This window comes from Orcinus orca, chromosome 10, assembly GCF_937001465.1.
Source record: "Orcinus orca chromosome 10, mOrcOrc1.1, whole genome shotgun sequence".
Taxonomy (NCBI): Eukaryota; Metazoa; Chordata; class Mammalia; order Artiodactyla; family Delphinidae; genus Orcinus; species Orcinus orca.
In genome coordinates this window covers 66587107-66718554 of record NC_064568.1, presented here as the reverse complement: position 1 = coordinate 66718554, position 131448 = coordinate 66587107, and the positions used below count along the sequence as shown (strand labels likewise).

The following is a 131448-nucleotide window of genomic DNA, read 5'->3' as shown; positions in this document are numbered from 1 at the left end:
TGCTCCCCTCCCTGACTCGTGCTGTGTGACTTAGGTGGATTCACTCTTCCTCTCTGGGAAGAGAGGAAGATAATGAGCTTTCCTGTCTACCCGAGCACTCTTGTCCTCAAGGACCTGCCCTAACCAGTGGAGGAGCATCTGTGGTCACCCAAGTTATGGTCACGGGGCCTGGCAGAGTTCCACAGCAGTGCCTCTGGCCTGGCCACCCTCACTCCAGGGCTGGCCACAGACTCAGTCCAGGGCCCTGATTCCTCTAGATGCAGTGGTCAGGGGTGGCAGTAGAGGAGTCCCTGGCATGTAGTTCCTGGATATTAGAGCATTTTCAAATATTGGCTATGTGTATTTTCGGAGAATGGGATGGCGTTACTGGGGATTTGTAGGTGCCTTGGGTGTCATATGTTTATCTGCATATTTACTGTTGAGGGGAACAGTGGATGAGTCTAGGATCCCTTCAGACTCCACCTTCCCTGGACACTCCAGGCCTGGCTTATCTCTGAAGGACCTCTCTCCTGGGGACCCCCTGACCTCCTCCCAGGGTTGGCTTCACATCTAGGCCCTGTTCCCCTTCCCTTCAACCCCTTAGCTTCTTAAAGTCCTCCTTAAGGGAAATGGTTGCCCAAGACCATCTAGACAAAGAAGGAGATATTAACAGGCCCTGTTGAGTCATCTAGGAATTGCAATCAGCTATAAGTAACATAGTCCTGAAAGGCAGTGGTTTAAACAAGATAGGGATTTATTTTCCTCTCCTTAGATGTAAAGTCCAAAGGTAATTACTGGGCTGACTTCCATCCTCAAGGCTTCCTTGTTGTCACAATGTAGCCACCACAGCTCCAGCTATCACATCCCAGTTCCAGGCAGAAAGGAGGAAAGACTGCATCAGTCCCCTTTTAAAGGAACTGTCCTGGAATCCCTACCCAACAACTTAATTTATATCCCACTGGCCAGAACTTGGTTAACTTCCTTCTGTCTCCAGGGAATGCTGGCATGACTTCATCCAAGATAATTGGGATTCCATTAGTAAGAAAGAAGAGAATGGATATTGGGGAGGCAACTAGCACTCTCTTCCCTATATATACCCTGTATTTTTCCATCTCTGTGCCTTAAAAAAACTCACACTGTTCCCTCTACCTGTGAAGCCTTCTACCCTCACCCCCAGTCATCTATTCCCTGGTAAGGAGCACACAGCACATTTTCTGAACGTACTGGGGTTACCGTGACAGAAACCCCCCAGGGTTACTCAAGTGAAAGGGGGAGGGTGGAGTTAATTGTAAGAACGCAGAATACCAGCCTATGGTGTCCGTCGTAGGGGAGGGGCAGGGCCTCCCCACTCCCCTGCTCAGCAGAGGTCAGAGCTGGAGACACAGCAGTGGACAAGCCAGGCCAGTCCCTGCCTCCAAGGAGCTGACATTGTGATGGGGAGACAGTCATCATAAAGAAGATCGGTTCAGGCTGCCCTAAGTACCGAGAAGATGAATCAGGGAAAGATGGTGGATAGAGATTAACCAGGTGGTCAGGGAGCACCAGGCACACAGCCAGCACTTAATAAGTGTGTGTGGAATGTAGCCCTCAGGAAAGTGGCCCAGATTCCAAAGGCTGTAGACTCCTGAGGGGCAGGGGATGAACACAGCTCCACATGGAATGCCCCAGGGCAGGTGTCAGGTGCTGGAGGTCTCAGCCCAGACGCTGGCCCAAGCCTGGAGAAGAGACCAAAAAAATCACAGGGGAGTGTGTGTCGGAGGTCCTGCATCAGTGCTGAAGCTGTTCAGAAAAGCTGCTGGATCCAGACACCTAGCAAATGCCGAAGGTCCAAGACTGTGGTTCCTGTGGGTCACCCTGAGTGGTCCTCCCTCACAGACCGGGTCCCAGGTGTGTGGTTGAATGGACTCCCGGAGGCCTGATGAAGGAGGCAGGGCCTCCTTTCCCCCAGACCCTCACATGCCAGGCAGACCTCCTGGCAGCCCACTCAGCTTGGAGGGGAGCCAGCCCTGCCCCTACTGGCCGTGGGAGAGAAGTGGCTTTCACCACTGGGGGCAGAGACACTGTGCCCTGAGCACTCTTCTCCTTAGAGAAAGTGGCCTCAGCGTGCTGGGGGAGGAAAGAGAACCGGCTGGTTCCTCAAGTCGTCCCTTCCTGCAAGTCCTGCTGTCCCAGACCTTGTCTCTCACCATAACATTTCTGAGGCCCTTAGGAAGATCAAGTGAACTTCTCAGTGAGGAGCTAAGGACTGATTCTGCTTAAGGGGTGATGCTGTTATTGAGTAACAATACCATATATGTATATGATGCCTTTTCTCCCACAGGGGCTCCCTGGAGCCTCCATGAACCCCCTACAGAGAATGTTGTCTGCCCCCACCCGCCGCCACCTAACACATGAGAACACTGAGGCTCAGAGAGGAGATGGACTTGCTCAAACTCCCTAGAGGAAAAGGGGCAATGGCCAAGGGGGGAGGGCCAGAGCTGCCTCCTGCGGTCAAGGGTCTTGGATGCCGGGGTAGGACTTTACCCTGTGGGGTCATTGACTACAAACACTCATGGTAGAAACACCCCCACATCCCTCCCTGGGACTACTGCCCTTGTGCACAAATACTCTCTCAGCTTCTGACAGCATTCACAAATACTGTCTTACCTGTTTCTCCCATCAATTGGCCCAGAAGATGTACTGTATCCCCATTTAACAGTACAGAAAACGGAACGCTAAGGAGGTAGAGGCCCTTGCCCAAAGTTTCAGGGCATCTGGTTCCAGGCCTGCCCTTGGTGCCCAGCGCCCCTGTGGCAGTGCTGAGAGGCAGGTAGATGAGTAGGACATGGGCTTCATGTCACTTATACCTGGCCAGGTGTGATTTGGGTCAGTTCACTGATCTGGGCCTCGGCGTCCCCACCCATGAAATGGGGCTAGTTCCTGCTTCACAAGGTCTTCGTCAGACTGTACTTGGCTCATGCCCACCTGGGGCCCCTGCCCTTTTGGGGCCAGGTAACAGCTGGGGGGCAGCTTTTCACTGTGCCCTGGTGCCCCCTTCCCCGCCCTGGGCCTGTGCCAGCTAGGCCCGCCCGTGCCACATCTTCCAGATGGTACCATAAATCCATACCCAAACCTGGGCTGCCCAGGAACAAACAGCCCTTCCCGGCCCTTCCCAGGAAACCCCACCCCACTGGAGCCCTCACCAGCAGGATGCCTCATGCCTGGGGCCAGGGGTGAGGGGCAGCCACTCAGGGCCAGGGCTGTGGTCTGCCCTTTCTGAAAAGGTGGAGGGAAAGCCAACCTGGGAGACTGAGGCCAGGGCAGGGAGCTGTGAGAACAGGCCTCAGGACCCCTGAGACCGCCCCCTCCCCTTTCTCTTCCTAACCCGCCTTCTTCTCTCCTCTCCTCTCTGTTCTCTGCTCTTCCTCCCCCTTCTCAAGAGAGACCCACTTCCAATCTGCTCTGTGACCTTGGGCAAGTCACTGAATCTCTCTGAGCTAGTTTCTCCATCTGTGAAGTGGCCCCTTTCCTGGGCTGGCTGTAGAGGCTGAAGAATGCTTCGGGAGGCCTCAGGTGAAGGGCAGCCTGCTGGCCTCTCATCTGCTACCCCCTACTGTTGGGGGGCGGAGGAGGGGTGATCCTTCCCTGGGTGAGCAGGGACTGGAAGTTTGGAGAGCTAAGGTCCCAGGCCAGGTAAGCAGGGTCCATGTCCCTCCTCCTGGCCCCCCAGGAACTCCTCCCTTCAGCTTGAGAGCCCCCACCCTTCTCAGAGGGCCTTGCTGGACAGAGCTCGGGCCTCATTTTTCCTGTCTGTGCAATGGAATGGGCAGGGTTGGTGTGGGGGGAGGGAGGTGGGCTGGGTAAAGTGCCTGGCCCTATGGGGCTCAGCCCCAGTATCTCGAATGGATCAAATACCTGTACCGGGAGACCTGTGCCTCAAGCCTGATGCACCTCTCCCAACACCTTGGTCACCAAGGCTCAGGCTTTCTTCTCTGAAACTTTGATCTCCTCCCTGCTCAGCTTCCATCTGGCACAGAGAGTCTGTCTTGTACAGTGAAATTCTTAATTACAGATTGCCTGTGTGCTATTGTTTTCTTTTGTTTCATGTGTGTTGGGAGGGATAGAGCACAGTAGTTCTCTGGCCAAGCTGCCAGGGTTCAGTCCTCATTCTGCTTGCTGGCTGTGTTACTGGGAGGTAATGTGACCTCTCCTCTGCCTCAGTTTCCTTATCTGTAAAATGGGGTTGATAGTCGTAGTGCCCACCTTATAGGGTCAATATACAACACTAATGTTAAAATGTGTAAAGTGCTGGGAACCGTGAGGGTCTGTGCCTGGGCTCATCATTACTCTTCTTGTCCACCTGGTCCCAGAGGGTTCGCCTTGATGCACGCCACCAGCCCCTGCATCTAGAAAGGCTGAACCACAGAAAGATGGCCCCAGGTGGTGCACGGCCACCAGGCAGGCGAGTGAAGACACCTGTCCTGGAACCTCCTTCCGCAGGTCTGGTGGCTGGAGGACAAGCCAGTGGTGGTCTTTTCTGGGCCAGGTGACTGCCCGCCCTAGGAGGAGAGACAGGGGCATGGAGATCTGGGTTCCTGATTCTGCCTGCTCACCTCCCCTCTGTGGGGTCTTGGCTGCCCAGTTGCCTCCTCTGGGTCTCAGTTTCTTCATCTGTAAGCAGGAAACGAGAGCTTCCTCTCAAGGGTATGTGGAGATGAAATGAGACAGCATGTGTGAAGAGCCTGCCCGGTCAATGTGAGTGCTGTTGAGGACAGCAATGGAGAGTAAACTCAGCAAGGGGCAGGTGGGTCCCTCCCACAGTGAGGGGGGCTTGTGGGCAGGTACTAGGAGGGCCCACAGGGACCTAGTGACTGACTGTCTAATCCAGCCTCTCGGCGTTCAGAAGACCAGGCTGAGGCCCAAAGAGGGAAAGGAACTTGTGGAGTTTGCACAGCAAGTCAGGCAGAACTGGGGCTAGAGCCAGGTCTTGAGCCCCCTGGCCCAGGCCCTTGGCCTGCCCACCTTGAGGGGTACAAAGAGAGGGTCTCCAGCCTCTGCGCCCCTCCAGCCCCCAGGCTTCCCACCCACTCCTGCCTCAAATGCTCTAGGATGCCTGGTTAGGCAGACCCTTGCTCTAAACAGCTCTGCTACTGCCCAGCTCTGGGCAGGTCACTTCAGTTTAGAATAGGACCCTGCACAGGATTGTCATGAGGACCCAGTGGGTGATCCACCCCCACATACACATGTACACACAGTACTTCCCACCCCACATGTGTCAGCGAGACTAATCCTTACCTCAGCCTAAGAGGCCCAGGGAGGTGGGGTGACTCACCTGAGGTCACGTAGGTTGTCTGTCCCCCCGCCCACTCATGTATCGGCTCACGCGAGAGAGCCGAGCACAGGGCCACCTCAGAAAGCTCAGCACATTCCTCCCCTCCTCATGCCTCTCCAAGTCCTAGCTGGTCCCTCGAGGCCCGGCTCCCGGCCGCCTCTGCCATGATGCCCTCCCAGCCCCCTCCTCCTGCCCTGGAGTCCTTCCTGTCTGCCCTGTCCTGTTCACACCGGGCAGCTGGCCTTGGCTCATCAGCCAGACCATAAGCAACCTGAGGGCAGGGCGCTCCGCTGGGCACACAGCTGTGGCTGAACAAGAAGTGGTGAATGAGCATGGGGGTGGGGGGGAGCACGTGAGGGAGGGGTTGAGCCCTGACGGCAGGGTGAAGGTTTATGAGTGATACCCGAGATGCTGGGTGGGTCCGCTTCCTGCAGCTGCTGCCAACTGCGTCCCAGACTGGGCGCGGGGATCCTGGCTTCCCCGGCATGACGCAGGAGCAGCGTCAGATGACCAAAGGGGGCAAGGGTCATCATTTGGGGGTAGGGCAGCTTCTGGGGGCCACCAAGCCACTGAGCCCAGTGAAAGGTGCACGTGGCAAGCTGTCCACTACGGTGAAGGGTGGGGCTGGACAGAACGACCTTGCTGGGACCGACTGACTCTGTGACCCCTTGAATATCCCAGCCCATGTACAGGCCAGACGGAGCTGTGATCAGAGTCTGGGCTTGGCTGGCTTCGCATCCTGGCTGTTTCTTACTAGATATGTGTCCCTGGGCAAGTTAATCAACCTCTCTGGGCCTCAGTTTTCTCATCTGCAAGTGGAAGTATGATACCTACCCCATAGGGTTATTATGAGAATTAAATGACATTATGTAGAAAAGGCATTTGTTCACAGTGCCTATACCATAGAAGGGGTTCAACAAATGCAAAAAGTGATATTATTGTATTTATTAGCTATAGGCACAGAGACCATGAGAGACTGAATTGAAGCCCCACAGCAGGCAAAGCCAAGGAGGGACCGAGACTCCTACTTAGTAACTATAGCAAGAGGCAACAAAGCATGGGGCTGTGCATGAGACCCTGAAGCCAGGCTGCCTGGTCATGCAGGTCAACTCTGCCACTCACAAGCTGTGTGACCTTGGGCAACTTCCTTAACCTCTCTGTGCCTCATGTGCCCATCTGTGCCTCGGTTTCTCCATCTGTGAAATAGGGATTATAATAGTGCACCTGCCTCATAGAGTTGCTGGAAGGATTGAGTTAATTTGTGTAAAGTGCATGGAAGAGTTTCTTGTACTGAGGAAACACTCCATAAGCTCAGCAGTTATCGGGCTATGGGACCTTGAGCAAGTCCCTTCCCTCTCTGGGCCTCTGCTTCATCTCTGTAAAATGAATCATGAGACTAGTTCAGCTGGAGGCTCCTTCCTTCCAGCTTTGAGATCCGTAGTTCTGGGGAGTGGAGGCACTCCCCAGAACCCTCGTCCCACACACTGGAGGGCAGGACCTGTCCTCAGCCTCTATTCCTCCCCCTCTCCTTTCTCCTCCTCCAGGAGAGCCAAAGGAGCCAAAGAAGAGGGGCAGCCTTGGTGGTGAGGAGGCGGGGAGGCAGTCACAGGGTTGGGACAGTGGGGAGGTGATGCATCCCCCCTCCCACCAACCCTCCATCCTGTTCCCACTGCCCACTGGTGCCCCATGGATGGGCAGCTGGGCCAGGCCTCTGCTCATCTCTGACCAGGGTGGGACCCACAGAGGCAGAGCTGGCTTGCCCCCTCCATCAGGAGGGAGAATCCCCAGAGAAGCCCCCTCCTTGGCTTGGCAGAGCCAGGCAGGCCTTGCCCGAGAATGAAGACAGCAGAGGCCAGGAATCAAGCCCTGACAGCTGTGGGACCTCAGGCAGACCCCTGATTCTCTCTGAGCTTGTCTTGGGGTCTGAGCACAGGAGGGCAATGTCTCCGCTCCTGCTGGACCTGGTGACAGAGAGCTCATAACCCAGGGCGGTAAGAGCTCAGTGTCCCCCTCCCCCAGGGGCCTGATGCAGGTGATCTTATTGTACACCTCACCTGCAGCCCTCCCCACCTGGCTGGGCTTGAGTCACTTTAGGGAATGGTGCCTCTGACCAGAGCCTCAGGGTGAGGTGGGAGCAACTGGAAACCCTACACCAGGAAACAAAGCCTATTCTCCGTCACCCCTCCCGTGACCCTCCTTCTTCCCACACCTGTGGCCATTGTTGTCCAAGGAAATCAGGCTTCACGCGGGAACCAGGAGGAGGGAACCTGGCCCTGCATCCTCCACACACCCTCTGCACTCCCCAGGGATATTCCCAGGCCTACCTCAGCCCCGTCTCCCATTTCCCTCCCACTTCCTTGTTGGTACCCCTAGCCCCAACAAATTCCATCCATCTATCCATCCATCCATCCATACCTTTATTCCATGCATAGCTATTTGCCAGGCACTGCACTAGAGTCCAAGGATGCCCAGCAAGTAAGACAAAGCTTCTGTCTCTATGGACTCCCAGCCCAGGGCAGGAGACAGACTAGGAGAGGACTATTTGATAAGATGGGATTTGTACCCTGATCCCAGGGCCCTGACACTGGCAGGATCAGGGAAGGCTTCTCAAAGGATATGATGCCCATGCTGGATTGTGCAGATTAAGAACAAGGGCATGTGGAGAAGTCTGGAAGCAAGAGCTACCGTCAGCCCCACAAGGGCAGGGCCCCTTTTGTTCATTGTTGTGTCACTAGTGTCTAGAACAGTGTGACATGCAATAGATGCTCAGTAGGTGTTAGAATCAGTGTTTGGGCAGAGCTTCCTAGACCTGAAGCGGCAGCTGTGATTGTGAGCTGAAGTGGCGTGGGCGATGGGGGCAGGACCACGCTGGGCCCCACAGACCCTGTGCACTTGCTCTGAGGGCAGTGGGGAGCCATGGGGGCTGTAAGCAGCCGAGTGACACTTTGCCTCACCCTCCATTCCCTTCTCCTGACTCTGATTCTCTGAGCCCCTGCACGGCCCAGCTGCAGCTGCCCCTTCCTTCCCTCATCCAAGTCCATATCTGTTGGTTTGTGGAAATAAGCACATATTAAGCATCTACTGCATGCCAGATGTTTTGCTGTGAGCTGGAGGTGAATTGGACAGTATTGCCCACACATTACCCACAATCCAGGACAGGGACTCTTTTTTAAAAAAAATTTTTTTTTAATTGAAGTATGGTTGATTTACAGTGTTGTGTTAGTTTCTGGTGTACAGCAAAGTGATTCAGTTATACATATATATACATTATTTTTCATATTCTTTTCCATTTTGGTTTATCACAGGATATTGAATGTAGTCCCCTGTGCTAGGGGACCTTGTTGTCTATCTATTTTATACATAGTAGTTTGTATCTACTAATCCCAAACTCCTAATTTGTCCCTCCCCCACCCCCTTTCCCCTTTGGTAATGATAAATTTGTTTTCTGAGTCTGTTTCTGTTTTGTAAATAAATTCATTTGTGCCATATTTTAGATTCCACATATATGTGATATTGTATGGTATTTGTCTTTCTCTTTCTGACTTGCTTCACTTAGTATGATAATCCTTAGGTCCATCCATGTTGCTGAAAATGGCATTATCTCACTCTTTTTTATGGCTGAGTAATATTCCACTGCATATATATGTGTGTGTGTGTGTGTGTATATATATATATATACACACACCCCACATTTTCTTTATCCATTCATCTACTGATGGACACTTAGGTTGTTTCCAGTGAACACTGGGGTGCATGTATCTTTTCTCATTAGAGTTTTGTCTGGGTATATGCTCAGGAGTGGGATTGCTGGATTATATGGCAACTCTCTTCTTAGGAGGACAGGGCCTCTTAATCTGGGGTTCATGGAGGGGCTGCAGGGGGTCTGTGAGCCCCTGGAATTGTGTGTGTATTCTGAGGTGGGAGACCTACAGCTTTTAGTAGATTCTCAAGAGTGACCAGCTCCCCACACAGGTCAAGGCCCACATGTGTAGGGAAGAAAGTTGCTTTCCCAGCACTGCATCTGGATGCTGTTGAGAGACATCAGGTCCCAGGACCTCCCAATCTTAGCTTAACCCTGACTCTGCCCTGGACCCCAAACCCTCCCAACCCTGTGTCAGGAGCTGGCCATTCCTGGCAGCAGATGAGAGCCCCAAGCACTTCCTGCCTGGTGGTGCAGCTGCCTGGCCGGGGTGTGCCGCCCGCAGCCCTGGCCCCTGGAGCGGCTTTAGCTGTGTCAGCTTAGGATGGTTCTGGGAACCTGTGGCTGCCACTGTATCTGGAAAGTCACCATGGGGGAGGGGCAGGACTCAGGGTCAGGGCACGGGCAGTAGGATCTGAGGATCGGATCCACACAACCAAAGGGCACAGGGGCTCCCTGACTGCAGCAGCTGGCAAAGAGACATCTTTCAACACTAAGTCCCACCCCACCCTCCCCCAACCTCTCCCTGCCAGCCCTCAGAAATGCTTTATATTTTTTTCTTTTCATATCCCTTTTCCCCTTTTAGCATCTTCATTCATTTCATTCACTTATTCATTTCTTTCATTTATTCTTGAGCACCTAGAAGGAGAATAGGAGACTGACTAGGAGCACTAGGCTCGTACGTCACCAAGCTGGGCTGGAGGAAGCACTTGGTGGGGGGTGACGGGGAGAGGAGGCCAGGGGAGGCCAGCAGGGAGCATGGGGCCAGCCAGGGTACTCCCCACGGTGTCCCCAGGCATCCAAGCTGGGGCCCTGCAGGGAGGTGGGGGCTGAGCCCATGACTGTAACCCCCTGAGCTGAGCTACAGAGCATGGCAGGGGTGGGGTGGGGCTCATGTGGGAACCTCATCATCTAGGGCTCTGGAGCAGAACAGGAGTCAACTGGAAGAATGTACCCAATGAATCTCCAGCATCATTCAGTGGAGAGGATGCCCTGAACCCTCAATTGTGCCTCAATTTCCTCATCTGTAAAATGGGGACAAGTTGGGGGCAAAGTATAGGAGGATTAATGTGAGAAATAAGGGACTTCCCTGGTGGTCCAGTGGTAAAGAATCTCCCTTGCAATGCAGGGGACGCAGGTTCGATCCCTGGTTGGGGAACTAAGATCCCATGTGCTGCGGGGCAACTAAGCCCGCGTGCCACAACTACTGAGCTCGCACACCTCAACTAGAGAGCCCGCGCGCCACAGCTACAGAGCCCACACGTCCTGGAGCCTGCGCGGCACAACTGGAGAAGAGAAAACCCACGTGCCACAACTAGAGAGAGGCCCGCGCGCTGCAATGAAAGATCCCGCATGCCTCAACGAAGATCCTGCGTGCTGCAACTAAGACCCAACACAGCCAAAAATAAATAAATAATAAATCTTTTTTAAAATGTGAGAAATAAATGAATTAATTCATGTAGCATTGCTGGTAATAACCTTGTTTCTGGGTTGGCAGTGGGTTCCCTGTGTTCATTGTATGATTAAAAATTGAGGGCTTTACTGGTGGCACAGTGGTTAAGAATCCGCAGGGGACACGGGTTCAATCCCTTGTCCGGGACGATCCCATATGCCGTGGAGCAACTAAGCCCGTGTGCCACAACTACTGAGCCTGCGCTCTAAAGCCCGCGAGCCACAACTACTGAGCCCAAGCGTCACAACTACTGAAGCCTGTGTACTCCAGGGCCCGTGTGCCGCAACTACTGAGCCCACATGCTGCAACTACTAAAGCCCGTGCACCTAGAGCCCGTGCTCCGGAACAAGAGAAGCCACTGCAATGAGAAGCCCGCGCACTGCAACGAAGAGTAGCCCCCACTCGCCACAACTACAGAAAGCCTGCATGCAGCAATGAAGACCCCAACACAGCCAAAAATAAAAAATAAATTAAAAAGGGATATCCCTTTAAAAAAATTTTTTTGAAAGGGCCATGCATGGACTCTTGGTGAGTGTGGGTCATAGACCCAGGATTATGGTTAATCCAATTAACATTGGTCCTAAAAAAAGCCTCTAAAGTGCTTGACACATGCTGAGTGCTCCCTAACCCTGGCCACAATGTAGATGACAGAGACAGAGGTCCCCACAGGGAGAACCTTCCAGTGTCGACAGGGCCTGGCTGTATGCCAGGCACTTGCACTTCCTCTCATTTGCTCCTTACAGCATCCCTTTGAAGAAGGAATTCTTGTTCCTCTTTCACTGAGAAGAGAAACTGAGGCTGAGAGGGGAAGTGACTTGCCCAAGGTCACACTGTGGGACTGCAGCAGAGCTGGGATTTGAACTCCATTTCCAGACTCAGTGCTCTTCCCCAGCAGCCCAGATGCTTCGGGCTTCTCCAGCTCAATAGAAACAGTGCCCTAAGGGTCTCTGGACCACTTCTGCCACCACCCCAGGGCCCTGAGGGGATGGCCTACCCAGCAGCCCACTAGTTTGAGCCCCCTCAGCTCTGTTTTCTCATCTTTCTCCTTAGAGCCCATCTGGCCTGAGCCAGGCCCTGGGGTCTGCCCATCCTGGCCCCATGACTGCACAGGCCACCGTGCCCGTGGCTGCCCCTTCTTCCCTCCAGGCCACTCATCCTTCGGGAGAGCAGGTGTGTGTCAGGAGGGAGAGGGTTGAGGGGTAGAAAGGGGCTTCTACTGGAAGAACATGCTGTCAAGGTCAGGCCGTTGGTGGACCTGGACATCCAGAGGCAGATGTAGAACACAGAGGGTGGTAAGGGAGCCAGAGGACCATGACACTGGGCAGGGGGCACTGAGGGCAGACCCCCCAGCCCACAGCACCATCCACATGCACCCTGCAGTCCTCCAGCCAGGGCCTGAGTCCCGACCCTCAGCCTCAAACACGACCTGGTGGGCCTGTTGTCTACAAAAGGCAGAGTCAAATGGCTGTGAGTGCTGCACTCCCAGGCTCCGCCCAGCCCCCAGACTGTCCAACAATGGCCAGACTGTCCTGCCCAGGGCCCCAGCAGTGCCCCAGGCTGGGGGCAGCAAGCATGCAGAGAGAGATCCTGGCTATCTCTAACTCCTGCTCGGCTCTGCTGCCATTGTGCTGTGTGACCTTGGGCACTTCATTGCCCTCTCTGATCCTCAGTATAAAGGGATCTTGGAGGACTGGTTGATCTCTATCCTCCTGGCTCAGCCCTTCTGTGTCTGTGATTCTAACCCCATGGAGGAAGAGAGTTAGAATCCTTCAGGTCTTGATTCAAATATCACCTTCTCAGGCAGGCTTTCCCTGACCCCTCACCACCACCCCCCCCACACACACACACGCTTAAAATTGCCCGACACTTCCTATCCTACACCCCTGCTTCATTTTTGCCCCATTGTACAGTCATCACCTTCGGACACCCTCTTAGCTTACTTATTTGTGTTTATTTGTTGTCTCTCCCCATGGGGAAGTGAGACTGGGGGAGTGAGATTGGTCTGTCCCTTCACTGCTGCGCCCCAGCGCCTGGCGGGCAGCAGGTGCTCAGCAAATAAACGTTTGCTGAGGGTGTGACTGGGGGGTCGGCCATGTAACAGGCCTGGGCGGCCAAGGAGGGGGACTGGAGAGTGGGTGCTGCAGTCTGGGCGTGAGGTGCAGTGTCAGGGCAGGGTGAGAGGGGGCGCCTGGGCAGGGTGTCCCTCTGACTGGGAGGCGCCCACCGGGCAGTGACCGGGCAGCCTGAGCCCGTGTGAGAGAGGGGCCCCTTCCCAGCTTGTGGCCCCCCTCATCGTCTCCTGGGGCGGGCGAGCGGGCGGAAGGCAGCCTCCTGGTCGGGACACGAAGGCCCGCCTGCCCCCGACTCGGAAAGCACGCAGCCCTGATAAGGTGGGTAAATTTCAAAGGGGCTAATGGGGCAGGGCCGCTGATAGCAGGACCGGGGCGCTGCCAGCGGCCTCCCCTCACTTCCCACCACCCCTCGGCCCAGCCCCCCTGCCGGCCTGCGAGCAAAACAGGTTCAATTGTGCTCTTATCTGGGCCTGCGGTTTTGTCAGGCCTGCCAGCCCCGCACTAATGGGGAAAAGGCAGCAGCCAGCTCGCGGGCGTGGGTAGTGACGCGGCCCCTCTACCTCCACCTCCCACGAGGGGCCGGGCCAGGGGGTGTACCTGGCACCTGGGAGCGGGGTCAGGAGGGGCGACTGACGCACCGAGGTGCGGGGGGGCTGCCACGGCCGAGGGCCAGGCTTGGCTTCGGCTCCTGGCTCCACGGCTCGCCAGGTGAGCTGCCTCCCTCTCCCTGCCTCAGTTTCCTCACTGATGTTTGAATAGGGACACTGATGAGAGGGGTGCTGCCTCCAAGGGCTGTCAGGACACTGACATGAGTTACGCTCTGTAGAGCAACTGACGTGGCCCCGGGATCATAGTGAGCCCCGGATAAGGGAGGTGCTTGGCAGGAGGACCCGGGAAATTGAGGGGCCAAGGCTTCCAGGCCCTGCCATCTGGCTCCACGCTGCCTCCCTGGCCTTTTCGCTCTCCACTCCCCGCTCTCTGCGCAAGCCACACCGGCTTCCTGACGTTCCTCAAACACACCAGGCATGAGCCCACCTCAGGGCCTTTGCTCAAGCTTTGCCCCTACCTGGAATGCTTACAGGTAACTCAGGGCTTCCTGTTTTTGCTCAAATCCCACCTTCTCAAGGAGGTCTGCCCTGACCACCATATTTCATGCTGCTCCCCATGCCCCACCCAGCACCCCTGACACCCTGTTTTTCATGGCACTCATCAGAGTCTAGGGTACTATATAATTTACTCATTTATTACTTTTCCTGTTGACTGTCTTTCTCCTCTAGAATGTAAACCAACCAAAGTTCAGTGCTATGTCCCAGGGAACCATGCCTGGCCCACAATAGACCTTCAGCACATATGTGTGGAGTGAATGGATTCAGAAGGCAGAGATCAGGTCAGGGTTGAGGTTGTATCTTGGGACAGCAGCCTGCTGTACCATTGCAGGGGCCTAAGGGGGAGGAGAGGATGTTCCGTGTGTGTGTGTGTGTGTGTGTGTGTGTGTACGTGTGTTTGTGCATGTATGTGTGTGTCTTCTTTGACCCCCAGATAGGCCTGCAGTGTTCTGCAGGCTTGGAGCCCATCTCTGGCAGGAGCTCTGCATGACTCAGTTCACAGGGAAGTCTGGGGACCCTGAGAGCTGTGCTGGGGCCCTGGGGTGGAGTGAGGCCTCCTTAGATGGCATCCCAGGTGTGAATCAGTGATGGGGTGGGTGGATGAGGCTATAGGCAAGAGTGTGTGTCAGGGTTGGAAGGGTGGGTACAACCAGGCCTTGGACACAGGAAAGACTGGCCCATCTACTCAGCCACGGTTGGGGGGAGTGTCTGAGGAGGAGGAGGAGATGGCATTGGTGAGGAAGCCCAGGGCCTGGGGAGCCAGGCCCCGAGCTGGGAAAGCCTTTGGCATCTCCTACCTTTTGGTTTTTCCCAGAGTGGAGAGGGTCATGCACACAGTAAGGTGCTCCTAAAACCAGTAACCCACAGATGTAGCTTTGGGAGAGATGCTGGAGGTCATCTGTGCCCTCTGAGGCCACCAGGCCATGAACACCTACAGGACAGATTGTGCCCGGCCACCCTGCCCCTAGTGCCTGTCCAGGGCCTGGCACAGAGTAGGTGCTCAGTAAATGCTTGCTGGCCTGCACAGAGCACCATGTCATGGCCCAGGGGGCCCTGCGTGCTCCAGGTGATGGAAATGCATGGGTATGTGGGCCTGAGGACACAGCCCCCCTGCCCGTTGGCTATTCCTGGTCTCCTCGTCCACCATCCAGCTGCAGCACAGTGTCCTGGAAAGAAGACTCCAACAGACCCAGCCCGAATCCTGCCTCTGCCACTTTCCAGCCTTGACTTTGGAGCCTCTGTTCCTCATCTGCCGTGAGAAAGGTCAGTGAAGCCGCCAGTTGCCGGACTTGCTAGGATGAGATGAGATAGTGCATGCCCCCCTCCAGAGCATGGTTGGGGTCTGGACTCAGATCCCCGCCCTACTGTGTGTCCTTCAGGTCTGTCCCCTAACCCCTCTGGTCTCAGGGGCTTCCTCTGGACTGCAAGGGCTGGGTGGTCTCTGGGTCCCACAAACCAGGCTTTCTGCCCACACTGCCCCCACGGCCCCATCTGGGTGACCAGCCCCAGACTCTTCAGCAAGGGAGCCCTTTCCCAGGCTGTTCCCTTCTCATAGCTGGAGCCTGGGGCAGGGCAGGGCCTGGTGTCCACCAGGCAGGGGGAGGGCAAGAACCAACTGGAAGCCCTGTCTCTCTGTGGCTGACGCAGGTCCCAGCCTTGTCCTTGCCATCACTCTCAGGCTACAGCTCCTAGGAGGGTGGGGATCCAAGGAGATGGAGGCAGCAATCTTACTGACCAACTGACCAACAGACAGAGACAGACTGCCCTTTCCAAAGTACATCCGCTTCCTTTGTCATTTGTCATTCACCCATCACAAGGCCCCACCAGGATCCCCCAAGGCAGGATCAGCAGGGCAAGTATTATTTCCATTTCACGGGGGAGGTGAGGGAGGCCCAGAGGGGGCTAGTAAATGGCAGCGCCAAACCAAGCCCTGGGGCCTGTCTCCCATCCAGCGCTCTTCACTCTCTGATGGACTAGTGCAAGAGAGGATGCACGCAGGGAGGGAAGCTCTGGAGCTGGTTGCTCCAGAAATCATAATCTGTGTTGGGTCTGAGGCTGCGGGCTGCTCGAGGTTCCCTGCCCTCGAGGAGTAGAATCTTGGGAAGAAAAGAAACACTGGGAAACAATTAGAGCACAAAGAATTGGGACATGTGAGGTCTGCAAGCACTAGAGAAAGCTTTCTGGGAAAAGCTTTCTGGAGGAGAAAGCTCTTGAGATGGGGCTCGAAGGATGAGGATGCTTTCAATCGAAGTAGAAGAAACTCAGCTCCACTTGAACAACAGAAAAAGAGCATTACTGGTTCATCCAGGTGTTCATGGAGTGATGGCTCTGCCAGGCTCCTTCTCTGGCTCTCTCAGCTCACACCCCCTGGAGGTGACAGCTCCCAATACTCACTCTCAAGGCTTAGAAACCCCAGTGACCAGAGGGAATGTTATCTCAGTAGGTCAGAGCAAAGTTCCAGGATGGAGTGGGTGGTGTGTTGGACCCCAGGTCTGCAGCAGGTGATGTAGAGAAGGTATTGCCCATAACAGATGGGTGGGGTCTGGATGGGGGAGAACAGGAGGGGGCACATTTCACCCCCTGAGGGTTTGGCCAGAGGAGAATTGAAGAGGAGGACCAGCCTTGAGGAGCTGTGGGCAGGAGGCAGGGGGTCTAGTAGACCAAATAGCCTGTGCGAGAGACCTGGGACTTGACCCCAAGGGGACAAGGCGGGTAGTAAGAGAGTCCTATCAGGCGCAAGGTGATTGAGGAAACTTCAGATTTGAGCTTATATCTGCTTCCCAGCTATGACCTTGGGCAAGGCATTTTAAACATTTGGGCCTCAGTTTCTTCACCTGAAAAATGGGCACAGTAATAGTTACCTGGAAGGGCTGCTGTGGGGAGTAAGATGACGTGGCTTGTAGTTGGTGGTCAGCAAGCCCTGGAACTTGCTCGTTCACAGAGCACTTTCACAACATTATCTCACCCCTCACCACAGCTCTGAGGGTTCCCAGGGCATGGGCAGAGGGGAGTCCAGCAGGTTCCAGCCAAAGTCACAAAGCTGGAAGGTGATAGAACTAAGATGTGTATTCGGGTCAGATCCTGAGCTGGTGTCACAACACCATGCTGGATGGATCAAGGTGCTGAGGGGTGTGTGTCACCCAGAGTCCCCTAATTGGCCCTCCCTTCCCCTGGAGCCCACCGGAGTTGCCCCAGGTGGGCACCAAAACTGCCTTGAGCCCACCACTGACATCCACCCCAAGCAGCCTCTTAGCACCTTAGCCCATGTGAGCCCCAGCTGAGCAGATGGAGAGTCCTCTCCTTGCTACCCCTTGGATCTTTCCAGCTTCCAGAGGCACGCTTTGTTTCCTTACTCCAGGCCTGGGCTGGTAGAATCACAGTCCATGCTTAGCACAGCTTAGTCTGGTCCATCCATTCAGGCCTACCCATTCCTGAGGACACCTATGAAGTGCTCCTTTGGTCCCAGAGCAAAGCTGTACCAGCATTCAAGGGGCAGCCTTCCCAAAATCAGGGTTTTCTGTAGTATAATCAGTCCCCTTACAAATGCCACCCAGCAGTGAAATATCCTCTCTGGCTGCAAGAGTATTCTATCTTCATCTATCTACCCATCTTCTGGTCTATCTCAAATAGAATCAGACTGGGCTTTGAATAATAAAGACCCCACTTAACAAAAGCCAAAGGTCTATTTTTCTCATAAAAGTCCTGAGGCAGGCAGTCCAAAGCCAGTTTGAAGGTTTTATGCAGTCCTCAGAGACCTAAGCTCCTTCCAGCTCACTGCTCCTCCATCTTGTCTTCATGGTCCAAAATGGCAGCCAAGATTCCAGCCATCACAGCTGCATTTCAGGCAGTAAGACAGAGGAAGGATAAAGAAGAAAGAGGTGAATGGTACATGCTAGTTTACTTTTTTTTTTTTCTTGGTACTTTACTTTTAAGAAAGATTCCTAGGGCTTCCCTGGTGGCGCAGTGGTTGAGAGTCCGCCTGCCGATGCAGGGGACACGGGTTCGTGCCCCAGTCCAGAAAGATCCCACATGCCGCGGAGCGGCTGGGCCTGTGAGCCATGGTCGCTGAGCCTGCGCGTCCAGAGCCTGTGCTCCGCAATGGGAGAGGCCACAACAGTGAGAGACCCGCGTACAGCAAAAAAAAAAGAAAGATTCCTAGAAAATGACACATGACACTTCTACTTAGTCACACAACTAGCTGCAAGGGAGTCTGGGATAGTTTTAATTCCAGGTAGCCAAGTTCCCAGGTGAAAAGTAGGGCTTGTTTACAGAGGAAAATGGACATTGGGGGTAACTATCTCTGATACCCCATCCCTTCAATAAGCATTTATTGGATACTCCTTGTACTTACCCATGTTATGGTACTAATATGATTAATACCTTAGTATCTCATGAGCTATGAACAGTGCCTGGCATATAATAATTGCTCAGTGGCCATTAGTATTACTGCATCAGAGTGCTGATATAAGCACAAGCTTCTGTGAGAGTGGAGAGGAGGTCCCGCCTGGGAATGTAGGAGGTCTTTCTTTTTGCTTGATCCTGGAGGGCTGGGATTGTCAACTGTAGCCACTTTAGGACCTTGTGTTACCTCCCTGACCTCTATCCCATCCCACCTCAACCTGCTCTGGGGAACGACTCTGATAACACCTAAGCATAGGCTCTCCAGGGTGAAAAGTGCAACCATATGTTGGAGAAATTTGGCATCGGTTAAGGTGAGGGGGCTAGTTCTGAAGACCCTGGAATCTTCCTGAAGCCCTAGAATACTCATACTGTAGGCAGTCACACAATTACTTCTGAAATTGGAAAATAACACTAAAACGCCTCCATCTGACAGCATGGGGGTTGCAGATGCTCTGCGCCCTTCTAAGGTGACCCAGAGGAAGGAAATGCCAGACTCTGCCCTCCGGGGACAACCCTCAACCCAGGGCAGGATGAGGAAGAAGCTGAGAGCTCAGCTTCACGGCCTTCCTTGGACTTGTGGAGGTGGAGGAGCCTGGACAGTGGGTGCCTGGGCTTGGGTACCTCCTTCCCTCCCTCTACAGGGACTGTGGAGAGCAAGCTGCTGCTGGCTGACCGCCACCCCAGGCCTGGGAAAGCGAGCTACCAGTCCTTCCTGAGCAGCAGTGTATGACAGGCCTGTGCCAGGCCTGTGGGGCACAGAGAGCATGGGGTGGGTGAGCCCATGAGCCTCAGGTCCCTTTCCCCAGGGTTCTCTGAAAGCTCCCTCCATCCCTGACCTGGGGAGCCAGATAATACCTCCTCCAGGAAGCCCTCACTGATTTCCCTTGCCAGGTGCCCACCCTCATTGTTCTCCCACAGCCCTCCACTGGGCTTTTTCTAATGCTGCTTGCTCACCTGTCCCCCACCCTTGGCTGATCCCTCTCAATGTATCCCCAGTGCCTCGCACATGAGATGAGCTCTGAAGCTGTGCATCAACTAATGAACAAGTGAGTGAATGAACGAATGAGTGAGTGAGTGAGTTCCCTGGCTGCCAGGGTGTGGGTCCCCCAGCAAGGAGGCAGAGGCCTGCAAGGGTTAACCAGGAGCCCGCCTGTAGTCTGAGGTAAGCAGGGAGCGTATTTGTTCAGGTAAATAAGGAAGGATTACTTATAATGGGAAATCAGGCCCCAGCCAACTCTTCATCTCATGCTGCCTGACTTCCTCCCAGCACATTCCTGCACTCTGGCCGTGTCCACACTGCCCCACAGACCCAGTCCCCTGAGCCCACCGTGGCCTCCCTCGTAAGCCCCTCTGGCTTGGGGGTCTTGCTGTGGTGTCAGCAGGTGGCCCTGGACTGGGGGCAGGGGGCTCCCTACAAGGGCACGCAGCCCTGAGATCTCAGAGGGCCACACCTCGAGGGTGGCCAGGCCCCCAGCGGCCCACCCGATTGCCACCTCTGACCCCAGCCCTGCTGGCCCCTGGTACCACTGGCCCCCCAGATGCCTGGCTGAGACCCAGCAGTGACCCAAGCTGCCCACACCTCCTCCTGGCCCCTGAGGTTGGCACTGCAGCGGACGACTCCTTGGGCACCAGGCAGGTAACGGGTAAGTCCGGTGGGGGGCAGTGCCCTGCCATGGCGGCCTTCCCCTGCCAGCAGTGGGGAGGTGGGTGGTTGAGGGTGCTTTCAAAGCCAGAACTGGTCTCCTGGACATCAGTGACCCTGATCTGGGTCCTTCACCTTCAGAAGCCCCTGATCCCTCTGCATCCTGCCCGGTCTGCCTCCCTGGGCTGACCCCAGAGCCTGGGTGAGCCCCCCTGGCCTGGAGAGGCCTGGGGTACCCCATGTCTGTGATGACCCCATCTGGGCTCCACATTGAGCCCAGCCTTGTCCAGCCTGAGGGGAGGCAGTTTTGTAGGTGCGGAGCCGCAGCCCTGAGACCGGGCCAGTTCTGCTTGGCTAACGAAACACAAGCAGCCTTTCTGCTGCTGCCAGCCACAGCTGCCCTGCCAAGGGAAGGGTCTCTCTGGGGCCTCGTCACAAGTTGGCAGGGGTTTGCTGGAGCCTAGAGGCTCAGGGCCAGGGCCAGGCTCCAGGTTGCAGCAGGGGGTACAGTCCCAGAGCCCAGGGGCTGGGTGGGGCAGTGGTGGGCACAGGAGCCGGGGGATCTGGGAAGCTGGGGAGTAACCACCTGGGTGCTTGGGTCCCCAGGGAAGCATGGGGCCTGTGGACCGGAGTCTGGGCACGTGAGGAAAGCAATGGGTTGTTGGGGGAGACAGGGGTGCTTGAAGGTGCTCATTTCTAGATTTGCCAGATGCCTCCTGTGGGGAGAGAGGGAAGTGGCTGGTGAGGATGACAGGGTAGAAAGCTGAAGGGTCTGGATGGCTGGGGGCTCCCCCTAAGCTGGACAAGGTGTGTGCATGCGTGCATGCTTGTGCATGTTGGGGAGGGGGAAGCACCCTGAGCTAGTCCCGGGCCTCTCACCTCGCTGCCCTCTGGGCCCAGCCAGCAGCCCGCACCCAGGCCACAGGCGTCGAGTGGCCTGTCCCCTGTATGATGGTCATGGCCTTTCTGTTCCTTCTTGCTTAGGCCTGGGACTTGGCCTCATTTCCTACCCCCACCTCCCCAGTAAACAGCTTCACAGCAACCCCCAATAAAGCAACATCTCCCCACACCAGCTGCTCGGCTGAGCAACAAAGCAAACAGGCATCCGAGCTGCGCCAGTCCCAAGGGGGCAGGCAGGGATGGACAGGAGACCCCCCACCGACGGGGTGCCCAGGCCACAGCTCAGCCTGGCTGGCCAGTCCCACTCGACCCCTGCCCACCTAGGGGAGGGGTTGGAGCCAGGAACTCCCAGCTTGGAGCCTCCCCACCCCCAACTCAGGGAACTTCAGGGAGAGGGAGAATCCTCAGAGCCCCCAGGGAGGTTGGGGTGGTCTCTCGCGGGGTGGGGGACCACCCTCCCCTTTGAGAGCCTGACAGGCGCTATGAGGGTCCCAGAGCTGAAAACTCAGTCCCTGCCAGACTTGGTTATTGTATTACTGATTATAAAACACATTGGCAGATGCGATGTCATTTGGTTGTCACAAGGACCCTCTGAATTATAGAACTTCTCTTGTCAACCGAGCCTGAGAGAATAGGGTGGCACTCAGTAGATGCTCAGTCAATGCAGAATGTGTGATGCTGGCAGTAAGTAGAAGAACCAGGAGAACCCACTGTCTGCCACTGAGGTCACTGCAGTTAAAACATTAATAACCCTGAAACAACTAGAGCACAACTTTGTGCTAAACGACTTGCTGCAGCTTGAGTATAACCTGGGGACAAGGCCCTCTGGTGGAGGGCAAGAAGGGGTGGGTTAGGACCCACAGTGTGTGACCCTAGGCAAGTCGCTTTTCCTCCCTGCACTTGCAGCTCCTTGTCTGTGAAATGAGAGGGTTGGACAAGGTGGCCTCCTTTGTTAACGGAGGCTTCATGGAAGAGGCAACCTGGAGTGGGGTTTTGAAGGCTGTGTAGGAGCTGGTGGAGGCAGGCTGGCTGTCTGGATTTGCCAGCCTTACAAGACTTGTGTGCTTTCCCAGCCTTGTCTCCTAGGCTGAGGTCAGGGGAGGTAGGGGACTCTGGCTCTGGCTCCTCCTAGAGGCCAGGGAGGAGTGAGTGAGGCCAGCAGCTGCCCTGGTCTGGGCTAGAGAGCAGGCTGACCTCGGAGCAAGGTCCAGGCCTCTCCCACCACCGTTTTCAGCTCTCCCCCAGACTCCACCCTTTGGCCCTGCCCCTCCCTCCACCATCACCACCTGCCTCTTCCTTTATTCCGCTCACTCTTCACCTTATTACCTTTCTCACCCCTCTTCTCCAGCCCCATCCCCTCACCTGCTCCCAGGTGCCACCTTCATGCCTGCTCAGCCCATCATAATTCATAAAGAATTTCCATTTGCCCTCCCCCTCAATCACCACAACCCCTTTAAGACATGCTCTTGACAGACAATTCAATAGATGGGACAACTGAGTCTCTTGCCCCAGTGCCAGACCTAGAGAGCAGGGAGTCAGGGCTCCAAACAGTGCGGGACCCTCCCCCTGCCCCCACCCACACCACATTTCATGCCCCACCCTATGCCCCCAGCCAGGTGAGTGACCTGTCGGGTGGAACAACTCTTCCCAAAGCAAACTTTGCACAAGCCGAGTTGCCCTGGGCTCTTCCTGACATTTAATGCCAATCTCCTTCCCCTGCCTCGTTTGCATGTTCCCAGCCCAGGGGGTGCCCCCTGCCAGATTCTCCTCTCCCGCTTCTCAGGGGCCTCCGGACTAGGGGAAGGTGAGCCTCCTCTTCCCTCTGGATCACTCCTTCCAGGCCAGGGACTCTGGTGGGGGCCTAATGGACCAGAGCCCACCCCGGGCTGTAGAAAGGAGTAATGAGGTTTCTCTGGGCACCACCAGAATCGAAGGGGCCCTTCCTTTTCCCTCCAGCTCTGGGGTTGAGGAGAGTGGTCTGGGAGTGACAGTCTGGGTTAAGGTCCCAGCACCTGGGACTGGTGACAAGGGTGGGGCCCAGGTCTCTGCTCTTGGGGCAGCGAGTTGGTCTGAGGGTTGCTGAGATCCAGCTTTTCCTGCCTCTGACTTCCATTCCAAGTCAGGCTGATGGGCAAGACGGAGGTCAAGGGGTCATAGACTCCAGACAGTGTCTGGGCCAGAAAAGCTCTGGGAGATGACTTACCCAGTGGGAGAACAGAGGAGGAGACTGAGGCCCAGAGGGGACCAGGGGCTGCCCAGGGCCTTACATATGGTGGGAACAGGGCAGAATATGAATCCACATCTCCAGATGCTGAGGCCTCGAGTTCTTTCCAGACCACACACCCTTTGGAGCAAACTCAAATACAGGGGTGAGCTTGGGGCTGAGGTGGGTCCCTGTACCTCCAGGCTTCAGGCATCGGTGCCACCCAGACCCCCCCAGTGTGACTTTTGTGGGGCTGGGGTTTTCTAGGGCTGGGCCCGCAGGTAGCCTGAGCGAGGCGACAGGGGTGGTCAGCAGGGGTGATCCTAGAGGTCGGAAAATGCCAAGTCATCAGCACCATCTGGAAAGAGGGCACCTTGAGTTCCAATCCCTGCCTGGTCACCATGGACACGTGCCCTGAGGCAGCCACCACCCCCTGCCTGTCAGGTGGGAATAATCCTGGCTGCGCCACTGCCCCAGAAGACAGTGGGAGAGCCAAAGCAGTTTATTTAGTTGGACTTCACTTTGTCCCTGGAAGAGTTGGAGGCGATGTCAGTGGTGGGGTGTGTGTGGGGGGATTGGGGGTGTTGGATGCCCATGGTACCCACACCACGGGAGCAAATGGGAGACAGTGCTGGTACACACATGCCTTCGGGCTCCTGGCTGCCCCTGGGAACTGTGGGCAAAGCAGACCTGACCATAATTCCTTGATGTTCCCTGACTCGTTTGTTTCCTGTCCCCCATCCTCCTGCTACCTGGCCCTGTTCCCTAACTCCCTACTCCCAAGTCTCCCTGGGCCCGTAGGCTGGCTCCCCAAGTTAAATCTTCCCAAGTAGAACCTTTGCTCCTGCTAATTGGATCCAGCTAGTTTCTTTTCTTTTTTATTCCTTTTTTGCCCGTGCCGCGCAGCATATGGGATCTTAGTTCCCTGACCAGGGATCAAACCCGCGCCCTCAGCAATGAAAGCATGGAGTCCTAACCACTGGACCGCCAGGGAATTCCCTGGATCCAGCTAGTATGAAGAGCAGTTTCAAAGGACGAGGGAGCTGGGTTTTCATGGGAGGGCAGGAGTTGTCCAAGGAGCAGTGAGGGGGCTGGAGGGGGAGTAGCAGCGTGGGAAGGGAATGTCTAGAGGAGCAGGAAGGCTGAGGCCAGAGGCAGGGAGGGTTCAAGGAAGCTAGACAGGTGCAGGCAGGCCCAGGGCACTGGATTGGGCAGGCCCGGCTTCTCTCCAAGGTGCTGACCAGCTGACTGGGGGTTGGGGGACAGGCCCCTGTGGCCCCTGCCCACTCTGCATGGCTCCTGGCCAGGTCCTGATCGCACCCCCAAAGCCCCCTGATTCCAACCCATGAATGCAGGCCCAGAGGTTTGGAGGGAGGGAGGGAAGGGCTGACAACAGTGGGGAAACTGGAGGAGGTCTGTCCCCAGTTGGTGGAGTAGGCGGCTCTGGGCAGAGTGGCAGGCTCTGTCTCACCCTGGCCCCAGCCTCTCGCCCTCAGCGCTCTTCTCACGGGGCCTGCAGCTGGGGTGCTGGGCTCTGGGCAGACTAAGCTTGTGTCTCAGGATTGAGGTGGGGGCTCAGGCATATTTACCCTACCCACCACCCCCTTGGGGGTAAGATCTGAGCCTAGATTGAGCAGGACGTGAGAGACAGACTCCAACCCCATGACAGTCCAGGGCCTTAGTAAAGACTCTGGTAACTCCATTTCCCTGGGGCTGTGGTTTCAGGAGATATCTGAGCATCTTTTGCATGTCAGGATGGGAGTGAGAACCTGGAGGCCGGGGAGTTGCCTCCCAAGGGGCAGGAAACAGCTGCTGTAAGTCTCTAACTTTGGGTCCCTCTGCCTTCTCTCCTTGCTCTGCCTTCCTGGGAGAATGCGAGGCACTGAAAAGAAGTGGCCCAGGTGGCTAATCCCTCCGGCTGCTACCCTGCAAATCCGCCTCGTTTCTGGGCCTTGGCCTCCGCCAGCTGTTATCAAATTTCTTTGTCTGGAGTCAGAGCCAGTGCCTCTGAGGCAGGAGGGAGTCAGGACATGCTGAGCCTTAATCCAGACACGTGGCTTAATCCAGAAAAGACCAGCTCGAGGTTTGGAAGCTGGAGCCATCGCTCAGGAGACGGGCAGCCCCTCGGGGCCAGAGGCTGTCAGGAGGGACCTGGACCTGGCAAAGCCTGGGCTTGTCCCAGGACCCTAGGCCTATGGTGCAGTGGTCCTGGCTCTGCTGTGTGACTGTGGACACATCCCTGCCACTCTCTGAGCCTTATTTTCCCAGGGCACATGTGTCCCCATGGGTAGACAATCACCCATGAATGTAATCACAGCTAAATTGCACGGCACAGGTGAGGAGAGCTGGAGAGTCAGAGGAGAAAGCTGCTGGGGACGGCTCCCTGGGGGAGGAGGGTTTTGGACTAAACTGTGATGAGAAGGAAGGGGCATCTTGGTCAGGGGGACGACAAAACAAGAGAAAATAGCCATGTCATGCCCACAGCACAGGGGCCAAGGGAGAAGCACCGTTCTCATCAGAGCCTGGATATGTGGTCACCATGTTGATCTCTGGTTCTGGTCCAGACCCTGCCCTTAACCACGGAATACATCTGTTTCCCGCTCTGGCCTTCATTGTTCCCATCTATAGGGATCACGTAGTCTACGGTCCCTTCCAGCTCTGATTATCTGGCTCAGAGGTAGGCGCCAGCCACTGGGATCAGACAGGGCAGGCAGTGGGGAACCATGGGAGGTTCCAGAGCCCAGGGGTGCCTGATGAAAGGGTTTTGGAGGGAAATGAACTTGACAGTGCAGTGGAGTGAGCAGCTAGGAGGCGGGCATGAACTTTGGAGGACCAAGCTGCCTGATCAGGAGGTGGGCAGGACCCTGGGAAGATGGGACCGTCCAGAGCCTCAGAGGGAACGTGGTACAACGAGCAGAGCCTGCACATGGCCAGCTGTGGACCTCGGGCAAAAGCTGCACAACCTCTCTGAGCCTCACGGTCCCTGTCTATAAAACAGGGCTGTCGAGTCCCCTGTGGGTAGTAAAAGGGTAACGTGTACCAACGCTCTGGGCCCAGAAGTTGCTCTCCGTGTGTTCTCTTCCCTCCCAAGTCCAGTCCTAGAGCCTGGAGGAGGTGCCAGGGATGCAGGCTGGGCACACCAGCCCCTGGCTCCCTGATCAGTAAACCCAGGTCCCCCACGCTTGGCTGCCGGGGTCCGAGCCTTCTGCACCACCTCCCCACCTGCGGACAATCGGCTCTTGCCTCCTGCCGCATGGTTAATCATTAACTTTTTTTTCACTAGGTAGGTGTTGGAGCTGGGACCAAGCCTTGGTTGAGAGCAGGTTCCTTGGCGTTTAGGAGCAAGGTGACGGGGAGCTGGAATGTGGGGTGTGGAGGAGGAGGTGGGAGTTCTCTGCTGGTGAAGGAGCCCCGGGCCAGGAGCCGGAAGTCGTTTAGTTCTCTGCACCATAACTTCCCCACCACAGCGTAGGAATGAGCCTAAGGCCTGAACTGCCGCTCTCCCCGGAGGGAACGGAGGCGAGGGCTTCAAAGCTCACTTGACAAATGTGTCAGGGATGTGTCATCACATCCCCACCTGGCAAATGCTGCCACCTGTCCTGCCCTTTCATCCTCACTGACCCCTCACACCACTGTGCCCCGAAACACAGCAGCTGCCTCCCATCCTACCTGTGGCCAAGGCCAAGCAAACAGGAGGGCCACGAGGGAAGCAAGTTCCCCTGCTTCTTAGGAAAGGTTCCGTCTCCCTGGCACCCGGCCCAAGGTGTTGGCAGGGACTGTCCTAACGTGGCAGGCCGGGGAGTTCTGGGGACGTGGATGGGGCGGGAAGCAGGAAGGGGGTGATGAGGGAAGGGTGGGGTTGAGAGGGGCTCTCCGGGGGGGGCGCCACCCAGGGGGTAGGGTGTGGACACAGGCTGGGGCGGGGACCCAGGGATAGAGCGGGCTGTTGGCTCTGCTTGGGTAAATAATGTGGACCCACAGCACACACGTGTGTTTGCACAGAAGGGCTTGAAATGATTCCAGGCCTGCCCTCTGTCCCCCGCAAGCCCAGCTCCCCGATCCCTGCCCACCCCACCCCACCCTGACCTCTCCTTCCTTGTCACTTAAAGGAGCCCTTGAAAGGGAGATGCAAAATGAAAGTGAACAAACACTCTTCTCTCTTTCTTGCGTTCTCTCCGCCACGGAAAAGCAGGGCCGCTGTGTACAGTTGGGAAGGTTGGGCACTGCACAAGATGGGGGACAAGGGTGAGCTGAAGTTCCACTTGGGCTCCATTCACCAAGCCACGCCACCCAGAGAGAAAAGGGCATCATTTTCTGAGTTGTACGCAGTTGCACTAGCTGCAGCCCTAGAGAAGCCAGAGCCTTCCAAACGGGGTTCTCTCTCTGCCTCACTTGCACGTTGAGGCTGAGCAAGTCAGTGTCACGAGGTGACTGGAGAAGGGCCAGGGAGCCCCCACCCCATCGTCCTGGTGCAGCGCAGCAAATCCCACCGTTAGAGAGTCTACCACTCCTTCCAGTAAAGCCTACTCCTCTTACTGGCCAGATGCCTTCAAAGCAGCAATTTGCAAACTTGAACACTCATCAGAATCACCCAACAGACCTGTAGAAACGCATTGCTAGGAATTCCCTGGCGGTACAGTGGTTAGGACTCTGTGCTCCCATGGCAGGGGGCCCAGGTTCAATGATCAGGGAACGAAGTTCCCACAAGCAGTGCGGCGCAGCCAAAAAAAAAAGAAAAAAAAAGAAAGAAATGCATTGCTGGAAAAAAAAAAAAAAAAGAAACGCATTGCTGGGCCTCCCCCGCCCTACTTTCCCCACCCCCACCCCCCCCACCCCCGAGCTTCTGATTCAGTTGCTCTGATGAGGGCCTAAGAATTCAAGTTCCTCAAAAGTTCCCAGGTGGTGCTGATGCGGCTGGTCCCGGCACCACAGTTTGAGAACACTGTTTAAAATGTAAATACCCCCAAGAAAGGACACACATTAACTTGCCCTTAACAGGTTTACCTGCTCCTTTCCTCCTTTCGGAATGATCCCCTGTGTTATGGGGAACATACGTTGTTGGTAATCTTCCACCTCTGTCCTGATTTATTCTTGAGTTTTGAGCCCACAAATCATGGTAATATCCCAGGGACCCCAGTTCTTTGGTGTATGTACATCTCGCAAGTTCCCTGCCTCACCCAAACCACGGACTCCAATATGGGGCTCAGAGAAAAGGGTCCAGGGGAAGCAGAGCCTGGGGACCCATGGGGAGGGACACTGTAGTTCCTCGTGTTGAGGCCAAATGGTGCCCCTTGGGAGGCATTGGGGCGGCAGGTAGGAGAGGAGTGGGGTCTGACTTGCTGAGGGACTCATTTGTTCCCCAGGGCCTGGGCCTTCTGACCAGCCCCTGCAGCTGTGGGGAAAGTGGGCCTGTAGGTCTGCACCTGGCACCTCCCACCTTGGGAGCTGCGAGTTCTTCTGGGCGTGAGGGGAGAGAAGAGGGCCTGGGAGCTGGGAGGGGCTGGGGAAGCACCTTTCAGGAAAGGACAAGGAGGGTGGGTACCAGGAACCCAGCCCTGAGTAGGGGCGGGGCCAAGCACACCTGTACGTTGTTGTTCAGTGACCACCTCAGCAGCGTTAGGCCGGGAATTTATTCGCACCCGCCAAGTGGCCCTGTGGGAGAGGAAGGGGACCCGCCTCCCCAACCTGGGAGGAGATTCTACCCTGCCACACCCCTCACTTGCTCCTTTCATTCTTCACCCGGCTGGTGGAGATGATGGTGACCTTCTCCCTTCCCTACCCCCTCCAAGGGCAGAGTAAAAGAAAACAAGCTTTGCCACAGCAGAAAAGATTAGGTTAGCTCTTAGAAGGAGCTTCCTCGACAGGACAGGGGACTGGGATCTGGGTGGGGGCCGGCCCAGGGACAGAGGGCTGGATATTAAAGACTTCTTGTCCGGGCCTCAGTTTGCTCATCTGCCAAATGGGACTAATTGTGCCTTCCATTGTGAGGACTGAAAGAGGTCAAGAACCTCAGAAGATTGTTTTAAACAGGCTACACGTGTAAAGATTTGCTGCTTGCAGCCAACCTGGCTTCCCTGGGGAGTAAGGGAGCTGTCTGTTTACCGTCCTGCCCCCACTCCCACCCCACTGGCTTTCCAGCCACAAGACCTGTCTGCCCAGCCCTGTCCTAGCTGCCCAGTGACCCGGAAGCCCCAACTCTCTCCCAGGCCCAGCCACTGCCCGCTGGGCTCCTCATCTCTGTAACCAGCTTAGCAGCCCCCATGGGGATGGGGAAGCAGCCAGGACCTGACTCTCCTTCCTTTTTTATTTCTGTAGACGCAGCCCCCAGCCCGAGCAGCAGCGGCATGGGCAGCGCCAGCCCGGGCCTGAGTGGCGTCCCCCCAAGCCGCCTCCTGCTGCCCCCTGACACTGTGCTACGGACTGGCCTGGAGAAGGTGGCAGTGGGAGCAGGGGCAATGGGGCCCGAGAGACGGGACTGGAGCCCCAGCCCACCTGCCACACCTGAGCAGGGCCTGTCCACCTTCTACCTCTCCTACTTCGACATGCTGTTCTCCGAGGACAGCAGCTGGGTGGCCAAGGGCCCCGGGGCCAGCACTCGGGAGGAGCCGTCCGACGAGCCCGAGCAGTGCCCCGTCATCGACAGCCAAGCCCCGGGGGGCAGCCTGGACCTGGCGCCGGGTGGGCTGACCCTGGAGGAGCATTCACTGGAGCAGGTGCAGTCCATGGTGGTGGGCGAGGTGCTCAAGGACATCGAGACGGCCTGCAAGCTGCTCAACATCACAGCAGGTGAGCCCCTCCTCACGCCCCCCTCCGCCAGGGGGACACAGGCCAGCGGAGGTCACAGGGAGGTGTGGGGGCACCGCCTGGTGCACTGTGGTCACCCCCAGAGATGCTGGTGCTTCTACACGTACACTCAGCCCCTAACACACAGCAGCTGCGAGCCTGGGATCCGAGGTTCCCACTCTCTCTGTGCCCCAGCTGCACCAGCCCAGTGTCCCCACTTGGTAGGTGCCGGGTGAAGCAAATACGAGCTCTACACCATCTGGCCCACCTCCTCCTCTCACACTTAAATCCACTCTCCCCTTATTCACTCTGCTCCAGCCACTCCTGCCTCTTTGCTCTTACCGCAACACACACACCTCAGGACCTTTGCACTTGCTGGTCCCTCAACCCAGAGCACTCTTCCCCTACATACCTACCTGGCTCACCCCTCACCTCCTTCAGGTCTTGATTCAAATGGCACCATCTCGATGAGGCCTTTCCTGACCCCTCTATTGAAATTGCTGCCCATACCCCCACGTCTTATTCCTCCAACCTGCTTTATTTCTCTCATGTTTCCTACCGTCTGATATGCTGCATATTTATCTTGTTTACTGTTTCCCCTACTGGAATGTACATGCCCCAAGGGCAGGGATTTTCATTTGTTTTGTTCACTGCTACATCCCCAGTTCCTAGGATGTTACCTTGTACATAATAGATGCTCAATAAACAATAACTTAATATACCAGGCCCTGTTCTAGCACTGGGGAATTCAGCGTGAACATAGCACAAAGGCTCCTTCGTTCATGAAGCTAATTTTACAGTGACAAAACAGGTCATAAATAAATAGGATAATGTATCACTGGTCCAGTGGGGATGAGGGCTCTGATGAGGGGGGCACATCAGGCCCCCTCACACGTGTCTGCGAGGGCCTGGAAGGTGTGGTTACGGAGCTTATGCTACTGGTTGAGGGGCTGCTGGGTCTCCAGTCCCCTGTCCCTCCATCATCTCTCCAGCTTTGGGCAAGCCTGACCCATCTCCTTGGCCTTTGGGCCCTGGCATCTGAGGCTCGCACACAGGAAGGGTCTTCAGGCATCGCTTAGGCCTGGCTCCTCCTCCTCAGTCACCCAGGCCCAGCCCCTGCCACCTAGTAGTCCCAGCTGAGGTCCCGCCTTGAGGCAGCTCCTGCCCAGGCCCCATCCTCCAGTGGCCCAATGCCAGCCCTCAACCCGGGAGCTTTTCCCACGGTGCCTCCGCTCCCACACCGAGTTGGGGAGGGCCCTGCCCGCTAAACAATAGGGACAGAAACAAATTGCTTTGACCCTGAGGAAGAAAATGGGTTTATTAAGTGAGGGCAGGCCAGTCTGCAGGTCACCCAGCTTAGACCACAGCGTTCACTTGGAGGCCCCATTGTGTCTGTGCCTGCAGCTTGGCCACCACCCACGTGCCCTGCTGGGCTCACCCCAGGGCAGCTCCCCAGGGAGACTTATAGGACCAAGCCAGCCACTCGCCTCCGGGCCTTGGCCCCATGGCCACCCTGTACCCTGCCACCGCTCCCCCACATTTGGTGCGCGTGCACTGAGCAGCTCTCCAGCACCCAGCCCTTTGTTAGGTGTTGGACGAGGGAATGGAACTCTCTCTGTGCCTCAGTTTCCTCATCTGTAAAATACAGTGCGGGTAGAGAGGGGTTTGTAGAGCTAATTCTTGGTTGGGTTTTTCTCTGGTTCTTTGAAGGGTTTGGGGAAGGCAAGAGGCATCTGGGAAAGAAAGAAGCTTGGGTGTTTCTGGTTTAATGTCACTGTCCCCTCCAGGGCTGTGGCTCCCCAAAAGGCCCTTTGGAGGGGCTGGAGGGGTCTGGGAGGACCTGAGGTCCAGGTGAGATGGGGGTGCAGAGGCCCCAGGCTGCCCTGCCCTGAGCCATGTTTGCTTCAAGGGCCCTGGTTCCTTCCTGCCACTGCCCCCTTCTTCGGTACCCCCTCCACGGAGCCCCTCAAGGCCCCATGTGGCCTGGCCTGGCCCCATCTCAGGAGTGCATGGTCCCAGGCCACCAGTTCCCATGGAGGCCCCATCAGAGCAGAGGGGCCACCTTGGGGGTGGTGCCCTCAAGCAGCCTCCAGGGCTGAAGGAGTGTCTCTTGCCCAGACCCCGTGGACTGGAGCCCTGGCAACGTGCAGAAGTGGCTCCTGTGGACAGAGCACCAGTACCGGCTGCCCTCCGTGGGCAAGGCCTTCCAGGAGCTGGGGGGTAAGGAGCTGTGTGCCATGTCGGAGGAGCAGTTCCGCCAGCGCTCGCCCCTGGGCGGGGACGTGCTGCACGCCCACCTGGACATCTGGAAATCAGGTGGGACAGGCGTGGGTAGAATGCCCCACCCCCTGCCCCCCACTGCGGGCTCCAAGCCAGGGACACCAAGGGGAACAGTTAGGTCAGCATGCCTGTCCGGAGGCTACACTCCACTGGGTAGGCAGCCCCTTGTCCCAATCTGGGCTCTGTTCTGAATCCCAACCCCAATGACAGCTGCCTCCCCGGGTCCTGGGTGAACTCTCCAGCCCCGACCCACTGCCTACCCTGGTCAAGGCCACAGAACTTAGGACAGAGCACATGGGAAGTTAAAAATAGAAGTTAGACTGTGAGGACACAGGACATCAGATACTCTAAGTCCTTCTTCTTTGTCCTTTTTAAAATTTTGTGTTTGTTTTGTGTTGTTTTCATTAAAGAAGAAACGAGGTAATAAATGTGCAGGATTTTTTAAAAGACCATCGTGAACAACAGTATACCATGAAGAATAATCCTCCCTCCCACCTACCCCGGCCCTCCAATCCCCCTCCCTAGAGGCAACCACTGTTGCCAGTTTTGTGAGTACCTTGCCAAGGAAAGTCTATGCATATACAAGCAAGAGTAAGTGTGACGTCTACCCCTTTCTAACATGAACAGTACGAGTATCACGCTGTTCTGTACTGAGCAGCGTATCCTGGATCTTGTTTCCCATCACTGTCTATACAGCTGCCCCAGTTTTGATGGCTGCATGCCAACCCCTTAATGTTTACTTGGTCTCAATCTTATCGGGCGCCCAGTGTGCCCTGCACAGAGCCGTGCACTTCAGAGGGGTCAGTCCTCGCTCCACGAGTCAAGGCCCCTGCCCCTCAGGGCCCAGGGTGAATAAGAGGACAGGTCCCACTCTCATGGCTCAGAAACCAGTGTCCTGCCCCAGCCCAGGCCCCTTGCCGGGGTCTGGCAAGAGCAGTGGACAGTGCCAGGCTATAAGCCGGGTGGTGGTGTGGACAGAAGCTGGCGGCCTCCGCGTCCCACTGCTTGTCTGGGGAGGGGGTCAGGTGGAGAGCAGGAGGGGGTGGTGGTGCTCGGGGAGCTTGGCAGCTGGAGGGCAGGGAGTGTTTTTATTATGCTGGGCACCGTGCAGGTTTCACCACCCTGCATCCTTGCAAGACCTGTGAGGGGGTGTCCCAGCCCCATTTCACAGGTGACAGAAGGGAGGCAAAGCAAGGCTTGACTTCCAGTCCTCTCTGAACAAGGGGCTGCCTGCAGGGCCTCTAAGGCCCCTCCCAGCTCCGAAATCCTGCATTTTCTTCCCGGAGGAGGCTTTGTAAACAGCTGGTCTTCACAGGCTGGCAGGAGGGAGGGAGCCACGGGGGGGCTTCTCTGGCCCCACAGTTCCACCCAAATGCCCTCCTCCTCCCTTGGGGGGGGTCCCTCTGGTCCCCAACTTCCTCTCCTTGTCCCGCAGCGGCCTGGATGAAAGAGAGGACGTCCCTGGGGGCGATTCACTACTGTGGTGAGTCAGGCAGGGCAGGGAGGCGGCCGGGGCTCTGGGGTCTGGGGGTAGGCTGGGGCAGCCATCGAAGAAGGGGGCTCCCCACTCACCGCCACCCTCCCTGGCTGCCCAGCGTCGACCAGCGAAGAGAGCTGGACGGACAGCGAGGTGGACTCATCCTGTTCCGGGCAGCCCATCCACCTGTGGCAGTTTCTCAAGGAACTGCTGCTGAAGCCACACAGCTATGGCCGCTTCATCCGGTGGCTCAACAAGGAGAAGGGTGAGCAGTGCCAGGGGCAGGAGGGGAGGGGGCTGCTGGGAGCCTGTGGTCCTGCCAGGCGCTGGGCAGGGCAGAGGGCTGGAGCTGCCCCCACCTTTGCCCTGAATGCCACACACGCACTCTTACTGGACCGGCCCAGGGTCTGTGTGCCGTCTGTGTCCACGCGTGTTCCCCGGCTGGGCTCTGCCTGTTGAGGGTCCCCAGGGACACACAGTGCCTGGGACATAGCAGGGCCTTAAAACTCTGCTGAGAACCGGACACGGTCTTTACCGTCAAAACATCAGCGCTTGACGGAGGAGACTGATGGTATCCAATGAAAAATACAGTGCGGGCAACAGAGGTAATATTAGATTTTCAAGTAGCCACAATTAAACTTTTTTTTAAACAGGTGAATTTAATTTTAATAATACATCTGTTTAATCCAATGTTATAAATTCGTATAATTTCAACATATAATCGATATAAAAATTATTAATAAGATATTTCCTAAGTCTTTGAAATCTGGTATACGTTTTATGCTTACAGCACACCTTACTTCAGACCAGCCACATTTCAAGGGCTAAGAGCCACATGTGGCTAGTGGGGACCACATTGGACAGCAACAAGGCTGGATGGCGTGCGGGTGTGTGTTTTAGAAAAGGCTCGGAGCCAAGAAACCTGGATTCTAGGCCCCCTCCTGCCATTAGTAGCCGTGGGCGCCTGGACCCCAGTCTTCATGTTTGTGAAATGGACTAGATTCGTTCATCCAGCAAACCGTCCCTGAGCACCTCCTCTGGTTCCATACTTGCTCAGCCGACATTTATGGAGGGTTACAGTGTCCTGAGGGTGTGGGGAGAATTCAGCGGTACCCCATCCTCCAGGGACCTACAGTCTTGTAGGAGAACCAGCAGTGAAATGAGCTGGTGTGCAGAATGTGTTGGGCTGTGATGGGGTCAGCTGTGCCTGGGTCCAGGAGGGCTTCACAGAGGAGCGACTTTGGGGCTGAGTGTGGAGCATGGGAAGGGGTTAGGAGGGGTGGAAAAGTTCCTGCACAAGGTGTGGTGATCCCGTGTGTATATTTGAGACTGAGAGTGAGCCGGTACTCCAGGGAGACTGTCCCATGAGGGCAGGGAGATCAGGGAGGGTGGGGTGGTCTGGGGAGCCTGCCTGGAGAGGGTGTGCTGACCTGTGCTTTGCCAGGTGGTTTAGAATGAGAACTGGGGGTATTAATGAGTAATAGTTCATCCTAAGGGGTACTTCCTTCAGGCTCTGCTCTAAGCGCTTTCCGTACCCACTCAACAACATGACGATCACTACAACCCCCTCTTACTGACAGGAAAACGGGGTCTCGGACAACTTCTAAAGGTAGAAAATGGCAGAGCCAGGATTCCAACCCAGGTCAGCCTGGCTCCAGATCCACTCTTTCCAGCATCTCCTACCAATTAATCCTGCCAGAAAGGGCTGTGTGGGCTTGAAGTGTCTGAGAATCGCAAAGCGGTCTTTCAGGCTCGGGAACTGCACGGGTGACCTTGCCAAATGAGCCGTGTCCGCAGCCCGGAGCCCCGCAGGGCTTCTGCGTAGGGTGTGCACACCCCACGCTTAGGAGCAGAGGCTGGCAAGGATCAGGCCCTCAGGGCCCCAAGTCGCCAACCAATGTACGCAGGTTCACCCTGCACCAGGAGTTCTGTGAGTCCGTGGTAGGATTTACCACTTCCTGGGCCCTGTGGAACACCCTTCCCACATGTTCCTCTAACCCTCACAACCATGGGAGAAGGTATCGTGGCCCAGCGCCTGGCCCTACCCCGGGCGACTCTAGCCCTCCTGGCTGCGAGAGACTGACCTGCTGGTCTTGGTCTTTCTCCTTCCTGCCACCCCGCCTGCACTGCTGGCTCTCTCTGGGCCCTCCTGCTGCCCCAGGCATCTTCAAAATCGAGGACTCCGCGCAGGTGGCCCGGCTGTGGGGCATCCGCAAGAACCGCCCCGCCATGAACTACGACAAGCTGAGCCGCTCCATCCGCCAGTATTACAAGAAGGGCATCATCCGCAAGCCGGACATCTCCCAGCGCCTGGTCTACCAGTTCGTGCACCCCATCTGAGTGCTGCGGCCAGGCCCTGGGCCCGAACCTTGCCCTCGCCAGACCTCCCTCCTGCCTGCCCTGCCTCAGCCAGACCCTGAGCTGGGGGACAGGGCAGTCTGCTGGCATCCGGAGTTCAAGGTCAGGGAGGGGATGGCCCCTCGCTCCACGGGTGTCAGTGAGCTCTCTGGGGCCCAAGGGACCCCGGCGTGGGCGTGCTTTCTCTTTGGGCCTGACTGCTCCTGCGCCCAATCCACTGGAGGACGGCGGAAGCCAGGGCTGTTCTCAGTGTTCATGGCACCCCAAGGAAGGCCCTCCCTCCACCCAGCCTCTGACCCCAGAAGTTCCAGAGCAGAGCCGACAGAACGGCAGTGACTTGGCCAAGGCCACTCACAGTCCAGTGCCCTCTGCCACCCATTCTGTACCGTGCCTGGCATGGTGCGGGGACATCTACACCCCCAAGTTGGGAAGCCAGGGGTGCCCTGGGGATGGATAATAAAGATACTAGAGAATTGACGTGGCCCCAGTGTCCTACGTACGGTGAGGGAGTGGCACAGCCTGGAGGCCATCAATGCTCAAAAGGCTGTGGTCACAGGGGCCTGGGGTGGTCAAGGGAGGCTTCCTGGGGGAGGTGGCATTGAGCTGAGCCTAAAAGGAAAGGGGCAGTTGATTGGTAGAAGCAGTGGGAGAGAGGCAGTGAGTCCTCAAGGCCAACGAGGGGCTGGACTGGCCCTCATCTCCCCTGACCTGGTGTCAGCTGGAAGGAGGGCGTGGGCTGGGGCTGAAAAGGGTCTACGGCAGGACTGGAGAGATGGTGGCGTCCTTCCCATCCTCCTGCTCTGCTTTAGATCAGGACTTTCCCCTGGGGTGGGCCGAGGGCTGCCCCTCTTGTGAGGGGGTCCACAGCCCTTGCCTCTGCTTGGCCAACTGCAGGGGCCTCTGGGCTGGGCAGCAGGGCTGTGGGAGAGGATGGAGCCTTCAGTCTTCCTCATGGGACACTGGCTCTGCAGCAAACAAGAGTGGAAGAGAGGCTGGCTTGCTGGCAATTCCTCTCTTGAGAGAAGCCACAGACCTCCTCAGGGGCCCGGAAGCTGTGAGCCCTGCAAGCTAGGTGTGAGCGGCCAGGGCTCCTGATGGGAAAAAGCGGTGGGTCTGAGAGTTCATCTGTGTGCTGAGGGAGATGGAACCCACCGCCTTCTTTCCTGGGCAAAGCAACTCGGCTTCCTCATGCTCCCCTCACGTTTGTTCATCCAGCTCAGCTGACCCGAGGGCCGACTAGGCAGCCAGGTGCTTCCACTGCTTTTTGTCATTAACCTTCCCAACAAAACTGTGAGGTAAGGGTCACCCCCCCGACACACGCTACTTTGCAGCTGATGAAACTGAGGCTCAGAGCAGTTAAGTGCTCGCTCACAGTCACACAGCCCATCAGCGGCAGAACCAAGAACTGAACCCACAAGGACAGGGCTCTCCCTGTCCCTCCATGCCTCCTGCTCTGTCAGCGCCCTTAGCCTCTGTAACGCTTAGCTTCTGATGACAGGCTTCCAGGAGACAGCCCAGCGCCACCCAGACCACTGAGGGTTAAATGCTGCCCTGTACTGCACCTTCTGCCCTCAGCAATTTTATTGTCTCCAGAAGAAAGTTTACTCCTGGCAGTGAGCAAACAGCACCTTGGCATCTGTCAGCTGGGATTGCACTGGGAGGAGGAGGAGGCCCTGCCCCAGGCCAGTGCCTCGCTGGGCCCCTGCTGTCTGCCCACCCCCGGGGAGGGGGCAGACTGGGCCCTGGCCAGAACCCAGCTCGGCTCTGCTGAACTGCTGAACTGGTTTTGTCTCCGGCCTGCCCACCCTGCCCCCAAGTCCCTGGAGCCACCTGCTTGCACGTCCCCAGCTGGGCCTGGGCCTGGAGAGGCCTCGGATCTCAGGCTGGGGCTGGGAGTGAGGGAGGAGGATTAGGGGCGAGGAGTGGGGAGCTGGAGGCGCTCCAGAACGCGGAGCTGCGGGGGGCTTGGGTGGGGCAGCTCCCTGCTGTGTGGATCTGCACGAGGCACAGAGGCACACACGCATCCAGTGACACCTCGCGTGCTGGCAGCAAACTCCGGAATCCTTTTTCTCCTTCACACACCTGCCTGTCAGGACTCCATCTAGCCTAGGTACTCCCTGACCTTCTGCAGGGGAGCCTGCCTCCAGGGCTCCCCATAACTGCATGAAACAGCCTGTCCAAATAAGGCAAACGTTTATCTTTACTTGACGAGTCCTCTGGCTAAAACCAGGGGTTTGGCCCTGGAGGTGGATCTGGGGGATGAAGAATACGGGGGACAGAACAGATCCAATCCCCAAATGGACTTCTTCTCCCTGCCCTGAGCATGCCCCGAGGCTGGGGGAAAACAGTAGGGGTGAGGGGACTATAGTATATTTACCTTGAACGAGGGTTTGTGTCAGGACCCTGTCAGGCTGTCAAGGCCAGAAGGGCCTCAGAGAGACATCTAACCAGACGGGGGAGGCTGAGACCCGGGGTGGGGACACACTGACCTGATGGCAGGACTGGGACAGGGACTCCTGCCCTGCCCCAGAGGGGATCTGGCCGGAGTGGGGAAGCTGGAGCAGGGGCTGGGACTGGAGCTGAAGCTGGGCTGGGGGCTGAGCCCCGGGCATAACAGAGTTAGGAGCCCAGAGCCCCTGTCCTGCCCCACAAGGGGCCCCACACAGAAGTGCTGTCAGAGGTCAGGCAGGACACAGGAAAGTGTGGCATGGCCTGATGTCACACCACAGGGAGCCGGGACTGTGAACACCAGAAGCCACAGGCCTCAGCGGCCACTTTCAGAATTTTGCTTTAAAAATGGAAACCTATTTAGGGGTCAAATTCATCCTTGAACCATGAGTTTGGGAGCCCAGATGCCCCAGGTCTCCTGGTCAGTGCCCATCACCAGGCACCCGGGATTCTAAAGGCCACAGCCTTGGAGACTTAGAGAGCATCAGGTGTGACCTTCCCTGTACAGACAGGACCCGGGGCCCTGGAAGGTGAAGGGACCAGCCCTCAGGCCCCCAGCCCGTGGTGGTCGCCAGGACAGGAGCCAGCGTGCTCCCCAACAGACGTCCAACCGCAGGCAACTCTCAGAGTGCTCGCAAGACACACAAGACTCAGGATGACAACGTCCAGCCAGGTTGACACAGTTCTGGATTTTATCGACAGTCATACAGTCACAACTTACATATATATATATTTGTATTTATATACCTTTAAATTACACAATCATGTACAAAACGGGTGCATTGCTGAGACCACAGCACTTCTCGGAGTTTCACAGGTGTTGGACTAATGGAGTCAGGAAGCCTAGGGTGGCAGGCGGCGGGGCAGCCCCGGCTCCTCGCAGAGCCAGGCTGCAGAAAGGGCGCTTAACTGGGGACAAAACACGGTACACGCCGAGCCCCGCAGAGCGCCTTGCGCAGCATCCAGGGGGCGGACGGGGGCTGCAGGAGGCGGTGGGCGTTGAGTGACTGACACCAGCACTGACAGGTGGGGCTCAGGGGGACTTCCGGGTGGGAGACCCTCCTGCCCTGGGGTCCTGAGGAGCCTGGGGACTGAGAGGGAGTGGTCCCCAACAGGGCCGTGGAGGTGGTTGCTCAGAAGGAATGGGTTTCGAGTCCCTGCCCCGGAGTGGGCTGCTAGAGTGCTGAGGGGGACAGGCCTGGGGTCCAGCCAGGGCCACAGCCCCTCCCCAGGTACCAGGAAGCCGCGGGCACAGAGAGGGGGAGCCCAGACCCAAGGTGCAGATGTGCTCGCTTCCTGCCTTCCAAGGGGCAGAGGCCTCCAACCCCAACTCCTGCCCTTGGGGAGACGCTGAAGAGGCTTTTGTTCTGGAGTCCGGAGGCCTGAGGCTTCCGAAATCTTAGTTCAGGCTCTGAGGGGCCTAGGGCACATCTCAGGCTGCAGCAGAGGCCCAGAAGGCAGACAGTAACAAGAACAGGGGTGCTGAGAGGGGAGTCTGTCCGACCCTGGGGGTGCCATTGCCCCCAAACCCCCAACTCCCCTGGCCCCAAAGGAGGCCTGCACCAGCTCAGGCCCCTGTGACTCTGCCCAGGTCCTCACATGACCAGGCTCAGGGCCCCGAGGCTGGGGTCTGCGACCTCCTGAGTGGGCTGCTGGGAGAAGAAGCACGGAGCAAAAGAGGACAGAGGCTGATGGAGGGGCTGGGGTATCACACTGTCTTTACCTGGAGGCCCGGGGTCCAGGAGCTGCTGGAGCTGAGCGGGTAGGGTGTCTGCAGGCCCGAAGCTCAGAAGTGGCGTCAGCTGTGAGCAGTAACCTCACCTGGTACTGCAGGAAGCCTCAAGGCCTCACCCCGGAGGTTCCCAAGACTCCTCTTCCCATCATTCCCCTACCTCATTGGGTCTTGTCCTGCCCTGGTCAGCTTCTCAAGCACCCTCGCCCCACTCCTATGGGCAAGGCTGGTTGGTACCTGGTACGAATACCTGGTAATCCAGCACCACTTCCTTTCACCAACCACAGGAAACACTCCTGCTCTTGCAGGAGGCCCTTTGCCTCCTCCCACCCACAAAAGTCCTTTAACTGAGACCCGGGCTTGGAGAGATGGAGGGGCTGCCAGCAGGAGGGGCTGCCAGGGGCTGGGGTTGGGCGAGAGGGCACAAGGAAGAAAGACCTGGCGACTGTCCTGCTCCTGAGGCCAGGGCTCCTCCCTCCTGCAAACCCATGCCTCTCCCATTGGCCACAGGCACCGGGTCCCCAGTGCCTCCCCAGGCAGGCCAGAGCAGGGGAGAGAGGCATGGGAGGCCCACTTAGCCCAGTGGTTCTACAGTTTTAGATGGACATGGAGGGAGGGAGGGAGGCAGGGAGGGCAAGAGGCCCTCCTCCCCAGGAGGCTGCTACTGTTGTTGGCTTTGCGCTGGGCTTTGGGGCCCCTCCCCACGGCCTGAGGCCTTACAAGAGCAGGGCTGGGGTCTGAGGAAGAGCCTGTGCCGGAAGTACTGACAGCTGCAAAGAAGGGCCCCAGCAGGGTCCTGGTCCTTCCGCTGAGCCTGCTCCCCGTTCACTCACCCTCCTACACCCCAGTCACACTGTCACCAACTCCAACTCACCCCTCTTCATGTCCTGGGGAGTCTAGGGACCCCTGGAAAGCTCTATGGGAGAAGAGGGTGACTATCCCTCCTCCAGCCCCACCAGTCCTGAGGCGCAAGGCTAGGAGAAGGGTAGTCCCCAGGCAGAGTGGAAGACTAAAGAGGAGGCCCCCTTCTTGGGGGGCTGCAGGGGAGGTCTTTCACAATAGGGAGGTGGTGGGAGGGGAGCAGGGTGGGGCTGGAGGCAGAGGTCATAAAATCAGGCCCAGAAGATGGGGGCAGGTGCTGGCAGCCTGGGGTGGGGAGGGGAAGGCTGGGGGGACTGAGGCAGGATGAAAGGGTCCAGGAGACACCCCTCTGGGCTCAGGAGACTCTCTGGTGGGATCTGAAGAGCAGATGTTGTGATGTCGCTGTTGGGCTAAGTCCTAAGACCCTCACCTACCCTGGGGCCATCACCCCAAGTCCCACCACCCTGGCCTCCAGGCAAATGCGCTGTCTCTTAGTATTTTTTTGTTTTGTTCTGTTTTGACTTTTAAAAAAATAAAAGCTTGATTGGAAAATATGTCTGGAACTCTATGGCGAGGGGAGGAGGACAAGAGTGGGCAGGGAGGGGAGGCGGTGGGTGAGGAGTGGGGGTGACGTGGAGGGGAGCAGGGTAGCTAGATGGCCTCCACGTAGTTGGCGGGATAGAGGCCCAGCTGCCCGCTGTCCAGCCGCCCGCGGCACCAGCCCTGCTCGTCCTCCTCGCCAAGCTTGGTGAGCTCATCTCCTAGGGAGGGGACACAGAGGAGCTGGTTGACAGGAACTCAGAGAGGACTGACCCCCACCCCCACCTGCCGGGTAAGCCCTCTGATTACACTGGGCTGACCCCAGTGCCCCTCCCATTACTGCCCGGATGCCAGCCCCCACCACCACCACGAGACCAGCCCCACCCACACCTCAACACCCACGGGCGGCCCAGCCAACCACCTAATCTCGGCTCCACCCCAGAAACCCAGGCCCCGCCTTCAGCTTCACTGCCGTAGTCCTGTCCGTCCTCCTGGCAGCCCTGCCCTCAGGCTCCGCCCCCAATCCTTGTTCTGGCCCTACCCCCACCCTATTCTCAGGTCCAGATTCTGCCCCTGGCACCCAGTTGCCAGTCTCAGGCCCTGCCCTTGCTCTCCAATTGAAGTCTTGCCCCCGAAGCACAGGTCGCCCTCCAGGTCTTGGCCACGCCCATGCGCCAGGCCCCGCCCCAGATTCGACCGGTCCCGCCCCCTTACCAGCCTTGAAGCTGAGCTCGTCCTGCTCCTGGCCGTCGTAGTCGTAGAGCGCCCGCACACGCACTCCCTTGGCGTCTTCATCGAAGGGGTTGGCGCCCCCGTTGGCTTCATTTACCCCAAATGGATTCCCGCTCTCGTCGTCCGACCACTCAGTGGCGTAAGTCTGGCCCCTGTCGTAGCTGCTAACACTGAGAGGCAGAGAGAGGACCCAGCATGAGTGGCCTCTCACCCTGTCCTTAGGGCTGCCCCCTCCTCCCAGCCAGAGCCCTGACCCTAAAGTCCACCAAGGCTGGAGCAAGGAGACGGGGTCCGGAGCCAGTGACCTTCACTGACAGCTCTTTCACCAGATGGGAGACAGGACTATTAGCATTACTCAGCCCTTGAGTGAGGAGGTGCTGAAGGAGACCCCAGAGAACATCTGACCCCTCATCTGAAAGAGGTATTACAACCCAGTGGCTAAGAGTGAGGATTACTAGTACTAGGGATGTAATGTACAACATGATAAAGATAATTAACACTGCTGTATGTTATCTATGAAAGTTACAACAGTAAATCCTAAGAGTTCTCACCACCAGGAAAACAATTCTTTCTAATTCTTTAACTTTGTCTCTATATGAGATGACGGATGCTCACTAAACTTATTGTGATAATCATTTCATGACGTATGTGAGTCAGACCATTATGCTGTACACCTTAACCTTATACAGTGCTGTGTATCAGTTATATCTCAATAAAACTGGAAGAAAAAAAACAAAACAAGAAAAGAAAGAAAGAAGGCCAAGGCAAATATATGAGTGAGGATTCTGGAGCCAGACCTCTTGGGCATCATATCTTGGCTCTGAGGCTTACTAACCAGCTGTGTGACCTTGGGCAAGTCACTTAACCTCTCTGGGTGTTGATTTCTCCATCTGTAAAATGGGAATATTTACACACTCCTCAGAGTGTTGAGAGACATCAAGGAGCTAATTTATGGAAAATGCTTAGAACAGTACCTGGCACACAGTAGGTGCTCTCATGGGGTTACCTATCACTACCTTTGAGAGGAGCCCAAGCTTGCCATGATTGAGACCATTTCTTGTCTCCTGAGGTAAAACTCAGCTGTCCCAGTATGTGGACCCCCCTGGCCCCCAGGAAGCTCCGTAGGAGGCACTTACCTGCCACGGTCCCCAGCCTGGGATGTGGACTCCACCATCCCAGCAGCATTGGTCAGCACTACCCCCTCTGCCTTCTTGGGCTGTTTCTCCTTCTTGGTGGTGGTGTGCGGGAGGTCTGGGTTCCACTCCTGGGGGGTGTCAGGGGAGCAGTCAGGCTGGGGGACTGGCCCCCAAGGCTCCTTCCAGCTGTTTCAGATTCCCCTTCCCCATCCCCACACATCCTCACCTCAAACTGGGGCCAATTCATGGGCATGCCAGGGCCGCTGGTGCTGCGGAACCATCTGAGGTCGTCCTGGGCGTCGGCCCCCCGGATGGCCTGCTCCAGCTCCCGGTACACTTGAACATAGCTGTGCACGGGGGAGATGGAGAGGTGCAGGGCAAGATGCACCATGGCCCCATCTCAGCCTCAGTGAGGGCCAGAGCCTGTTCAGGAGACCAGGGTGCTGGCGTGCCCCCCAGCTGGGAATCAGGCTGCCTCCCAAGGAGCAATCTCTGAGTGGGCAGCTCCAGGTATGCCCAGTGGGCACCTTTCTCCATCCCCACCTTAGCCACTCACCCATCCATCCAAGCATGTTTCTTGAGTATCTGGTGTGCGTCAGCTTACACCCAGGCAGCTACTGGCCCCTGCAGCTCCGCCCTCCCCTTCCTGTCACTATAACATAGGGCCCAGGATGCCCTGCTGCCTCTGCCTGTGCCCACCGTGCCGCCACGCCCAGCTACCTGCTATTCTCAGCTAGGTTGAGGTGACGTTTGATGTCTAGCAGCACCTCCTTGAGGAAGACCAGCCTCCTTTCCTCAAATTGCTGGCACTGTTCAAACACCTGCTCCATGCCCTCCATGTACTGGGGTGTGGTCTTGCCCACGTCATCCAGCACCTTCTCATACTTCTCCTGTGTCTATAGGAACCAGGGCAAAGTGGGGGGGTGGGTGAGACCCAGGCCTGCAGCTCCCAGCTGCCACCCACTCCAGGGGGCCCTGAGACCCCAGCCCGACCAGCACCTTCTGCACATCCTGCTTGCACTTGTCCACTTTGTCCTGCAGCTTCTTCTGCTGCTCAGGTGTCACCGACTGCTCCGTCTTGCTATTCATCTCCCGGGTCATGGCCAGCTTCTCCTCTTTGCAGGCCAGATGGTAGGTCTTCTTGGCTGCCTCTAGCTGTGGGGAGGGGGGGAGAGGGGGCAGGGTGTAAGCAGAAGCAAACGTGTTCACTTTCAACCCCTCCCACCTGCCCACTCCACCGGGAGCTGTGAGCACACATTCTTAAAAGGCGGAAGGGATGCAGGCCCCAGCTCCAGGTATTCAGGAGCAGTGCCCACCCATCTGTGCATTTCCCTGCACCGCCTGCCCCTATGGACACCCTCCCCTCGGGCACTGCAGTGCCTGCCCCATCTGTGGGTGTTTCTCTCTGGCAGGCAGTGCTGCTCTCCTGTGGGCCCAATATCAGCGGGCAGTGTACTGCCTGCCACATCTGTAGAGACCCTCCCTCTGATCAGTCTGCCCCTCTGAGCCCAGCTGCCCAGTCTCGCCCCTTCCGTGGCAGCCGCCCACCAGGCACCTCCTTCATCTTCTTGGCCCAGGGCTTCTGGGCCTTGCGGAAGCCGTCTTCAGCCTCCTTGGTCTCCTTGAAGCCGCCCATGATCTGCTTGTGATAGGCATCCTTCTGCCAGTTCTTGACCTTCTCCAGGTCCTCGTTCAGCAGGCTGTTCTTCACCTCCTGGTGCAGTTCGCTCACCTTGTCCGCCTCCGTCATCATGGCACCCCAGGCCCGTTCCAGGCTGCCATACTGTGGGCCTGAGGAAATGGCCATGTGGTCACCGGGTCCTCATTACCCCTGGCCCAGAGGCTCGCCTCACACCTTTCTCTAAGGCTTTCCCCGTATTTCCCATGGCAGCAGAAATGCCCTCCTCTGCTCTCCCTACAGTTTTATCCATCTTCCAGGGCCCAAGAACAGCCACCTCCTTCAGGAAGCCTTTTCTGAGTACTCTATCCTCACACACCTCGGCCTCCAGCCCTGATGAATTCTTCTTACAGCGTCCATCTCTGGGCCTACTCCCTGTCTCCCCCATCAGCTTGTGAGCCCCATGGGTGGCAGCCTGGACCCCCATGAGCTCTCACAAGCCAGCACACTGCACCAGGCACACAGTCGGTGCTCCAGGAATGTTGACTGAAGGTAAAACTGAAGAACCAACTGGTGACAGATAACAGGAAGCCACCGGGACCAGACATCCCACAGGATCTGGACCAGCAAGAACAATTGCTATAATAAAATTTGCATATGGGCCACATTAAACGCCCTGAATTTGATAGCTGAACTATGGTTATGTAAACAAATGTTCTTATTCTTCGGTGATACATGAAGAATTTAGGGTGAAGGGGCATGTCTCTAACTTGAATGGTTCAGAAAAGCTATGCCTATAAATAGAGAGGGAGTGAGAAAACAAACGTGCTAAAATGTGAGCTGGTGAGTCTAGGTGAAAGGTATGTAATTCTCTGTACTATTCTAGCAACTGTTCTCTAAGTTTAAATTATTTCAAAATAAAAAGTTGTTTGTTTTTAATCCAACCTAAAATTGCAGAAAGTAGAGTTGACCGGGGACAGGGAGGCCTGCGTGGTTTGGGAGGGGAAGTGTGCAGGGCAGGGCCCGGCGACTGGGGGGTGCAAGTGCATCCAGAGGCAGGGCGCTCCCGGGACCCAGACAGTGGGGGCCCGGTTAGCGCCTGGGGTGTGCGCAAGGGCTGGGCATGGGGCAGGAGGGGGAGGGGCACCTTTCTCGATGAGCTGGCGCCAGCGCTTGGCCCAGTCGGTGAGCTGCTGCGCATACGCCTTCTCGATCTTGGCGCGCTCCTGCACGCAGTTCATCAGGTCGTTGCACAGCCGGTGCCCGTCATCGATGCGCTTCACCGTCCGCTTGTAGTTCCCCACCTGGCGGCCGAGCAGCGAGCACGACTCCCGCGGGCTCCCCGCCTCGCCCGCCCGGCCGCCCTGGCCACCCTGTCCTGCAGGGGGCGCCCGCCGGGCCACCCCGCGCTCACACCCTGGGGGCTCTGGACCCTCTCACTGATGGAGACTTGGACACCCCCCTCACACCCCACCGTCTATACACTCCCTCATCCCACTTTAAACAGAATCTCCTCACTGCCACCAAGTGCAGAAGGATATTTATAATTTGGACTTAGACTCAAATGAATTATTCATTTTGTACTTGCCGTGCTAAATCTATTATATTTATATAGAGTCATATAAGCGTTGAGCTGAGCTGCAGCTTCTTGACATAATATTATGTTTTGTAGACATCTCATTAAACACTTATTAATTTAGGTTTGGCAGTTTTTACTTTGGGTTTTGGAAGCCGATGGAAAATTTCTTTCTGGGTCTCCAATATTTTGGAAGCCTCCTGCAATGCTGACTCCACGTCTTTGTCGCTGCGGGGCTCCCTGAACTTGTAACACTTCTCTGTGACCAGTGCTCCGCCCCCTGCCCACTGCATAGGGTAGGAGGCGGGGCACAGCTGTGAAAGGCCACGTAAGCTGTAAAGTGCTGCACCTGCCTGCGTGAAGCACAGGGAGTCTGAGCCGGGGCCCCCAGAGCAGAGGGTCATGAGGGCCCTGTTCCACATTATAAATTCCACAGGATCTCTCCAGGGGCAGCTGGGAGGCAGAGGGGCTCTGGGCTCAATGGTCTGTAGGAACCACTTGGTGGCAACAACCGCCCGCTGGACATGGAGGGCTTTGGAGGGGTCCGTGGGGCTGGGGAGCAAGATCTGAGGTCACGGGTGGGTGGGAGCCTGGGCCTCCACGCAGCCAGGCTGCCTGGTCCCCAGGACCTGGGGAGCATCTAAGCCTCACCTCCCAGAAGCTGTCGGTAGTCTCCTCTGGAGCGAGCGAGGCCTCATCGTAGGAGCCAGACATGGTGTGGCCGTTGCGGGGTGGACAGGTGTGGAGTGGCGGTCAGCAGGCTGGCTGCTCATGTGCTGGGAGGGCAGGAGAGAGATCCTGGAGATGAGGGCAGCTCCCCGCATGCCCCATTCCAGGCCTGGGGCCCCAACTTGCTGTGGGGGCTCTACAGGCATGAGCTTGCATTGGATGGGGGCTTCCTGCCCAGAGACTGGCTCCCCATCCCTAGGGTAACCCCAAGAGCCACCCTGTAGCACCCCTCGTGCCCACCACCCGGTCTCTCCACCATAAGCCCTTCACTCCACATCCTGTCCTTCCCCTCTCCCCTAAGTCCGTCATCCAGCTCAAGCGTGGGCACCTCTTCTCAGAAGCCTGCTGCAACCACCAGAACCATGGTGCCTGCAACTGTTTTTGTGCTCCTGGACTCTTAGAGCTAAAACCTAGGGCCGCGTAATTACATATTTGCTTTATATAAATCCGCAGTTTGCTTCACACACACACACAACTCCTCAAAGCCAGCAATCAGACTTATCTCTGTGCGTGTCCTGCACTCCCTCCCCAGGACCTGGCACCCTGGGGCTCAATGATGAACCCTAGAAGGCTTCTCAATCTGCCCACCTCGGTACTGCCCACCCTGACATAGCTGAATCCTCGCGCCTGGTGCAAAAGACCCACCTCAGCTCCCCCCCAATCCCCAATTGACGTAGAACCCCTGGTCTCAGCCCCTAGAACCTCCCTGAACCCCCCACCACCACCTGAAGCCCGGACCCAAGCACCTTGGAAAGCTGGCAGCAAGGCCCCTCCTACCTCCCACCCAGGCTCAGCGCCTCCTCAGTTCTCTGAGCTACTGGGCTCCTGTAAATGCCCTTCCGGCTGCCCTGGTGCCCAGCCTCAAAGCCTCCATTAGCCGCTTACGTATCTCCTGAGTCCCAGACATGTGGCTTCCCGGCCCACAGGTCAGAGCACCGCCATCTGCGTGAACGTCAGGGTGGCTGTGTGTGCCACGGATCTGTCAGCAGGCATCACGGCTGTTCAATCTAGGCCATGTGCTGCCCCCGGGCCGGGGCAGGCACTGCCCTACTCCCAACCCCCAGTCCTCACTGCCACCCTGGACGAGAATGGCTCAGTAGTTAGGAGACAGGACTCAGAGAGCTAGGGGCCTGGTCTTCAAAGGGGCAGCGAGTCCAGGCTGGGCCTGACCCTGAAATGGAGCAGGACCCTATGATCCTTGCCGCCCACGTCCTCAGCCTGCCTTTTGTCTGTGGAAAAACTTTAGCCAAACAGTAAAGTTTAATCAGATAAGTGAGAAAATGCAGAAACAAGACTAAAAATCTGAGTCTAAACAAGTCCAACAAGAGAAAATAGTAATAGTTTCGTCATTAAGCATAGTCAAGGACCTTTAGTTCTTCTTCAAGGGCTATAGATGATATTCTGAGCCGTATCCTGTGAGCTGTCTTACAGATACTAAAACCCCCACCAGGTGGAAGAAGTTAACTACATGATGACCAGGCTGTAGCCATGACGTAAGCTGCCACAATTCCAAGAGCTGGCCTCAAAGAAACGGGAACAAACCGACCCTGGAACTGAAGACTAACTGTACGTAAACAATCAAGATGACGCTGATCAGACCACCGCATGACCCATTTCAAGATGACTGTCACAGCTGACTGTGCTGTTCCTGTAAGTAGCCCCTTCCCTTCACCTACAGAAGCTCTTGCCCACTGATTGTCAGTGGGGGAGAATTGGCCTTTGGACGGGAATCCGCCCTCCCCCCAGGTTGCTGGCCTCCAAAATAAAGCAAACTTTCCTTTCCACCAAACTTGCCTCTTAATTGGCTTTACAGCAGCGAGCTGCCGGATCCCCAATTTCGGTAACAGTTTTTGGCACCCGACGTAGGGCTGCTGCACTCTCACAGCACCTGGCTCCCTGGGGTTTTCCCGAGCAGACCCGCCCACCATGACCGTGTGCTGGGATGGCTGCGAGGAGCCCGCTGCTGCTCATGGCTAGCTGGTCCTGAGAGAGGGATTTGGGGGGGCGTTCCTAGCAGCAGCCGAAACCATTTGTTTCAGGAATCCTCCCTGTTTCTCCCCTGCTCAGCACTGGCTGCCAATGTACGTTTTTCCTTGGTAGCACGGAAACATGCATGTAGACGAGCTGACAAGCTCCGAGACAGAGTAAGTCCACTGGTGTGTACCCAGGCAAACTTCTATTTTGAGCACAAAGTGCTATCTGGGCATTTTGCCAATTGGTTCTGACATGTGTCTGACACTGAGGACCATTTGTGTTGGGGAAATATTTGTTTGGGACTCTGTACCAGTCATTCTCTTGGAGGATTTGTGACAGTTCTGTCTTCTGGTGTGTGAGTGTATATATATTCCATTTGTGTGATTAGAAAAATTTTAGCTATGAGACTATGGCTAAAGAAAAAAGACAATTTTTTTTTGGCCACACTGCTTGACATACAGGATCCTAGTTCCCTGAACAGGGATCGAACCTGTGTCCCCTGCAGTGGAAGCACATAGTCTCAAGAACTGGACCACCAGGGAAGTCCCAAAGATACTTTTTTTTACCAATATAAGACAACAGTATTCTTTAGACTCTGGAGAAAATTGGTTAAGATGAAACTCTTGAAATTCCAAGAGTTTTGAAATTCTTCTGGTTCTTTCTGCATCTGCAGTTTGAGAAAGCTAGCTTGATAAAATACTCTTTTCAGAATTCTGACCCTCAGAGAACAAAAATATGCCTAGGAGAAAACTTGAAGTTAACTCTTATCATGTCCTTGAAATACAAACACAGCCCACTTTGCCTGAGACTTCAGCCTTGGGTTAATTAGTAGAACTTCAAAAGACGTTTGGGTTTATTAAACATGCATCTTGTACCACGATAAAGAGAAACTATGCTATGCGAAAAAATGTGAGTTTTTAGAGGTTATGGAAGATGTTCTTTTTAAAGTTAATTATTTTATTTTTGGCTGCGTTGGGTCTTCATTGCTGCGTGCGGGCTTTCTGTAGTTGCGGCGAGTGAGGGCTACTCTTCGTTGCAGTGGACGGGCTTCTCATTGTGGTGGCTTCTTTTGTTGCGGAGCATGGGATCTAGTTGCACAGGCTTCAGTAGTTGTGGCAGGCGGGCTCAGTAGTTGTGGCTCGCATGCTCTAGAGCGCAGGCTCAGTAGTTATGGCACATGGGCTTAGCTGCTCCACGGCATGTGGGAGCTTCCTGGACCAGGGATTGAACCCGTGTCCCCTGCATTGGCAGGTGGATTCTCAACACTGTGCCACCAGGGAAGTCCCAGAATATGTTCTTAAGTTTGCCAATCAGTAAATGCTGGTATAACAGTTCAATTACTTATTTCTTGGTTTTGTTAAGGCTTTTAAGTGTTAAAAACTGAAATATGTAATTAAAGCTACTAAAAATGATAAGGGAAGCATTTCAGTGTGTAAAGCAAGTAGGATATGCGTGGTCGGCAGGGAAGGTATAAAGAATGGAGATATTTTTGTTGAGGAAAAATGATGGTAATAATCTTGTCCTAGAGCTGGTTATTTCTGGATGGGGAAATCATACGGATACAAAAGTGATAAAAGGTTTGCAAAAAAAGGGAACCTTGAGAAAAGAATTTTGTACACTGTCAGGAGTGATTAAGATTAGATTGGATTTAATTAGGTAAATATCTATAGTAAGCTGGTAAAGACTGGAATTTGGTTTCTTTCTCCCTGTTAAGAGAACAAATTTTCCTGGAATACTGAGCTGCTTTTAATAACAGATTGTAAGTTTCTTTCTTTTTTTTTTAAATAACACCAATATTTTTAAAATTAATTAATTAATTAATTTATTTTTTGGCTGCATTGGGTCTTCATTGCAGTGCATGGGCTTTCTCTAGTAGCAGGGGCTACTCTTCGTTGCAGTTTGCAGGCTTCTCATTGCGGTGGCTTCTCTCGTTGTAGAGCCCAGGCTCTAGGTGCGCCGGCTTCAGTAGTTGTGGCACACAGGCTCTAGAGCACAGGCTCAGTAGTTGTGGCGCACGGGCTTAGTTGCTCCACAGCATGTGGGATCTTCCCGGACCAGGGCTCGAACCCGTGTCCCCTGCATTGGCAGGCAGATTCTTAACCACTGTGCCACCAGGGAAGCCCATAAGTTTCTTTCTCTAGCCAACTCTGAGTATTCCAAAAGGCCCCTAGACATCTCAGAAGAAATATTAAAGCAACTAGGATTTTGTAAGTTAAATTATATGGACAACATTTGATAACTTTCAGATCATACTGCTGAACTGGGTAAGAAATTTAAAGAATTCTAATGAAAAGCTATTGTTTTGCTTCAAACCATATGTATATATGTATTTGGCTGTGCCGTGCAGCATGCAGGATCTTAGTTCCCTGACCAGGGATTGAACCTGTGTCCCCTGCATTAGGAGTGCAGAGTCTTAACCACTGGACTGCCAAGGAAGTCCCTAAAACCATATTTTTGACCCCAATGCTCAGGATGGAAAAAATTGGCTAGTTATCATAGAGTATAATTACTTATGATGTGTATCACTGCTGGCTTTAAGTTTACTACTAAAAGCACATGAACAGGGACTTCCCTGGTGACACAGAGGTTAAGACTCTATGCTCATAATGCAGGGGGCCCAGGTTTGATCCCTGGTCTGGGAACTAGATCCCACATGCATGCCTCAACTAAGAGTTTGCATGCCACAACTAAGGAGCCCACAAGCCGCAACTAAGGAGCTGGCGAGCCACAACTAAGGGGCCCTCGAGCCACAACTAAGGAGCCCACCTGCCGCAACTAAGACACAATGCAACCAAATAAATATTTTTTAAAAATAAAAGAATATGGGGCTTCCCTGGTGGCGCAGTGGTTGAGAATCTGCCTGCTAATGCAGGGGACACGGGTTCGAGCCCTGGTCTGGGAAGATCCCACATGCTGCAGAGCAATTAGGCCCGTGAGCCACAACTGCTCAGCCTGCGCGTCTGGAGCCTGTGCTCCGCAACAAGAGAGGCCACGACAGTGAGAGGCCCGCACACCGCGATGAAGAGTGGCCCCCACTTGCCACAACTAGAGAAAGCCCTTGCACAGAAACGAAGACCCAACACAGCCAAAAATAAAAATAAATAAATTAAATGAAGGCTCAACATTAAAAAAATATATATATATATATTTGAAAAAAATTAAAAAAAATAAAAGAATAAAAAATAAAAGCACATGTACAGTGCTTGTGTGACAATTGGGTATTAGTGCTAAAATGTGTAGCCTATAAAATGTCTCCCCATCAGCATACCCCTGTATTAGTTTGTTATGTCTGATTAGTTTTCCCCCATCATGGATAACTAGGCCAATATATAACCAAAAAGTAGGTCTAGCACTGAGGGACATGAATGAACCCAGAGCAGCAGTGCTGGAAAAATATATTGATTATCAATGCTTTCTACGCAAACATTTGCAGTTAAAGTGGGGGGGAAATGATGGAAGAAATTTTCACATATTGAGGCATGGGGAAGTCATTCTGGCTTACACATGATTTAATATGAACTTTAGACTAACCAAAACAGCCTGCTTGTGGCCTAGTCAACATACATTGTATATCTGCTTTAACCATTAAGGGAAAAAAAAAAACACATTCAGAGAATAATACAAAGATGCATTTTTACTGTTATCCTCATTGTAATATGTCTACTAATTTTCAAACGTTTGTCCAGGTACTATGACAAGTAATCAAAGCGAGAGTTAATGTTTTCATAATATAAAACGTTGGGGACTTCCCCAGTGGCACAGTGGTTAAGAATCTACCTGCTTGGGCTTCCCTGGTGGCGCAGTGGTTGAGAGTCGGCCTGCCGATGCAGGGGACGCGGGTTCGTGCCCCGGTCTGAGAAGATCCCACATGCCGCGGAGCGGCTGGGCCCATGAGCCATGGCCGCTGGGCCTGCGCGCCCGGAGCCTGTGCTCCACAACGGGAGAGGCCACGACAGTGAGATGCCCGCGTACCGCAAAAAAAAAAAAAAGAATCTACCTGCCAATGCAGGGGACATGGATTCGATCCCAGGTCCGGGAAGATCCCACATGCTGCAGAGCAACTAAGCCCGTGCGAGACAACTACTGAGCCTGTGCTCTAGAGCCCGCAAGCCACAACTACTGAGCCTGCGTGCCACAACTACTGAAGCCTGCGCACCTAGGGTCCATGCTCTGCAACGAGAAACCACCACAATGAGAAGACCACACACTGCAACAAAGAGTAGCCCCCACTCGTCACAACTAGAGAAAGCCCGGTGCGCAGCAACAAACACCCAATGCAGCCAATAAATAAATTAAAAAAAAAAATGTTGATGCTAAGCATGCAACTTGAGATTATTTCCAACTCTGTGTCCATTCCCCAAATGAGGCAGGACTATGCCCCACTTCAGCAGGAAGTAGCGAGAGCAGTTGTTGCCCCATTCACTCAAAGATTTGGGGGAAACTGGAACAGAAATGGAACTAAAACAGAATTCCTCTACCAAGTCTACAAGTAACCTCTCTATCCAAAACTTTATTCCCTTTCTTGTTTTGTACCTGTCCCTCCTCAAGACTAAGGAGTATCAAAGAAAACGGGGTATTGAAATGGAGCAGGACCCTATGGTCCTTGCCCCACATGTCCTCAGCCTGCCTTTTTAGTGTGGACAAACTTTAGCCAAAGAGTAAGTTTAATCAGAGAAGTGAGAAAATGAAGAAACAAAGGAAAACAGTCCAATAAGACTAAATAATAATAGATTAGTCATTAAGCATAGTCAAGGACCATTAGTTCCTCCTCAAGGGCTATAGATAATACTCTGAGCCATATCCTATGAGCTGTCTTATAGATACTAAAACCCCACCAGGTGGAAGAACTTAACTACATGATGACCAGGCTCTAGCCATGACATAAGCTGAGAACTGGCCTCAATTCTGAGAGCTGGCCTCAAAGAAATGGGAATAAACCAACCCTGGAACTGAAGATTAACTGTACTTAAAATAATCAAGATGCTCTATGTCAAAAAAACAAACAAGCCAATCAGAAAGTGTGCAGAAGATCTAAATAGACATTTCTCCAAAGAAGACACAGAGATGGCCAAAAAGCACATGAAAAGATGCTCAATATCACTAATTATCAGAGAAATGCAAATCAAAACTACAATGAGGTATCACCTCACACTGGTCAGAATGGCCATATCAAAAAGTCTACAAACAATAAATGCTGGAGAGGGTGTGGAGAAAAGGGAACCCTCCTACACTATTGGTGGGAATGTAAATTGGTATAGTCACTATGGAAAATAGTATGGAGGTTCCTTAAAAAAACAAAAATAGAGCTACCATATGGTCCAGCAATCGCACTCCTGGGCATATACCTGAAGAAAACCATACTTCAAAAAGACATGTGGGCTTCCCTGGTGACGCAGTGGTTAAGAGTCTGCCTGCCAATGCTGGGGACACGGGTTCAAGCCCTGGTCCGGGAAGATCCCACATGCTGCGGAGCAACTAGGCCATGCACCACAGCTGCTAAGCCTGCACTCTGGAGCCCGCGAGCCACAATTGCTGAGCCCATGTGCCACAACTACTGAAGCCTGCGCGCCTGGAGCCCGTGCTCCACAACAAGAGAGGCCACTGCAATGAGAAGCCCGCGCACCGCAACAAGGAGTGGCCCCTGCTCACCACAATTAGAGAAAGCCCATGCACAGCAACAAAGACCCAATGCTGCCAAAAATAAATAAATATATATATAAAAAGACACATGCACCCCAATATTCATTGCAGCACTATCTACAATAGCCAAGACGTGGAAGCAACCTAAATGTCCATCCACAGAGGAATGGATAAAGAAAATGTAGTACATATATACGATAGAATATTACTCAGCCACAAAAAAGAACGAAATAATGCCATTTGCAGCAATATGGATGGACCTAAAGATTATCATACTAAGTGAAGTTAAGTCAGACAGAGAAAGACAAACATCATATGATATCACTGATATGTGGAATCTAATTTTTTTAAATGATACAAATGAACTTATTTATAAAACTGAAACAGACTCACAGATTTCTAAAACAAACTTATGGTTACCAAAGGGGAAACATGGCAGTGGGGGGGGGAGGATAAATTAGAGGAGTTTACGATTAACATACACACACTACTGTATATAAAATAGATAACCAACAAGGACCTACAGCACAGGGAACTCTACTCAATATTCTGTAATAACCTATATGGGTAAAAAATTGGAAAAAGAACAAATATATGTATAACTGAATGACTTTGCTGTACACCTGAAACTAGCACAACACTGTAAATCAACTATACATCAATAGAAAATTAAAAAAAAACAAGATGATGCTGATTAAACCACTGCATGACCAATTTCAAGATGACTGTCAGAAGTGAGTGCTGTTTCTGCATGTAGCCCCTTCCGTCTGTCTATAAAAGTTCTTGCCTACTGATTGTCATTGGGGGCGGGGGGTTGGCATTTGGACAGGAATCCACCCTCCCCCCACAGGTTGCCGGCCTCTGAAATAAAGCAAACTTTCCTTTCCACCAACCTTGCCTTTTAATTGGCTTTAGAGTGGCGAGTAGCTGGACTCCACTTTCAGTAACAACACTACTAGGAGCTGTGAGCCTTGAGCAGGGGACAGCTCACTACTTCTGCACCGCAGCCTTGGACACTGTGAACCCTGACCAGTGAGGATGCCGGGCGAGGGCTAGTCTCTGCAAGATTCAGCCCAACCAGGGGATCCAGGCTGGCCCTCAGGCTCTGGGCAGACATGTGGCACCAACACCTAAGGATACTTGGTCAAGGGTGTCCCTCCCCTTCTTGGGCCTCAGCTTCCCCATCTGTTCAGAGGCTGGTGCTCTTTTGCTCCTTGCTCCTCTCAGGCACTAAATATATTTTGTTCCTTTTGCCTTAGCAAAGCCTCAGACACTCATGCACAGTGGTGGTAGGTGGGCAGGAAGGCAGCTTAATTCATCAAGGGACAAAGAAATAAGTCTAAATTTTTTTTCTTCTTCATTTGGCACTTTTCACTTATAAAGCAGTACTTGCTTCATAAAGAACATTTTGAATTTAGGTTTGAAGAAGTAAAGGGCAGGGATATTTAATGAAAGACTTAAGTATCCCTGGGGCCAGAGACCATCTAGAACCCTTGGAGTCACAGAGCTCTGCTCTTTGGGATCTCCAGCACGTACAGCTGTTAGCAGCTGGCGGTGGGGGCGGGGGGGTGTAGGGACATTTGCTTATGGGAGCAACAACGACACGGTTGAACCCACCCCTGGTGGTGGGGAAGTGACTCCACACAACCTTGACAGAGGGCAACTTGGTGCTCTCTCCCATCCTTAGAGGCACACACCCTTCACCCAGCAGCACCACCCCTAGGAATTTACCTGGAAGGTAATGCCACCCAATTTTATCTACTGCAGCACTGCTCGTAAAAACCAAAGGCTGGAAACAACCCAAATGCGTGGCCGCAGGGGACCAGTTAAGTAATTTACCATGCAGGCCTGCAACACAATGCTCCGGTCTTGAATGGAAGGAACCCTCCAAGCCCTGTCACTAAAGCAGAACGAGCCAGGTTCAGCACAGTGTGGCTGGATCTTCCATTTTTATGGGGGGAAACATACTAGCAGAGAATATTTTTGGAAAGCTGAGTAATGGTAGTTGCCTTCAGGGAACTAGGTGGCTGGGGAATGGGAACAGGGAGGGATTTTTCACCATGGATCCTTTTGTGTCCTTTAGATTTTGCCTTGCATAAATTGTATATTTTTTAAAAAGCCTCCAGCCAGTGCTGGAGAAGAGCTGAGGGAGCTGGGAGCCAGGACCGAGGGTGCACTTGAGCCGTGGAGGGAGGGGACAGAGCAGTGCAGATCTGGCAAGTCAGGCTAGAAGGGAATGCAAGAAGGCAGAGGCCACTCTCCACCTTGTCCAGATCCAGGGAGGGTGGGACTGGCTGCGGCCCCACCCTGGGTGTAGGCAGGGTTTCGCAGCCTCCCGGCGAGGTAGCACGTCTAGTAGAAATAGCTCTACCCTTGGGGTCCCTGCTCTGCCACCAAACTGCTGTGTGATGCTGGGTGACTCACATGGCCTTGCTGTGAAATGTGGGTGATGCAACCAGACTTAAGGATTAGATGAGCCGGCGGTGAGGGTCCAGCCCACACCCTGGGAAAGACCCAAACAGAGGTGGCCCAGGAAGACAGGCAGGCAGCGTCAGGGAAGGGACGTGGGAGGGGGCATGGGAGCACCCCATCACCCCGTGGCCAGACATGCCACCCCGCCCCGCCCCTGCCTCCTCCAAATCGGCCGCACACCGGCACCCAGGGGCTTAACTCAGGCAAATGCCGGGTCCTTCCTGAATGGCGGTCAAGGGCTGCCATCACTGAGAGTGCGGCATCTCTCAGGTCAGGAAGCTGGCGTGGCCGGAATCTGCTGCTCCCGGTGGGCAAGCCCCATCCGCTCTCAGCTGTCCTCAGCCCATCAGACAGGCACAACGTCTATCACTTTTCTCATCGTGGTTGTAAAGCTACTGTGGCCCTGGAAGCCCTGTATCGTTAATAATAACAGCTGGCATTTATGGAGCACGGACTTGGTGCCAGGGCCTGTCGGCACGTCTCAGTGCCTCTAATCCCCACTGCAGCCCTGTAAGGCGGGAGCCGTTCTCACCCCCACATTGTGGATGAGCGCCCAGAGGCTGAGACCCGACTGAAAGAGCCTGTCAGCTCTCACTTCTGATTTGTCACCTCTGTTGCTGGAATAGGGGTGAGAGTCCCATTTCAGGATGGGCCCTCTCTGTCTGTGGAGCCAGGGAAGGTGCCGGGCCTTTCTCACCCCCAAGGATGCTGTAGCCCTTGGCACACATGTGGCACGGGTGGTATTGGGCTCTGGCCCCAGCTTGACCTCTTTTACCAGTGAGATCTCGGCCGGGTTGCGTCACGGGTGTCTCAGTTTTCTAACTCGTATGATGAGAAAACAATACTTGAGTCTTCAAAAAGCAAATGATAAAAGGGTGGTAAGTTCTTTTTGAAAAACACAGACCACTATGGAAATTTGAAGTTTTAATGCAGGCCTTGAACTTGCCTTTAAGGAGAAAAGAGCCTGAAGGTGAAAGGTGTTCCCCCTCAGGCCCCAGGCCCACTGCCAGCTGCCTCTAAAAGACCTTGGGGGGCAGAGGCCTTGGTCATGTTCCCTTGACCCCTGGCTTGGAGAAGGGATAGAGGAATTAAAAGCATGAGCCCAGGGAGGGCAGGAGGGTGTGGACGGCACCGTGTAGATTCCTAGGCACTAGCCACTAACAACCACAGGCCTCGGAGTCACCCAGCTCCTCTCTCTTCTCGCACCCCACACCCAGCCCATCAGCAGATCCTGAGCAGTGCCTGGCACGCAGTAAGTGCATGATCCTTATTTGTAGAATGATGAATAAATGCTAAGGACCTTCTGGAACATTCCTTCATTAAATAGCAGAAACACTGAACTCTGTACCCTAGAGCCAAACATAGTCACCTGCACACAGTCGGTGTTCAATCAATGTTGATAACGATGGTGACACCACCAAGAGCCGAATCCCAGAGGAGCGGGTCCCAGATCCCTCCTGTCCTGTTTCCGAGCCCCTCCTCTCCTCTTGGTCAACCCTCAGGGTCCAGTTCCAGGGTCTCTTCCTCCTTGGTCCCCCGTGATGATTCTGCCCTCGGGATGGTGCCCTCCATCCCTAGGGATCCCGCAGCACAGACAGAATAGGTAGCAATCGGGCTGTCACCCTCTCTTCACTCTCTCTTCATATTAACCACAACCATTTCTGAATACCTACTATGTGCCAACCTCTGGATGCACTTTATTTCTAATTCTCATAACAACCCATTGAGATGAGTGATGACTTCCCTGCCTTCTCTGAGACTCAGAGAGGTTAAATAACATGTCCAAGGTCACACAGCAGGGAGGAGGCAGAGTCAGACCCAGACCCAAGGGTGAGTCCTTCCCCTGCCCCTCCGTCCCAGAGCCCATACTCCATGGGTGTCACCCCAGCCCTCCTGGCCTAAGAGACTGGCTCAGCTCAAACCTCGGCAGAGCCATGAGAAGCCAGAGCTGCCTCCCCCTCACCCAGGGTGGGTCTCAGATCTCACAAACATTCCCAGCAGCTCCCCCGCCCCTCACCTCACCCAGAGATGGACGGGCTCACTGTGCCTGACGTGGGGCCACCCAAGGACCCTTACCAGCCTCTGCTGGGGCTTCAGATGCAGCGAGAAGGATCCAGGTCAGCTGGAATACACTGTCCTTCCACCCCTCCCTGTGACACACACCCCAAGCGCATTCCGGGCTCTGCTCCTTTGCTCACGCCTTCTCTCCTGCCTGGGGCGCATGCTATCCCCCCTCCCATGGATCACCTCTCCCCAGAACAACCCTGCTTCCCTTCAAGGGCCAGCTTAGTCCCCCGCCAGAAGCCTACCTCAGCCCCACACCCGGGTGCGGTTCCTCATCACACCCCGCCGTCAACCACGTCCTGCTGGCTTCAGGATGCAGCCTGCTCTCCCGACATGCACAGCACCTCCCACCAGATCAGCACTACGAGCAAATTAGTTAAGGGCCCTGCCTTGGGGCCAGACAGAGCGACTGGGTTCAAATCCCGGCTCTGCCACTTTACTGGCTGTGTGACTTTAGCAAATTGCTTAAACTCTCTGTGCCTCAGTTTCCTCATCTGCAAAATGGAGGTGACGATACCACCAACCCCATGGGGTTGGCGTGAGGGTGAAATGAGTAGCCACGGGAAGCACCACGTTAACTGTTATTATTACTATGGGTATTATTACCCGCTCTTGCCACAGCTGCAGAGCTTTCAAAACAGGAGACTGTCTGGATGATCTCTCTGGATGACCTCACGTCTCCTTCTCCCCTCTTTGGACTAACACCCCCACAGACCTTTGCTAAGGACTGACTTGTGTTCCCCTCCAATTTATATTTTGATACTCTACCTCCGCAAAGTGACTGTATTTGGAGATAAGGCTTTTAGGAGGTAATTACGGTTAAATGAGTTCATAAGGGTGAGGTCCTAATCCAATAGGACTGGCGTCCTTATAAGAAGAGGAAGAGCTCGCCCCCTCTTCCCGGGCTCAAGCAGAGGGAAGGCCGTGTGGGGACACAGCGGGAAGGCTGCATCTACAAGCCCGGAAGAGAGATCTCACCAGGGCCCTGATAGGCTGGCATCTTGATATTGGACTTCCAGCCTCCAGACTGTGAGAAATAAGCGTCTGTTGTTTAAGCTGCGGAGACTGGTGTTTTGTTACAGCAGCCTGAGCTAAGACCACCTTCCATGACGGCTGGGTCTCGTCTGGAACCCCAGGTCTCCAGGTCCCCTGTGAAGAGAAGATCCCAGGCCTGGCTTTCTCTTGCCTTCTCTTCGGGTCTAAAAACCAGGCTCCACAACCTCCATCTCCTGTGAGGTAGGTCCCCAGGGAAGTCCCCAAAGCGCCCTGCCTTCAGAAACGATAAACCCCAAGGTGGGGAGGCGGGAAGAGGATGGAGGCAAAGGGGGAGACTGAGGGAGGCAGAGCCTGGGTCTCACTTGAGGCTGGAGGGCCCCAGAGGGACGCAGAGCTGAGGGAACGGGTGGGCTGCGGGGTTCGTCCCTGCGGGAAAGGGTTGAAGGCACTGCACCCCAGCCGCCCCTAGCTGGCCTCCCCTCCCCTCCCCTCCCCTCCTCCCGGCCACTCCCCCCACTCCAACCTTCAGCCCTCACCACCCCTATCCTATCCCCTCTCCCTCCAGCCCCATCAGGCCCCAGGCCCTCTCACTCCTCCAGAAAATCACCCCCAAAGGCAGCCCCCGCGCTCCCCTGCTCCCAGGCCGCGGATGAGGCCACGTCTCATTAGGCCCACCCGTCTCTAGGGAGCCTCTAAGACCATTCTAGGTGCTGCAGGCTCAGCAGGGAAGGAGAACAGGCCTTCCCCCCATGGAGCCTACACCCCAGTGCAGACAGGAAGCCAAGCAGTGGATAAACATCACCACATTAGGTGATTAACATTAACAACAGTTGAAAAAACCAGGCAGGGAAGAGGGTGGTCAGGGGCAGTCTCAAGTAATGACCGGTGTAACAGGTGTACACACACCCCAGCTCCCCACCTTCCTGGCTACACTGACTCTCAGAGGTGCCCAGTGGGATCGAGCCCCAGCTGCCCACAGTGGGAACTGGCTCACTCAAGCTCCCTTCATGCCTCATCTCCACACTCTCTGTGTTTCCAGGGACCACCTCCCAATGAACCACTCTAATCGTAGCCTTGTCTCAGCCTCCACAGATGGGGAGGCAGGAGTGGGAGCTGGTGGGAAGACAGGGCCCCATCCTCCCTGCTCTGGATGCGTCTCCTCGAGACCAGTCATCCCACACATGGGCCCTCTGTCCTCACAGGGTGTGTCCTGTCCTGAGCCCTCTGCATCTGTGGTCTCCTGGAGGGCAGGAACCAGGTCTGCCCGCCCTGTGGATGACGCTCCTGGTGGGTGCACAGCAGGCTTTCCCGAGGCACAGAACTCTGACCAGGAAGAAGGGGCCCTCCGTCTTGAGCAGCACTGGGGGTGGGATGCATGCAGCCCACTCTTCTCCCCTTCCTGGCCAGGCAGAGCTGTCCTGGCCATGGCTGGGTCAGAAAAAGGCAAGAAGTGTGCACCCAGTCCATGCAGGACATCCTGTCCAACTCGATGCCCTGGGGCAACTGCACAGCCAGGGGGGCATTGCATCCCTTCCCCTGTGAGGGCTGAAACCATTACAGCACGGATGCAGGGGGCCAGCCATTGAGGCAGAGACTCCTGGCTTTAACTGCAGCCCTGATCCTCATAGTGCAGCTCTGGGCTACAGCATGAGCAAACCAGAAACCCGCCTGCCTCATGGAGCTGACATTCTAGAGGGCTAGACAGACAAGAAACCAGATGAAAAAGTAAATGATCAAGTGTGGTAGAAGGTGACAAAAGCTCTGGAGAAGAATAAGGCAGTGAAGGGGTCTGGGAGGGATGGTGGGGACTTAGGAGCGATGCTGTTTTACACAGGCTGGTCAGAGAAGGCCGTTCTCAGAAAGTGGCATTTGAGCAAAGACCTGAAGGAGGTGAGGGAGGGCACCATGCAGATATCTGGGGGAAGAGCATCCAGGCTGAGGGAACAGCCAGTGCAAAGGCCCTGAGGCACAAGCATGGCTGCCACGGTTGAGGAACAAGGGGGCCATGTGGCTGAAACAGAGGGAGTGAGGAGAGGGGAAGGCTGAAGTCAGAGAGGTTGGTGGGGAAGGTGGGGAGAGAATGCAGACACGTGATGCCTTGTAGGTCAGAGTGAGGCCTGTCACTTTTCCCCCATCAAGTGAGATGGGAGCTACTGCAGGGTGTGAGAAGAGGTGGGATGTGATCTGGCTTAGAGTTTTTGTTGTTGTTTTTAATATTTATTCGTTTATTTATTTGGCTGCACCAGGTCTTAGTTGCCGTGTGTGGGATCTTTTAGTTGCGGCACGTGGGATCAGGGATCGAACCCAGGCCCTCTGCCTTGGCAGCGTGGCGTCTTAGCCACTGGACCACCAGTAAAGTCCCTGGCTTAGGTCTTAAAGGATCCCTGGCTGCTGGGGGCATAGGAATAGGGGACTACAGGGGGCAAGAAGTACAGGGCACCTGCTGGCAGGTGGCTGTAGCCCTCCCATCAGGGAAGATGGGGGCTCAGACCAAGGTAGTGATGCCAGAAGCAGTGAGGGGCGGGTGGGGTGGGAAGTACTCTGACGTGGGGCCAACAGAATTTGCTGATGGTTTGGCTGTGAGTGCGAGAGGGAGGAGGAGTCAAGCGTGGCATCAGGGTTTGGGCCTGAGCAGCCGGCAGGTGGGGTGCTGTTTCCTGAGCTGGAGAGCACCGCCGGAGGAACAATTTAAGGGAGATGGGAGCTCAGTTTTGGCGCCCTGAGAGCCAAGTGGAGATGTTCCTTCTTCTCCCCAGAGCTCCTGCACTGGGGGCACGTGGGGAGGGGGCCCCCTGGGCCAAATTGTTCCTCTAGTCCTGGGGTCCCGGCCTCTGAGTGATCCTGGGGCTTCCCTTCAGCTCCCTCTGATGCTGGGAAGGCTGCTGGAGGTGGGGGGCATGTGCTCTGGGCTGTGAGCCCACTGGGGGTGATGGGGTGGGGCTGGGAAATGGGCCCCAGGAGGCCATTCTGCTGGCTAACTGCCCCAGAGCCTGGGGGCAAAAAGGGTAGGAGAGAGACAGAGCAAGCAAAGACAGACCCCAGGGGGACATGGGACAGAAAAAAATTGAAGAGAAGGGGAATGTGGCCTAGAGAAGGCCAAACAGGAGTGGGGGGGCGGTGGTCAGGGCCAGGCCTGAAGGGCCTGGGGAAGGGACAGATCCTTCCAGCTCTTGACCTCCAGGCCTCACGGACTCTTGTTGTGGCTGGGATGGAGGCTGGCCCAGCTGTAGGAGGTGAAGCAGGATAGACGCCAGTGCCAGCCCCAGGCCTTGATCTGTGCCGGGGCTCAGAGAAACAGGGGGCAGATGGTAACGGTGCACACGGGTTACTGGACTGCCAGCTCCTGGGCAGATCTGCAACCCTCACCCAAGCTCCTGCCGTCTGAGACCCTCCCTCTCACCTCCTGGGCCCTTAACCCTGAAGTGGGAGGCCCTTGTGCCTATACTCAGCAGGTGCAACTAAGGTTTGCAGAAATGAATGGAGCCACGTCAGCCTCTCAGCACGTATTCCCCGGCCCCATCACACTGGGCCCTGTCCCCAAGTGCCCGGGAAGGGGAAGCGCCACAGAGTGGTACCAGGACCCAGCCAAGCTCTCAGGGGGTGCTGGGGATGGAAGGCAGGCAGGAGAAGGGGGCAGACCCTCCAAGGCCCAGGCACCCTAGGCACGCCTGAGATCGCACACACCAACCCCTGCCCCCTCAGGCTGGGATCTCCTCCCCACACTGGCCGAGGCCCTTTAGCTGTGGCCCAGGGCCCGCCAGGACCAGGTGCACTCCACCCACTGTGCTGCTGCAGGCCCTCCTGCCCCCTCCGTGCCCAGAGCCAGGCAGTGCGGCCCAGCTCCTCCCCAGGCCCGGCCCCACCCCTTCCTGGGCAGCAGGCAGCAGCTCCTCTGCAGTGCCCCGAGCTCCCCCAGCAGCAGTGGAGTCATCCCCAGAAGCAATGCAGCAGAGGCACAGAGAGAGGGGGAGGGAGGGCCACAGGCACCCCCCACCCAATCAGGGCCCGCTCTCCTATACCCCAGCATGGAGCCCCTGGGCTTGCTGGGGTGGTGGGACAGGGGTCCTAGGGGAACTGGGTCTGCAGGGGAACAAGGAGGGGTAAGGGCCTCAGCTTGGGGGAGAAGAGAGATGCCTCTCCCCTGACTGGGGCTCTAAGCCCAGGGCCTGAGAGCAACGGGGCAGCAGGGAGGCTGCTGATAGTGGAGGCGGGGGTCTGCTGCTTCCAAATGGCCAGGGCCCAGCAGTGCCCAGAGCAGGGGCGGGGGGTATCCTCACCCACACACCCCCCAGCCTCAGACTGGGGAGCAGGCACTTTGGGTTTCTGGGAGTTCCAGCCCCCTTGGCCTGCTCTGCCTGGGAAGAGGCATTTCTCCAGTCGGGACCTGTGGCAGGGGTGGAGAGAGGGACAGAAGTGCATTGGAGGAGAGGTAGCAGGGGCACAGTCCTCCTGATGGAGAGGACCCAGGTTCTGAAGAGGGCCTCTCAGGATGCAGGCTGCTCCCCACCAGTTCTACTGGCCCTGGCCCCTTCGACCCCTGTGCTTGCCACCAGGTACTGCCGGTAGGAGGGCACGGCAGCCCTGGAGCCCCACTCTCCGTGCAGCCTCTTCTGGCTGTCCCCACCGGAATGCCTACCTGGGCCCGCCTGGGCACCTAGCCAGGGGCACGTAGGAGTGCACTGTCCCCACTGGGCCAGGCCAGGGCCGGAGGGGCCGGCGGTCCTCCTCCTTCTCCGTGGTGGCGGGCAGGGAGGGGGCCTGGCGCCTGGGCTGGGAGCTCTGTCCTCTTGGGTTCCCTCCACCGCTCGCTGCTCGGGAAGGCAGCAGCGCCCGAACTGCAGAAGCCAGCTCCCCGCCCCCACGGCCGCCTCCTCCCCCTCCCGCCTCCCGACCCGCCTCCTTCTCCCGCCACCCACCTCCTTCTCGTTTCTATGGCAACCAGGCAATGCTCGCTCAGCCAGCCTCCTTCCCGCGTACACCCGGGGACGCCCGCCTACGTTGCGGCTCCTGCATCCCCGGGCTGTTGGGCACGCGCACACTTCACCTTCCCAGGCTCTTGCAACCACGCCCCACGGGATGGGGGGGTCCCTGCTCCAGCCCCGTCTTCTCTTTCTGCCTGAGACCCTGCTCCCCCAGCATCCCTTCAAGGCACTGTAAGCTGCACCTTTCCACATGCTTCCCTCAGGTCCTTAAAATCTTACCGCATGCCTCTCTGTAAAACATTTCTACTTGCTTAATCATTTATTCTCATTCAGTCATTCCTCAATTCCAAACTTTTATTCTGAGATTTTTCTGTGTCAGGCCGAGTGTGAGATGCTTGTCTACAATCTCATTCCATGAGATTCCATACCCATTTTACAGATTGGAAACTGAGGTCCGCAGTAGTGAAACAACTCGTCTGGGCATCCAAGGCTCCTGGGCTTGTTGTTGGCAGCAAGGCTTTGTGATCTGAATTCTGGTGCTGCTCCCACAGGCCACAGCTGTCACACACCCCTTAGAGCAAACATCTAGGCTTGTACCACACACGTATGACTCATTAGCACCAACATGTGTCCATGCACATGTGCACCCCAACGACACATATATACAAACACACATTACGTGTATTTGCACACGTGCATTTCCACAAATCTGTGGATCTACCTATACACGCACAGGTAACACACACACATACTTACACACAACTCTAACACTAATATCAGTGTACACACATCTACACGGATCCAGAACATGCATCACACAAACCCTTCCTACATAAAATCACAGCTATACACGCAAGCCCCCAACCCCAGCCTTACGGGACGGATCGGTGACACCAGTAAGTGTCCCAACCAGGAGAGGATTTGTCTGCTCTTCTAGATACTAATCTGCCCACCGTGTCTTAGCTTGGCTGCTGGAGGGACTGGGGTTGGGAGGAGACGGGGTTCACCCTCCCCCACTCCCTCTCCCTCATTCTGAAAGTCCTCTGCCTGGTCCAGACTAGATCCTACCTAGAGCCCCCTCAGCCTAGGAGGCTCACAGATATTCCCCCCACCCTCCTAGCTGCTGTCCAGTCCTGGTACTTGGAATTATGACAGGATTGAGTAAAATGGGACCCTCCTCCCCAGAGGGAGTTCCAGGCTCAGACAGCCCTGCCACCTGCTCCTCCCCAGGAGGGATAGCATGCAGTGGGGGCCAGAGCAGGGTCTGTAGATCAAGGGGAGAAAGGGGCCCGGGGCACACAGTGTTCCCCACAGGATGTGCTGACCCCAGCCCAGCACTGCCTCAGAAAGACCTCAGACGGGATCACTGCAGCCCCTGTGCCCTAGGGTGATTCTCAGGGACCCCACACAGCCTAGAGAGGGCACACACAATCAGCAAGAACCAGAAGCCCACCAAAAATTAAGCCAAAAAGTTCCTGTTAATAATAATGACAGCCTCTTCCATAGTTCATCCCATCTAAGACCCGTCTCAATCATAAGACTGCTGCCAGTTAAACCAAGACATGCTATAAATTGTATGAAGCATCCTAATATCAGTGATGTCAAATGTGAGGGGGAAATCGTCTTAGAATAGATGAAAATAGGGCATTTCATTCATTCAACCGATATTTACTAGGCACGCACCATGTGCCACGAACTGTTTTAGGTGCTGGGACACAGGCCGTGGGCAAAACAAAGTCCCTGCCCTTAGGAGTGATGAGCTAGTGGATTTACTGATTCCAGTTCTCTCAGTCTCCGGCTGTCACGGCAGCCCTGCAGATGAGGTCACAGGACTGATTAGGAAACAAAGGCTCTGAGAGATTGAGCAATTTGCCCAAGGGGACAAAGCCAGAAAATGCCTGGGCTGGGATTTGAACCCTATGCCTGCCAAGCTTTTCCCGATGCTCTATGTTGGTTCCATTAGGAAAGATCTGATTAGGAAACACAGTGACAGCCACCCATGTTCTAGGAGTTTCACAGCCAGGGTGCTTCTCATCCTTAGGTCAAAGGCAGGACAGGGTCATAAGTACTTGAAGTGCTAGGGACATAGTGGGTGTGAGTGAGGACCTCTCCCCCAAACAACCACAGAGGTGACTTCCAGCCTGGCCTACTTGGGCCAGAAGCCTGACGCTGGGTGTCCCCAGGACTGGAGGTGCTCAGTAGTCAGTGAGGTCGACACCCAGGCCAAGAGGGTGGGGATGCCTGGTGCCTGAGAGCAGATTCCCGGGAGAGCTAGGGGGCGGGGAGGGATTGAGTTCCCAGGCCCTGTAAACAGAGCCCCCTGCCCACCTGCCAGCCCCCGGCCCCGGATCATCTTTCTCCTGAAGAGCCGGTTCCATCCAGGGATATCAAAGATAGCTGCCCCCGACCCACCTCCATCAGCCTGATCCAGCCCCATCTGCTGCCTGGCAGACCCCTGAGTTCTGCCCTCCCACACTCAGGCAGGTTCTGTGCTTCTGAGAAGCTGACCCCTTCTGTCGCCCCCCACCTTCCCCAGGCCAGAGAGCATCCACCCCACCCCACCCTACTGGCAGCCTGATCAGCCCCATCTGCTGTTGGGAGGGCCCCCAAGACAGGTATCATAGGGGTAGAAGACAACAAGATTGGGATATCCTTAGTTTTTGTCAAAGTTGACATCGATAAGAGGCCCCCCCCAAAACCAGCAAAAATACGGGTAATAGGTTACGCCATGTCAGCCTGTGCCCTTTGAAACTACTCCGTCTTTAACTACCTCCTACCTCCCTCATCTTCTTCCCAAGTGAACCCCATTCAGGGGAAAATTGTCCTCTGCCACAGTTTTGTTGCAACTTTCCTCTGCATGTTAATTGGGCTAGAAAAATATCAAGGAGTCGCCATCTGCAGCCTCCACTCCCCTACTTGTAGGCCCTGGACAGGCCCAGGGACACCCCCCATGACCCCCCCCCATACACACCATGCCCGACCTCAGCCCCTACTCCTGGACCTTAATCGTGTTCCAGTCCCACAGGTGGGATCAGTCTACAAATGAGGAGGGGGCCTCACCCAGGCCACAGGGCAGCTGCTCTCGTGCCCCCCAGGAGCAGCCAACCTGTTCTGTCACCACCTCCTTGTTCAACCCAAAGAGTATAATTGCCCCCCCTCCCCAGCCCAGCAGTTATCCTCCGTGTTCCCCAGTGCTGGGCAAATGCAATCAGGGTTCATTAACTGCTGCTTTGTATCTCATTTGCATAATGCCCGCATGACGGTCAAAATGCCGGAATCCTCCCAAAACCTCTGCCCATGACAGGAGAATGGAGAAGATTGCTGGCCAGCAATGGAGAAATAAACTGGACAAGGCTCTGCTGAGGGTCTGTGTAGAGGACTAAACACATGGGGATGGAAAGAATCAGAGGGAGAAAACCAACAACTACTTTGAGTTTCAGACCCTGAAAGGTCCCCAGAGGAGGGGCAGTTGAAACTTACTGAGTGTGTGCTAAGGCCAGGCACCATGCGCAGTGCTTTACACACTTCACCCACTTGTTTTCAACAATGAGCCATTTTACAGGTGTGGAAACTGAGGCTCAGAGCAGTTACGGCCTCACTATTCAAAGCCTGGGTCCCAGGTCCCACAGCTTGGGCATCACCTGGGAGTTGGTAGGAAAGGCGGAATCTCAGGTCCCACCCCAGACCTCCTGATCAGAATCGGCATTGTCACAAGATCACAGGAGATTACAGTCTAAGGGACTTGGCCCGTGATATAGCTTGAAGATGATGCTGGTGTCAGAACCCAGGCATCTGACCAAATCCCATGTCAGTGTCTTTAATACATTTAACAAACGTTTCCTGAGCACCTACTATATGCAGCGCTGCTCTAGGCAGCGAGACACAGCACATAACCATGAGATAACCCCATGGATGTTTCATGCCAAAGTGGGAGACACTCAACAGATAAAGAGTAAAAAGTTCAAGTGATGATGGGAACCATCAAGAAAAATAATGTGGGTAAAGGGATAGAGAGGGTAAGTGGGGGCCATTTTAGAATCCCTCTTTGAAGAGATAACATTTGAACAAAGACTTATATAAAGGGGAAAAGGAAGTATGTGATAATCTGGGGGGAGACTGTTTCTGGCAGAGGGGACAGCAAGGGCACATGTCCTGAAGTGGGAGTGAGCTCGGCACACTGAAGGCACCCAAAACTGAATGGGTGGGTGGACAGGTGGGTGGGTAGGTGAAGGGACAGCAGAGAGGGGAGTAAACAAGGTAGGAACAAAGAACAGGCAGGGGCTAGATCCTGTAGGGCCCTGTGGACCATGGTGAGGATCTGGTTTTATTCTAAGCAAGAAAGGAAGGCACTGGTATTTTTGAGCAAGGGTGGAGAAGAGGTCCAGTTAATGTTTTTGAAACATCACTGTGGCTTTGATATGGAAAAGTTACTAGGAGGAGGCAACAGGCTAAAACAAAGAGACCAGTTAAGAGGCTTTTGCAATATTTATTCCCAACAGAAATGAGTGTTTGTGGTCACTGAAACCCATGACCAAGAGCACTTGTAGCAGCTTTACTCATAGCAGCTCCAAACTGGAAGCAACCCAAATGCCCATCCACAGAAGGACTGATCAAAAAATCATGTGGGGGCTTCCCTGGTGGCGCAGTGGTTGAGAGTCCGCCTGCCGATGCAGGGGACACGGGTTCGTGCCCCAGTCCAGGAGGATCCCACACACCGTGGAGTGGCTGGGCCCGTGAGCCGTGGCCGCTGGGCCTGCGCGTCGGAGCCTGTGCTCCTCAACAGGAGAGGCCGTGGTGGTGAGAGGCCCGCGTACCGCAAAAAAAAAAAAAAAAAAAAAAAAATCGTGTAGTTATTGCATGCAGTTGAGGTAGTTTGCTTTTTCACTGCTGTCTAGGACTCCACTGTGCAAATGCTACCGTGTGGTTTGCTTACATAGTTGAATACTATACAGCAATGAAAAGCATCCAACTACACACAACCACGTGGAAAAAAGTCTCAAATCATGATGAGCAAGAGAAGCACAAACTGAGAAGAACATACATAGTGGATTCTATTTTTTTTCGGTACGTGGGCCTCTCACTGTTGTGGCCCCTCCCATTGCAAAGCACAGGCTCAGCGGCCATGGCTCATGGGCCCAGCCGCTCCGCGGCATGTGGGATCCTCCGGGACCGGGGCACGAACCCGTGTCACCTGCATCGGCAGGCGGACTCTCAACCACTGCGCCACCAGGGAAGCCTGTGGATTCTATTTTTTTGTTGTTGTTGACAGATTTTTAAATTTCTTTTCTGTTGACTTCAGGGTCAAGTTTGGCCTTTCTTGTGGATTCTATTTACATGATGCTCAAGAACAGGCAAATCTGGATTTCTGGTTCCTGGGCAAAAGATGGAGTAAATGTACTTGTCCCTTTTCCTTCTGCAAAGTCCAGCTAAAAACCCTGGGCATTACATATAAAACAAACGTAAGAAGACTCTAAAGGGGGAGAGAAGAAGGCAGACGGACTAGGGACCTCAGGACCCAAGGAACGACAGTGCAGTGAGTTCTCTGGGTTTTCTTTTTCCCTGCTATATCCCAGATGTGTTGCTGGAGAAGTCAGCAACCCGGAAAGACCAATAAACGTGGACAAAAACAGCCCCAAGACAAGCCTCCTCTCTTTAGCCAGAGGACTAGGAAAGGTGCAGTTTAGCAAGACAAAAACTTTTAAAACAATAAATGCCCTACTCTAGCCAAACACCATGGAAAAAACTGCAGCCAGTCCCACCCCATCCCCCTGAGCAGGGGTCAAGTGGGGAGCCTTGCCTGGCAGTAACCAGTGCCCCATCCCCTACCACCAGGGTGTGGGGTGGTGGGTTCGCTGGGTGGTGCTTTCCCACATGGCCTCAGCTGGGGCTAAAATGTCCAAGACAGCTTCTTCATTCACACAACTGACCCTGTCCCTCCCCCTCCCCCCCCCTTCCCTCTCTGCCTTCCCTCCCACGTGCTCTCTCCAACGGGGTACCTGGCCCTACTTAACATGATAGCTCAGGGCTCCAAGAGCACACATTCCAAAAGGACAAGTTCTAATGTGTGGCCACTTACCTATCAAGCAAGCCTCTGCTTCTATCACGCTGGCCAGTATCTCACTGGCCAAAGCAAGTCAACATGGCCAAGCCCAGCGTCCATGTGGCAGTTGGACAGGGGTGGGGAAGTGGGGGGAATTGGGGGGTGAGGCTTACCTAGGGTGTGAATAGCAGGAGCTGGGGTTCACAGGTGGGGTTAGGGAGCACCAGTGTACCCGACCACCACATTAGGTCTATAATAGGGCCCAAGAATTGGCATTTTTTATGACCTTCTTTCCACATAGCTCCCCCCTGTGATACAGGCAGCCCAGTGAGCACACCTGCAGCACTGCTCCTATCCTATAACACCTACTCCATGACACCATCATGGAAGAGGCTTTTTACACCTCCCCACCTGTCTGGGCACCGATTAAAAGGAATGCCACAATCGCTGTCCTGGGGGGCAGACAGCCCAGGACAGACACACACACACACTGTGACACAAGAAGCCTGTTCAGACACTGGCCTCTCCCACAAGCCTAGGGCTCTGGCTTTTAGTCCTGACTCAGCCCCATCCCAGCCCAAAGCCCTGGCATGGGTCTCCCCTCTCTGCTGGTATCAGATTCCTCCCTCAAGGTGAGGGGGTTGGACTAGATTATCAATTTCCAACTTCTGCACCACTCAGGGACACTTTGCATATTTTTTGACCCAAGGAACCCCACGTTTTGAAAGATTTTTGTCTACCAAACAAACCGTACATGCTAAGTAATTTTTTCAACTGGAAAACAAATTGACTTTTTTTTTTTTTTTGCCGCACCACGCACCACGCGGGATCTTAGTTCCCCCAACCAGGGATCGAACCCACACCCCCTGCAGTGGAACACACAGAGTCTTTTTTTTTTTTAATTAAATTTATTTATTTTATTTATTTATTTTTGGCTGCGTTGGGTCTTCTTTGCTGCACGCTGGCTTTCTCTAGTTGCGGCGAGCGGGGGCTACTCTTCGTTGCAGTGCCAGGGCTTCTCATTGAGGTGGCTTCTCTTGTGGCAGAGCACAGGCTCTAGGCATGCAGGCTTCAGTAGTTGTGGCACAAGGGCTCAGCAGTTGTGGCATGCAGGCTCAGTATTTGTGGCTTGCGGTCTCTAGAGCGCAGGATCAGTAGTTGTGGCGCACGGGCTTAGTTGCTCCGCGTCATGTGGGATCTTCCCGGACCAGGGATCGAACCTGTGTCCCCTGCATTGAAAGGCGGATTCTTAACCACTGGACTGCCAGGGAAGTGCCTTGACTTTTTACTCAATTAATTACCAGGTAGAGTTCTTGACCGGTATGGTATAATCAACATTTCTACGCTGAACTGAGAAAATTCTCACCAAAAGCAAAGAGCTCTGAAATATTGGGTGGACTGAGCTGCCTCAGCTGGGAAATGCTCAATGTTGGGGCAGCTTTTCACAACATTCAAAACAACCAAGCCTCAGGAATTCCCTAGCAGTCCAGTGGTTAGGACTCGGCGCTTTCACTGCCAAGGGCTCAGGTTCAATCCCTGGTCGGGGAACTAAGATCCCACAGGCCGCATGGCGTGGCCAAAAAAAAAAAAAAAAAAAGACAAAATAACCGAGTCTCTCTCTGGAATCTGGGGCCAGTGGGCAGGGGATGCCAGCTGGGATCGGCTGAACAGGGAATCCTCTGAGTATGAACCCATCCAGCTCTAAGTAGCCTGTATGCTGAGTGCTTCTCGGGGCCCACCACGAGCCAGCACACTGCGGAGAACCATGGGGACAACTCAGGGCATCTAAGGTGACACGGTCCATTACAGTTGCCAGTTGCCACTGTCCATTCAGTTAAATAGATTTAAATAAATTTGAAAATTCAATTCCAAAAAAAAAAATCAATTCCTCAGCTGCACTAGCCACATTTCATGTGTTCAACAGCCACATGTGGCTAGTGGCTACCATCTTAATGCAGAAATAGAACATTTCTGGGCTTCCCTGGTGGCGCAGTGGTTATGAATCTGCCTGCCAATGCAGGGGACACGGGTTCAAGCCCTGGTCCGGGAAGATCCCACATGCCACAGAGCAACTAAGCCTGTGCTCCACAACGACTGAGCCTGCACTCTGGAGCCCGCAAGCCACAACTACTGAGCCCGCGTGCCACAACACTGAGGCCCATGCGCCCTGGAGCCCATGCTCCGCAACAAAGAGTAGCCCCTGCTCACTGCAACTAAAGAAAACCCGAGTGCAGCAACAAAGACCCAACGCAGCCAAAAAAAAAAAAAAAGAGTCCATGCGCCACAACTACTGAGCCTATGCTCTACAGCCCGCGAGCCACAACTACTGAAGCATGCGCACCTAGCGCCCATGCTCCGCAATAAGAGAAGCCACCGCAATGAGAAGCCCACGCACTGCAACAAAGAGTAGCCCCCACTCACCGCAACTAGAGAAAGCCCACGCGCAGCAACGAAGACCCAATGCAGCCAAAATTTAATTATTTTTAAAAAGAAATAGAACATTTCCATCATTGCAGAAAATTCAAAGAGACAGTGCTAGAAGGTAGTCCATACAAATGCAGGCATGTCCAGTGTCACACACTTGATGGGGCCCAAAAGACAAGTTCCCTGCATATTACATTCTAGTTTTTCCCCTGCTCATATGACACGGTGGGGCTGCATTTCTTAGACCAAAAAAAAAAAAATAAGAAAATGGTTCCAAAACACTGCAAAAGTCACATTTAGGGATATAGCCAACCTTTAAAATCATGTGTTATGTTTAGAGAGAGATTAATCTCCTGACAAAACTGCATGACCAATAATATTTGGAGCAAGCCACCAAGTATGACCCCTGTCAACACCCCCCTTCCCCTGGCCAGGATCCCCCCACCACCACCACCAAAAAAAAGGAGAGAGCCAGGGGCTGTGTGTTTGCTCCTCCTGACAAACAGAAACCTCTTTGACCCTGCCAACCCCATTCTTTGTATTTCTCTATTTCTCATTCTATAGTATTTCTCTATTTCTAAAGAAAGGGCTTCGCCACAAGGGGGCAGGGTGGGAAAGATGGTGGGGATGTCTGTTTTATTGTGAAAGTAATTTCCAGGAGCAGACATGGTTGGTTCTGTAACCAACAGTCATTCCTCTTTGGCTCTTGCTGACCAGAGTCCTGACTACATAACAAGTGACTCAGAAGAAATGCTGACTGGCCTAAGACAGGGTCTCTCAACTTCAGCACTACGGACACTTGGTGCTGGATAATTCTTTGTTGGGGGGTTGTCCTATGCATTGTAGGATGTTGGGCCTCTACCCACTAGATTTCAGTAGCACCTACCCCCCAGTTATAACAAACAAAAACTTCTGCAGATGCTGAATGTCCCCTGGGGGGGCGAAATCAACCCAGATTGAGAACCACTGGTCCAAGATACAAACTCTAAGCCAGTGGTTCTCAAACTTGAACATTCATCAGAATCACCCGAAAGACTTGTTAAAACAGATTGCTGGGCCTCACCCCCAAAGTTTCTGATTCAATAGGTCTGTGGTGGGGCTCAAGAATTTGCCTTCCTATTGAGGGCTCAGGTGATCTGATGATCCTGATCCTGATGCGGGGACCCACTTTAAGAACCACTGCTCTCTAAGTGATTTGTGGCACACCTGTTCCCCTGGCCTGTGAGACCAGAGAGAAAGACTTTCCAGGAAAGGATTCCTTGTTGATGATAAGAGACATTTAGGAAGAAATAGTCTCATCTTCTTAGACATTGTGGAGTCTGCATGTGATGTCTGGAGCTGTGGCAGCCTACGAGGAGCTAGGAGGAGGGCCAGAAAGAAGTGGCTTCTGGAGGTGATTGAATCACAGAACTAACCAATGCTGGAGCTGTCCTCGGGAGATCCTGGTAACCAAGACAATGAGTCTCCCTTTTTGTTTAAGTAAGTAGTTCCCAAACTTTGCTGCCCATTAGAATAACTGGGAAGCTTTAAAAACTCACCTCATACGAATTAAGTCAGAATCTCTGAGTGAAGGACCCAACAATCAGCATTTTTAAAACCTCCCCCAGGTATTTCAGCCAAGTTTAAGAACCCTTGCTACTGAAAGTGTGGTTGGTAGACCATCAGCATTAGTATTACCCGACAACTTATTAGAAATGGAGACTCTCAGGCCCCACCCGACACTCTGAGACCTACTGACTCAGAGTTTGCATTTTAACAGGTAATATGTGATCTATTTACACAATAAAATTTGAGTCACAATGATTTAAACCATTTTGAGTTGTTTTTTCTGTTACTGGCATCCCAACTGTTACCATCTGCAAGGCTCACACGTCTGAACACAGGGTTCACATATTTTAAAATGTCATGTTGAAATAATCCTTTCAAGAGACCCCAGTAGTTTCCCCAACACTGGAGAGCACTGTGATGGTGGGCACACATCACAATGGTGGGTCATAAAGTTGACCATGCCCATCCCAGCAACTTAGGATTCTACTTCTTGGCATACATTCTTGAGAAAATCTTATGTCCTCAAGAAAACAAACACAAAAATGTCCTGTGCAATTCTGTTAAATCAGAAAAGGAAGAAAACCTAAATGTCCATAGTTGGCGAAATTGATAAATTATGGTATATTCATTACCATAATATTACCTAACATTTACTGAGCAGGCACTGTCCTAAACGCTTTACATGGATGGCCTTGTTTAACTTCATAGCTTCCCTATAAGGCCAGCATTATTATTATTCCCATTTTATAGATGAGGAAACTAAGGTACAGAGCAGTAATTTGCCTAAGTTACTGCACAGAACTCACTGAGCTAGGCAGGATTTGAGACCAAGAAGTCTGGCTCTAGAACTGACTGAATCATTACAGTAGCCTGCCTCATGAGGAAAAAAATCTTCCCTGACCCTCTGACCTTTTTACACAGATATGCCCATCCTTTCCAAATACACACTCATGTCTATCCCAGCACCTGTAGTACTTAACTGCAACTATTATTTTCATACTGGTCTGCTGGCCCTTCTTAGAGTGCTCTCAACCCAGAGGCACATGAGAATCACCTGGAACACTTTTTTTTTTTAAACTGTGGTGCGGAAATTCCCTGGTGGTCCAATGGTTAGGACTCCGCGCTCTCACTGGCAGGGGCTAGGGTTCCTCCCTGGTCGGGGAACTAAGATTCCGCAAGCCACGTGGCGTGGCCAAAAAAAAAAAACCTGTGGTGAAATATATATAACATAAAATTTACCACTTTAACCATATTTTTTTTTTTTTGGTACGCGGGCCTCTCACTGTCGTGGCCTCTCCCGTTGCGGAGCACAGGCTCCGGACGCGCAGGCTCAGCGGCCATGGCTCACGGGCCCAGCCGCTCCGCGGCACGTGGGATCTTCCCGGACCGGGGCACGAACCCGTGTCCCCTGCGTCGGCAGGCGGGCTCTCAACCACTGCGCCACCAGGGAAGCCCTTTAACCATTTTTAATCGTACAATTAGGTGTATTCACATTGTTATACAACCATTACCACAATCTATCTCTAGAGCTTTGCATCACCCCAAACTGAACGTCTGTACCTATTAGAAACTCCCCATTCCCTGCCTTCCCTCCAGCCCCTGGCAACCACCATTCTACCTTCTGTGTCTATGAATTTGCCTAGTCTAGGAACCTCATATTAGTGGAATCACACAATACTCGTCCTTTTGTGTCTGGCTTCTTTCACTTAGCAGAACGGTTTCAGTGTTCATCCACGTTGCAGCATGTATCAGAATTTCATTCCTGTTTCAGGGTGAATCATCTTTCATTGTATGGATTTACCGGATTTTGTTTATCATTCATCCACCAACGGACATTTGGGCTGTTTTCACCTTTTGGCTATTGTTAATAATGCTACTATGAACAATGGTGTTTCAGTATCTGTTTGAGTCCCTGCTTTCGATTCTTTTGGGTAGATACCTAGAAGTGGGATTTTGGATCATATTCTATGTCTAACTTTTTGATGAACCATCAAACTGTTTTCCACAGCAGCTGTACCCGTTTACATTCCCATCAGCAATGCAGAAGAGTTCCAATTTCTCCACATCCTCACTAACACTTGTTATTTTCTGCTTTTTTTGATAATGGCCATCCTAATGGGCGTGAAGTGGTATCTCATTGTAGTTTTGATTTGCATTTCCCTAATGATTAGTGATATTGAACATCTTTTCATGTGCTTATTAGCCATCTGTATATCTTCTTTGTAGAAATGTCTATTCAAGTCCTTTGCTTATTTTTTAAACCGGTTGTTTGGTTCTTTGCTGTTGAGTTGTAGGAGTTGTTTATACATTCTGAATATTAATCCCTAACCAGATATATCATTTGCAAATATTTTCTCTCATTCTGTATGTTGTCTTTTCACTCTCTTGGTAGAGTTTTAAATTTTGATGAAGTCCAATTTATTTATTTATTTTTTCTTTTGCTGCCTGTGCTTTTCGTGTCATAGCCAAGAGATCATTGCCAAATCCCCCTTCATTTTCTTCTAAGAGTTTTATCACTTTAGTTCTTACGTTTAGGTCTTTGATCCATTTTTGTATATGGTGTCAGGTAAGGGTCCAACTTTATTCTTTTGCATGTGGATGTCCAATTTTCTTACCCACGACTCTTCATTTTTTTTTTTAATATCCTCAAGGGTTTTTTTTTTTTTTCTTATTTTTGGCTACGTTGGGTCTTCGTTGCTGTGCGTGGGCTTTTCTCTAGTTGCAGCGAGTGGGGGCTACTCTTCCTTGCGGTGCGCGGGCTTCTCATTGCGGTGGCTTCTCTTGTTCCGGAGCACAGGCTCTAGGCACGTGGGCTTCAGTAGTTGTGGCTTGCAGGCTCAGTAGTTGTGGCTTGCAGGCTCTAGAGTGCAGGCTCAGTACTTGTGGCGCACGGGTTTTGTTGCTCCGTGGCATGTGGGATCTTCCCAGACCAGGGCTCGAACCCATTTCCCCTGCATTGGCAGGCGGATTCTTAACCACTACACCACCATGGAAGTCCCTTACCCATGACTCTTTTAAAACTCCTCAAGTCCATGCTGCACCCCAGACTCTCTGTGGTGGGGTCCAGGCATCAGCAATTCCAAGGTCCTCAGGTGCTTCCCAAGAGCATCCCAGGCTGAGAGCCACTGTCCTATTGCACTGAAGCCTTCTTAGTCCCAGGCCATCTCGTGTTGGTCTCTGTATTCCCACTTTCTAGCACAAGCCACGGTCCATGAGACATTTAATGGGGTTTATGCTGGGCTTGGGGGTGATCATGGGAGACTCTAGCCCTGGAACTTCTCAAACACATGTCCAGGCACAGGGCTGTGACAGGTGCATCCAAGGAGATGAAGCAGGATCAGCCAGAGGCTCAGCCCCAGGGGAGCACGGGCGGCCTCGGGAGAAATCACAGAGTCCAATGGAAACAGACTACTGGACGGTGGGGGACAGGCTGGAATCAGATAGGTCTGGCTGCTGGGGAGGGCTGCCAGGGGCAGGGCTGGGGTTCAGGCTTGGAGGGGCAGGGAGGAAGGGGAGCTCAGGGCAGGAGGAGCTTGAGCGGAGGTGTAGAGGTGAGCTCATATGGAGCAAACGGGGGAGCCTCCCGAGGAGCACAGAAGGAGTAATCTTAGCAGCAGCCGACATCTACTGGAAACCTGTCTGCTTTCCACCATTATGTTTCCTCATCTTAAAATGGGGTAATGGCAGCACTGACCTCACAGGGCAGTTGGGGGGGACAGGAAAAGCCCCAGAACCGTGCCTGACGCAGAGGAAGCACTCAATTATGCCGGCTACAGAGTCCATTGTTATTATCCCCTTTAATCTCAAAAACAACACTAAGAGACGTCTACCATTATCTTTTTTTTTTTTTTTTTGCGGTACGCGGGCCTCTCACTGTTGTGGCCTCTGCTGCTGCGGAGCACAGGCTCCGGACGCGCAGGCTCAGCGGCCATGGCTCACGGGCCCAGCTGCTCCGCGGCATGTGGGATCTTCCCGGACCAGGGCACGAACCCGTGTCCTCTGCATCGGCAGGCGGACTCTCAACCACTGCGCCACCAGGGAAACCCCTATCTTTATTTTTTTAAAGAGGAAACTGGGGGTCAGGGAGGTGAAGTCAGCAGCCCAATGTCACACAGCAGGAATGAGCCATGATTCAAACTCTATTCTGACTCCAAAGCCCATGCACGAATCTTCCACAAAACTGGGGCACCAAAGGCTGGATTCCTGGGATCCAGATCTGGAAGGGCCACTGTGTCTGGACCAACTCTTTCGTTTTGTAGAGAAAGACAACCAGAGAAGGGAGGTGAGCACAAGGCCCCAAAGCATGTCAAGTTAGGGGGATCTGGGGCTGAAGCTTCTAGAAAGACCGATGAGCAGAACCAGTCACTGCCCCCGCCAGTGGTCACCGCTCACCGGGTCAGCGAGCACCACCTGCCCTGCTTCCAGCCAGCTCAGCCCGGAGAGTGCTGGGGAGCTGGAGCGTCACCCAGGGGGAGGAGGCTGCCTCTGCGCTGAGAGCTCACCACCTGCCTCCCCAGTCAGGCTGGCAGAGATCACCCGAGCCGGTTCCCAGCTCCCAACCCCCTCAGTCGGGGCCGGCAGCCCAGAAACTCCCTGACAGGCCCCCACTGCAGCCCTGTACTCGCCACAGGGAGGAAGCAGGGCAATTATAGATGACCTTTGCAGGGAGCAGAATGTAAACTGGAATCTGTTTGCCTGTACAATCTTCATCGTTACCACAGCAATTATCTGCAATGAGCCATTGTGACCAAGGCTTCAGTGCAGGTGCTGGGCCCCCAACATGCTTTAGCCCCTGCCTTCCCCCTCACAGGCTGTCCTTTGTCCCACGGCATAATCTCCTGCATCTGCACAACCTGCTGCCTCTCCACTCTCCAGCTACAACGGCAGGGTGGGCTGGGGGGCTCAATCATCAACCTAGGTTTGGGAAATGTTAGGGGGTACAGGAAGGGATTCCTGAATATTTCCTATTCTTTCCCTCACTGTCAACTTTTCCAACAACGGAAAGCTCCTTTTTGTCCCACATCTAAATAACTACTGGAAGAGTTAAGGGACAAGATGTGAGTCATTCACACTCTAGTATAATAAGTTTACACAGCCAGCTTTCTGCCTGATGCCTAGCTGACATCCTGCCCATTTGGGGGCGGGGGTGGAAATTAGGAGTGTTGACAGAAGAGGAAAGAGAAGAGAGCAGGAAGTGGGAGAGGAAAGAGGTGCTCCTGAGAGAGGTGTCAAGAGTAAGGGACTTTGAACTGAGCCAAATGACTTGAATGGTACATCCCATAAGGGGAACTGGAGACAGGCTTGAACTTGTAGTAACTAACACTCATGCCAGAATCCAAACAGTAACTAACCAGTGTTTGCCCACGTTCCAGGAGGCATTCCAAGCACAGCATAAAGACCCGCCTATAAAGCCCTTGGCTGGGAAGTGGTCTGAATCCTCACCACCCGAAGTGTGGTCCATGGACCAGCAGCACTGACATCACATGAGAGTTCATGAGAAATGCAGAATCTTGGGCCCACAAGACCTCCTAACTCAAGATCTTCGAGCAAGGCCCCCAGGAGACTGCTGAGAACATCAAGGCTGGAGAAGTTAGTCCCAGAGAGCCCTTGGAATTACTTGCTTCTAAGAGGACCTTGATGGGCAACAGGCAGGGGTACACCATGAAACAAGGAAGGGGGTTGCTGTGGGGCTGGCCCTGAGTTGCTTTCTAAAGGAAGGGGGGAGCCAAAGGCCAATAAAACTAAGAAGGAAATCTGGGGCCCTGGACTTGGAATCCACTGCTGGGTTCATGGTCACTTTGCCACTAACTTGCTGCATGACTTTGTACACGTGATTAGCCTCAGTTTCCCCTTCTGTCCTATGGGGCTGATACTACGTTCTCTTGCTGCCTTTGGGGGCTGCTGTGAAGCCCAAGGGAGCTCGGATGAGAAAGCATTTTGGAAACCATGAAACACTGGACAGGGTGCGTCACCGTGGATGCTTCTGGCTGCCCTCATGAGATCCACAGAAGCGTGGCCTCACAGGCAGCAAAACTGGCCTGCTTCCTTCCACAACCCTTCAGAGTTGGAATCTCAGGCTGAAAGGAGATGGCCAAACCAAGTTACCTGAGGGTGTTATTATCTGATAACATTTTAATGTATCTGCCAGGATTTGGTTTTGAAGAAGACACTTGGAAATGAATATCAGGTATAGTCAAGTGGGGGTGGTCCTGGAATTCCCTGGCGGTCCAGTGGGTAGGACTCGTGCTTTCACTGCCAAGGGCCTGGGTTCGATTCCTGATCAAGGAAATAAGATTCCACAAGCTGCATGGCACAGCCAAAAAAAAAAAAGTGGGGGTGGTCCCAGGGCTCCCCAAATCTCACACCCGCCCACCTGCCAGGGAGCAGTGGTTTCCCACCCTGACTGCACATAAGAATCACTGATGTCTGGACCACCAGAATGGCTAAAATAAAAGGGCAGACAATACCAAGTGTTGGTGAGGATGCAGAGCAACCAGAACTCTGGAACACTGCTGGTGAGAATATAAAATGGTGCAGCGGGCTTCCCTGGTGGCGCAGTGGTTGAGGGTCTGCCTGCTGATGCAGGGGACGCGGGTTCGTGCCCCGGTCCAGGAGGATCCCACATACCGTGGAGCAGCTGGGCCCGTGAGCCATGGCCACTGAGCCTGCGCGACCAGAGCCTGTGCTCCGCAACGGGAGAGGCCACAACAGTGAGAGGCCCGCGTACCGCAAAAAAAAAAAAAAAAAAAAAAAAAAATGGTGCAGCCACCTTGGAAAACTATTCAGCAGGGATTTCCCTGGTGGTGCAGTGGTTAAGACTCCGTGCTCCCAATGCAGGGGGCCTGGGTTCAATCCCTGGTCAGGGAACTAGATCCCACATGCATGCCACAACTAAGAGTTCGCATGCCGCAACTAAGGAGCCAGTGAGCCGCAACTAAGGAACCCGTGAGTCACAACTAAGGAGCTCACCTGCCACAGCTAAGACCCCATGCAACCAAATTTAAAAAATAAGAAAGAAAAAGAAAACTATTTGGCAATATCTACTAAAGTTCACCAACCCTGCCACTCTCGAGTAGACACCCAACAGTAACGAGTGCACACGGCCACCGAAAGACATGTACACGAGGGACATCCCTGGCGGGTCAGTGATTAAGATTCCACACTTCTACTGCAGGGGGTGTGGGTTTGTTGGACCATGGTCAGAGAACTAAGACCCCACATACCGTGGGGCGTGGCCAAAAAAAAAAAGGGCAGGTACACAAATGCGCACAGCAGTAGGATTCACGCTAGCCCCCAAACAACCCAAATGTCCACCAATACATGAAAAACTAAATATTGATCAATTGTGTGCTGGGCTGTGTGCTGCACCGCCCAGAAGCCCTGCTTCAGGACAAAAGTATCCCCCAGCTGTGGGGAATATTTACTGCTGACAAGTCTCAGTCCCTCCCCAAGGACTGCCCTCCACCTTACAGCCCTGTCACAGGGGAAGCTCGCATCCAATAACCGGTTGACACGGGCCTGGATCCCTGGATCCTTAATTCAGGACAACTCTGAGGCACCATCCCAGCCTCAGCGCTCCCCAGGCGATCAAGGGAGGCCGGTGTTAAACGTGCACCGTCGGTCCAACCCCTCCCTCTCTCTGGCCTGTCCTGCTTCCCTGCCCTCTTACAACCAGACCAAGATCCCATGACCCTCCCTCGCACAAGTCATTTCAGAGTCTGTTTGCCCGGAACCCAACCTAGCCAGTAGCTCTAGGAAGCAGCCCCTGAACAGTGGGATGGAGCTGGGTCACCCACAGATGGCGGGCAGTGAGGACCACAGCTGGGGCAGAACTGGCAGCCTGCAAGTAGCAGCAATGAAGCTGCCAACACCTTTCCAGGTTGGACTCGAAGGGAGCGCGCTGAGGGGGCGGGGAATTTCTCTGGAGTTTGAGAGGCTAGGGGAGTCATAATTAATTATAAAGCCCAAGGAATGGGCCGGCTCTTGCTGGGGCTCTTATGCACTGGAGAAAGACAATTCTAAAAGGCTGAGAGTGATTAATCACTAATTTAAGGCCAAGTGTGGAAGCCAAGGACCTCCTTAGCTGCATATAAATTCTCCTCTCCTGCAGGTGGAGAGGAGGGAAAAGCTGAGGGGCAGGCGCGGGGCTTAATTATAAGCAGAGCAGAATGTCAGAGAAGGTTGAAGTCTCAGCCAACGACGAGTCTGCAGCACCAAGGTCAGGCCCTGCTCCGGAAACAGTGGGACTTGGAAGTGACCCCTCAGAGCACAGGACACGCCCTGCTTGAGGATGATGCTGAGGAACCTCCCTTAGAATTGCCCCCTCCTCTCCTGGCCACCAGAGCAATAGCTAAGGTAAGTCACACCTCAGCCGGCAGCTTGAAGGAGCCCTGCATTGGCAGAACCAGGAGAGCACAGGGGATGCGATCTAAGGGGCTGGATCAAGGTTGGGGGTGGGGATGTAGAGCCGGATAAGAGAGAGTTAATACCATAAACAAGCACTGACACCCTGACAAGGACCCCGAACGATGGTGTTAGCACATTGCTTGGAGAAAGTGGTATCCCAGGGAGTTCCCTGGAGGTCTGTGGTTAGGAGTCCACGCTTCCACGGCCAAAGGCACAGGTTCGATCTCTGGTTGGGGAACTAAGATCCCGCATGCTGCACAGCGGGGCCAGAAACAAAGTGGTATCACAGCACAAGAAGTAGAAATGCCAGGGCTGCCAGGTCAGATGGTGGAAGAGGGGTCAAAAGGCTCAGAGAAGTGAGAGTGTCAGGTGAATATGGCGTGTCAGGCTGGAAAACCCACCAGATGTCCATCTTCTGCAGGACAGTCTGACCGACTCTCCATTTGCCAAAGCCATAGGAAAGTGCTGGTTGTGGGGCGGGGGGTGGGTGCCAGCAGCCTGACAAGCTCAGGGATGAGTGTCCTCTGAGGACCTGAGACTAGGAGCCGCTGTTATGGAGCTGGGCACCCTGACAGCAATGGAGAGGACAGGATGCCCAAATAAGAAGCCAGGTGGCAACACTTACTGATCAGAAGCAAGGTGAGTGCAGTTATCACAACTTTTGGCGAGGTCAGAGGGCAGTTGGGAGGGCCTGACATGCACAGCTTTGGAAATGGTTACTAGAACCGGCATCCCTAGAGGCAAGCCAGATGGGCAGCCAACCAGGACACTGCCCGCTCTCTGTAGTCAAAAGAAACCAAGGCCTGGGAATTCCCTGGCGGCCCAGTGGTTAGGACTCAGCGCTTTCACTGCAGAGGGCGCAGGTTCAATCCCTAGTGTGGGAACTAAGATCCTGCAAGCCTTGCGTTGTGGCCAAAAAAAAACTAAAAGAAAGAAAGAAAGAAACCAAGGCCTGATGATCTGGATCTGAGAGCTGCACCCCAATAAAAAGTCCTGATCCTTTGCCCAGTTTCCACACCTGAGCAAGGTTTCAGGTCTAACAGACTGAAGGAGAGCGAGGGCCCTGCGACCCCAGAACAAGTATATATGGTAATGATTCCACCAGGCCCTCCCCAGAGGGACTCACACAGCCATTCATTAGGGAAACCACCAGTGGAGAAAGAGGATACCCAAATACCCAGGCAATTCAAGGACTATTAGACACAGGGTCCAAACGGACTTAGGTACCAGGGGCCCTGAAAGTCATCACGGGCCCTCGTTAGGATGGGAGCATATGGGGACCAGGTGATAAATGGATTTCTGGCCCAGGTCTAGCTCCCAGGGAGTCCACTGGGTCTACCCTGTGTCCCTCTGTATTATGTGGGGGCAGTCACCTCGCTGTCTGGGTCTGATGTCTGCCCTGCAGGTGAAGGGCCGCCCTAGGCCGAGAGGCTGGAAGAGTGGGATGTGGATTCACATCCTGAGATCCACGCTCCCCTGTGAACACCCAGAGGAGTGTCCTCGGAACCCACCAGACCCTGTTCAAAATCCCAGTCCTGCCCCTTCCTGGCAAGTGACCCTTGATTTCCTCATCTGCAAAGCGGGGCGAGGGCACCTGCTCCACACAGAGGCCGTGAGAACCATGGTGAAGACCAGCGTTGCATACCACCTCCTCCTCCCGAGCTCTCAGCTGAGGCTGTGATGATGATGCTGAGAAAACAGGAGCCTAAAGAGAACGGCCCACACTGGCTCCCCCGCCACTGCTCCCCACCCCCAGGCTCCACCTCCCTCCCACTGGGCACCAGCGCCCCCCAGCTCCCCAACTGCATCGCCCCAACAATTCTCTCCCCTCCTCCACAGGATTAGTTTTTCCCTCACGTAGGGAAACTTACCCATCAAGGGAGAAACGGTGGTTTTTCTATCACTAAAAAAAAAAAAAGTCTCTCCGCAGACTGCAAGCTGCCCTCAGCCCCTGCCCGGTGGGACTGCTCCTTGGCTCCTAGAGGACACCCCTGGGAAGGCCGTCCACCCACCCTGTCTCCACCCCTTCCCAAAGCCCCTCCAGTAGGGCTCTGGCCCCCACCGTGCCAAAGCACCCCGTCCCCGTCTAATCCTCCTCCTGCCGTGCTCAGCAGCCACCCCATCGTTGGCCCTGAAACATGTGGCCCCTCAGCTTCTCTGACACCACGCCGCCATCTGGGTCACTCCTTGGTCTCTCCAACCTCTAAGCCTGCGCACCCAGCCCGGGCCTGGGGCCCCTCGTCTTCCCCATCTACACCTGCTCTCAAGGGGAGCTCATCCGGCCTGTGGCTTTAACACCTCACTCATATTTCCAGCCCCAACTCTGCCGCCGAATTCCAGCCTGTAAACCCAACCCCCTCCTTAATGCCCCCTTTGGATGTTGAACAGGTAGACACGTCCCAACGGAACTCTCTATTGCTCTAGTCTTCGCCATCTCAGAAAAGGACACCACTGTTCACCCACATGCTCAAACCAAAGACCTAGGTTCCTCTCCTTCCCTCACCCCCATAGCCCCCACTGACTCTCCCTTCACCAGACCCAGAATCCAGCCACCCCGCAGCCCCCTGCCATGGACGGTGGGTCCGCACCACCATCGTCTCTCCCCTGGAGGATGTGTAGTTTCCTAAAAGGGTCTCCCTACTTCCACCCTTGCCCCTTCTGTCTGTCTGCATGACAGTCATCTTCTTAAAATATAAGTATAATTTTGATGTGTCACACCCCTGCTGAAACCCCCCAGTGACTCACCGTTTCACTGAGAACAAGTTGCTCAGGCTTGCCAGGCCTACAGGCCAATGTGGAACGTCCCGAGCTGTTTGTTTGTCTTCACCTCCGACCTCTCCCCACACCCCCTCACTCCCCTCCTGGCAGTTTGTCCTTACTGTGTCCCTGACACAAATCAGGCTCTGCCCTGCCTCCGGGCCTTCGCATTTGCTGCTCCCTGTGCTGGGCTGCCCTTCCCCTGATATCCACAGGCTTATTCCCTGCCCTGTTTAGGTCTCTGATCAATGTCCCTGACCCCCCACCTCATCTAAAACAGCCAGCCCACCCCCATGGCTCCCTAGCCCCTTTCCCCTGTTCTATTTTTCCATTGTAACACTTATCACTCCCTGATGTTACTTTTTTAAATTAACAGACTTTATTTTTCAGAGCAGTTTCAGGTTCACAGCAGAATTGAGCAGAAAACAGAATTCCCACATAGCCCCCCCGCCCCCGCCAACACACACACACATATACTCCCCTGCCTTCAACACCCCTCATCAGTGTGGTTCATTTGGTACAATCCACGAACCAACACTGACACATTATTATCAACCAAAGTCCATCCTGTACATTAGGGTTCACTCTTGATGCTGTACAGTCTATGGATTTTGGCAAATGTATAATGGCGTGTATCCACCACTATAGTATCATACAGAACGGTTTCATTGCCCTAAAAATCCCCTGTGCTCCATTTATTCCTCCCTCTCTCCAAACCCCTGGCAACCACGGCCTTTTTATTGTCTCTGAAGTTTTGCCTTTTCCAGAATGTCATATAATTGGAATCATACCATAGGTAGCCTTTGCAGATTGGCTTCTTTCATTTAGTAATACGTCTTTTAAGGTTCCTCCATGTCTTTCACGGCTTGACAGCTCATTTCTTTTTATCATGGAATAGCACTCCATTGTCTGGGTGTACCACAGTTTATTTATCCATTCACCTATTGCAGGACATCCTGGTTGCTTCTAAGTTTTGGCAATTAAATTCCTTAATGTTCACAATACACAATAGCAAGCTAAAGGCACTGATGAGTCCTGCAGTAAAGAAAATTCTTTACCTTGGTTGAATTTGCTTTTTCCCAAATTTGACCACTGACAATGTGTCCAAGTGCAGCTTCCCACCTCCTGGAGTTCATCCTAGGAGGGCCCTTCTGGGCTAGGGCAGCCAAAGTAGGGTTTTCCTTGAAGGAGAGGAGCTGAGAGCAACAAAGCAGAGTGGGAGGCACCCAGGGAAAGGAAATGGTTGAGTTTGGGGGTTTGGAGGATGTGGGTTGGGCTGGAGTGAGGACCCCAAGAGAAGCTATGGGAACTAAACTGGGGACCTGACTCTGGTGCCCTGGTGCCCCTGGGCAGGCCACCTCCCTCCTCTGTGCCTCAGTGTCACTGTAAGATGAGGCCCTACTGCCCAGAACTGCTGAGGCTATAAGTGAGTCCTTAGGTTGGTTTCTAGAATTCAAAAAGCCTAATGCCTCCAACACCCAGACTGAGTCTCAAAGACCATTCCCCATCAAATGGATCCGCAAGGAAAAGACAACCCACGGAAATGGGGAAAAGAAATTTGCAAATCGTCTATCTGATAAGGGGCTAGTATCTAGAATACATAAAGAACTCTAACAAGTCGACAATAAAAAGACAAATTACCCAATTTAAAAATGGGCAGGGCTTCCCTGGTGGCGCAGTGGTTGAGAGTCCGCCTGCCGATGCAGGGGACACGGGTTCGTGCCCTGGTCCGGGAAGATCCCACATGCCGCGGAGCGGCTGGGCCCGTGAGCCATGGCCGCTGAGCCTGCGCGTCCAGAGCCTGTGCTCCGCAACGGGAGAGGCCACAACAGTGAGAGGCCCACATACCGCAAAAAAAAAAAAAAAAAAAAAAGGGCAAAGTATATGAAAAGACATTTCTCCAAAGAAGATACAAAAGGCCAATAAGCACAGGAAAAGATGCTCAATATTATTAGTCCTTAGAGAAATGCAAATCAGACCGACAATAAGGGGGGATGTAAATGGTACAGTCTAGAGAACAGTCCGGCAGTTCCTCAAAAGATTAAACATAGAGTTATGAAATGATCCAACAATTCCACTCCTAGATATATATCCAAGAGAAATGAAGACATGTCTACACAAAAACGTGCACACTAGTGCTCACAGAAGCATTATTAATAATAACCAAAAAGTGAAAACAACTCAAATGTCCATCAATGAATGGATAAACAAAATGTATATACATACAATGCAATATTATTTAGTCATAAAAAGGAATGAAGTACTGTTACATGCTACAACATGGAAGACCCTTATAAACATTATGCTAAGTTAAAGGAGCCAGACACAAAAGATACGATTCCACTTATATGAAATATCCAGAACAGGCAAATTGACAGACAGAAAGTAGACTGGTGGTTGAGGAAGGGGGAACTGAGCAGTAACTGCTGATGGCCATGGGGTTTCTTTCTGGAGAAATGGAAATGTTCTGGAATTAGATAGTGGTGATGGGTGCACAACTTTGTGCATGTGCTAAAGGCCACTGAATTATACATTGTGAAAATTATGGTATATGAATTATATCTCAATTTAAAACAACAACAACAAATATATATATATCCAGCTCTTTGGAGAAATGGCTGATTGCAGCTCAGATGAGCCAGGAACATCTTCATTCCAGAAAGCAAGGACACTTCCAAAGTTGTGTGAATGGATGCCAGAGTCAATTTCAAGAGGCTCCCACTGGCCAAAGATGGGAAAATTTGAGCATCACTGAGAATAATGAGTCCAAGGACTGAAACTCATAAGATTTATAAAAATCCATAATGATAATCAAAATCTAAAAAAAAACCCAAAAAAGTCTGCTAATAACCAAATATCTGCAAGAATGTGAGCACTGGGGACTTCCCTGGTGGCACAGTGGTTGGGAATCCGCCTGCCAATGCAGGGGACACAGGTTTGAGCCCTGGTCCGGGAAGATCCCACGTGCTGCGGAGCAACTAAGCCCGTGTACCACAACTACTGAGCCTGTGAGCCACAACTACTAAAGCCCACATGCCTAGAGCCCTGGCTCTGCAACAAGACAAGCCACCACAAAGAGAAGACCGCACACTGCAACAAAGAGCAGCTGCTCACAGCAACTAGAGAAAGGCCTGCACGCAGCAACGAAGACCCAATGCAGCCAAAAATAAATAAGTAAATAAAATTAAAAAAAAAAAAAGAATGTGGAGCACTGGGATCCTGCACACACTGCTTGTGAGCTGGTACAACCACTTTGGAAAACAGTTTAGCATTATCTAGTAAATTTGAAAATACACATTCCCCATGACCCAGCAATTCCACTCCTAGGAATACACCATGCAGAACTGCACGCATGTATTTACCCAGAGTCGTGCAAAAGAATGTTCTGAGTAGCATTTTTCACAAAAGCCACAGTCAGAAAACAATCCTGATGTCTGTAAACAGTAAACTGGGTAAGTAAATCATGATACATCTACATATCAGAACACTATGCAATGATAAAAAACGAAAGGACTGGGACTTCCCTGGTGGTCCAGAGGTTCCTGTGCTCCCAATGCAGGGGGCCCAGGTTCAATCCCTGATCGGGGAACTAGATCCCATTTTCATGCCGCAACTAACAGCCTGCATGCAGCAACTAAAAACATGCTGCAGTGAAGATCCCGCAGGCCGCAACTAAGACCCGGTGCAGCCTAAATAAATAAATAATAAAAAACAAACCAAAAAACAAAAGGACTACCGCTACAAAGAACGATGTAGATGCATGGTAAAAAGAAAATGTTGATTGAAAACAACAACAAAAAAAGACATAAAAGAATACATAATTCCATTAATTAAAATTCAAAAAGAGACAGAGGGCTTCCCTGGTGGCACAGTGGTTGAGAGTCCGCCTGCCGATGAAGTGGACACGGGTTCGTGCCCCGGTCTGGGAAGATCCCACATGCCGCGGAGCGGCTGGGCCCGTGAGCCATGGCCACTGAGCCTGCGTGTCCAGAGCCTGTGCTCCACAACGGGAGAGGCCACAGCGGCGAAAGGCCCGCGTACTGCAAAAAAACAAAAAACAAACAAAAAGAGACAGAAAGAACTATTCTATTCGGTTTTAGATGCAGACTTACCTGGTAGAACCAAAAACAAAGCAGATAATAACCCCAACTATTTAGAATGGTGGGTCCTTCCAGGGAGAGAGAGGGGCTTGTGGTGGGGAAGGGTCCCTGGGGGTCTTTTGAAGCAGCAGCAATTCTCTATTTTTGACCTAAATGGTGGGGACATGGGTGTTGGCTTTATATTAATTTGTTAAAATGTATAACCTATTTTATATACTTTTGTATTTTAAAACTAGGAATATTACTCACTGGTCACCTTTGGAGGTTGCTAAAGCACCAACTCATTTCTCTAAAAAGTGATGAAGGGAGAGAATCAAGCCTTTGCCGTACTGTATATGCCACATTTCAGAATAACAAAATCGGTAAAGAGGGAAATTTCTTTATAGAAGTCCAGCAAACGAAATGATCAAATTAGAAAACTCACCATCTGGTGGGAAGAAAAATGTGCTGGAAATCTGACGTTAACTTGCAGCGAAGGCGGGAGGGCCACGGCTCTCAGGGCTACTCCCGTCTTCCAGCCCCTGCATCCCCACTGCTGACCGCAGCCACGGCGCCCAGGCTGTGAGCAGACTAACCGCTCCAATGGCCATGCCAACAGGGAGATGGGCTTCTCTGCATGCGCCTTCTATGCTATTTTGTTTCCAAAGGTTGCACAAATATTCTCAGAATTCTGCCAAAGGGGGCGGGGGGTGGGGGAGGCACCTCCTTAGCATGGCCCCTGGAGGAAGCCTCCAGGCCTGAAGTAAAGGACAGAGGCCCAGCCATCACGGCCCAGCACAGCTGAGCAATGGTTCAGAGCAGCCTGGTGGTGGGGCAGTCAGGGGGTACTAGGAGGAGCAGGGAACTGATGCAAGCTGGGGTGCCCACCCCCATTCTACTGCTTCATACATCCCCATCACCAAGGCAGCCTGAGGGGCCCTCCCCACACCTCAAGCCCTCAGGTGGAAATGTCGTGACTTGATTTCTCCCGGCTGGGCTTGTCTTGGCCCTGCTTGGGGAGTGGTGAGAAGGGAAGGAAGCCCCACTGTGATTTGCCACCCCGCCCCTGTGGCCCTGTCCAGGGGCACCTGAGCCAGCTTTGCAGCTTACCGGGCCAGCTGGTGTGAGGGGGAGGGGCCCCCAATGCCCGGGCCCAGCTGGGGCTGGCTGAAGGGCCACCCAGTCAGTCGGGGCCAGTGACAAAGGTGCTGGGAACGGGGGCAGAGGCAGGGATCCTGGGCCCTGTATGGTGAGGAGGCCTCCCATCAGAAGTGCCCCAGCTGGGGCAGGGCCAAGTGGGGCAGGTGAGATGGCAGCTGGTCACCTTACACTCGGAGAGCAGGCGGCGGTGGCAGCCTGGTGTCCGATGGAGCTGCTGATAGAGGTGACACCAGATATCCCGCTGTAGGTGGGGCCGTGGGAGGGGAGGCAGGAGTGGAAAGAGCAGTGTTCAGAGGGCTCTATAACACACTCATGGAGGGACCGGGACTAGGAGCCTTAGGCCCCTCTGCAGCCTCAACTTACCCATCTGAAAACGGGGCGCTGGGAAGGTGAAGCGAGCTCATCAACACAAAGAGCCTTACACAGTGCCCAGCACATAGTAAGTGCTCAACAAACATCACATGCTGTCATTATGGAAGCTGGGGCTGCTGAGGGCTCAACAGGGGTTAAGCAGGGGGCCGGAGGGGCGGTCAGCTAAATGCCGGCAGATCCAGAGTGAAAGCTCCAGGGGGCAAGGACAAGGTGGGTTTCATTCACCACTGAATGGCCGGTGCCCAGTTCAGCCTGGGCACACAGCACTCAATACATATTTGCTGAATGAATGCATGAGAGTAAAACAATGATCCAGTAGCCACTAAGACAATTTATCAACTAATCAGGGGATCCCAAGTAAGAATGAATCGAATCCCAGGTCTGCCCTGCTCCTGACTGTCCAACCCCAGGCAAGTCATCCCTGCTCCCAACGTCAGCTTCCTCATCTATCAAATAGGAATAATGCTAATTAATAAATACCTTCCTCATAGGCTAATGGCAGGGCTCAAAGCAGAAAATGGATATGAAGGTGGAGGAGGTACTGTCAGCACCCCTTTATCCTATGGGGTACCATCCCCAAACTGCTGCAGGTGGCTCACAGATGCCCCCTTCTCCTGAGAGATGTTATTTTTTAATTGAAGTATAGTTGATTTACAATATTAGTTTCAGGTGTACAGCATAGTGATTCAGTATTTGTATAGTTTATACCCCATTAAAAGACATTATAAGATAATGGCTGTAATTCTGTGTTATATAATATATCCTTGTTGCTTATCTATTTTAAACATAGTAGTTTGTATCTCTTAATCCCATGCCCTTATCTTGCCTCTCCCCCTTCCCTCTCCCCACTGGTAACCACTAGTTTGTTTTCTATATCTGTGAGTCTGTTTCTGTTTTCTGTATACATTTGTTTGTATTATTTTTTAGATTCCACACCTAAGTGATATTATACAATATTTGTCTTTCTTTCTGACTTTATTTCACAAAGCATAATATTCTCTAGGCTCATCCATGTGGCTGCAAATGGCAGAATTTCATTCTTTTTTATGGCTGAGTAATATTCCATTGTGTGTGTGTGTGTGTGTGTGTGTGTGTGTGTACACCACATCTTCTTTACCCATTTGTCTGTTGATAGGCACCTTGGCTGCTTCCATATCTTGGCTATGGTAAATAATGCTTCTATGATCACTGGGGTGCATGTATCTTTTCAAATTAGTGTTTTGACGGCGGCTTATAGGTGAGCAGCCTCACCTAGAAGTGCCTGGGAGGTTATGCCCTCCCCTAGGCCTGATAAAGAGGGTACAAAGGCCTGGCCCCTTGCCTCAAGGAAGGCCAACCCTGCACTTGCTGCTCCCACTCCAGAGCTCCCTGTGGGATCACAGCTAGACTTAGCTGAAAGCATATCTTTCTCCAGCTCCTTCCTGGCCCCATCAGGCGCCCTCTCTCCCTTCCGTGTGCATGCCTGAAGGAAACCAGTGACCCAGGAATCTCTGTCCTAGGTATGGCTTCCAAGGAATCTGACCTAAGACAGGAAGTATTTTGTAAACCATGAAGTGCCACGCGCAAGTACAGGGTTGTTTTATTTTCCAGGAAATGCTGGAAGGAGAGGAGCTGACAGGGAGGGATCTAAGTGGCAGAGGAGGTCTGCTCTGTGGGCAGAGTCGTGCCGCCCTGCCCTCATGGGACTCACAGGCAGGTAGGGGAGACAGCCCAGAAACTAACGAGACTCTAACACGAGGGATGCATAAGCGCTATGATGGAAAAGAGCTCAGGGTCAGGGGATGGAGAATAACAGGGGCTGTTTTAGATGAGGTGCTCTGGGAAGGCCTCTCTGAGGAGATGACATGTGCAGGGATGTGCCAAGTGGACCTCTGAGGCCAGGCACAGGGAAGAGCAGTGCAAAGGCCCTGAGGCAGGAGGATATTTGATATGCCCAAAAAATGGCTAGGAGCCCAGTGAAGAGGGAATGACATGACATGAGGTCAGAGGTACTGGACAGCCAGATCACATAGGGCCTTGTAGGACCTGTTATAGGACTTTAGGTTTTATTCCAAATAAGAGGGAGTCATTGAAGTTTTGAGCAGAGGAGGGATATGATCACATTTAGGTTTTATAAGGATCTCTTTAGCTGCTGGGGCAAGGGGGGTGCACGGAGACCAGTTAGAGGCTGCTGCAATGATCCAGGAGAGAAATGGTGGGGGCTTAGAGGGAGGGCAGCAGTGTAGGTGGTGAGAAGTGGTGGGATTCTGGGTGCCTTGAAGATAGAGCTGGAGGATTTATGGGTGACTGCACAAGGAGGGGTCAGAAGAGGGATGACCCCAACTACCAATTTACAGAGGGGACAGAGGAACATGTTAAACTGCACCATGGGGATGCAATCCACAAAATCCAGACTGTGGGAAATCCTATGAGACAAACAACCTGGCTTCTCCAACAGGTAAATTGCCAAGGACAAAGAAAAGGATGGAGGGGGGAAAGTATGGATTACTAGAGACTAAGACTTATCAACCAATCACACTGTGTGTGGACCTGATTTGGATCTTGAGTCAAACTAGATGTAAAGAAAAGACATGTCTGTGACAACTGGGAATGTGAATGCTGAGTGGGTATTTGATGATATAAAGAAATGGCTTCTTCTTAGGTGTGATGATGGGATTGTGATGATGTTAGGAAAAGTCCTCATCTTTTAGAGATTTATCTTGATATACTTATGATGAAATGGTGCCTGGGATTTGAATTATTCCAGGGCGGGGGGCACAACAGACTGGCCGTGAGTTGATAGCATTTGAAGCTGAGTGGTAGGTACATGATGGTTTATGACACTATTCTCTCTGCTTTTGTAAATGCTTATATTTTTCCATGATAAAAAGTTTAAAAATAAAAGAGGAGGAAACCAAGTCCAAGGGTGGGGGGTGTTGAATGTCCCAAGGCCCCTCCGTATGTCAGTGTCAGGTACAGGACCTCACCCTGGGCCTCCGGACACCCAGCCCTGGCTCCTGCCCCACCTCAGCTGTCTCTCCTCTCGGGAGGCCAGTCAAGGCTGGACACAGGCAGGCCAGGGATAGGGTGTGTGGCCCCAGAGAAGGCCCATGTGGGGCAGAGTGGGCCTAGGGATGCTGGGCCTCTGCCAGGCCCTGCAAGGAGCAGGGAGAGCCCTGGGCCACCTGCCCCAGCCAGGCCAATGAGGCCAATCACCTAAACTATCCAGCACCTGCCCCACCAACCCCATCTCCCCCTTCTTCCTTTGGGTTCCTGTGCTGATTCCTCCCCTGCCCCAGTGTCCACCGCTCTGGATCTACCATCTTTTCCCTCCAGGTCTACTCCTGCCGAAGACCTGCCATGATCAATCACCCCCAGCCTTAGGGAGCAGGGCCTGCCAAGGACTCTCTTCTCTGAGCGTGGTCATCTCCACCCCCTAACGAGAAGGGCTGTGGCCTCCAGGTTAAGAGCACAGCCTCTGGATCCAGACTGCATGGGTGTGAATCCTACCTCAGCCACTTACTTGCCAGCCAGTGTGACCTCAGCCACGTCACTTAACCTCAGTTTCCACATCTGTAAAATGGGATAACCTCATAAAGTTACTGAGATGACTAAATGAGTTAATAAACATGAATAAATAGAACAGTGCCTGGCACAGGTCAGAGGATCTCGGCCCCCTCAAGCCCCCTGGCACTGCTGTCCAGGGCCTGCCTCCCTTCTCTGTGCCCTCCTGATACCCACACTTAACTCCTTTTCCATCCCACCAGTTTTCATCCACCCCAGGATTGGGCGGAGGAAGGAGAGGAGAAACAAGCCCATGAGGAAACCAGTGAGAAACCAGCCACAAATAAAAACTCTTCAAACCCAAGTGGCAGCATCCAACTCAAATGGCATCAAATTGGCATTTGAGGGGAGTGCAATTCAAACGCTCACTTTTTTTAGATTTCCAAGAAAAATCCCAGGTATTATGAAGTAGAGTTTTAATGACGTTTTGTAGGAGCAATGATGTTTGTTGTATAAAACGCAAACAGGGACTTCCCTGGTGGCTCAGTGGTTGGGAATCCGCCTGCCAGTGCAGGAGACACGGGTTCGAGCCCTGGTCCGGGAGGATCCCACATGCCGCGGAGCAGCTGGGCCCGTGAGCCACAGCTTCTGAGCCTGTGCTCTAGAGCCCGAGAGCCACAACTACTGAACCCTCATGCCACAACTACTGAAGCCCGTGCGCCTATAGCCCGTGCTCTGCAACAAGAGAAGCCGCAGCAGTGGGAGGCCCGCGCACCGCAACGAAGAGTAGCCCCCACTGTCCGCAACTAGAGAAAGCCCGCGCACAGCAGCAAAGACCCAACACCACCAAAAATAAATAAATAAATAAATTTATTAAAAAAAAAAAAAACAACGCAAATAGCACAGGGCGCTAAAATAAAGAGGAAATATTCCCCCTCTTGCCTGGCATTTGACCTCCCAATACCTGCCCCAGAGATAAGCTCTAATAACCATCAGGTGTGCAGCCTTCTCGACATTTTTACGCAAATGTGAACACAACATACATATGTATATTTCGTTAAGTGGGATCATACTATACACATTGTTCTACAAAGCTACTTGCTTTGACTTGCCAATACGTTCTGACCATCTTTCCACCCTGATGTTAAGCTCTGCCCATTCTTTTCTCTGGGTCCCCAGCACACAGAAAACATTCAGTCCACATTCACTGACCAAATGAAAGAATGAACAGCTGCCAAAGTCACAGCATCTCGCGAGGTCCTAATATGTCACCAGCCTTCCTGACGGACGTTTAGTTTTGCCACACAGACCATTCCACCCAGCTCTCTGTATCCTACTAAGGGGGTGCCTGTAGGAGAAATCCTGGGACGTGGAACTGCCAGGTTAAAACTTTCGTGGCTACTGCCAAAGAGGGAGTGCCGACCTATCCTCCAGCTGATGGGAGAGTTCCAGTTTCCCACACCCTCTGCCACCTAAGAGCTTTATTACGATGATGACTTTCATTTCCACAATGGATTAGTCTTATTTAGTGACTCCACCCTTGATCATCAAATCTCCTTTGTCCCTCCTGAATAAATAATGGGATGGATCGGTTTATTATTTCTGAGCAGCACTGGGGAGCCAAAATCCACAAATGGGGAGTTACTCTCTGGACACTGAACAGAAATAAATGCAAAATTTTACAGGTGCAGGGACTTCCCTGGTGGCACAGTGGTTAAGAATCCGCCTGCCAATGCAGGGGACACGGGTTCAAACCCTGATCCGGGAAGATCCCACATGCCATGGAGCAACTAAGCCCATGGGCCACAACTACTGAGCCTGCGCTCTACAGCCCATGCACCTCAACTACTGAGCCCACGTGCTGCAAATACTGAAGCCCGCCCGCCTACAGCCCATGCTTCGCAACAAGAGAAGCAACCGCAATGAGAAGCCCATGCACCGCAACAAAGAGTAGCCCCCCGCTTGCTGCAACTAGAGAAAGCCCGCATGCAGCAACGAAGACCCAACACAGCCAAAATTTAATTAATTAAAAAAGATTTTACAGGTCCAAACATTTACAGATGTAAAATTTTAAAAATCTCATTCATTTCTAATAATGGACATGTTAATTTTTTTAAACTGTCAACTTCAAACAAGTATCCATTGACCTTTCCCCCAAAACTAAAGAAGAGAAAATTAGGACCCCTAGGCTCCCTCCCTCTCTCTCTCCACCTCCCCCCAGCCCCCCAGCCCCCCAGCCCAGTCTAGGGTAGCCAGATTTAACAAATGAAAATATAGGACACTCAGTTAAATCTGACTTTCAGATAAACAACATGGTTGGGACTCTGCTCTCCCAATAAATAAATATTAAAAAAAAAATTTTAGTACAACTATGTCCCATGCACTATTTGGGACATACTTATACTAAAAAAAAAATTTCAGATAACCACCAAATTTGTTGGTTATCTGAAAGTCAAATTTAACTGAGTTTATCTGGCAAGCCGACCACAGCCCCCACCCAGTATTTAAATATCAAGTAATTTTTAATTTTTTTCATAAATTTATTTATATTTTATTTATTTATTTTTGGCTGCGTTGGGTCTTTGTTGCTGCGCACGGGCTTTCTCTAGTTGCAGCAAGCAGGGGCTACTCTTCATTGCGGTACGTGGGCTTCTCATTGCGGTGGCTTCTCTTGTTGCGGAGCACAGGCTCTAGGCGAGCGGGCTTCAGTAGCTGTGGCACACGGGCTCAGTAGTTGTGGCTCGTGGGCTCTAGAGTGCAGGCTCAGTAGTTATGGCACACGGGCTTAGTTGCTCCGCAGCATGTGGGATCTTCCCAGACCAGGGATCGAACTTGTGTCCCCTGCATTGGAAGGCCGATTCTAAATCACCACGCCACCAGGAGTGTCCCAATATCAAGTAATTTTTATTTTTTTGGCCACATCACATGCCATGTGGGATCTTAGTTCCCCGACCAGGGATCGAACCTGAGCCCCCTGCATTGGGAGCACGGAGTCTTAACCACCAGACGGCCAGAGAAGTCTCAAGTAACTTTAGAATAGGAGCCGAGGGACTTCCCTTGTGGCGCAGTGGTTAAGACTCCGTGCTCCCAATGCAGGGGGCCCGGGTTCCATCCCTGGTCAGGGAACTAGATCCCACATGCATGCTGCAACTAAGAGTTTGCATGCCACAAGTAAGGAGCCAGCATGCCACAACTAAGGAGCTGGTGAGCCGCAACTAAGCAGCACACGTGCTGCAACTAAGACTGGGGGCAAACAAACGAATATTAAATGCAAAAAAAACCCCCACATAATTCTCAATTTTAAATAAATAAATAGGAGCTGAGGCCCCCTCTGCCCTCCCAGTCTTTAGGCATCCTGCTACCCCCACACCCAAGCTCGAGGTCTCCACAGGCATCCCCCAACCCCCACTGACAGGCTCCCCACCCAGAGATGCCCTACCAACTTCCTTGGCATTAGAGTTCCTGTCTCCCCAGAGCCACCTGGGGCCAGCTTCCTGCTGGTCTTCTCCATTCGGCCCACCTCCCGCCTTCCCACCCATCCTTTCTGTTGGGGGTGCAGTCAGCACATGACCCTCAGGTGGCAGCCCCTTCAGGGATGGCAGCTGCTGCAGAGCCACCTGCCTAAGGGCACACCGTGGGCCACACCCAGTGCTGAAAGGATGCTGAGGTCCTAAGGCCCAACCATTCCAAAGCGACTGGGAAGGGCCCCTCCAGCTCCAGAGCGCCCTGGGGTTCCCTTTTGGGCCTGCATCAGAGCTCCACTTTTTAAAAATCTATCTATCTATCTATTTATTTAGTTAGTTAGTTAGTTTGGCCACGCTGCATGGCATGCAGGATCTTAGTTCCCCAACCAGGGAATGAACCCGTGCCCCCTGCAGTGGAAGCGTGGAGTCCTAACCACTGGGCCACCAGGGAATTCCCAGAACTCCACTTCTCTTTCCACCCGTCCTGCTTCCTTCCTCTGCTATGCACAGGTCCGAGGACCACTCCCCTGCCCGCATAAGTCCCAGTCCTGGACCCTCACCTGCCCCACCAGACCCCAGTCCCCACCTCCCCCTTCCGGTCCACAGGTCCCTGGCTAGAAACCAGCCACAAAGTGCCCACAAGTGGGTAGGTCTGGTGCTAGCTAATAGTTTTTTCTAATTTGGCTTTCTAGTACATTCTAGATTTTCCACACAGGCACATGTTACTTTGGTAATTAAAAAAAACCCAATAACCATTGTAAAGCAATTATACTCTAATAAAGATGTAAAAAAATAATAATAATAAAAGCCTTTTTTTTCTTTAAGAAAAATGTAAAACCAAACCAAGCAGCCCTCCTCCTATCTGACTCGCCCACTCCTCCCCCCTCCCTCCTACCTGCTTCCCCAGGGAGGACTTCCCCCAGATCAGCCAACTCCCACCCCAATGCCTCCCCTGTCCTGCCAGGCCCACAAGCAGTTTCACTTCTCCACTGAAGGCTTTCCACCACCAGCCCATCCTTGCTGGGGGTGTTATAGGCAAATTCTGAAGGGGTCCTTAGCTCCTCTTGGGAGGAGAATGCTAAAAAGTCCTGAAATTGGTGAGGAGAGAAAGTGTATGAGGGGGACCAATATTTGCTAACTCATCCCACAAGTAGGAGCTAGGCTACTGTGTGCTAGGCACTGGGGACTCTGGGAACAGGACACAGACCCTGCCCAGAAGGACTCCACAGCTGGGGGTGGGTGTGAGGAATGAAAAGCCAGAAAGGATATTGTGTGAGGTGAGGTGAGCTACGTGTGGGGAGGAGGAATTCATGGAAGCTTCTGGAAGGAAGAAAAGTTTCAGCAGACTCCTGAGGGTGAGGAGGAATGGGTAGGGAGGAGGGGGGAGGGAGCGTGTTTTAGGCAGGGGATCAGCCTGTGCAAAGGCCTGCAGGTAAGAGAAGTGTGATTTATTTGAGGAACTGAAAGTTCAGAGCAGCTGAGGGCAGAGGTGGGGTGAGAAGGGAGAGGAAACTCAGGCTTGCGGAGGGCAGCGGGGCCACAGGAGGGAGACTGCACTTTGTGCTCAGGGCAATGGGGAGCCAATGAAGGATGCAATGAAGGCAGGGGAGTGACGGACTCAGATGTGCATCTTATAAAGATTTCTGCCTGCCACACAGTAGGTGCCCAAAGAGCCCCACTACTATGGGTGTTATTATTCTGGGCATCCGAAACCATCACAGTCACACTCAATCATGCACACGCTACCTAACATGTGGGGACTTTAGCCACAGAGTACCTGAAACCTGTGTCTCCGCAGAGATGAGCCATTCAGCAGTAAGGTCCACAGCCCTCTTGCTCTTGCATTAGGGAATGTATTAGGGAATGAAGGACTCTGGAGCCTAGGCTCAAATCCTAGCTCCTCCAATTTCAAACCGTGTGACCTTGGATAGATGACCTCTCTGTGCCTCAGTCTCCTCATCTGTAAAATGGGGTAACAGTAGTACCTACCTCATTGGGCTAATGTGAAGACTGAATGACTCCATTCATGAAAAATAGTTTCCTTCTGACACGTGGCAGATGCTGTGCACTGTTAGTTTCTACTGTTTTTACTGTATCCCTCCCCGAAAGGCCACCAGGGCCAACCACTTGCAGGCACTAACCTAACCATCCTCCACCTCCCCCCACTAGCCCTGAAGCAACACGCCCTCACTCTCCATTACTAGGGGCCAGGACAGAGCCAGACGGGACTGAGGACAACTAGACACTCTGACCTGGGTCTGGGGCCTCACCCCAGCTCCCTCGAGCCCAGGACTTGGGGCCAGGAGCTGAGTGCTGGCCCTGGCTCTGCTGCTGACCCTCTCTGGGCCTCAGTCTGCCCCTCTGTGAGATAAGAATAAGAACATCTTGCAGATATTTTATCAGCATGGCTGTCAAAGGAGCAACAAGGGCTGGGGAAGCTCTGAGGAGGTCCCTGTCACAGACAGAGCCTTGTGGCTGGGCCAGAACCCTTGCTGGCAGCCTCCTCTTCTGGCCTGGGTCGGCTCCTCCACACAATCTTAAGGTCTATTCAGAGCTCGCTATGAGGACCTCAGAGGCTGAAGATGATCTGGCTTGGGTCTCACAGACGCCCTGATACTGACCGGGACCCTCCCAAGGGCTGGGACAGAGACAGAGACCCTGGAGTGAGCTTAGCACCCCAGGAGAAAAGTGCCAACCCAGGGGCCCGAGGAAAGCCAGACCTTCACCAGGGCCTTCCACCAAGCCTGGACCAGCCAGGGACTCATACCAGGGGCCCAAAAAGACCCTTTGGAGCCCTCAGGACTGCAATGTTTATCTCTGAATGCCATAGATGCGCATCACTTCTAGGCCCAGGAAGGGCCTGAATGGGAGTGTCTGTTTTGGGTAGCTCTTCGGTCCTGGGGGATGGGAGGAAAGCTCACGATAGGCTCACCCTCCTCCTTCAGGTTGCCAGCTATTTCTCAGAGTTCAGGTTGATTCATTCACTCATCCCACATTTACGTGGTGCCAGACCCTGGTCAGGTACAGGGGCGATGACAGATAAATGAGACACATTCCTACCCTAAAGCACTTCCAGTGCAGTGGGCGACAGACAAGGCATAAGTAACCAAGCCACAGGCAGACTAGGCTGGAGAATGCAGGGCAGGAGGCAAGGATCTCACCTGGGGTATCAGGAAGCTGCCTGGAGGGGGGGCTTGTGAGTGGCTTATGGACCTGTTATGGGAAGGCCAGCTGGGTGAGGGACAGAACCTCCCAAATCACTGACAGTTCTTTTTGCACACCCGCCATGCCAGAGCGGGGACAACGTGAGTTATTTATGGTTGTGCCCAGAGAAAAGCATCCATGTGTGTCACTGCACGTGGGGTGCAGAGCTGGGCAGTGGAGTGTGGGGGGCAGCTGGCGCTTGAAATTTGGTCTGGCCAAGCTCTGTGGTTTGTCTCTGTGTCTCTCACGCCCTGATGACCTTTTAATCTCTTCATGGCCTCCCCTAAAGCAAAAATAAGGAGGGGAGAGAGTTCTAACAGGCAGCAAGTGGCCCGGGGGTGGGGAGGAGGGCAGTGCCAGACAGACCCTGGCTTCTGCTGCATCTGCGGGCCATTCATCGTCACCTCCTGTTCCTCTTCCCCCCTCCCATCCAACTGTGGGGGAAGGGGTAGACGGACAGAAGAAAATACCTTTAATTGTAAACCGGACAGGACGTAGGGCACGCATCAGCTGCTGTGCTTCTCCCCAGCCCACTCTGGTCCACAAATAGCCTACGCACCAAGCTGGCATCAGCCGACCCACCCTGCTGGTACCGGAACAAGCCAGGCCAGAGACTCGGACAGGACCCAGGGCGTGCGTCCCACCTTCCCAAGGAATCTATTTCTTGCGTTTTCCCCCAGGTAAAGGTCTCCGCCAGGTCCCTCTCCCAGGGGGCCCAGCTTAGGGATACCCTGATACTACCCGGGTGATGCCCGCGAACCCCGGCGTTTGCAAAGCACCCCCGGCCGCGCGCTCACCTCTCTTCAAGTAACTGTCCAATTCTCCCCTGTCAGTCTCTGCGCCCACCGCACACACGCACCCCCTGACTGGAGCCCTCCCTCCCCACCCTATAGCCAAGGGCCAGACCTCCTACCTGGGGGCAGGCGCGCCCGGCACCATCCGCGGCGCCGCGGGGCCAAACGGGGCGTCGGGGACCCGGCCTCAAGCCCGGACGACTTCCCGGGGGAAGAGAGGCTGCGCCGCCGTCGCCGCCACCGCGTCCCTCCAGATCTCGCAGGGGCTGCGCTAAGGAGGAAGGTCAGAGCCGAGGAGGAGGAGGAGGCGGAGGGAGGAGGCGCGCACAGATGGGCGCAGATTAGCGAGGCATTTTTAGCGAGCCAATGGCGGCGCGGCGCAGGGCTGCGCAGGTGAAAGCGCTGCGGCTGCTGAGGCGGCTGCAACCTGCTTAGGAGGTGCGGGGGCGGGTCGGGGGAGACACGCAGCCCCCCCAACTCGCAGGCCGGCGCCCTCCTCCGAGGGGGTGCTCGGTGGTGCGGAGGCAGAAGAGCTTTGCGGCGGGCGGGTGCAGAGAGCACCTCCCTTGCACCCTCCTTCCCAGCCCTCCAGCGGGAGCACCGTAGACTCCGGGGTGTCTCTCCCCTCCCCCTCTTTGCCCTTTCCCTACTTTTTAGGACATTCTTCCGGCCTCATCTGTTTCTGCCCTCTCTTAATCCTGCGTCTTCTGGTACATGCGGGGGCGTGTATTGTGGGTACGTCTGGCGCTAGTGTGTGTTTGGCGCGGGGGGGGGGGTGCTCTGGAGTGAGTGCCCCTCCTCCACCACCATCCCACCCATAACCCCCCCCACCCCACATCAGCTTCGCCCAGAAATGCCCCATTGACCCCAGGGTAGGCACTAACCCTCCTGCCCTGCTTCTAGTTGGCCCTGCTGTCACCAAGACAGACCAGACCACCTCCTGAGGGCTCTTTGCGGGGCTCGTTCGTTGTGACCCCCAAAGCCTTCACCCTTCCTGCCTTGAACCCTGAATGCTTCCGGAAGCCTGGACACTGCAGCGGGCCCTGGGGCAGCTCTGTTCACTGCAGACTTGCAAAGAACTGTCTTGGATTTATAAATAGGATTTATTCAACACCTGTCTATTGTGCAGGGCACTGATGAGAGGTTGGACTGTACCAGAGTACAAAGCAGGCAAAATGGGGGCGGGGGGGCGGATAAATTGGGAGATTGGGATTGACATGTACACATTACTATCTAAAATAGGTAACTAATAAGAACCTACCGTAGAGCACAGGGAACTCTACTCAATACTCCGTAATGACCCATATGGGAAAAGAATCTTAAAAAAAAGTGGATATATCTATATGTATAACTGATTCACTTTGTTGTACAGCAGAAACTAACACAACATTGTAGATCAACTATACTCCAATAAAAATTACTCGAAAATACTTTATTGCTAAAAAATGCTAACCATCAGGGGGAAAAAAAAAGCAAAATCTCTGCCCTTAGGTACTTCACATTGTGAGGGGAGACGTGTTAAATATAATAAGTAGTATGTAGTGTATGATTTAAAGCGATATGCACAGAGTAGGAAAATAAAGCTAGAGAAAGGGAAAGGAAGTGAGGGTGGTCAGGGCGAGAATAGGTCCCGGCCATCTGCGGGGAGTGGGCGCACCTGAATGTGATGGTAAGCCCCTCGGGAGCATGCAGGCTCTAGTTTGCCACAGAGCTCACCACTCCCTCATCTCTGCACCTGGGTTTGTCACGCATTTGTATTTCCTACCCTCCCTCTCCATCACCCCTCACCAGTGGCACTGAAATTCATGACCCCAGTGACCCAGGGGAGTCCCCAGTGCAGCATGTATTCCTTCAAAAAGAATTCTCTGAGCACTGATCATGTGTTAGGCGTTAGAGTCTAAAGGAACTCAGTACCTGGTGGGGGAGGCCAGATGGCAGTACCTACCCCAAGGATGAACAGGACAGCCAAGTGAGTGGACAATGTTCCGGAGAAGTTCAGATGGCTCTGGGTTAAAGCTATCCAGGAGGCTTCCTGGAGGAGGCAGCATTCCAATGGGGTGCTGTGATTCTAATGAGCCAGATGGGCAGGAGGGAGGGAAGGATTACTGGGAGAGGCCAGCAAACCCAGGGACTTTCGGCAGGTGGCTGGAGTTGGGGTCCTGGAGCATTTCTGGACACCCTCTGTCTCAGGGGTATGCTGATGTCTGGAGCTGACAAAGTCCCACCCCTATCTCCACCCCAGCAGTTCTTGGTCACCTCAACCTGGCATTTTCCATTGCCCCAGGAGGAGGCATGGTGAGCATGTAGTGGGGAAAACATAGACGTTTCTCCGTTGCTTGTTTGCTGGGTAAAGATGGGCATGTTACTTAACCTCTCTGAGGTTCAGACCCCTTATTTTATTTATTTTTTTTTTCAGACCCCTTATTTTAATAGCTGTGTGACAACTTACTTAGCTGATCTATGCCTTGGTTCCCTCGTTTGGAAAATGGAGCAGCAATAGCACCTACCTCACAGGTTATGTATTATACAAGACAATCCAGGTGAACTGCTTAGCATGTAAGTACTCGGTTAATTTTGTTGTCTTTATTATGATGATAATTACACTTGCCTCATAGGGTTGTTGGAATTAGATAAGAATGTAATACACCTAGCATAGTGCCTGGAACCTAACAGTTGTGCAGTTACTGGTGTCGATTATATTATCACTAACTACATGTTAGTGATAATAAATGTCTCCCTTTTGGTCTCCTCCAGTGCTACGAAATTCCCCTGTTAGACAGAACTTTTTTTTTTTTTTGGCTGTACAGTGTAGCATGCGGGATCTTAGTTCCCTGAACCTGTGCCCCTTGCGTTGGGAGTGCAGAGTCTTAACCACTGGACCACCAGGGAAGTCCCAGACAGAACATTCTTTCTGTGAGAGGCGAATTCCCCAAGAGTGTCTTAAAGTGCAATCTAGGATGGAAAGACTAGAATATCTGCCCCTCCCCTACAATACATGTGTCATCCGGGGCTTTGGTGTAGATGGAATGGAGCCCAGGAGGGGTAAGTTTTGAAAAGGCAGTGAAGTCCAAAACACGGGACACTCAATGTCCCTTGGCAGCTGGGCATTTGGTGGAGGATGGCAAGAGCAGGAAGGGCGCAGGTATTCACAGGTGATGGGGTCATAATTCAAAGTGCGCAGAGAGGCTGGAGACTGGAGGTTCACAGAAGCTGGACCGGTTTGGGGCCGTCGTGGGGTGGGTCTTGGAGGGGGAGACCTGATTAGGCAGATGATAGAGAGAGGGGGTAGGTGGTGGGGAGAGGGGGTGATGGAGCAGAAGAGCTGGGCTTATTCCATTTGAAGTTGAGGTATGCCTAGCATTGAATTAAAACCTTAGCAGCCCCAAGCCCTGAAAAAAATGAGAGTGGAAAGCACACACACACACACACATGCACACACATCCCTTGCCCTTGTGTAATCCAAAATAAAATGTTATTTTGGAAACTGACACAGAACTTCCATGCTTCCTAAAATTAAACTAGCTTCCTTCTAGATTTTCTGACTGCAAAACTTAGCATTCATCAAAGCTAAACTAACCCCCCTCCCCATCTCCCTCTCTTATTGTTTTGTGCCCTTGTCCAGAGACTAAGACTTTCTCCCATTTTCATAGTTCTTTTCACTTTCACTTTTTTTTTCTTTTACTTTTTCTTTCTTTCTTTTTTTGGCTGCACTGCACAGCTTGCAGGATCTTAGTTCCCTGACCAGGGATTGAACCCCAGCCCTCGGCAGTGAGAGCCCAGAGTCCTAACCACTGGACCACCAGGGAATGCCCTCTTTTCACTTTTCAAAGTGCTTTACCCATCTCTGATCTCCCCCAAAACTTACTTTTCTCAGTCTCATTAAGTTCTTTTTTTCTTTTTTTTATAAATTTACTTGTTTATTTATTTATTTTTGGCTGTGTTGGGTCTTTGTTGCTGTGTGCCAGCTTTCTCTAGTTGTGGTGAGCAGGGGCTACTCTTTGTTGCGGTGTGCTGGCTTCTCATTGTCGTGGCTTCTCTTGTTGCAGAGCACGGGCTCTAGGCATGCAGGCTTCAGTAGTTGTGGCACGTGGGCTCAGTAGTTGTGGTTTGCAGGCTCTAGAGCTCAGGCTTAGTAGTTGTGGCACACGGGCTTAGTTGCTCTGTGGCATGTGGGATCTTCCTGGGCCAGGGCTCAAACCTGTGTCCCTTGCATTGGCAGGCAGATTCTTAAGCACTGCACCACCAGGGAAGCCCTCATTAAGTTCTGATCCATCTGGGATTCCATGGGACCTTCGTTTCTCACCTGGAGCCCAGAGCCATCCCTCAGTCAGAGGCCTCCTCTGCTAGACTCTCCATGCCATTCAGAGCAAGGAGGCAGGCACAGCCCACTTCAGAGGAGTTTTGCAGACAAGACAGAAAGGACGTGTAGACAGGAGGGCAGACCAGCACTGAACATGCATGTGGAATCAATCAATCAACGAGCGAATTGGTGGTTAATATTGCATGTTTAGCCTGGGAGAGATGGAAGGAGGTGGGGAGGATTTCAATTCCCTTTAATTCTGTCTGATATGGAAGGCTTCAAGGAGGAGGTGACATTTTGAGGAGTTCCTCTATTCTCACCGTATCTCTGGTTGGAAAGAAAGGGCAGGGAGTGTGTCCCAATTTTGGCAGAGCAGGACTGAAGCCCAGAGAGGAAAAGTGACTCTTTCAAGGTCACACAGCACATCCGTAACAGAGCTGGGCTAAAAACAGATCTGACTTCCGGTCAGGTGCTGTCGCCACCAGATTCCTCTACCTCCCCCGCAAATCTGCATGGAGGTGGGGCCCGACCCAGCAGGAAAGTGATTGGCCCAGTAGCCCCAGGGTGTTTCATTTTCTGAGCTGCCTCCCAGCAGTAGGCACAGAGGTGAGCAGCACACCCCCAAGGAACAAAAGTACTTTAAAAAGAGCCTCACAGGGCTCCCCTGGTGGCACAGTGGTTGAGAATCCGCCTGCCAATGCAGGGGACATGACATCGAGCCCTGGTCCGGGAGGATCCCACGTGCCGCAGAGCAACTGGGCCTGTGCGCCACAACTGCTGAGCCTGCGCTCTGGAGCCCGCGAGCCACAACTGCTGAGGACCGTGTGCCTGGAGCCTGTGCTCCGCAACGCGGGGAGGCCACCGCAATGAGAAGCTCACGCACCGCAAGGAGTGGCCCCCGCTCCTCGCAGCTGGAGGGGCCCTGTGTGTAGCGATGGAGACCCAACGCAGCCAAGAAATTATTTATTTATTTATTTATTTATTTTTTTTTTAAAAGAGCCTCACAGCCCCTTCGGCCCCCTCCTTACCTTCCCACCAGCTGGCTTCACACTTGCAAGTTGGTTTCTATCACCTGCCTGGTGGACAGAGGCTGTTGCCAGCTGTACCTTGAATCCGGAGACCCGGATGTTAGGAGTCTTGGAATTGTGGCTTTCTCTGTCCATGACTGATGCCAGGGGTGTTAAAAAAAGCCCTGAAGACATATGATCTTGACAAGGCACTGAATCTTAGGAGGTGCCCAGGGTTAGGACCCAGACTATGCTTGAGAGAGGGTTCACCCCAGCACATACATAGACAATGGCAAACTCAAAACACTTTTCTTGGACCAGGCACTTGTAAGCACCTTACACATATAAACTACGATTACTAGCTCCATTTACCAACAAGGAAACTAAGGCCCAGAGAGGCTAGGTAATTTGCCTAAGGTCACACAGCTGGTAAGTAGTGGAGCTGGGATTCAAACCCAGGCATTCTGGTTCCAAAAGCCAGGGTCATAATCACTTAGCTAGGAAAGAAGCAGACATTTACTGAGTGTCTTACTATGCACAGGAGGATTTTACATGATCTTAGTACTATTATCCCCATTTTACAGATGAGGAAACTGAGGCTCAGCGGGTCCTTTGGTGAAGCTGCTCAAAGTATAAAAACGAAGGACATTTCAGATGATCCTTAGGAAATCTGCTCTGGAATAGACTTCAGGACCTGCACACTATCGCCACCTAGTGGCATTATACCTTAAATGCAGGCAGAATACCTAAGGAGATGCTGGGTGCCGAGTTCAACATAGATTTTTTTTTTTTTTTTTTTTTTTTTTTTTTGTGGTAGGCGGGCCTCTCACTGTTGTGGCCTCTCCCGTTGCAGAGCACAGGCTCCAGACGTGCAGGCTCAGCGGCCATGGCTCACCGGCCCAGCCGCTCTGCGGCATGTGGGATCCTCCCGGACCGGGGCACGAACCCGTGTCCCCTGCATCGGCAGGCGGACTCTCAACCACTGCGCCACCAGGGAAGCCCCCAACATAGATTTTTTATTTGTGTTTGCTTTGGTTTTTAGTTTCTGTGTCCTGAACAACAAAGAGGTGTGGTTTGCTCATAATAATCTTTTATAATGAAGACGTCGTTGTGAGCAGAGTTAAACATTTGTAATATCAGCTTCAGAATTAATACCTGGGAGAAAGGGAATCTGTATGATGTGTTGATTTTTAGTTTTTCCAAGGGCTTCCATATACATTGTCCCATTGGACTCTTACCGCACCCAGCATTACTTTGACTCCTACTTTTTTTGATGAGGAAATGAGACTTGTCAAGGAAGCTCGATTGCATTGGCATTGGAACCTACCCCTGGTGGCTCCAGAACCTGGATCTTGTGACAGGAAAGGCCCATTGGGTCCAAGCCCCCACTTCCAGGCCCAGAGAGTCTGGGTGACTAGATCCCGTGAGTCAGTGGCTGTCCTAGGTCTCGATCCTGGGCCTCCTCAATTGTAGGGCTGAGCTCCTCTCCAATCCTGGGCAGTGTTTCAGCTTCTACTTCCTCCAAAGCAAACCTCACCTGAAGGAGAAAATGAGGTCACTCAAAACCACTGCCATGAGGCTCTGCAAAGCACTACTCCAGCCCATGGTCTCTGCTTTGCTTCTTTTCAGTCTGAGCCTGGGGTCTTCCTTCCTCCCGTTTCTCCTTCCTCATGCAGCCAAGTGTTAGACCAAGGAGAAGAAAACAACAGCTCTGGTACATTTGCCTACTCAACACCCTCACCCTCTGGCCCCCATCCCTTTTCATTCCAGCTCCTCCCTGTCCCAGAATCAGGAGGCCCAAACCCAGATGAGATGGGAATACATCATGGGGTGTAGGGCTGGGCACTGCCATCTGATCCTGGTTCTGCCACAAACTCACCACATGGCCTGGGGTGGGACACTTTGCCTCTCAGATCTCAGTTTCCTCATCAACACAATGGGGCTGCATCATGGCATAGTGTGTTAGAATGAAGACTGCAAACCACCTGAGTCCCCCCATGGCCGGTTTCTTAGACACATCATGGTGCAGCCATGCAGTGGAATATTATGCAGCTGATAAAAAAGAATGAGGACTTCCCTGGTGGCAAAGTGGTTAAGAATCCGCCTACCAATGCAGGGGACACAAATTCGAACCCTGGTCCGGGAGGATTCCACATGCCGTGGAGCAACTAAGCCCGTACGCCACAACTACTGAAGCCCGTGTGCCTAGAGCCTGTGCTCTGCAACAAGAGGAGCCACCGCAATGAGAGGCCCATGCACTGCGGCGGGGAGTGACCCCACTCGGCACAGCTAGAGAAAAGCTCGCGAGTAGCAATGAGGACACAGTGCAGGCAAAAATAAATAAATTAATTAATTAATTAATTTTTTAAAAAAACGACTGGGGCAAAAAAGTGATGCAGAAAAGGCTTCTGACAAAATTCAACATCCATTTATGATAAAAACTCTCCAGAAAGTGGGCATAGAGGGAACCTACCTCAAAATAATAAAAGCCATATATGACAAACCCACAGCAAACATCGTTCTCAATGGTGAAAAACTGAAAGCATTTCCTCTAAGATCAGGAACAAGACAAGGATGTCCACTCTTGCCACTATTATTCAACAGAGTTTTGGAAGTCCTACCCACGGCAATCAGAGAAGAAAAAGAAATAAAAGGAATACAAATTGGAAAAGAAGAAGTAAAACAGTCACTGTTTGCAGATGACATGATACTATACATAGAGAATCCTAAAGATGCTACCAGAAAACTACTAGAGCTAATCAATGAATTTGGTAAAATAGCAGGATACAAAATTAATGCACAGAAATCTCTTGCATTCCTATACACTAATGATGAAAAATCTGAAAGAGAAATTAAGGAAACACTCCCATTTACCATTGCAACAAAAAGAATAAAATACCTAGGAATAAACCTACCTAAGGAGACAAAAGACCTGTATGCAGAAAACTATAAGACACTGATGAAAGAAATTAAAGATGATACAAACAGATGGAGAAATATACCATGTTCTTGGATTGGAAGAATCAATATTGTGAAAATGACTATACTACCCAAAGCAATCTACAGATTCAGTGCAATCCCTATCAAATTACCAATGGCATTTTTTACAGAACTAGAACAAAAAAAAATCTTAAAATTTGTATGGAGACACAAAAGACCCCGAATAGCCAAAGCGTCGTGAGGGAAAAAAACGGAGCTGGAGAAATCAGACTCCCTGACTTCAGACTATACTACAAAGCTACAGTAATCAAGACAATGTAGTACCAGCACAAAAACAGAAATATAGCTCAACAGAACCGGATAGAAAGCCCAGAAATAAACCCACACATCTATGGTCAACTAATCTATGACAAAGGAGGCAAGCATATACAATGGATAAAAGACAGTCTCTTCAATAAGTGGTGCTGGGAAAACTGGACAGCTACATGTAAAAGAATGAAATTAGAACACTCCCTAACACCATACACAAAAATAAACTCAAAATGGATTAGAGACCTAAATGTAAGACTGAACACTATAAAACTCTTAGAGGAAAACATAGGAAGAACACTCTGACATAAATCACAGCAAGATGTTTTTTTGTTTTGTTTTGTTGGGTTTTTTTTTTTTTTGCGGTACACGAGCTGCTCACTGTTGTGGCCTCTCCCGTTGCAGAGCACAGGCTCCGAACGGGCAGGCTCAGTGGCCATGGTTCACGGGCCCAGCCGCTCCGCGGCATGTGGGATCTTCCCGGACCGGAGCACAAACCCATGTCCCCTGCATTGGCAGGCAGACTCTCAACCACTGCGCCACCAGGGAAGCCCAGCAAGATCTTCTTTGATCCACCTCCTAGAGTAATGGAAACAAAATCAAAAATAAACAAATGGGGGGCCTTCCCTGGTGGTCCAGTGGTTGAGAATCCGCCTTCCAATGCAGGGGACGCGGGTTCAAGCCCTGGTCAGGGAACTTAGGATCCCACATGCCGCAGAGCAACTAAGCCTGCACGACGCAACTAAGACCCGACGCAGCCAAATAAACAAATAAATTTAAAAAAAATAAAAAATAAATGGGACCTAATGAAACTTAAAAGCTTCTGCACAGCAAAGGAAACTATAAACAAGACGAAAAGACAACCCTCAGAATGGGAGAAATTATTTGCAAATGAATCAATGGACAAAGGATTAATCTCCAAAATATATAAACAGCTCATGCAGCTCAATATTAAAAAGACAAACAACCCAATCCAAAAATGGGCAGAAGACCTAAATAGACATTTTTCCAAAGAAGACATACAGATGGCCAAGAAGCACATGAAAAGCTGCTTGACATCACTAATCATTAGAGAAATGCTAATCAAAACTACAATGAGGTATCACCTCACACCAGTTAGAATGAGCATCATCAGAAAATCTACAAACAACAAATGCCTGAGAGGGTGTGGAGAAAAGGGAACCCTCTTGCACTGTTGGTGGCGATGTAAATTGATACAGCCACTATGGAGAACAGTATGGAGGTTCCTTAAAAAACTAAAAATATAATTACCATATGATGCAGCAATCCCACTACTGGGCATATACCCAGAGAAAACCATAATTCAAAGAGACACATGCACCCCAATGTTCATTGCAGCACTATTTACAATAGCCAGGACATGGAAGCAACCTAAATGCCCATCGACAGACGAATGGATAAAGAAGATGTGGTACATATATACAATATTACTCAGCCATAAAAGGAACGAAACTGGGTTATTTGTAGAGATGTGGATGGATCTAGAGACTGTCATACAGAGTGAAGTAAGTCATAAAGAGAAAAACAAATATCGTATATTAACGCATAGATGTGCAACCTGGAAAAATGGTACAGATGAACTGGTTTGCAGGGCAGAAATAGAGACACAGATGTAGAGAACAAATGTATGGACACCAAGGGGCGAAAGTGGAGGGGGTGGTGGTGGGGGGTGGTGTGATGAATTGGGAGATTGAGATTGACATACATACACTGATATGTATAAAATGGATAACTAATAACCTGCTGTATTAAAAAAAAAATAAAATTCAAAAAAGAACTACAAATAGCTAGAAAATATCATGTTAGATAGTGATTAAAAAAAAAAAGAATAAGGCAGTCCTTAACATTCTGGTATGAAACAGTCACCAAATATCTGCTTCAAGGGGAAAAAGCAAGGTGCAAAGCTGTGAGTATCGTCACTACATGCCTATATATATGTTCAAAGTGATGGTGGAAGAATATATATCCATATTTGCTTGTAAATGCAGAGGGTGTTCCTGGCAGGACACAAGGACCTGGAAAGAGTGGACACCTCCCCAGAAGAGAACTGGGTGGCTAGATGCAGGGCAGGGAGACTCCGCTCTGTGGACCCTCGTATTCCTTTTTGATGTTTGAACCGTTTGAATGTATCACCTATTCAAAAAAATTCAATTGTACATTTAAAGATAAAAATGAATACAAGGGGAGAGTGATGATAAGCACCGTTCACATGGTCTTGCTCTATCCTCGATCCTATTCCAAGTGCGCCACAGCCAATATCTCACTTAGTTCTCACAACAAAGCTATGAGGAACTCGTTATTATCATCCTCCCATTTTACAGATGAGGAAACTGGGGCACAGAGAGGTGGAATAGCCTGCCCAGGTCATGCAGGAAGGAAGCAGTGGTGCTTGGTCTGGCCTCACACTGCTGTACTGTCTCACATTCACAGCCAGTCCACGCCCCTCACGGGTATGTGATGAGTGGGCACGAAAGCCCTTTGAAGAGTCGAGTGGCCTGCAAAGTGGGAAATCTTTATTCATCTTGGCTGGGACTGAGTGTATTTCCCCAAGCTGTCCCCAACAACAGCTCCCATCCGCGTGCTCAGCCAGGTGGTGGGGTCTGTTTCTCCACCTGCCTTCATTCTGGGTGCCCAGTGACTGCTTGAGATGGCAGCTCAAGTGTTGTCTGAGCTCCACCCCCTCGTCTCTCCTTTTGCCCTCATAGTCTGGTGGCACCATCTCACCATCTCCGGTCTTGCTGACCATGTGCCCTGCTGCCCCTAAGCCATAAGTCACCACTTTATCGCATCAGTAAGTCAACCAGTGGAGCGGAGGCTGCTCTGTTGGTTATCTGTCTCCCTGGGAATACTGGAAGCTCCTTGGGACTTGGCCTATCCTCAGTGAGGAGTGGGATGGTTTGGCCCCATCATGTGGGCCCTGGACCCTTCTCCATCCTGCATCATTTCTCTCTCTGTCTAATAAAGTTCCTTGTGATTTTACTCGTAGACTAACTAAGACACAAATACAGATTGGTAGCGTTCTATCCAAGCCATACTTCATTTTTTCCTTGATTCCATCTATCGAGGGCCTACTGTGACCCACGAACTGTTCTGGGTGCTGGGAACACAGTCATGAATAAGACAGTTAAAATTCCCACCTTCGCGGAACTCACAGTCTGGTAGGAAGATAGATGATAAGCATATACACAAATAAATATAAAATAATGTCAGGTGGTGATAGTGCTATGAAGAATAGCAGGGATTCAAGAGTTCGAGACGGCATATTCTTTGTAAGGGAGGTCAGTGAATGTTCTGAGAAATCATCAGTACATCAAAACTTGACAAAACTCACATCTGCAAAATTTGATCGGGGAAATTACACTTAGTTGAAATACAGCCACAAAGAAAACTCACAATTGCAAGACCTCTAAACAGTGGAACTTAATATGTACTCTCCCCCAGGAAAAAAAAAAAAGGCAATACATCATATGGAATTTTTTAAATGATTAGAAAAGAATGGAGCCCAATGACAATAATCTCAGCGTGGTAAAAATCAAAATGGAAAATTTTTTACTGCATGCTATAGAAAATTGCTCGAAAAATGATCTTGTGTTAATACCACTTACTCTGGAAAATATTTTCTCAATGAAAATTGACAATGGAAATAAATCTGTTTAAAATTTTATATTAAAAAAATAAGGTCAGTTGACAAATTCATAGAGACAGAAAGTAGATCAGTGGTTGCCAGGGGATGAGAAGAGGGGTGAAGAGGGAATAACTGCTAAAGGGTATGGGATTTCTTTTTGGGGTGATGGAAATGTTCTGGAATTCGGCAGTAGTGATGGTTGCACAACATTCTGAATATGCTAAATGCTACTGAATTATATGCTTTAAAATGGTGCATTTTATGTTATGTGAATTATCTCATATAATTTATTATGTTAAGTGAATTATATCAGTTAAAAATGGCAAAAACCAGTAAGATTTTTCCCCTACTCTTTTTTAATTAAAAAATGTTTAAAAATTTTTTATTGAAGTATATTTCTTGTACAGTAATATTACATGTTACAGGTATAAAATATAATGATTCACAATTTTTAAAGGTTATACTCCATTTATAGTTATTATAAAATATTGGCTATATTCCCCATGTTGTACGTATATCCTTGTAGCTTATTTTACACCTAATAGTTTGTACCTCTTAATCCCCTCCCCGAATATTGCCCCTCCCTCCCTACTCTCTTGATAGTGTCCTTTGATGCACAAAAGTTTTTAATTTTTTTTTTTTTTGGCTGCACCGCGTGGCTTGTGGGATCTCAGTTCCCTGACCAGGAATTGAACCCGGGCTCCAAGCAGTGGAAGTGCCAAGTCTTAACCACTGGGCCACCAGGGAATTCCCAAAAGTTTTTAATTTTGATGAAGTCCAATTTATCTATTTTTTCTTCTGTTGTCTGTGCTTCTGGTGTCATATCCAAGAAATTATTGCCAAATCCAATGTCGTGAAGATTTTCCCCTACGTTTTCTTCTAAGAATTTTCTGGTTTTAGCTCTTATGTTTAGGTCTTTGATGCATTTTGAGTTAATTTTTGTACATGGTGTTAGGTAGGGGTCCAACTTCATTCCTTGGTTTGTGGATATCCAGTTTTCCCAATGCCATTTGTTAAAGAAACTGTCCTTTCCCTATTGCATAGTCTTGGTATCCTTGTCGGAAATCATTTGGCCATATCCACAAGTGTTTATTTCTGGGCTCTCTATTCTGTTCCATTTGTCTCTATGTCTGTCTTTATACCAGTACCGTACCATCTTGATTACTGTTACTTCATAGTATGTTTTGAAATCAGGAAGTGTGAGATCTCCAACTCTGACCTTTTTCAATGTTGTTTTGTCTATTTGGAGTCACTTGAGATTCTATATGAATTTTATGATGAGTTTTTCTATTTCTGTAAAAAACACTATTGGGCTCTTAACAGCGATTGCACTGAATCTGTTTATCATGAAGCCCCTTTTCTTACCTCTTTGAGGCCCCCTGGCCTGTCCAGGAGAAGCCTGCACAGCCTTGGGCCCAGGTGGTCCTAAGCCCTCACCCTGGCCCTGCCACATGCTGGCAGTGTGAGAGTGAGCCTGGGCCCAGGCTGATCCCCCAGGGCTCAGCTTTCCCATCTGAAAAATGGAGCGAACAGCTCAGTTCACTTTGCTGTGTTGTCAGAAGGACTAGCAATACTGTGAGGGCAGAGTCGATGCTCCATAAAATTGCTCTGCTATTCGAGCAGGCACTCCACCTCCTGAAGGGAAGGATTTTTCTCCTGGAAACTTGCGATCTGTACTGGGAAGGAGAGTGTGGCACTTGCTGCAGAAAAGAGTCCCTCTCCCTTCTTTCACTCGTCTCTGCCTCTGGGTTCCTGTCCCAGAGAGCTGAATCTGCAGTAGCCCTAAGGGGAGGGAGGCTGGGCAGGACATAGAGGTGTTGAGCCCCATCAGTTCCCCTCACCCCGCTTTGTCCCCTTCACCCCACCTGCAATGCATCAAGTCAAGGAAGGAGCTGCAGACTCCGGGTCCCTGGGCCTGGACCCCAGGGACTGAGGCACATGTGACTGTGGCCTGGGAGCCGTGTCCTCCTCCTGGCTCTGGTGCCGGATTGGGGGGTGGGCTTAGACCAGGCATCTCCCCACTCTGGGCCTCAGTTCCCTTTGGGCAAAAGGAGGCACTCGATTTTTGATAATCATGATATATGCATGGATCAAATGCTTTGTGATTATTAACTAATTTAATCCTTACAGCACTCCTATCTGTGAGTCCCATTATGCAGATGAGAAAACTAAGGCACAGAGAGGACAAGTCGTTTTTCTAGGGTTGTTTTACTTGCCCAACAGTTTGATTTCAGGGTCTGTTTTCTTTTCTTTTTTTAAAAAAATTAATTATTTTTGGCTGCGTTGGGTCTTAGTTGCTGTGCGCAGGCTTTCTCTAGTTGCGGCGAGCAGGGGCTACTCTTTTTTTTTTAATTTTATTTATTTATTTATTTTTGGCTGTGTTGGGTCTTCGTTTCTGTGCGTGGGCTTTCTCTAGTTGCGGGAAGCGAGGGCCACTCTTCATCGCGGTGCGCGGGCCTCTCACTGTCGCGGCCTCTCTTGTTGCGGAGCACAACCTCCAGATGCGCAGGCTCAGTAGTTGTGGCTCACGGGCCTAGTTGCTCCGCGGCATGTGGGATCTTTCCAGACCAGGGCTCGAACCCGTGTCCACTGCATTGGCAGGCAGATTCTCAACCACTGCACCACCAGGGAAGCCCCGGGGCTACTCTTTGTTGCGGTGTGCTGGCTTATTACTGTGGTGGCTTCCCCTATTGCAGAGCATGGGCTCTAGGTGCGCGGGCTCAGTAGCTGTGGCTCGCAGGCTCCAGAGCGCAGGCTAAGTAGTTGTGGCTCACGCACTTAGTTGCTCCTCGGCGTATGGGATCTTCCTGGACCAGGGCTTGAACCGGTGTCCCCTGCATTAGCAAGCGGATTCTTAAGCACTGCACCACGAGGGAAGCCCTAGGGCCTGTTTTCTTAAGCACGGCACCTAAGACAAGAAATATTACTGGGCTTAAGAATTACTTGAGGACTTGTTTAAAAAGCAGCTTCCTGAACCTCTTCTGTAGGGATTATGATTCTAGAGGTCTGGCAAAGCCCAGGAATTTGCCTTTTTTTTTTAAATGTTTGCATTTCCAAATGTAAATGAGTTCCCTTTTTTAAAAAACTTGTGGTAAACACACACACACTCACACACAACATTAAATTTACCATCTTAACTAGTTTTTAGTGTACAGTTCAGTCATATTAAGTATATTTACATTGTTGTGCAATAGATCTTGAGAACTTTTTCATCTTGCAAAACTGAAACTCTTAAAAAAAAAAAAACTGAAACTCTATACCCATTAAACGCTAATTCCCCTTCTCCTCTCCCCCAGCTCTTAGCAACCACCATTCTATTTTCTGTTCCTATAATTTTGACTTCAGGTACTTCATATGAGTGGAATCATACAGTATTTGTCCTTTTGTGACTGCTTTATTTTGTTTAGCGTAATGTCCTTGAGGTTCATCTATGTTGTACCACGTGACAGAATTTCCTTTTTAAGGCTGCATGATACTCCATCACATACATACATACATACATACCACTTTCTCTTTATCCTTTCATCCACTGATGGACATGTGGGTTGCTTCCACCTCTTGGCTATTGTGAATAGCTGCAATGAACATGGGTGTACAAACGTCTCTTTGAGACTCTGCTTTCAATTCTTTCTGGTATATACCCAGAAGTGGGATTGCTGGATTATAGGGTAATTCTATTTTTAATATTTTGAGGGGGCTTCCCTGGTGGCGCAGTGGTTAAGAATCTGCCTGCCAATGCAGGGGACACGTGTTCGATCCCTGGTCCAGGAAGATCCCACATGCCGCAGAGCAACTAAGCCAGTGTGCCACAACTATTGAGCCTGCGTGCCGCAACTACTGAAGCCCGCACACCTAGAGTCGGTGCTCCACAAGGAGAGAAGCCACCGCAATGAGAAGCCCTGGCACTGCAACAAAGAGTAGCCCCCCGCTCGCCGCAACTAGAGAAAGCCCGCGCGCAGCAACGAACACCCAACACAGCCAAAAATAAATAAATAAAATTTATTTAAAAAAAAATTTTTTTTGAGGAACCTCCATACTATTTTCCATAGTGGCTGCCCCATTTTACATCACCACCAATAGTGCACCAGGTTTCCCATTTCTCCACACCCTCACCCACACTCTGTTTTCTGTTGTTTTTTTAAATAGTAACCATCCTAACCGGTGTCAAGTGGTATCTCATGGTGGTTTTGATTTGGAAGCTGACATTTTGTAAAGCTCCCCACGTGATTCCTTGATAGCACCTGGGCTAGCGAGAATCAGAGCTGTAAGGTGTTTCCCAGTTCAAAACAACTCAATGACACCGAGTTTGGGGGGAACAAGCCCCACAAAGGGAGGAGGGAGCACGGAGCTCCCACAGTTCAGGGTGCTCATCCGCGCTCATCTTTGCCCCCTCTGATCCTCCTGACAACAGGAGTCTGCCGGCAAAGATATCTGGGGAGTTCTGGCAGGAGGAACTCCCTGTTTCTGCTTCTTAAGGACGAAAGGCATAGCCTGTGGAATCTGCCCGGAGGCAGAAAGTCAAATCTTCACCTTGAAGGCACAGAAAGACAGCTGGAACGGCTCTCCAATCTGCTAAAATCCACTTCTCTTGCTGAGGACGTGGAACTGCCATATGGCCTCAGCCTTGCCGGCGCTCCGAGCCAGCCGCAGAAAAACGCTGAGGCATCAGAGAGGAAAATGCCCTGCCTTTCGTCCATCACAATGTCAGGGCTCCAGGCGGACTTGTCTCCACACTCAGTCAGTAGGCTCAGCCCCACGCGCGGAGGAGCAGCGAGGTAGGAACAGAATCGTGACTGCTGGAGTGGCCCTTACACGTCGTCAAATCATCTTCCTTCCCTTTCAGCAGCCCCGGTCCTGCAGACCACAAAGAGCTAGTCTGCCAGGCGGCGTGGTCGATGGAGGGAGCCCAGCCTGGATACTCCAAGGCCGGTGAACCGAGACCGCAGAGCTGCCACGCCGCCCGGGAGCGTTAGCCACGGGGTTGTTCTGCGCCTGCCTCCTGCTTCATCTGGCTCTCCCTGGCCGGCTTCCCGGCTTGATTTACCACCGGCAGGGCCATATGTCCTGCCAGCCCTCGAGGGCCTGTAAGTGACAGGGGTTGAGAGGAAAGTTGAAAGCTAATTCCTTTCCTTTGCACAGCGCTGGCCCCGCGGGAGGAGGGCCCCACCCATCCCTCTGTGCCCCAGAGCCCCAGGTGGAAACTCCATACCGGGTGAAGTTGAACACTGACTGGAATTTCCTCCTTCTGGCGGCCACCCATCCCTCCCTCCCCGCCCCACCCCTTAGTGGCTGGTGCAGGCCTCCTTGGTCCCAGTCTCCTAAGGGCATCAGCTTGGGCTCCGGTTCAGACCAGCCGGCACCTGCTGCTCCTCCCATGGGGGGTGGGGTCTGTCTCCTCCCCTGGAATCTGGGCGGGTCTTGTGACTTGCTTTGATCAACCAAATGGAATGAGAGTGACCTTTCTCGGATACCTAGCGACTTCTGCTTCTGCACTCTCTCCCTGGGAAGCCACCACCATGCTTTAAAGAAGCTTACATGACTGAACCCCCAGCCTCCACGTGGGGAAGGAAGGCCACGTGGAGGAAATGCCAGGTGAGGCCTGCTGGACCTTCCAGCCTAGCCCCAGACACCAGCCGAGGGAGTGACCCTAGCTGTGACCAAAAACCACAAACAAGGTTCACAACACAATGGGTGACAAGCTGTCTCCATGAAGCTTAAAATACAAGGGGAGGACAAAGCAGGGACAGCTACAAGACTTGCATCTGTGGGGGAAGAAGCAGAAGGAAGCAAGGGGGTATGGTGCAGCATCTGGTGACCTGGAAACAGGAGAACCCCAAAATAAGCAACAGATATTCCTGGTAAAGCACCGTGGCCAGTTTGAGAAGAACAGCTGACACCGGAGTGTGGATCAGAGCAAGGGGCTTGAAGGGGCTGAGCGGTCGAGGTGCTATAAACTTCTGAAACAGCCCCAAGGCTCCCTGCCCTGTGAGGACAGAACCCCACACTGGAGAGAAACTACTGCTTGTGGAATAAGATTGAGCTACAGAATAGGGACAACAGAAATGAAAGAAAGAGAAGAGCCAGAAAAAAGTGGATGTGCCAGTGATGAATATATTGCCTCTCAGCTCCAACACCCCTTTTCTTCCTCATAGCAGAGGAGCTCACAAGGAACTGTGTACATTTCCTAGTTCTGTCCGCCAGAAAGCTAGACACAGTGATCGACCCAACAGCAATGAGCATCACTAGAGCCCAAAATGTGGTCTTGAAATACCATTTCCTATGAAAAGGAGTCAGGAGAAAAAAAAAAAAGAGAGAGAGAGAAAAGAAAAGAAAGAAAGGAAAAAGAAATTACAAAATAAAAAAAGAAGACAGGGCTTCTTAGAGAAATGCCTTTTTCAAGTCTGGAGCGGGAAGGTACAAAATACAAGATTAGGCTGGACCACCTTGATGTAGCAGCTAGCAGGAAACTCTCGAAGGCTAATAGGATGTCAAAAGGACTCAGAAGCCAGTTTGAAGAGACTCCCACTGGCCCATGTGAGCTTTAATAAGGATAAGAATTGCAATGGATTCAAATCAATCAAATATGTTTAAATCTGTGGTTCATAATGCTATTAAAAATTAATTGGTCATCTTGATAAGGAGACAATTTATTATCTTGGAAACAGGTAAATAAAAGAAAAGAAATGAATCAGGACTTCCCTGGTGGCTCAGCGGTTAAGAATCTGCCTGCCAATGCAGGGGACACGGGTTCGAGCCCTGGTCCAGGAAGATTCTGCCTGCCGCGGAGCAACTAAGGCTGTGCACCACAACTACTGAGCCTATGCTCTAGAGCCCGCAAGCCATAACTACTGAGCCTGCATGCCACAACTACTGAAGCCCATGTGCCAAGAGCCCGTGCTCCGCAACAAGAGAAGCCACCGCAATGAGAAGCCCATGCACCACAACAAAGAGTAGCCCCCGCTCACCACAACTAGAGACAAGCTTACATGCAGCAACAAAGACCCAATACAGCCAAAAATAAATAAATGAATAAATTAATTTTAAAAACAAAAGAAATGAATCAAGCATTTATCCTGCCTTCCCAATATGACTTATGCCACTGGGTAACCAAATAACAGATAAGGGGAAGCATCTCTTTATAAAAGTATTGCAACCAGTAAATGAAATAATAGAATTAGGACATCATCATTTTGTTACCCTCTGTGAATTAACTGGTGTAGACATTGAACATCAATGGCTGCTAACATCACAAAAAGAGAGACAGCCAGACACCATGTGCCTCCCAAGGGAAGACCACGTCACCACCTGAAATGTTGCCAAAAGGATCCAACCTGAGTCTGATCAGTCCTCGGGGTCCAGCTGCCCATTTGCCAGAAATGCAGGTGACAGAGGAGCATATTGAACTGCACTGTGTGTGCAATCAGCAAAATCTAGACCAAAGGAAACTCTACAGGTCAAACAACCCAGATACTCCAACAAATTAATTGTAAAGGAAAAAAAGGGCGGGGGGGGGGGACATGGAGAGTATGGCCAACATACCCTAACTGACCCCCTCAATGAGTTGTGCCCTTGTATAATCTCTTCCTCTTGAGTGTGGGTACGACCTGCAACTTGCCCTTAACCAATAGACTATGGCAAAGGTGAGAGGATGGCACCCCCATAAGCATGTTTTGTTATATGACTCCATCTTAGCAGACTGGAAGGGGAGATTCCCCTGTTTGTTTGTTTGTTTTCTTTTTCTTTTTTTTTTTTTGGCGTTACCACGCAGCATGCAGAACTTCCCTGACTAGGGATCAAACCCACACGCCCCCTGCAGTGGAAGCACGGAGTCTTAACCATTGGACCACCAGCGAAGTCCTCCCCTATTAGTCTTAAATAAGAAAACATCCAGGCTATGAACAGCCTACAGAGAGGGCCACATGACAAGAAATTTGGGGCAGCTTCTAGAACTTAAGGGCCGTCTCCAGCAATCACTGGGAAGCATCTGGAGCCCACGGTTTTGCAGTTGCAAGGAAATGAGTGCTGCCAACAGCCAGAATGAGCTTAGAAGTGGATTCTTCCCTAGTTGAGTCTCCAGATGAGAAGGCAGCCTGACCAACACCTTAACTGCAGCCTGTGAGCCCCTGAGAGGAGGATCCAGCTCAGTGGTGCCCAGGCTTTTGACCCATGGAAGCTGAGAGATAATATATGTGTGGGTTTTTTTGTTTCTTTCTCTTTTTTTTTGGCTGTGCCTCACAGCTTGCGGGATCTTAGTTCCCTGACCAGGGATTGAACCCGGGCCCTCGGCAGTGAAAGCAAGGAGTCTTAACCACTGGACCGTCAGGGAATTCCCTATGTGTGTGTTGTTTTAACCCACTAAATTTGTGATAATTTGTTACACAGCATAGAAAACTAATACAGAGGGAGAACCTATAGATTAAAAGAGACTTAAAAGACATCAACTTTTTTCTTCTATCTCATTCTTTTTATTTGTGCCCTTTTTTGTGTGTGGATAAACCTTGAGGACATTATGCTAAGTGAAAATAAACCAGCCACAGGAGACAAACACGTATGATTCCACTTATATGAGGTACTTAGAGTAGTCAAAAACACAGAAAGTAGATGGTAGTTTTCAGTGGCTGGTTGGAGAGGCAAATGGGAAGTTATTGTTTAATGGGTATAGAGTTTCAGTTTTGTAAGATGAAAAGAGTTCTGGGTGGTGGTGATGGTTGCACAACAATATGAATATACTTAATACCATCGAACTATACACTTAAAAATGGTTGAGCTAGTAAATTTTGTGTTGTGTGTATTTTACCACAATTTTTTAAATTAAGGGGAAAATATATGCAAAAAAAATCAAGTTTTTTTCTTATCTCATTCTTTTTCATGTGCACCTTTTTTTCTCTTTTTTCGTTTTTAAGTAGACCTTGTTTTGTAGAGCAGTTTTAGGTGGACAGCAAAATTGAGCAGAAAGTACAGAGAGTTTTCATGTACCCCCTGCCCCTCTCCTCTCAGCTTCCCCCACTATCAAATCCAGTACCATAGTGGTACATTTGTTACAATCAATATTTGTACAATTTAAAACTTTTTTTATTTTGAACTAATTTTAGACTTAGAGAAAAGTTACAAGAATAAAGAGTTTTCTGATATCTTCACCTTGCTTCCCTTAATATTAATATCTATATAATCGAGAATAGGAAGTTAACATTGGTATAATATTATTTATTAAACTACAGACCTTACTTTTATATGAATTTCCCACTAATGTCCCTTTTTGCTTCCAGGATCTGATCCATGATCCCACATTGCATTTAATTGTTATTTCTGCTTAGTCTACTTCAATCTGTAAGCTTTCCTCATCTTTTTTTTTTTTTTTTTTTTTTTGCCACACTGAACGGCTTGTGGGATCTCATTTCCCTAACCAGGAATTGGACCTGGGCCCTTGGCAGTGAAAACACAGAATCCTTACCACTTGACTGCCAGAGAATTCCTTGGAATTTTTTTCTTGAATTTTTTTTTTAATTGAAGTATAGTTGATTTACAATATCATGTTAGTTTCAGGTGTACAGCACAGTGATTCAGATATATCTATCTATCTCTCTCTATATATATATCTTTTCCAGATTCTTTTCCCTCTTTTCCCTTATAGGTTATTATAAAATATTGAGCATAGTTCCCTGTGCTATACAGTAGGTCTTTGTTGGTTATCTATTTTTCCTCATCTTTTATGACACAGATCAAAATATTCTTTTAATGAGCAAGCCAAAACAATTTTCTTTTAAAGGATGAATGAAGTTGGAAGACTTGTGCTACCTGATTTCAAGTCTATCTATAAAGCAACAGTACCAAGAAAGTGTGCTGTTGGTGTAAGGATAACACTACAGATCAGTGGAAGAGAAAAAAGAGCCCAGAAGTAGAGCCACTGATGTGTGATCTATTAATTTTCAACAAAGTTAATTCAATGGGGAAAGAGTAGTCTTTTCAACAAATGATGCTGGAAGAACTAGATATTCATTTGAAACAAAAAGAATCTCAATCCTTATACCACACACAAAATTTAATTTGAAGTTGATCATAGACATAAGTGTAAAAGTTAAAACTAAAAAAATTCACAACGTTCATTGCAGCTCTATTTACAATAGCCAGGACATGGAAGCAACCTAACTGTCCATCGACAGATGACTGGATAAAGAAGATGTGGCACATATATACAATGGAATATTACTCAGCCATAAAAAGAAACAAAATTGAGTTATTTGTAATGAGGTGGATGGACCTAGGGTCTGTCATACAGAGTGAAGTAAGTCAGAAAGAGAAAAACAAATATCCTATGTTAACAGATATCCTATGTTAACACATATATATGGAATCTAAAAAAAAAAGGTCATGAAGAACCTAGGGGCAGGACCGGAATAAAGACGCAGACATAGAGAATGGACTTGAGGATACGGGGAGGGTGAGGGGTAAGCTGGGACGAAGTGAGAGAGTGGCATGGACATACATACACTACCAAATGTAAAATAGATAGCTAGTGGGAAGCAGCCACATAGCACAGGGAGATCAGCTCTGTTCTTTGTGTCCACCTAGAGGGGTGGGATAGGGAGGGTGGGAGGGAGATGCAAGAAGGAAGAGATATGGGGATATATGTATATGTAGAGCTGATTCACTTTGTTATACAGCAGAAACTAACACACCATTGTAAAGCAACTATACTCCAATAAAGATGTTAAAAAAACCCAAAAAACTAAAAAAATGGGAATCCCCTGGTGGTCCAGTGGTTAGGACTCTGCGCTTCCACTGCAGGCGGCATGGGTTCTAACTCTGGCCCAGGAACTAAGATCCCACAAGCCATGCCGGGACTGGAGGGTGGGTACTAAAAAATCTTCTAAAGGAAAACGTAAGAGGATATTCTCGTAAGCTTGGGCTAAGCAAAGATTTCTTAGGACACAAAAAGCACAGGTCATTTAAAAACTTAACAAATTAGTCTATTAATAAATTAACTAATTGAAAACTTCTGGGGATAGCAGCCATCTTGCCTTCCATCAAAGGAGCCCCATCGTGCCCGGGGAAGGAAGACAGAAAATGAAAGAAGCATGTGAAACAGTGTCAGGGACCCAGAAACCCTCTTAACCTCTTCCTGTATTGTGCTTTCCCTAGAGCGCAGGGAATGTTATTCCATCTGTCTTTGCATTGTTTTGTGATACGAGGCTAAAGAGGAGTTGGGTAGTTGTTTGCCGTGTGTATTAGTATCTCTGGAGTGGTATTCAGAGACATTTGTGCCACTTTTATAAACGTAAAAAGTAACCTGATTAAAATAGCTTGATGCTTGTCAATATTAGATGTTCAGATTGAAATTCAATTTAAACAGGCAGAAAAAAGCCCTACATGTTGAACAGTATTCATATTCTTGCATGAATAAAATTATATCTTTGTGTTTAAAAAGAAAGAGAACTTCTGGGAGATGGGGATTGAGATACACACTCCTACATATAAAATAGATAACTAATAAGGACCTACTGTATAGCACAGGGAACTCTACTCAATACTCTGTAATGACCTATATGGGAAAAGAATCTAAAAAGAGTGGATAGGGAATTCCCTTGTGGTCCAGTGGTTAGGACTCTGAAGTCTCACTACCAAGGGCCCGGGTTCGATCCCTGGTTGGGGAACTAAAACCCCATGAGCCTCATGGTGCAGCCAAAATAAATTAATTAATTAATTAATTTTAAAAAAAGAGTGGGTATACGTATATGTATAACTGATTCACTTTGCTGTATACCTGAAACTAACACAACATTGTAAATCAACTAGACTCCAATAAAATTTATTTTTAAAAAAAGAAAGAAAGAAAGTTTCTGGTCTTCAAAAGTCATTGTTAAGAAAATAAAAAGATAAGCCACAGACTAGGAGAAAATATTCATAATATTTACATATATCTGAAAACAGGACTGGTATCCAGATTATATAAATAACTCCTACAACTCAATATTAAGAAGTAAAATGATCCAGTTTTTAAAACAGGCAAAAGACTGAACTGTATACTTAAATATGGTTAAGATTGTAAATTTTATGGTGTGTATATTTTACCACAACTGAAAAAAAAAATTTAAATGGACAGAAGATTTGAAAGAATCTTTCAGAAAAGAGGATATCAAAACATCAGGCCTTAGACCTTAAGTATATACAATGTTTATTTGTCAATCATACCTCATTAAAGCTAGGGGGAAAGTTTTTTTTTATTTAAAGTAATATTAATAACTGACTTTCTTGAGCACCTGCCACATGCAAGGCACAGCTCCAAACGCATCATTTATACAAACTCTTTGAATCCTTCCCACAACTCCACCAGGTTGGTACTGTTATTTCCAGCAAAGAAATGAAGAAAGCAAGGCACAGAGAGGCTAAGAGGCCCCACAGCTACAAAGTGGCAGAGGTTTGCCAGGCAGTGTAGCTCTCGATTCTGTGCTCTCAATTGCAGAGGTAAAGAGGCTCCAATGGGCAATGGGAGAGGAAACCCTCCCAAGGGAAGTGTGGCTGCCTTGCTTGTCCTGGTGGACTGTGCTGAGGAAGGAGGCCCAGCAGGAAGAGGAAATCGAGATAGACGTTTCAAAACCAAAATGCATCACAAGCTTCATTCATTTCCTAAAGAAATATTTACTGAGGCTCTCCTGTGTGCCAGGCACTGTCCCAAGCTGCTGAGGGTCCAGCCATCAGCACCACAGGCACAAATCCGTGCCCTTGTGGAGCTGAGATTCCAAACCTTCCCATGCCTCAGTTTTTCCAGCTGTAAAATGGGTACTCAAAAATGTATTGGGCTGGCCAAAAAGTTCATTTGGTTTAAATAAAAATAAAAGACACATTTTTCATTTTCACCAAGAATTTTATTGACTAATGTATTCACTAACTGAACAAACTTTTTGGCCAACCCAATAGTTAGGCAGTGAAAAAGAAAACAAGGGAGTATGAGAAATGCTTAGAGAGTTACAGGTGACAATGGATGAACCAGCCCTTGACAGCAACATGGATCACCTCTGCAGGCAACAGATCCAACAGGCTGTCAACAGGTGGCATTCCGTGAACTCTGTCTGCAGTTTTTGCCTCCACATTGCTTATTATCAAATAATTCAGGAAAATAATCACGGCAGTCTCAGGCAAGTGAGGTCAGAGGAGCTGCCCCAAACAATGACAGGTAAAGAGGTGGTAGTCGATTAGGGAGAGGTCGTCTGCGGTGTGGTTTGCTCATGTGGAGGGGAGGGTCAGGCTCCATTTAGAGAATAAATCACACCCTCAGCCCCATGGCAACAGATGTGGGTGACGTGTGTGTGTGTGTGTGTGTGTGTGTGTGTGTGTGTGTGTGTGTGTCTGGGAATGTGTCAGCAGCCATCTACCTACAGATCACAAACTCGTATATGCCTTGGGAGCTATAAATGAAAATTCACAGCAGAGATGGCTCTTTCGAGGAGCTTTCTTCTGGAGTGGGAGGAGGTGTCATGCTACAGCATTAGGAAGCTATTCTAGATAGTGTCTATTGAGGACATCTGGTTTACTGTTGTCACAGCCAGGGCCTCACTGTACCTGGGCCCTAAGAGGGTGCCCTCCACTCTGTTCCCTGAGTCACAGAAATAGAGGCCACCATGCTGACCACAGAGGGCACTGCTCCCCAGGACTCCTTCCCTTTCCTCTGTGACCAGGGAGATTTTATTCAAGGCTCTGGAACCTCAAAAGAAAAGGAACTGCAACTAGAAAATCTCTACAAGGTAGTTTATTCATTTCCAATCTGGGGGGACTCCAGGGGGTCTCTGGGGACCTAGACCCTGACTTCCATTCTTCCATCTTTCCAGCAGCCCACAGGATTTTATAGCTTCACAAAGTCGGTGGTTCTCAATGTTGGTGGCTTTAAAACTGCTGCTGCCCATACCCATGTTCACCAGAAAACAAGGGGCGGGTAGCCAGACACAAACCAATACGTACTGTGGTGACATCAGAATAGTGTGTATCTGGGAATGGGGGTGGGGCACTGACCAGAAAGGGAGACTTCTGGAGTACTGGTCATATCCTCTCTCTTGATCTGAATGGTAGTTAACATGGATTTACACACACACACACATACACACACACACATAAAAATACATTGAGTTGTAACCTTAACATTTGTGCACTGTACTGTAAGTATACTACATATCGAGAAAAATTAAAAAGCAAAATACTGGGGGAATTCCCTGGTGGTCCAGTGGTTAGGACTCTGCGCTGCCACTGAAGGGGACCCAGGTTCCATCCCTGGTCAGGGAACTAAGATCCCACAAGTCTCGTGGTGCAGCCGAAAAAAAAAAAAAAAAAAGGCAAAATACTGATGCCTTGGCCCCACCCCCTGTGTCTGACTTAACTCAATCTGGGGTGTGGCCTGGGTAAATGGATTTTTAAAAGCTTCCCAAAGGGTTCTACTGAGCAGCAGGCATGAGACCAAACCCTGCAAGAGCCAGAGCCCTTCCTCTCACTTTTCTGAACCCTGGGCTCTGGCTCCCTGCCCCTGACCTTTGCCCCAGGAGGAACACCCCATTGCAGAGGGGCAGCCTGAGGTAGCAGGAAAGACTCCGGGCTCTGCAGACAGAGTCCAGTTCCATCAATTCTTACTTCTGCGACCTTGACCAAGAAACATCTGTTTCTCTAAGCCTGTTTTTTGTTCGTTTGTTTTTTGTTTTTGGGTTTGTGTGTGTGTGTGTCTTTAACACGGGGCAGGTGATAGACCTATATCTCACGCACAATACAGCGCAGGAGTGGTAAAAATGGTGTTGGTCTTGATAATGGTAATCTCTTTAAAATATACATCTGATCCTGTCACGACTGCCTGAAACCTTTCCGTGGCTCTTCATTGCACTTTGAATAAAATCCTACCTCTTCCTGAGGCCACCATGCCTGTCCAGGTTCTCCATGCTCACCATGTCCTGGCCGCTGGCTTGCCTCTCAGTTCAAGCCCTTCTTTGCAGCAGGGCCTTGCACTGGAATTGTTCCTCCTGGTTTTTCTCAACCCAAGCTCTAGGTCACCACGCCCTGATCCTTTTCTTCATAGCTCCCAGTACATAATAGAGGTATTTGTTGCCGGGCGTGGGATCTGAGTGTGTTCTTGCCTCCACTTTTACCCCATCACCTGGCCCAGGGCCAGGTGCCTTGTGCCTCACTGCTGAATGGAATTCAGTGAACTCAAGGGTGCGCTGTCATTTGAGAAGTCTTTTCTAAATGTCAGAGGGTATTATTATTCGTCCTCTTTCCTGACTCTAATATCCTCTGCTCACCATGAGTTTGCTGTTTACTCCTGAAACATTTAGTATCCCAATCATGTGTGAGACACCATGCTAACTGCTGGAGAGGACAAAGAGAGGAGCAAGTCATGGCCCCTGCCCACGAGAAGGCTCCATCCAGGGCTGGAGACACCATAGGAACCTCATCTGAGGATGAGCTGGGAAGTGCTGCAGTGTCCCTCCACATCCTCTTCTCACTCCACATCCTCTCCAGGTGATCTCAGAGCCTCACAGGGTCTTAGGTGATTCCCTGACCTAATGTAATGCAGCTCTCTCCCACAGGATAAATTCTGAGCTCTTTATCTAAAATCGGCCTGGGGAGCTCTACCACAACCAGTCCCTCCCATCAGGAAGTTTGCACAAGCCTCTTAGATAGCCTCATCCACCAGAGGGCAGACAGCAGAAGCAAGTAGAACTACAATTCTGCAGCCTGTGGAAGGAAAACCACATTCACAGGAAGATAGACAAAATGAAAAGGCAGAGGACTTTGGACCAGAGGAAAGAACAAGATAAAACCCCAGAAAAACAACTAAATGAAGTGGAGATAGGCAACCTTCCAGAAAAAGAATTCAGAATAACGATAGTGAAGATGATCCAGGACCTCGGAAAAAGAATGGAGGCAAAGATCGAGAATGCAAGAAATGTTTAACAAAGACCTAGAAGAATTAAAGGGAAAACAAACAGAGATGAATAATATAATAACTGAAATGAAAAATACACTAGAAGGAATCAATAGCAGAATAACTGAGGCAGAAGAATGGATAAGTGACCTGGAAGACAGAATGGTGGAATTCACTGCCATGGAACAGAATAAAGAAAAAAGAATGAAGAGAGGTTAAGACAGCCTAAGAGACCTCTGGGACAACATTAAATGCAACAACGTTCACATTATATGGGTCCCAGAAGGAGAAG

The 131448-nt window shown here is 51.9% G+C and overlaps 2 protein-coding genes and 2 non-coding genes across 6 annotated transcripts; 2 read left to right on the top strand and 2 right to left on the bottom strand.

The window, feature by feature from the left end:
- Positions 1–27866: 27866 nt before the first annotated feature.
- Positions 27867–36361, top strand: SPDEF (SAM pointed domain containing ETS transcription factor). The gene is made up of 5 exons (XM_033424205.1): positions 27867–29772; positions 31888–32085; positions 33485–33532; positions 33645–33791; positions 35688–36361. The coding sequence occupies exons 1-5, from the start codon at positions 29247–29249 to the stop codon at positions 35864–35866; spliced, it is 1098 nt and encodes a 365-aa protein (XP_033280096.1). The 5' UTR covers positions 27867–29246; the 3' UTR covers positions 35867–36361.
- Positions 36362–39006: 2645 nt separating this feature from the next.
- PACSIN1 (protein kinase C and casein kinase substrate in neurons 1) lies at positions 39007–103679 on the bottom strand. Of its 3 annotated transcripts, none has more exons than XM_004267708.4 (10): positions 103176–103679; positions 47179–47303; positions 46099–46255; positions 44889–45124; positions 44333–44488; positions 44054–44229; positions 43560–43680; positions 43334–43461; positions 42180–42367; positions 39007–41686 (listed from the first exon to the last, which is right to left on the bottom strand). In XM_004267708.4, the coding sequence occupies exons 2-10, from the start codon at positions 47239–47241 to the stop codon at positions 41577–41579; spliced, it is 1335 nt and encodes a 444-aa protein (XP_004267756.1). In that variant the 5' UTR covers positions 47242–47303; positions 103176–103679; the 3' UTR covers positions 39007–41576. The 3 variants fall into 3 exon arrangements, with proteins under 3 accessions (XP_004267756.1, XP_033280098.1, XP_033280097.1); XM_033424207.2 differs by lacking the exon at positions 103176–103679 and adding an exon at positions 65319–65339; XM_033424206.2 differs by lacking the exon at positions 103176–103679 and adding an exon at positions 65039–65231.
- TRNAR-CCU (transfer RNA arginine (anticodon CCU)) lies at positions 51593–51665 on the bottom strand. The gene has a single exon. It is a non-coding gene; the product is annotated as a tRNA-Arg (tRNA).
- Positions 103680–129456: 25777 nt separating the features above from the next.
- TRNAG-GCC (transfer RNA glycine (anticodon GCC)) lies at positions 129457–129529 on the top strand. Its single transcript has one exon. It is a non-coding gene; the product is annotated as a tRNA-Gly (tRNA).
- The last annotated feature ends 1919 nt before the right edge of the window (positions 129530–131448 follow it).

Coding starts and splice junctions, on each gene's coding strand:
- PACSIN1 (XM_004267708.4), bottom strand. CDS start 47,241: ATGTCTGGCTCCTACGATGAGGCCTCGCTCGCTCCAGAGGAGACTACC. Junction 45,125..46,098: donor GCGCCAGCTCATCGAGAAAG/GTGCCCCTCCCC, acceptor CCATTTCCTCAG/GCCCACAGTATGGCAGCCTG. Junction 44,489..44,888: donor GGGCCAAGAAGATGAAGGAG/GTGCCTGGTGGG, acceptor CCCTCCCCACAG/CTAGAGGCAGCCAAGAAGAC.
- SPDEF (XM_033424205.1), top strand. CDS start 29,247: ATGGGGATGGGGAAGCAGCCAGGACCTGACTCTCCTTCCTTTTTTATT. Junction 29,773..31,887: donor GCTGCTCAACATCACAGCAG/GTGAGCCCCTCC, acceptor TCTCTTGCCCAG/ACCCCGTGGACTGGAGCCCT. Junction 33,533..33,644: donor GGGGGCGATTCACTACTGTG/GTGAGTCAGGCA, acceptor CTGGCTGCCCAG/CGTCGACCAGCGAAGAGAGC.